We start from the raw sequence: 144,179 nt of genomic DNA, 5'->3' as shown, positions 1-144,179 counted from the left end.
TAGGTTAAGTAAGTAGATTAAGTAATAAGTTAAAGTTCAATTGTGTTTTCTTGTTCAAATATAATTTAAAACTACTTTTGTTTAAGTAACCCTGTGTTGTGGTGCACATCCATTGCTGCTGGATTTTGGGGTCCTCTGGACTCCTTGCTTTACTTACAGTTTAGCCAACTTCCTCAGGACCACAAAGCATCCACGAGGCTATCCACTTTAACTTTGGATGATTTAAAATACTGAAGTTATGGGCTGGAGAGTCACAGGCTCAAGCCCAAAGATGAAGGCCTTGGATTCCATATTTCAAGGTGGTGTGTAACATAGAGGAAGCAGCAATTGGTGGTACACCCATGCATGATTGCAGAATTAAAGCAATTTGAATGTACATATTGCACAATTTAGGTATTTTACACACAGACAATAAGATTTCCTATCTTCATAGGCTACTGCAGCACCAGAGGAAAGGCATGATGTTACACAGATTTACAACAAAATGACCCTTTCTCAGCTCCAAATAAGATTTGATCTCCATGTAAGTAATTTTTCTTTTGGTTGAATTCATTCATTGTTTTCTGAAGTAAACACTCCTTCAGATGCTAAGTATGACATTTTTTTCTAATGCTGTGAAAATTACTGCTTTGGCAGCATTTGGATTAGCTAATCGTCTTTTGTACATGTATATCGGCCATCAGCAGCTAGATCTCTATATTGATATAATTTGCTAGAGCTCTTCAATGCGCTCTTCCAGCGACAGTGACTCATTTTCAATTCTGTCGCTGTCTGAAAGGAGTTTTGTATATTCTCCCTGTGTGCGTGAGTTTCCTCTGGGTGCTCCATTTTAATCCCACCCTTAAAAAAAACATATGGGAGCTGTAGGTTAATTCGGGCATTGGCCAGCACCGGCTCATATGTTAGGAGGGCTGCATGTCTAAATTAAAAATGAAAAAATTCATTATTATCCACTCCAATTTGTGTATGGTGTTTGGCTTTACCTTCTTGCCAAAATTTATCCCAATATCAGCATTTTTAAAACATGATCTGGCCTATGGGTATGTTGCAAAACAGTGTGCATCACAGAGTCTAAAATCGTGCAATGAGCCTCTAGTACTTTTGGCTTGCTTGCTGCAAGACTGTAGACAACACTGACACAGCCCACGGTTGACATGGATGCACAATATTGAGGCTGTTCTCAAACATTGTCGACTGGGTCTAAAAGTGGATGCAAAGCGGGGTTTCCTGGTGCTGTTTTGTGAGAGTTGTTATGCTCCAGCTAGAGAAGTCGCAATGACCATAATGATACGGGCTAATTACTTTAATTGTGTCTCAGGGATTTAACTGGATGCAGTTCATTCAAGGTGTCATGTCTAGTGTCGATATTGAAGTCCATCCAGAAGAGGAAGTTGTAGTCTATGGCACTCCATATCTTCAGAACCTTAAGTATATTCTCCCTAAGTATTCCAAGAGGTAAAGGTATCAGAGTTTAAAATTTGTTTGTGCTGCATGCTCACTTTTATTTTTGAGGAGGTGAAAAATTTCTGATTTCCTGGTTCGCTTAACTACCATCACCAAAATGGCCTTGGAAGAGATCAAAATTCATAATAGTGCACATCCATTGCCCAACAAAGAAAGAAAAACAATTTAACAAGGAACATAATATTTTAAGACCAAGTTCGCTGAATACATTAATCAAAAAAAAACTCTTTTCAGACCACAAAGGGAATCCTTTCAAAATCATCCAAAAAGGTAAATCCCAGGATTTACAGTTAGTTTAGGGGTTATCACACAATATTGTTGCAGCGCCAATGATCCGGGTTCGAATCTGGTGCTGTCTATAAGGTCTTTATACATTCTCCCTGTGTCTGCATGTGTTTCCTCTGGGTGCTCTGGTTTCAAAACTCCATACTGCATTTGTAGGTTAATTGGGTGGAATTGGATGGCACGGGCTTGTGGGTCGAAAGGGCCTGTTACCATACTGTATGTCTAAAAAAACAATGAGGAAGAAATACTGTAGAAAATACACTCTCAGCCCCACTGTGAACCAATCTAGGAAATTATTGGATCAAATATTATCTATAGACACATCTGTAAGATATAGCATTAGTCAAGACTTGTAATTTGTGTGGTACATTCTGTCTGCCCAGAAGTCTTGGATTGGGTAGCTCCAATCATTGGGTTTTTGCAGAAATCCTCAAAGAACTCAGCGAGTTAAGCAGTATTTGTGGAAAGAAATGTCAGTTAAAATTTCATTTTCTACAGATGCTGCTTGATTGTTTGATATCTTCCTGCAATTTTTTGAACTTTTCAAATTTGCACAGTTTCTTTCTCCCAAGACCCAATTTCCATAATCTATCCTCATAAAGTTACATAATGCTGAAAAAAAGATAAATGGAAAGAAATGTTAGCAGCCAGTTTCAATGCCTCCTTTATGCTGGACTTCTGAAACTCTTTAACTCTCACGTTTGTAGCACTCTTCAGAACTACCTGGTCTGGCGGCTGATCATAGATCGTGTTAGCAATTTGAGCAGACGATACAAGGATTCCCGAGCAAATTATCGGAAGGTATTGAATTTTTCAAGGCATTCTCTTGGGTTTTGCTTTACTGACTACACTGGACAACAATTATTCCTGAAATAAAATTGGGGATTATGATAGACAACTTAAAGCTGAACACAAAGATAATTTCAGATATGCTGCATCACATTGGAAGTTAAGGAAAAATAAAATTAACTTTTATTTAGCATTAAGCACAAACATAACAGAATGTATCACAGCTTTTGCAACATTGACCAGACATTTCTGCTGCATTGAATATTCCTTAAGACAATAAATGCTATTGTTAAGAACAATAGAACATGTGCATCAACATGCATCTATAATCAGTGTAATGCACAGCATCTGCATATGTGAGCTGCTTTTATAAACTGTCTGCATTCTATCCTGCTAAACATGGCCTAGCCTAAGACTACATTTGTATAGCACCTTTACTGAGTGCATGCCCAGGCAATGCTTGGACTGATCAAAACAGCTTGCTTTAGGCAATAAACTTAATACATGACAGGAAATCACAAAATAGATTAAATTTTAGAAGGTTTTAAAGTGATTTTCATGATCAGTGGCCCAACATACACCTAAAAGAGTTCAGGAAGCAAAATCTCCGTTGTCCAGTGATGTTTCTTGTCAGTATGGCACTTACTGTAATGTTTCTTATTCTTCATTCCTTACTTATTGTGCCAAAGATACAAGTGAGAATTATGTGAATCTTGAGCATGAATTTTTGATTCCATATCTGCCAGTGACGTTTTGGGCATCACGATTGAAAGAAGTAGCGTCAGAATCATACTTGATAATATTCATCATTGTTAACTATACCAGAGTTTGCAGGATTAACAGAGAGAAATTTCATTCACAATGGGGAAGAATCCAAGTTTGCTGGCTGTTAGAGAGGTCCTTGCCCACAGTCCCGCCTCTCACAAGAGCTGAGATGTTGCTTGGATTCTCCTGGTGTGTTTCGAAAGTCAGCTAAATTTTGGCAAGCGAGCCACGTTTCGTATCTCAGGAGATATTATTATTATTTCTGTGGCTTCCAGGAAGCCTGGCTTTTGATTTTTATGAAAAATTAGAAGTTTTTAAAAAAAATAGAATGGGAAAGAGATGTATGTGCAATAAGAGACAGACATTTATCATATTTCCTTCAGACTTAGGCCATTCACCCCATTGCTCTGAGAGCAATTCAAATAAATTTCATTCCCTGCTTGTTTCTGTATAACCTATATTTTCTTGGGTACCAATTAACTTTTCTCTTGCAATAAGGTCATTTACAGCACCCAATTAAACTATGAACTTGCATTTCACAAACCTACTAATAAATATGTAAGATATCCAGAGCAGGAAAAGTACAGAGAAACAGATGATTCTTGCCTCTGATCGTGGTTTAGTGCATTTATTTGAAACCCCGTAGCAAAATATATACATATGTTAGCAAAAGAGGTAATTTAATCCACTATTAATAAAACCATGCTGACTTTATCATATTAAACCAGATTTTACCTCATTTTTTATTTTCTTACAATTCAAATATTTATCCAATACTCCTTAAAAAGTGCAATATTCTCTGAATCAATCAATTTCTGTGTTGATCCATTTTAATTCTTGCAACATTGTATGAAATCAGCCCCAGGTGTAGGCTCATTGAGACTATTCAATCATTAAGTCAAATCACAGATGAATCAATCTTTGTCCTGATCTCCATTTGTGCCTGATTTGCATAACTCTCAATTTCCCACCTCACTCCCCTTTGAGGTTTGTCCTTGGTTTTGGCGCTGCTAATAAAACTCCAAACTCCATGGCATCTTTGACTAGACATATCAGAGCCTCTAGACAATAATGAAGTCAACCCTTTTGGCAAGTAATTAGAACATCTAATGAATTACTAGTCTTTATTAAAAGAGGGACAGATTACAGACTATTGATGAGTCTTTAAGGAGAAACGTACTTGCCTTGAAGACAGTTCAAAGAACATAGAATATTACAGCAAAGTACAGGCCCTACAGCCCTCAATGTTGTGTCAATCTATATATTCCTACCAATAAATATATTCCTACCTCATAATCCTCTATTTTACTTTCATCCATGTGCCTGTATAAGAGTTTCTTAAATGCCCTTCATGTTTTACCCTCCATCAACATCCCTGGCAAAGCATTCCTGGTACCCATAACTCTCTGTTTAAAACAAAAACACCCCTGATGCTCCCCTAAACTTTCTTCCTTTCACTCTGCAGAGATGTCCTCTGGTATTTGCTATTCCTGCCCTGGGAGAAAGGCTCTGGCCGTCCACCTTATCTATGCCTCTCAGAATATTGTTGACCTCTATTACGTCTCCTCTCATCCTTCTTTGCTCCAAAGAGAAATGTCACAGCTCTGATAACCTTGCCTCATAAGACAGCTTCCAATCGAGGCAACATCCTGGTAAATCTCTTCTCCTTGTCTCCATAACTTCCACATCTTTCCTTTAACAAGGTGACCAGAACTGAACACATCTCACCAGAGATTTGTAGAGTTTTACTATTTTGATTTTTGGGGCTAAAGGGTTTTCTCATGAGGAATTATTAATCAGATTAGATCTCTACTTTCTGGAGTTTGGAAGAATCATAGATGATGAGGATTGACAAGGTAAAATCTAAAAGATGTTTGCACTGACTGGGAAATCTAGAATGGGCACTAGTTTTAAAATAAAGGAATACCCATTAATGATTGACCCCTTATCTTGTTTGATAATTTCCACGTGAAAAATCCAAATATCTATCCTGGCAACACCATCCCCCCTCCCCACCCCCCCCCGCCCCTCCATCTCAGGATTTTGTTTGAACAAGATGATCTTTTTTCCAACTGTTATGTGGCTGTTGAACCTCCCCTTAATCATTAACTTCTCTGAGATTACAAAAGACCTGTCTGCATCACAAGATATAGGAGCAGAAGAAGGCCCATTGGCCCATCAAGTCTGCGCCACCATTCTAATCATGAGATGATCCATCCTCCCACTCAGCCCCACTCCCTGGCTTTCTCCCCATAGCCCTCGATGCCCTGTCTAATCAAATACCTGTCGATCTCTGTCACCATTGCACTATTTCCTTTACTGAACTCTATTTTCTTGCATTTATTATAAGTGAACAATTTGATCTCTCATATTTATTATCTCTTTCTATACTGGGATAGATCAGTGTAAACTTTAGTTATTTGTTGACAAATTATCTGTTTGGCTGCAGCAAGTGTGAATTTTGGTGCAATAAAACTTCTTCTAAATCTAAGGAATACAGCCCCAAAATATTTAGTTTTGTAGGGCAACTCTGTTATCCCTCTGGTGAACCTCCTCTGCTTCCAATGTTACTATGTATTTTTATTTTGGATAGGGGGCCAAAACTGTTTGCAGTATTCCTGGTAAAGCCTCATCAATGCCCTGTATAATTGCAACCAACTCTAATCCCTTTGCAACAAAGACCAAAATTCCATTTACCTTTTGAACGACTTGACCTTCTACCTGTCTCTCCATCTCTCACACCTTCTGCCTATATAACCTCTGGGCCCCCTCCCCCAGCTTCTTTCCCCCCCCCCCCCTTGATATATATCATCTCACCTCTTCTATTTAAGTTTTCATTAAAGATGCAGACTGATCATTTCTCAATATTGTTTGCTCAATATTGCCTGCTTATTTATGCAGTGGAACACCTCAGTAATGCATGCTCACGATATTTTTCCATTTGTACCATAATCTGCCTTTTATCTTACCAAAGTGCATGACCATACATTTATCTATATTAAACTCTATTTGTCAATGTTTTGCTCACTCATTCATTATAGCTTTACAGGGTCATAGTTTCCTCCTCACCACATGTCGTTCCACCTATTTTTGTATCGTAAACAAATTTGGAAAACTTGCACACTATTTCTTCCAGGAATCAGTAAACAACAAAAGAAACTGTGAGAGATAGAGGAAACAGAAAAGACTGGAGTTCAAACCGAAAGCTAGAGATGGACAATGATCCGTAAAAGAGTGGAAAAAAGAAAACAGACTGCAAAAAGAATGGTGGATTTTTTCCTTTCAGGCTTTTATCAATAAGCAAACCCACACAGAGATAACTAATAACAATAATCAAGAGCATTTGCTCATAGTAAAAAAACAATTTTAAACAACAGAGTACTCAACCATTCCTGTTACAAATATGGCCAGTTGTTATTCTTCAACTATTTATTTCTAGACCATTTCTCCAGAACACAAAATGATGTCCAGGTTTTAATCCTTGAGAATGTTCAACTTTTAACATATGTTTTCATTTACTGTTAATCATCTCCCATCCCCAAAGTTCTTCAAAATATGAAGACTTGGTGAATGATTTGCTTTTTCATTCTGGCCTTGCTCCTCTTTCAACACAAAGCATGTATGCTCACTCAACAGCTTTCCTCTATCCTGAGATCAGTTTCTTTAAATGACTGGATTTCTCAATCCACCTTTATGATATTTGGAGTCAATGGGTGTGTAGATCTGGATTTGATTGCAGGAGAGAAGGAATACAGATTTTTTTAGTTCAGTTCCCAGTTTAGCTTTACTTTCCCCTTCTCAGTATAGAGATGCAGAAACAGAAATGTATCTAGCGCATACCTAGCCAAGGCACCTTGCTTCGACAAGAAAACAAAAAAACACTGGAAATGCTCAGCAGTTCAAGCAATATCTGTATATTTTTAAATTTTCATTTATTTTGCAAGATCACTTTCTCAATGCCTGCTTTCCAAAGCACAATGTCTAATCTATCCTCATAAATTTTGATGTGAAATATTAGTCACATTACTCATCCTTGCTGGAGCTGGACATAGTTACTCAAGATATAATCTACCCAGAGGATTGAACTGATCATGGCCTTATTACATCACTGCCAAGTTTATACAATCTATTAGTTTTGTCAATTCACACCCTGTACAGCTTCACAATGCTTTGTGTTGAATCTTGCCAGCTTTGGTCCACTTCAATTTCACTCTCAGCTGTTGCAATTTTCCAATTGGAAAACACTTTTTGCTATTCTCTCAACATGCTTGCTTCCATTATTCTTTCATACCTTTGATTGCTTACACATTCTACCATGTATAATTTTCCTCCTTCAGTTCCATTGCTTCCTCCTGATCATTTAACAAACTCCATTTTGTTTCAAAGTCCAAGTGATTTATCTAAACTAAAAACAGTTGCACCAAGCCTATCCCACTCAGTAATGTCATTGTAACTCCTTTAGCAAGAACTTAATTTGCTCTTCCTTTCAGTAGATTGTTTTATCCATTCTTGGTATACCATAAATCAGTACTATCTTGTTTAATTGGAAGCCTTTAGGTAGAATTTTGTGAAATACTTTTAAAAAATTGAGATGTGCAATAAGATTTAGAGATTTCCATTGTAAATCTGTCTTCTCACCAGGGGTTGAAGTATCTTCCATATTGCTAAAGTAACTGATTTAACCCACTGCTACTAATTTGAGCCACCCACTTTCTTACCAGTTTCCTCTACTGGCCCCACCAACTTGCTTTCACTCCCATTTGCCACTGCTTCAAAGGGAAATGACCAATTTGGTCTCCATTTCTACTTTATCACTAAAGTTAATCAGAGCCAATGTGTGTTGCTCAATATTTGCAAAGAGAGGAATTGGGACAGTCAGCACAGATTTGGTAAGGGCAAAAGATTCTAAAGGGAGAAGGATAAAGATTTTAATCAATGGGAGGTGATGCTAAGTGCTTGCAACACACAACCAAGCAGCATCAGTGGGACAAAAAGAATTGTCAATGTTTTGGGCCAAAAAAAACTTGATCACGACTTTCTGCCACTGATGCTGCTTGGCCCACTGACTTCCTCCTGCAGGTTATTTGTTTCTCCAGATTCCAGGCTCTGCAGACTCCCATGTGTCCCCATGATAAAGACTAGTTTCAGTGCAGAAAATGCTGGAAATACTCAGCAGGATTGGCTGCCTGTGGGGAAAAAAAGAGAATCTCTGTTTTACTTCGACAGATGCAGTCTGACCTGCTGAGTACTGTATATCCAGCATTTTCTGCATTTGCTTTACATTTCCAGATTCTGTTATTTTTTACATTTTCAAGTCTATTGCTTCCTATTAAGATATGTTCTCCATTTTGAAATATATTTTCAGTTTCGATTTTTATTTATCATGAGGCTTGTTCTGTGGAACAAGATTCAAAGCTGTTATAAATACATCTTATTGTGTTGCATTAATCCTAAACATTGCTAAGTAATTGATTACACATCTCTACATGCAGCAGGAATATTTCACAGGCACAAATTATAAACTTTCTGGCCTTCAGAAGAAATTATAAAGAAATCTTTGCAGTTTTTTTGAAGTGGCATTGTGTAATTTTTAGCATTGACCTAAACATTGCCATTGTTTAAGACCTGATCTATAAACAATCTCTAACAGTGCTGCACTCTCTAAGTAGTCATTGAAATAAGCCTTATATAATACTTGCAAATGATTTGAACCCATGACTTTCAGATGCAAAATAAGTCTGAAATCAAGGGCCACACAGTTAACGTAGCAGTTTGTGCAACGTGGATTTGAATCTGGCGCTGTCTGTAAGGAGCGTATACGTTCTCCCATGTCTGCATGGGTTTCTTCCAGGTGCTCTGGTTTCCTCCCACACTCCAAAAACATACGGGGTTTGTAGGTTAATTGGTATATTTGTGCAGCGCAGACTCATGGGCCAGAAGGGCCTGTAACCATGAATAATATTTTTCTAAAAAAGTAGCCTCTTTAAATACACAAGGATGCTATTTATGAATTTTTACTGGCCACCCTAACTAAATTAGATAAGATTGGCTAGCTAATCCTTGTGCTTTATGTTTATAAATTTATGCAGTAACTTATTACATTAAATCATTTCAAAACACTATGCAAAATGCAGCAATTCATTTTATGAATATAACCGTTGCATTGTTTTTGATGAATAACCACAGGCATTGTATGGTACCACCGTTGAAGAAGCTCGCTGGCGTGAATGTGCCAGCTACATCAACGCTAATATGGAAAACGCAGTGGGAGCTCTTTATGTCAGGGAGGCATTTGCTGGCGAGAGCAAGAGAATGGTATGTAGCATGTAAAGCAAATGCACATTCCCAAGTTCAACTGTGGGGAACAAGTTCTTCAATGCCAGTAAAACAAAAATAATCTACCTGCCTATCTTTGATAGTGTCGGTTGAGGGGCATATGTTGGTTGAGATATTGGAAAAAAATCCTAGCATCTCTTCAAATAGGGTTGTACAGCAAGGTAACAACTTTAAGCCCACCATGTCCATGCTGGTCATGAAGTATCCATCTCTAATGTTGTCGAAGTGCTTGCCTCCACCACCACTATGGGTTCAGGATGTCATATGGCCTCCAGCTGAAAAAGTTCTTCCTGATATTCACTTTTACTGTCCTATGTCTTACCTTAAACGCATGACCTCTCTGATAAGAGGAATATTTTCTCATTTCCTGCCCTATCTGAGTACCTCATAATGTCCTTCAAGAGGTGACAGGGTACCGGAGAGAATAAAGGTGGTAGAGGTCGATAGACACATAGTGGAAGTTTTTCTAGCTTCTTTTTGTTCATTCAAGATTATCCTGCCCTGGATTCCTTTGCTTTTATCTTTAGGCCCAGATATGCATATAAGACATCCAACTGCAATCCATGTAAACTGCACCAAATGGTTTATCCTTATTGACATAATTTGTCACTGTTAAACAATAATATCAAATTCATCAGACATCATCTCCCTTTAAAGAAGCCCAAATGGTTATCCTTGATTAATCTCCACCTCTCCAAATGCAAATTAATTCTATGCATCAGAATGCTTTCTAATAATTTCCTTACCACTTTTGTTAACCACATCATCCTGGGGTTATTGATAAGGAAGAAACATTCATTGTCCAGCAGTTCTCTGTAACCTCTTGTGTGGCCAGAGATTTAAAAATTGCTGAGCCCCTTCAATCTCCTCCCTTGTGTCCCATAGCAGCCTGAGATTCGCCTCATCATGCATTGGGTGCTAATTTATCTTTAAGCCCACTAAGTCATCTGTAATATTGTGGACGTGGACTTTTAAGAGGGGGAAAATCAGGAAACAGGAACAAGTCCTCATTGAGAAATCAGCAGTGGATATGGTTAAGAACTTGAAGTTCCTAGGAGTCAATATCTCTAAAGATGTACTGGGACCTTCATGTCGATGTAATCACGAAGAAGGCTTGCTAGTGGCTGTACTTAATGAGGAGATTTGGTATGTCACCAAAAACTCTTGCAAATTTCTACAGGTGTACCATAGAGAGCATTCTGACTGGTTGCATCACTGTTTGGTATGGAGTGCCAATGCACAGGACAAGAATAATGACAGTGCCATCATGGGCATCACTTCATTGAGGACATTTACAAGAGATGGTGTCTTAAGAAATTAGCCTCTCTCCTCAAGGACCCCCACCACCCTATCCATGCTCTCTTCACACTGCTACCATCGGGACAGAGGTACAGGAGCCTTAAGACAAACACCCAATGGAACAATGACAGCTTTTTCCCCTCTGCCGTCATATTTCTGAATGGATGATGAACCACAGGCACTACCTCACTTTTTCTTATTTTTGCACTAATTTATTTATTTTTTTAATGTAATTTATAGCAATATTTGCACTGTCGCGCTGTTGCAAAACAACGAATTTCATGACTTGTTCATGACAATAAATTCTGATTCTGAATATTCCTCCAAAATAAATAAACAAGAAAGAAACAGAAGATTGTTGAAATCATTCGGTTAGTCAGGCAGCATTAGTGGAAAGAGAAACAGAGTTGATGTGGCAAATTGAGCAGCTTTTTATTGGCATTATTCCAAAGGATGATATCTCCAACAATGCCACACTCCCTCAATGCAGCATTAGGATGTCAGTTTGGCTTTTGTGATGAATCCACTGAAGTGTTTAATCACTTACCCAGAGGTAAGTGAGGTTCAAATCAGCCACAGTTTTATTAAGGGGCTATTTGATGTGATGTTTGTCATCTCATGGATTGTGCCATTATTGGCATCTTTCACTGCACATATTTCTCTTCCTCAGGTGAAGGATTTAATTGATAAAATCCGAGAAGTGTTCATTGAAACACTGGATGACTTAGAATGGATGGATCCTGCTTCCAAGCAGAAAGCACAAGAAAAGGCCAGTTTCTTTTAATCATGGTTTAACTTCTGACAAAGACTAAAGGTCTCTTCATTGATATAGTAAATACATTTTACTGGAATAATGGTACCTCAATGATTCCCAATTAGTCTTTGACGTTTATTTATGTACTGAAGCTCATTGGGTCATCCCAGTGGCTGCACCAAACTTTTGGAAAAATCCATAATGTGTATAAGGATGTGGATGGGTAAAAATATTGTCCCAAGCTCTTGCTAATTATTGTGAGCATCTCTTTCTATTTGTATATATCAAAGGCTATGGCAATTAAAGAGCAAATTGGATATCCAGACTATATACTTGAAGAAGATAATCCCAGGTTGGATCAGGAGTATGTGCATGTAAGTAAAATTGATTATGGACTAGATCCACAGAGGATGCAGCCCTTTTCCAAGAACTACTCTTTAAGAAATCCAGGCATAGATATAATTGAATAGATTATGGTTTGTCTGTTCTATCATCAGATAATTAGTACACCACCATGCTTGTTATTATGTTGAATGACCAGACCCCTCTTCACTGGCAGAGTCTTTATTCATATTATTTCTAAATTGCACATGGTGATTATTACATCTTGGCTGGCTCCCATCTTGAGGAAGTGCTCAGGCCCAAAACATTGGTAATATATCGTTACCTCCTATGGACACCGTGAGATCGGCTGAGTTCCCACTTTTAATAGATTAGGGCCATTTGAATCATGGAGCCAAGTGCCCAAACACAGAAGTAAACTGTCTTCCCTCCTCTGCATTTTGCCTCTGTTCACGGCAGCTTTCTCTGCTGCCTTGTAGTGAGTTTTTTTTTAAACATTGATTTTTTTTCCAGTAGCAAGCGTGGCAATGACATGACTACTGTGAGCTCTGTCTACAGTTCCTGACTGGAACTGAATGGAAAAATGTCAGAGCACTTCTTTTCACAGGTTCTTTACAAGACATTGTTTCATTGCCTTCAGATTTAGTTTTAACAAATGGGCAGTTGTTATCCTTCTCAATCACTTTGTTTTCCAAGCTGTTTATAAAAGACTGATTTATTTAAACTGATTTAATTCCTTTAGTTTTGCATTTCAATTTTATGCCACACTCTTTTGTACACTCCATACCTGGCGTATTTATTTGCCTGTAGCACTGCCCTGGGAAACAGACCATGTTTTTCCATTGCTAGAAAAGTTTTTTGGAATTATGTCAATGTAAATAGACAATTAAAATCTTATGCAGTGAATAAAAGATGCTTGCTTCAATGAATGTCATAACTGCTTTGTATCAAAAGAAAGAGTTCATCACTTTGTAACTAATCTTTTTTTATTATACATGATATTTCATAATATATGTAGCAAGGTTATAAGAAAAGATTTACACATAATTCTATCCTTACCATATTTCTGTCAAAAGGTGACTACTGTTTGTCAATTTTGATCCTTCAATATTGATGCAAGGTTATATTTCATTGATGGGAGCCAGATGGTCTCCACTATTCACATAGTTCTGCAACTTGTAGATGAATGGGATTCCTGATCCAACTAGCAACATCTGAAACAAATAATAAATTATGTACTTTATCCAGTTAAACTTCAGTGAAAGCAAATACTTTGAAAATATCCTTGAAAATTTGAGAGCTGGAGCACAGAAGAGTCTGAGGAAATTACGGGAGCAAGTGAAACAAGATGTGTAAGTACCTAACCAGAAGTAATCCTTGCTTTCAAATTAGTCCACTGCCTCAACCCTCCCTTTCTCAGCAATCTCCTCCTACTCTGAAAATCTGACCTCTGCACACTCCTCCAATTCTGCCCCTTTATTCATTGCTAATTTTTTGTTTGTTTCATCCATGGTCGTCAGAACATAAATGGCCAAGATCCTAACCTAACATTTTCTCCCACGAGTTCAGAAGTTCCCATCCTGTATAGGTCTGAATAGAGTTAAACAGCATAGAAACAGGCCATTGGCCTACCATGCTCATGGCCTTCAAATGCCCATTCAATCTCATCTCATTTATCAGCATTTTACCTGTAACCTTTTATTTCTTGCTATGGTGAAGTGGATCTGGCTCCTTTGCATTCTCAGGGTGTGTTCCACCTCTTTGACCATGTTTTTGAACATAAAATGGGAAAGATTATCCACATCCGATGTCAGTGGCAGTGCAAGGTTTACCTGGGTACCCCCACCCCTTGATTCCAGTGCTGGTTTAGAAAGCTCTTCATTTTCACTGAGCCCCTGCTGGTGAAGCTGCTCCACGGTGCACATTCCTCCAATAAAGTGGCAAGAGCTTCTATAAAACCTCCAATTTTAAGACTGGTGAATCTGTCCACTGAGTCTGGACCAGCACTGTGCAACTGAGATTGCCTCAGCATCGAGTAACAGGTCATTTCGGCCGACAAGTCTGTAGCATCCAATTTACTCCCAATTAACCTACAACTCCCGGTACATTTAAAATGGTGGGAGGAAACTGGACCCCATGGGAAAACCCATGTAGACATGGGGAGAATGCCTTACAGAAGGCATGGGATTCGAACCCTTGCCCGATTGCTGGCACTGTAAAGGTGTTGTGCTAACCTCTATGCCAACTGTGCCATCCATATTCTATATAACTTTATAAAGTTTATTCTATATAACTTTAAAAAGTTATAAAGAATAAATGTCTGCTTAGCTGTGGCACTTCACTAATGGGTAAGTCCTATTTCAATGGGTGCACCATGCTGTCATCAGGTTTACAGATATATTTGATTAATTGGCACATGTCAAGTCCATGTTATGCCAGATAACAACTTTTTCTGCAAACTCAAGTTTTGGTGGTAGAGCTATCACGACCAGGCTGATTCAGGCAAGGAATGCATTGCTGGAAATTGTAGAGAGGAAACCTATGTAGCCACAAAGGGCATACACAGGCAGCACTGAAGATGAGTATTGAATCCCAATTTCTGGAGTTTTGAGGCAGCAGCTCTTTGAGGGAAATAGCTGAGCTGTGTGTCTGAGGTTTCTCTGTTCTCCATGAGAGTGGTTTTCCTCCAAGTATCATATTTTTGCACATATAACGTGCGTGTTATATGTGTATTTTATAAATCAGACACCCCCTCCATGCATTATATGCATGTGCACGCGATACGAGAATATTTTTACATGTTGAAAGAAAGCGCACAATTTATAACAGGTGTGGGATTATAATAGCAGCATTGAAAGAACATGCACAATTTATAGCAGCCATGGGAAAGATGTGCCAGCAATTTATAGCGAGAGTGGGAATGTTATAGCGGCCATGTGAATGTAATAGTGGCAATAAAAGAAGGCACACAATTTATAGTGGGCATGGGAAATTTTGATTTTGGGAATATCTCTTTGTACTGAATGCATAATATTCCTATAAACAGGACATTCTGTCTAGGGCACTGCACCTCATCAATGTTAATTGCCCAGACCAGTTGCTGAGGGAGGAGATTAACATATCAAGTGCCTCTACAACATTAGAATTTAAATCCTGCTTAACCTGTCTTCAATCGATTTAATTGAATTCCTCTCCAAAGCTTGTTAACGTGTTGCAGCAGGATATCATATATAATAAGTAATTGCCACCTCTGGGGGAAGTTGATTGCTGGAGATTAACTGTAGTAGATACTGGTATGTGCTTTGTCTCATGTCCCATTTAAATGCAAATTGATTTGTCAGTCGGAATTTAGAATACTACACCCTTGTGGAATATGCATGTGCGGATTATATGGAAATATTTTTACACAATTTATGATTTTCTGCGTGTTATATGTGTGTGCGTGTTATATGTATTTACACATTATATTATCGAAATACGGTAGTCTTGATTACTCTTGCATCTTAAAGATTCAAGATTCTTTCATTATCATGTAATAAAACAGAAAATGTAATAATACACAAAAATTTAATTTAGCCTGCCGTAAGGTAGACAAAGAGTTATCATTAGCTTTGCCCTGTGCCTCTTACAGTAAGAGAAAGAGAAGCAAAAGAGAGTCCCTTCAGAGACACTGTGTTTCTGTGAATTCACCTCCTCATAGACCACTGTTCTATCTGTGGCAATCCGAGCTCTAGATGCAAAACTCTGATCAGGACGCCTCCAGTGCCCAAGACCCTTCAGGAGCCCTTCTTGCCCTCAGCACCCTCTCGATCCCAGATCTGAATCCTGGTTCCCATCAGCCAGTGTCCAGGATCCTGTGTGGGTCCTTTAGCCACTGAACCCCCTACTGGTCCACTGTCACAATAATAGGGTAGTTTCCTATGCTTCTCCTTCTCAACTGGGAGTGTTTATCCCTGTTTCTGGTGCCCTTCACCAGTCCCCTGCTCCCCTGGAGTCTGCAGCCCTTCAAGGTGGTTAAGTGGTGCCAGCCAGTTGTATTACTGAACTGGCCGGCAAATCATTTTATAATTGATTTACTTGTTAAGATTTCTGTGCTGCTTGGTCAAAAACTGTAGGCAAGGTGCAGAGTGACAGGCATGAAAGAATGAGTACTTTCAAGAGTTGAATCTTACCTTGCAATATGAAAAATACTAAGCACTTTCCTTTATTTTCTCCTTCTCAAAAAAATTGCAGTTATTAAAATTTCACCAACTTCTCCCCACGAGCTCATGATGTTTATTTTCACAATCCATTTGTTTTTGTCCCTAGCCTCTTCACTGTTAATTTTTTTTTCTAGTTCCAGTTGTTTCTCTTGAAAGAAACTACCTGATTGCAGAATGGTTTGTGTTCTTTATTTTTATTTCATGTTTCCAAAGCCTGTAGTGTTAACAATTTTCAATTGAAGCTTGCTGTATACACTTATGGGATGCTCCATTTGTTGAGGAGTTGTATCTGGAATGGCACATTATGTCATCTTCAACAAAAAGCCCACTTCTGATCTTTTAGGTCAGAGTTGCAAAGCCATCAGGTCATTGGCAAAGCGGCTGAGTATAATTTCTCCCAGGACACTGCTGAGGAACATGATTGACCTCTGAGAACCATAGCCATTTTTCTAATGCTGAATATTTCCAGAATTTTCTGTTTTCATTTCAGATTTACAGCATCTACAGTTTTTATGCTTTTAAGCCCAGTATTTTCCCAGCTGCACGGTGATCATCTGTCATTTCAATAAATAAAGGCCTTTTTGTTTTGTCTAGTAAAATTTCCCCAAAAAAATGTCCATCATATATTGTGTACAAAATACACAAAAACACAGGGAAATAGAAAATCTGCCACTGAAGCCTTCCTGCCAGTCAATATGATCATGGCCTCAACTCTGTTCCAATTACTTTCCATTTCTTGATCTTTCAAATATTTTGGAATGCCACTTAAATATAATAATTTTCCCTCCACCAACTCTGAGGGTGTACAGAGATTCACTATCCTCTGAGAGAGTATAATAACATGTGTATCTGAATTGCACAATCTGACTCTAAATCTATTCCTCTATCTTTAACTCTTGCCAAATAATTATCCAATTCTGAAATGGCTCAATTACAAACCACATCTTAATCTGAATTAAACCTTGTGGAGGGAACAGTTTCCTAACTTGAATCTATCCAGTTCTGCAAATTCAAATAAAAGCAATTAATCAACTTGATTTATCCCATCAGTTCCTTGTCTTAGAGATGAAATTGTCTTGGAGACAGAGATCTATGGTTTGAGGAAAATGGATTAGAAATGAATTGTACAGATCTTTGAATTGCCTTCCTTGTTCACGAGAGCATGTGAGACTGAAAATTTAAGCCATGTTTAGTTTCTATCTGTATAAGGCAACATATCCATATGAAAAAGTTAATAATGTGAAAAAATTGAATAACCTAGCACATATTTCTGATCACAACAATATGTTTATTTGTTTTATTCCAGATGGATCATTGGTGCTGCAGTTGTAAATGCTTTTTATTCACCTAACCGAAATCAAATAGGTATGTCAGAATCCCTTTACCGTAAAATTAATAACAATTTGCAATGTGGTAAAGGATCTTTAAGGTTCCTTCACTTTGTTCAGGTTATTTCAAGCAGTGAATGGCAAAACCATGCAGATATGTCAGCACTCAAGTTCCTTCTCATTAATCGCTTGACCTTAACCAGACAGAACTGTCAGTACCTCTGCTGGACAATTTGCTGAGAATTTGACTGTACAAACTTAGATTGCAAGGCCTTTTAACAAAAGGGTAACAAATATCTGTTTGAAATCCCTTTTGACCAACAAAAGTAAAATTGTGCACTGTATTTATGCCTTGAAGGTCTGACCTCACACTCAAAACACACGGGGGATTCCTTCTCCACCTTCTCCACCTTCCACCCATGACTCCCTCATCAACTCCTCTCTTCCCACTAATCACCCCCATGGTACCTACCCCTGTAACGGCAACATATGCTATAATTGTGCCTACACCTCCTCCCTCACCACCATTTATGGCCCCAAACAGTTCTCCCAAGTGAATCAACCCTCTGCAGGATCATCCCATTTGGCCTCCTCTACATCGGAGAGACTGGACAAAGACTGGCAAATTGCTTTGTTCAGTACCTTTGTGTTGTCTGTTCCAATAGCAAAGATATCCCAATGGCTACCTATTTCACTTTTCAGTCCCATTTTGATGTTGACATGTCTGTTCATGGTCTCATGCACTGCTAGACTGAGAACACCCGCAAATTGGCAGAATAACACCTCATATTCTGCCTTGACACCCTCCAACCAAATGGCATTAACATTGACCTTGAGTTTCTGTTAGCCCTCCCTGTCTCTCCCTTCACCCTATGCCTCCTTTCCTCTAGCTCAGAGCCAACCCCCCTCCACCAATCATTTCTCAGCTTTTCCTCTCCTGTCCAATCCATATCCAATTATCACTGTTCGTCCTCCCCGCCCGCCCTTCCGTCCTCCACCAGCCTTTTTATTCAGTTGTCTGCCTGCTTTTTGCTCACACCTTGTAGAAAGACCCAGGCCTGAAACATTGGTTATATATCTTTACTTCCTATGGATGCTACATGGCCTGCTGAGCTCCTCCAGCATTTCTATGTTTTTACTACAATCACAACGTTTACGGACTTGCATGTTTCACTCAATTAATCTGAGTTGGATTTATTGAGTCACATTAGATTGGCCATGTCTTCAGACATCCTTCAATCAACTATGTTTCATACAGAGCTGAGTTTGTATCCTGTATCATTAGGTTGGACTCGTATGGGTTCCAACACTATACCATGAGTCCCATTATCCTCACTTTAACCCTTTCATTATTTTAATTAATTCTATGATTCCTTCCCACTTATCACTGATAACAGTGCGTCTTTAACTAGAACTTGAATCCACGAGCTTATTACCTAGAAATGAAAGTCCTTCAAACCAGAGCAGCCAGAAAAACCCCCACGGGGACATGGGGAGAGCATAGAAACTCCTTACAGACAGTGGTGGATTCGAACCTAATTTGCTGGTCCTGTAATTGTGTTGAGCTAACTGCCACTCTAACTGTGCTACCTAAAAGGGCGCATTCCCACACTTTGCCTCTGAACTAAACTGTTAATTATAACATTTTATAATAATATTAGATCATTCATAGAATGATTTGGCCATTGTGCCTCCACTGGCTCTTTGAAAGAGCTTTCCAATTAGTCCCATTCCCTCAATTCATGATCTTAGACATTTAGACATACTTACAGCACCGTAACAGGCCCTTTCAACCCACGAGCCCGTGTCGTCCAATTAACCTACAACCCTTGGTACATTTTGGATCAGTGGGAGAAAACTGGAGTGCCCAGAGGAAACCCACGCAGACACATGGAGAACGTACACACTTCTCACAGACAGCGCGGGATTCGAACCCCAGTCCCGATCACAGGTGCTATAAAAGTGTTGCTCTAACTGCTACACTAACCATGCAGCCCTTGGAGTATTATCCCTTCAAGAATTTCTCTACTATCCATTTGTAAAATGCTTTTGAATCTACTCGCAATGTACTTTCAGGAATAATTATTTCCTGCACAAAAAAATCCCAATCTCTTTGATTCTTCCCAATCTCATTAACTGTTTGCCAATGTCCCTGCCACAGAGAATAGTTTCTCCTCATATACTCCAAAGAAGAATCCAAAATTAGAAACAAACTGAATTAGGTTTTATTTTCACAACTTCGTAACTGTTTATATTTCACTTCCTGTATTTTTTACTTTCTGTCATGTTTCCACTATAAGGCCATAAGATGACTTCTCAAAAACATAAATTACAAGTTTGACAAGTTTATACTGCAGCAGGTTATTTGTTTCTTGCAGTGTTTCCAGCTGGAATTCTGCAGCCGCCATTCTTCAGCAAGCATCAGCTTCAAGCACTGAACTTTGGGGGAATTGGAATGGTGATCGGCCATGAGATTACACATGGATTTGATGACAATGGTAGGCAATGACAATGTGTTGAAAAACATAATTTCCAAGCAAGTCATTGCTTGGTTAAATAACTTCTATTATTTGCATTTAGTTTTCCTGTTGGCAGATTACTTTTTCAATTGCTTTTAGATCTGTGATATTTTTATTCCTCTGCCCAATGCAAGGCTGTAACTTGCATGCAGGATTAGTATTTACAGACAGAGGAACGTCTCCCAGTTTATATTATTGTTTATAAAGAATGGTTGAAGTTCCATTTTAATTAGTCTTTTATAACAGTAACAAAAACACACCCTTTTCATTGTATTTGGTAACTCCTAGGACGTAATTATGACAAGGATGGCAACATGTATGATTGGTGGAGCAATTTCTCAGCCACACATTTCAAAGACCAAACTGGTTGCATGGTGCATCAGTATGGAAATTACACCTGGGATTTAGCTGGAGGACAGAATGTGAGTATTTCATTTTTATTTTGTTAGTAGCAATAAATGTGAAAGAAATGTTGGTCAGCTGAGAGCTAGTCAATGGTTGTGAGTTCTTTTTGTCATTTTGAAGGAAAGTTCTTGTTCTTTTTTTTGTGCTTGTCTTTTAAACCCTAAGATAATTTTCCATTCAAAGCAGTAAAAGTTTTGGGGGCAGATTGGTGGAAGAGGAAGAGGGTAATACCTGCCCTCATCCAATGCTGGGATGAGAACGAGCACTTACTGAGTCAACAGTGGTGATCCTCCAAGAAGGTGATATGAATTGATATTGATCTTTTCCAACCCCTCTCTCTCTGGTTCATCACCTGCAACGTAGTGTCTGAAGATGATATGGGGCACAAAAGTCTCAGTTTGGGTTTTAAAGAGAAGAAATTATTTGTTGAATTGATCTTCATTCTCTGACAGGATCAGTGGTGTATCTAGGTCAAGTGGTGCCCTCGGGCTGCCACTGACATTGGTTCTCTCCCCCCACCCCCATTTTAAAAATCCGCACAAAAACCACCACCACACACACAGGTTGTAACTCTACAAAGTAACGTATTTAGTTAAAATTTTATTCTGAACTTTGAACTACTTTGTTCAGTTTGTTGTTCCATTCAATAAAACATCAATAAGTATTTCTTATTTTTATGTGATGCAATGTCTAAATAAATTAATAATAGCACCCTTCAATTCACATATTATTTATTTGGCAAGATATTAATTGGAAAATCTCCATGGGTGGCCAGGGTGGGCTGTCAGCGGGGCCGTCAGCAGGAAGCTGGGGCGGACTGTTGGTGGGCCAGTTGGCAGGCAGTCAGGTGGGCTGTTGGCGGGGTCGTCTGCAGGAAGCCGGGGCGGGCAGTCAGTGGGGCAGCCGGGGTGGGCTGTTGGGCCAGTTAGTGGGGCAGCTGGGTGGGCTGTTGGTGGGCCAGTCAGTGGGGCAGCCGGGTGGGCTGTGACAGCCCTGACGGCTGCCCAGCCTTCGGCACCTCACACAGCCTTTGGGGCTGCTCATCTATGCCAGTGGCTCAATGCAGGATCAATGGGTAAAATGGCCGTCTTCCTTACCCATTACCCCCACGCAGCTGGAACCACTCAGCATTTCCCTGGTTGGCACTGGCAGAGCGGTTCCAGCTGCGTGAAGGATTATGGGTGAGGAAAACGGCCACTTTTTCCCAATTGATCCTGCATTGAGCACCGCCAGGTGCTGCATGCATGCGAGAGCGGCCCTGAAATGGCCTGATGAGATGTCGGCTGGGCACAGTGCTTCAGGGCGCTCAAGTGAGCCCCAGCAGTGCAGCATTTCATTTTTGGGTTGGAGATTAATTATTGGGCTAGCGACTCGGATATTGGGTGGATAATGCGAGGATAGTGGCGTTCCCCTGCAAGTGGCACCCCTATTTTCTTCCCCACCTGCCATACCCTAGATATGCCTATGGACAGGATGAAAGATAAAAAGTAATCATCTCCAATGGATGCTGTCTTATTGCAATGTATGGCATACTTTGTTCGCCAATTATATAACTTTCCTATCGTTGAAATTCCACATATTTCTTGCACAGCTAATTCATTAGCTGCCCTACTATCTAGATTAGTTTATATGCTATATAGATCATAATTACATCTTAATTTAGCAGATATTTAAAGTGCAGTATAAAACGGGTACCCGAGGTTTAGAATTGTGCATACAACATGGTAACAATCAACAATCAGCTCAAAACGTTTGTAAATAAAAATACTTACACTGGATTTAAAAGAGTTAAAGGAAGGGGGTGATTGATGGAGGGAGGAATATTATTCCACAGTTAGGGGCTGCAATAACGAAGGTGCGATCTCCTCTGAGTTTGTGATTTGAGTGAAGAAAAGCCAAGCGCCCTAAATTGGCCGACCTGATGGGTCTTGAACTGGAGTAGAGAGTTAGAAGATCAGTGATGTAAGAGGGAGCTAGTCCATTAAGGGCTTGTAAACAAACTGGAGAACTTTAAAATCTATTCTTAGCTGTACTGGTAGCCAGTGGAGGGAGGTCAGAATAAGGGTGATATGGTCCCTCTTCTTGGCTCCTGACAAGACCTTGCTGCATCATTCTGAACCAGTAGGAAATGGGATAATGACGACTGACTAATTCCTGTATATAGAGTTATAGTAGTCTAAACGGGAGAAAATGAGGTCATAGATAACTTTCACAAAGTCTTTCAGTAACAGGAAAGACTAGTTTTACTACTGCATTGACTTGTTTGTCAAACTTGAAGGTGGAATCGAATATCACACCAAGGGATTTGACATGTGGTTTAATTAGGGTTGATAAGTTACTAAGGGTATTGGAGATAATTTTGCTGGATTGTGGAGGGAGGAATAGGATGATCTCAAATTTGCCTTGGTTTAGCTGCAGGAAGTTTTGAGCCATCCAGCACTTTATGTCCTCCAGACAGTCATTGAGGCTGGTTATCTTTGCTTGGGCTTCAAGGGGAGATAGAGCTAAGTATCATCAGTGTAACTGTGGAAGGAGATGCTTTGTTTTTGGATGATATGGCCGAGGGGAAGCATGTATCAGGGAAGAGAATGAGGCCCAGAATAAACCCTTGTGGGACTCTGCAGAAAGAGTAGCAGAAGAGGATGAAAATTTGCCCATGTTGACTGAGAAAGTCCTATCACTAAGATAAGATTTAAATATAACTCAACTGAAGGCCTGCAGATTCTAATGTTATTTTTTTAAGTTTAATATGCCCATTATGGCATGAAAATATAATATAACTAAATGCTGGGGACTGAATCCATTAGGTAATGTCATTGTGGGAACCACTACAATAAGGAATGGAATGGTTCAAGCTGAAGATCCTTCTCAGAACAATGAGTGATGAACAATGAGGGATATAAAGAAATGAAAGCCTCACGTTGGGCAGATAGTAAGAATCAATTTCCTTTATCTGAAAACTCAGTGATAAGCGGTAAAGATTTATGTTAATAGTTAGGATTAAGAGAGTTCAAGGAAAAAAAAATCTGAAGCCTCTTGCCTAAAAGTCACCTGAATGAAAGTCCCTTAAGGCCAATGGATCGAGAGTTGGAGACTGGTATTAAGCTTAAATCCATTTTAACCAGCATGTCCACAATGTGTGAAATGATTGCTTTCAATGGTTCTGTCAACAGAAGTGCCAACATTACCAGCTTTTACCAAAGTTTGAAAAAAGCAGATTAGAAATGACTGCCCCGAGGATTGGACAGAGTTTGTTGTGTACAGATTAGACTCCTATGTTGGTCAATTTAATGAAGACAGTTAATGGCTCCATTGGAAATGGAAATGTGACAGGTCTTGTTCTCTAATACTGACATCAGTCACTTTTTGCCTTACAACTCTCACTCCTTTTGATCATAAATCTCTTCCTCATCAGTTTTCTGATCCAGGAATGATGCTGTGCATCTCTCAGACAATAAAACTGAGAATGGAATTAGAATTAATATACTTTTTATCCTCCTCACTGCCACCTGTGCTGCACTCTTCCCTGTCTATAGTCTATATTTCATTCTGACAATTCTTTTGACACAGGTAAGTGGGATCAGCACTCTGGGTGAAAATATTGCTGACAATGGAGGCGTCAGACAGGCATACAAGGTAAGGCACTGATATTCAGTAACTTGTTTCAAACTCACAAGCAAGCATCATTCTACAGATAAAACATATCTAAGGGAACGTTCCATAATAGTGCAAACTGTAGGTAGAAACACTATAGGTTATGTATCTGTGGTAAGCCACACCCATTGGCTAATTGTACCTGTGGGTCCACCCACAGACCCTTGAATAAAGATGACTGTTCCACAGCTCCCTCCCCAGCACAGGACAGTCAACCAGCATGGACATGTCTCCATTCTATTGTGAATTATGCCTGTTAGTTTTGCATAATTTCCAGTCTTTTGGAGTGATTGATGGAGCAGTAAAATTCACAATAAATTTTGAGAATGGAGCAGATTCTGAAGCCGGAGAAGCTGGAAATTAACCCTCAATCGCCTGAGGCCTCCCACCAACTTCCAACTCTGGCTGTGCTGCTTCGAAGCTTTCCTGCAGCCATCGATCAGTCAGAGAACGACAAACTACAAGTACTGCACTCCCGGGTTGGGCCCCTGGTGTACTCGATGATCAGGGACGCCGCGACGCATCTGGAGGCGAAGAACATCTCGAAAGGCCAGTACCTGAGAAAAGTAAATGAAGTCTACACAAGACACCTCTTGGTGACCCTAAAACAGCAACCCGTGGAATCAAGCGCCGAGTATCTCCAGGCCTTGCGAACCCTTGGAAGGGCCTGCAAATGCAAGGCCATGACGGGCACAGAGAACACGGAGGACCTGATTAGAGTCGCCTATGTCCCAAGCATCTGGTCCAATTACATCCATCAGAGATTGTTACTCTGACACAACTGCAAATGTAATCCTGTAAGGTAGTGGCTCTCAGCCTTTTTCAGTCTAAGCCCACATGGCTTCTGGCCTAACATGCCAGGGCCCACTAGTGGCAATAAATGAGCAATATTTTCAAGGCAGGAAATCAACCCTCAAAGGCAGCTCTATAAGAAACACATCTTTGTCTAATTTAAAGTTTTTTTTAATTGACATATTTAAAGTGCCACATGGATACATACAATTGCCATGGCCCACTGGTTGAGAAATACTGCTAAGGTGCCATTTTACAACAATTATTGATTTTTTAAATTAATTTTGTTAAGAACATGATTTGAGTTTGCTACATTGGTCAGTCTTTCACATTAATATTTCAGGATTAGGTGCAATTAGTAATCCCTAAATATTCTTGAGAAGGGGTTGTGAGCTATCTTGAACCACTCCACTCTTCCTGGTGAAGTTATTCTCATGATGGATTTGCAAAGGGAGTTCCAGGATTATCTCCAGAGACATTCTACCCACATCAGTGACAGTGATCTCCCAGTGGCCAACCACTTCAATTCTGCATCCCACTTCCATGTTCACATGTCTGTCCTTCAACTCGTACTAGTCCACCAAGACCACCTGTAAATTGCAGGAATAACAGTTGATTTTCTATCTGGGCAATTTCTAATGACATTAACATGGACTTTGGTTTCTGCTAACCTCGCTGTTCTCCCTCCCCTTTCCCTCTGTCTCCTTTCCTCCAGCTCTCCATCCCCTTCCCTCTCCATTCACAGAGCCACCCCCCCCCCCCGCTTGCTGCTGTACCCTCCCTCCCTTATCCACCTATTACCTCCAGCCTCCCTTTTGTCCCTCTACCCTACCATTTTGTTCAGGTTCCTGCCAACATTTTTTCATACCTTGATAAAGGCCACAAGCCCGAAACGTCAGATATGTATTTTTATTTTTGATATATAAAGGACACTGCTTGATTTGCTGAGTGTTTCCAGCATTGTGGGTTGTTTTTTTTTAAACTTCAACCATGGTGTCTGCAGACTTTCATGTTTTACTTACAATATATTGCTGGCTGTGTTTTCTATATAGTTTGGAATGGAATATGCTTCTCGTACCCTAGTCCTTCATGATGGTAGAAACATGGGCAAATAACTGCATTGCATTTTGTATTTTACACACAATGACAGTCAACTGTGAAGCAAGATGGGACTTGTGGCTCTGCTAGATGAGTTACATAAATGCAAGCCTTATTAAAAATATGTTGACCGTGATGATCTTGTGACTGTAAGGGAGGGCTAATGATCATTGTTGTTTCCACTCATAACCTTGTCGTGTCAATTTGGATGGATTGTCTTCATGTGCTTTCACTGTGTCTTTTCCAGGCCTATTTGAAATGGGTGAAACTAGAAGGAGAAGAAATAAAATTACCTGGCTTGAATTTGACACACAAACAACTTTTTTTCCTTAACTTTGCGCAGGTAAAATGAAGTCATTCTGTTTGAAAGGACAAGAGAGAAAAGTGTTGCAACTTTATTAATGAGTCCAGTAGAATGAAGAGAGTTTTGAATTGGGTATGACTGGATTATGTAGTTGAGTGGAGAATGTTACAAGTTTTGGGCATCTTACCAAATCCATGATGTTGTCTACAATTCAATAATGTTGGACTTTTTTTTTAAACCAAGTACTCAACTTTTGTCAATCAGTTTTAGATGGTCTCATCCTTCCTGTCTGGACCTGGGATGCAAATGCATATCTGAACCGATTTTATTTCTACAGAAACAGATGATTTCAAATACTGAACCGATATTTCATCCTGCTGTCCAGCTGAGCCCCAGTCAGGGGCAATGAATCACAGCTGGTTGTTCATGACATAGGGCTAAGAATTGGGCGTCCCTACTTGGAATATAAGCAGATCCAACACAGAAAATATATATACTTGTATAATTGTATACAATGTATTACTCAATTTCACCCCCGGTCCAAATATCACATTTTTATATGACCTTATAAAGGTCGACCCCCTCCCACCCACTTTTTCACCCCCATCCGAGCTCCCGATGCCCCAACCACAAACACTCCCCTCAGAAGCACACCCATCCAAGCTGTCAATGCCTGAGGCTGTCCACCCTTCCGAGCTCCCAAGGCCCCAACTGCAGATCCTTGCCCTGACTCCACCCCCCTACCCCCGGAGTTCCTGACACCCAGACCATGGACCCATCACCCTGGCCGCCCACCTTCCCTCCAGAGCTCTTGACACCCCAGTGGCAGACCCTCGCCCTGACTGCCTGCCCATCCAAGTTCTTGACACCCCGAATGTGATCTTGCCACCCAGTCCCAGCCATCCAAGCTCCCAACACCTTGAACAATGCAGGTTGTTAACGTGGTCAAAAACCTGTGTAAAAGTCGACCCCTCCCAAATTTGACCCAAAAGAATTAATCCAAAATATTTGAAATTTACACAAGTATGTACAGTAAATATCCAAGAGTGTCAGATGACTGAGCATTATCAGCATAATTCTTAGTTGATTTAAATATGTTTGAAGTATCTTTACACTCACTTGCCTCATCCATTTAATTCTGTACTTGTGTATACAAATTGCTGTCTTATTTTTATGAATTGTTTAACCTCTATGTTCTCCAGGTATGGTGTGGGTTATATAGGCCGGAGTATGCCAGTCAAGCAATTAAAACTGATGTTCACACCCCACTGAAATTCAGGTAGGTCACTTCCATGTCGGAGGGTGACTGTGTGTTGTGGAACTTAACTATTTTCTTATCTAGTTTTTACTTCAGATCCCCAAAGGTACCACAGTCTGCTGTCTGTGTGCACCACCTTACCGGGTGGTAATATTTTTGTAATATTTTAGTACATTTATTATCTGACTCCGGGAAGGAGAATATTATTTGTTTTCTTTCACCTTAAATCAGCAAGTAATGAAATGATATTTCTCTTCATTATTGCCTTTATGCTGTGCCTGTTAGAGCTCAAATTGTTGAATTAGATGTCAGCAGTGAGTTATATAGATACTGTACCCAAGTATGTTTTTTTAATTTACAACACAGTAGAAGCTGACTCCAGATATTTAATACTTTTGACCCAAATTAACCTACAGTATCATAAGTTTTGGAGGGTGGGAGGAAACTGGAGCACCTAGAGTAAACCCAGAGAGACACTAGGAGAATGTACGAATTCCTCTCAAACAACACCAGATTCAACCCTGGATTGCTGGTACTGTAATACTGTCGCACTAACTCAAGGCATAGAAAAAGACTTCAGTCTTATGTTGAATTGACAATAAGCAGATACTCAATGAAATGGAATATTAACCACATCCTGCCAGGATTTTTTCCCTAATCTGAATGAAGGCAAGCACTGAAGGTACAATGAAAGAGAAACAATTAAATGCCATTAGAAATGAGATTATGGTCCCTGAAATATTGTGGAAATAACAGAATAGACATTGGGAAGTCAAGTTTAAAGTTTATTATGACATATACCCAAATATAGTGAAAGGGTTATTTCATAAGGAATCTAGCAAGCCAATTCTTATGTACAAGAATTCTTATTCTTATGTGCCTCCATTGCATCAAAAAGAAAAAAAAAGAGCTGGAAATTTGAAATTCAGAAAATGCTGGAGACATTCCACAAGTCATGCAAGATCTGTGGAGAGAGAAAGAGATAATGAAGAGAGGAAAAACAGTTAACTTTGTTTATGTCTTCACAGATGTTGCCTGACCAGCTGAACATCCTCACCATTTTCAGTTTTACTACCTTTGTATTGGTTTTGCAATCTTGGTTCACTTCTAATCAGAAACTTATAGGTTTAAGTTCCTCAGGTGAGCTGAGTCACATTAACACTCCTTGGCAGTACATAGGTTTTGTTGCACCATCTACTTCCATTATTTCAAAGAATTGCAGGAAGTTCTCTCCAATGTCCTGGCAAATATTTACTCCTGAGCCAGCATCACGAAAGCAGAGTGTCTCACTGCATAATAAACAGGAGGTCTTCTACTGAAATCCACTTGAAATTACTACCAGATAAATCTGTTGCTGGTATTGTCCCATGTGGAGGCAGAAATGGAACTTAGGGTGTCCATCAGCACAGTACCATCTTCCATAGATTTTACAAGCTCTTACCCTGAGAAACCTAATAAAACTGCAGATGTTGGGAATGTAAAACAAAAACAGAAAATGTTGGAAATAGTGAGCCGGTCAGGTCACATCTGTGACTGCATCTCAGGTTGGGAAGTCTGACCACTGAGTATGCAAGAGGTAAGGCCTGCCTCAAGTATATAAAATGTGAAACGAGCTGCAAGTAGAAAGATATTTACGTTGTATGCCAACAAATTGGTTTAAAGCAAAAAAAAAGTTAACTGGTAGGGGAGCTGTAGACACTCAGCTGGTCAAGAAACATTTGTTGAGGCAAAGGGAAACCCTGTAGCAGGGCTGCCTCACTGCTGCATTTCGATAATATTTTGTATTTTTCTCCAGATTCCAGCATCTGCAGTCTCCTGTGTCTCTTAGTTTCTGTAAATGTTTTATTTTTTTTAATGAATCATTCATGTGTTTTTACTCCTTCGCTTAATTTTTATTTTTTAACTTTAAGTTTTATTTTACAGCAGGGATCCAAGGTAATTCTGAATGTTAATGAATGTCAAATCAATAATTATGAAAGCTTTGATAAACAGTGATCTGAGCAGGGCATTACTTGGTGTTCAGGATACCCTGTGAGAAATTGTATGTCCATCATAGGCTGACAGTGGTCAAGGGGCAGTGGGTGAAATACAGTAGTTATCTGGGACATGGCAAAAAGAAAATCACAGCATGGTGTGCAGAGAAACCTTCTTACCTGAATTGGAAAAAAATTAGGTTGCAAGAAGGAAAATGGGACGTTCATTCCTGAAGGGGTTAAATTTAAGAGCAAGGAGGTTCTGCTGCAACTGTTGGGTGAGGCCCCACCTAGAATACAATTTGCATTTCTGGTTTCCTAACTTGAGAAAGGGTATACTGGCTTTGGAGACGGTTCACCAGGCTGATTTTGGAAATGTAGGGGTTATCTGATGAGACATTGACTAGTCTCATTGAGGTTTAGAAACAAGGAGGGATTTTATAGAGATATAAAATTATGAAAGGAATAGATAAAATAGCAGGGAGATTGTTCCCACTTCTGGTGAGAGTAAAACTGGGGAGCATAGTCTCACAATTCAAGGGAGTACATTTAAAACAGATAGGAGTAACAGCCCAAGAAAGAGTTGAGGCTGCCTCATTGAATGCATTAAAGATCCAGATTAATATATTTTGAAGAATAGGGGAATTAAAGATTATGGGAGTAGACGGGTAACTGGAGTTATGTTAATGATCTTATTGATGGCAGAGCAGGCTCAACGGGCCAGATAGCTGACACCTGCTCCTATTTCTGGTATCCTGAGGACATAAAAGGAGCCTATCAATGCAGTTTTATTCTTTCTTTCCCCTTCTCTGCAGAGTCATAGGTTCCCTTCAAAACTTTGAAGCTTTTGCAGAGGCGTTCCAGTGTTCAAGAGGCAATGTAATGCACCCAGTCAAGAAGTGTCGTGTATGGTAACCAAAGACCAACAACATTGTTAGCTTAGACTAAGGAATCCTTTCAATTTGGAAATCATGAACACTAAAGGTGGCTGATGCCAATCGATGTGCCTAATAACCTTCGAATTAGTCACTGCCAAGACTATTGCTCTTGTTCACTTGTTGTTTTGAGCATGCACAAACAGAGGGACTGATGTTGGTTGTAGGCAGGTTAAGGAAATGCTTCAAACACTGACTGTTTAGTACCTTAACATGACTGCTACTTGTTATTTACATTCAGTATTAACACTCGGGTGCTTTAGCCTGCATAGATTTCTCTATTCAAATGAAACCATATGGTCCAGGAGTCTATGCAATTTGTGATATGGTTTAAGAAGAAAGGAACAGTTTTGCAGAAGGAACATTAAGATTATTGGGGCTACTGTTACACACTTGTAGAGTCTGTCTCACGTGCAATGTTCAATGAATTTTAAAATTTCTGCATGCCAAGGCTATATAATGTGCATCCCAGTTGCTTATGCCTGTTTCAACTTCTATTTCCCAATAATGCTCAGAGCTCAGGTGTATTGTGTGAAACAATTTGACATATTTTGTGATATTTCTTTAGAAAACGTTTCCCAGTGCTGCTATATAAACCTTTAAAAAGTTGTATTTGAAGAACTTTTTTTGATAGCATCAGGTTCAATGTGCTTAGTCTAAGTATAAAATCTTTTACACCCTGCACCTTATTTTTAATATTATTAATCATATATCAATTATTTATACTACATTGTTTATATGCAGAAAATCATTTGAGAAATTATCTTTTAATCTTGGTGAGTTGTGTTTGAATTTAATATATACTCCTGTTCTGTCAGTATTTCCAAATAAATTGCTCATAACTATTTACATATGGTTGTTATTTTCATATGAAGAATTAAAACAGTTTAAAATGTGTTCCTGATATCTTCTCCTACTGGATTACTGGATAATCACAAGCAAGGAGCTTGACCCTCTGGATTCTCAGGTAATCATGGGTGGTGATGGGATTGAAGGGGCCAAGGAAAGTATGAGATGGACCTTAGTGATGTCCCAAGATGGAACTCCTTTTCAGGCCGTGGCTGTTCCCCGAAGTGCCAACTCTTGTCACCCTAAGATAATATGGCCTAATTTTCCACGTCTCCAAAGGGAGAGTTAAATCATTTTATGGGTATCTGATATGAACTAACTCCTGATTGAATTTCCAGAATGAAATGAGCCTGACTGATTTGTGTGCCCATCTTTATTTAATGCATTAAGAACATAAGAGAGGGGAGCAGGAGTAGGCTATCTAGCCGTTCAAGCCTGCTCTGCCATTCAGTAAGATCATGGAGCACATTCCAATTATCAACCACTCTCTATGTAAAATAAATGTGCCCTCAGATCCCTATTAAAATTCTTTCCTCTCATCTTAAACCTATGCTGTCTTAAATTTGAAATGATTCCCAGTGGCTAGTTTGCACTTGTATGCCTCATTGGGAGCGTCAAATGAAATAGACGAGATTGAAGAAGGTGCAAGTGAATGTCTTCCTCTCACCTGGAAGAGACATTTAACATTGGTTTGTGATGACCATGGGTTCAGAAGTGACTATCTTACAGATTTTCTGTCCGATTGCATGTTATTCTTTAATTATTTTGTTTAGATATTAAACAGTAGATTTTTTCCCAGTGAATCTGAAGGGAGTGCAGGGAATATTGGAAAAAGGTCTGGGTGAGTTTCAGGAACCAGGTGTTGGGCCATCTGGATTTCCAAATAATCAGATAGTGGATTATTGGAATTCAATAATGGTTGAAATGTGGCTTAAACCCACAACCCTTATCTAGACCAGTTACTTCACTCATTCAGGGGAGAGTTTTGCTGTCCTCACATAATAAATCTTTCCGAACCATTCCAAGATGCCCACTTTACCTTTTCTGACAATGAGCAAACCTTCACTTTGCATGACTTCACCAGAGAAATTTCCCAAGATTCCATCTTTATTTGCCTGTGGAGAAAAACTCATGTTTGTTATTCAGAATCTCATGAGAAGTTAGAAGCGCTGAGGACAAACACATCCAGTTACTTATTATTTTACTCAGAAATTGTAACATGATGAAGAGTGGGTTAATTTCATCTGGTGAAGGAGGTGAGGAAAATAAGGTCTTTGTTTAAAAATACATCAGGGTTATTTGTGTTGAAATCTAGAAGCACATTTTCACACAGAATAGTGGGCACCTGTAAATCTATCTGAGAAAATGTACTTTTCATGGTTTTATTGTGTCAACAGCAGGGAAATAGAGTTGAGATACAGAATGCATCTTCAACCACGCTGTCTGCAGATCTTTGTGTTTTACCTTTGAGATACAGAATGGCCTGATCTAACCAGTGAAAATTTCTTTGAGGTGCCTCCTCCTTGAAATCCCATGAAGTGAAAATTCACATATGTCTTGTAGTTGGTTGTTAAATAATGCACAGACTTTTAAATTGAAATACTGTACCATCGCCAAAACCCTTGCAATCATTTACAGTGAGGGCTCCCTCTGCTGGCCACACAGCTGAACACACTGCAATGATTTAGTGTTTGGGTTTAAATATTAAGACATCCTAAGGAGCTCATCCTAAATGCAAGGTCAAATCATACAGGGAAATGTCAAAAGTATCTTACAAGAATACAGCAACATGCATAACACTGACGTAGATCTTGGCAGTCTTGTGATCTAAATGTTCACAAATGAAAACAAAAGTCTACAGACGCTCTGATTGTAGTAAAAACACACAAATGCTGGAGGAATTCAGCCAGTCTTTCAGCATCCAAAAGAAACAAAGATATATTGCTGATGGTTCAGGTCTGAACTCTTCTTCAAAGGCTTATCTATAATGTTCATCCCTTGTGGAGATTTCACAAACAGGGACTGGAAGCCACAGATTGGACGTGTGCTCACCTGGGTAGCAACTTGCATAGAACAGTACAGCACAGTACAGGCCCTTCGACCCTCGATGTTGTGCCAACCTATATATTCCTACCAAAAAAATACTAAACCCTCCCTACCTCGTAACCCTCTATTTTTCTTTTATCCATGTGCCTGTCGAAGAGTCTCTTAAATGTCTCTAATGTTTCAGCCTCCACTGCCACCCCTGACAAGGCATTCCAGGTACCCATCTCTGTGTAAAAATACTGACCCTGATGTCTCCTGAAATATTCCTCTGGTGTTTGCTAACTCCTGCCCTGGGGAAAAGACACTTGCGATCTACCTTATCTATGCCCGTCAGAATTTTGCAGACCTCTGTTTAGCCATTCATCCTTCTTTGCTCCAAAGAGAAGAGTCCCAGCTCTGCTTTGCCTCACTTTCAACATTCTTTTTTAATATTTTATTTTTATTATTAAATCATGAGAACACATCAGCATATCAATATCTTTCAGCAATCTGTGTACATATGATGTTTCTCCCCCTCCCATTCCCACCCCCCTCCCCCACCCCTTTAGACAGAGGAGGAGAAGTAGAGGTAACAAGTGAGAAGGAAGGAAAGAGAGGCTGGATGTAGCATCAGGGCTACATATCCATAGAAACTTGTGTAGCAACTTGATTCATCTGTTAGTGAATCTCTCTTTTTTGTCAAGGTGTGACTACAGTCGTGCTCCTGTGTACTTCAGATATGGCTGCCATATTTTAACAAAGGTGCTGTGTCAGTTTCTAAGATTATATGTAATTTTCTTCCATGGAAATACAGCTATGCATCTTGGTAATCCATTTGCTGATATGAAAAGGGGAGTCGGACTTCCAGGTCATCACTATGCATTTTTTGGCTATGGCCAAAGAAATAAATATGAATTGAATTTGAAATTTAGTTGATTTGTAGCTTATGTCCATGAGGTTCCCTCGTAGATACAACGTTTGGCCCAGTGGGAAGGTTACCTTCATTATTCTATTTAGTATTTTGGCCAAATCCTGCCAAAATGGGGCTACCTTTGTGCAGGACCAGGTTGCATGAACGGATGTTCCCTGTTCCACTCCACGCCAAAAGCATGTTTCTGGCACCTCTGGTTTTGCCTTGTAGATTTTTGTGGTGTGAGGTAGAGCTGGTGCAGAAAGCTGTATTGGACCAGTCTGTATCTAGAGTTGATAACTGTCTTTACACCAGCCTGACCAACATCTTTCACCAATTGTGATGCCCAGGACTGACTCCCATATTTATTTTGATTTGTGTAGCCCCATTTGGGACTTTCACCTTGGAGTACCAAGTATATTCTTGATATAAATTTGGGTTTGCTTCCCAGTTGAATTAACCCTTCAACCTCACTAGGTGTAGGTGGGGGTCATTGTAGGGCCCCACCTATCCCTTAGGACAAATCGTATTTGCCCCATAGCTGCCTGAAGGACATAAGATGTCTCCCCTCATAGCAGTTCTCAATATGTTGGATCCCCTACTGATACCAAATCTCCAAGATTTTATTGCCCTTGTTCATGGGCATCAATTCATTTTGAATCAATGGTGTGTTAGGAGATATTTCCACTTTCTTTCCAATACATTCATTAATCTTGTGCCAGATTTTAATCAAGTGTTTCAATATGGGGTTATCTGGGTTTTTTTCTTTGCTATTAATTTAGCATCCTATTTGTTTATGAAATCCTTCATTGTCCTCTTTCCCCATTGGTTGGATGGTTCCCCTTCCTCAAAGAAGGATGCAAGGAACCTCGACTGAGCTGCTGGATAATATTTCTTAAAATCAGGAAACTTTAGCCCCCCTCCCCCAAGCTGTAGTCCCATGTCAGTTTTTTTTTAAAGGCTATTCTGGGTACTTTCCCATTCCAAATAAATTTCCTTATGTTGGCTTTCAGTGCCTTACAATAGATTATGGCAATGGAATTGGCAAAGACTGGAAGAGGTATTGGAGTCCCGGCATCACCTTCATCTTTATGCAGTTGATCCTTCCCATTAAGGTGATGGGCAGATCTCTCCATCTCAGTAAGTCGCCCTCAATCTTCTCAAGCATAGGGGGTAACTGAGTTTGTAGAAGTTTTCAGGTTATTATCAATCTTGATTCCTAGGTATTTTATAGCTCCTGCATGCCAACTGAAATTGCTGTTTCTTTGGTATTCTTCAGTGGCGTGATATTGCTCTTTTCTGTGTTGGCTTTGTAGCCCGATATTGTACCATAGTCCTCCAGTGTGGTAAGCAACTTTGCGAAAGACCCAGCCAAGTCTGTTTGGTACAGGCAACGCATCATCTGCCATTAGATTTATCTTGTGCTCGCACTGACCCATCTTTCCTGATAGCCTCAGCCAATGGTTCAATTGCTAAAATGAACAGCCCTAGAGACAGAGGACACCCCTGTCTACTGGACCTACTGAGGGGGAACGTTGGTCCAATCATACTGACTTTTGCCTGTGGTTTGTCATATATTTTTTATTCAGTTAACAAACGTTTGTTCCATTCCAAATTTTTCCAGAATTTTAAACAGGAAAGGCCATTTCTGCATCTAGTAAGACTATCATACTTGGATCATCCTTTACCTGTGCCAAATGTATAATATTAAAGAGGGGGAGGGAAGAGAGAGGGAAAAAGGGGAAGGAGAGGGGGAAGAAAGGAGGAGAGAGAATAGAGAGAGGGGGAGGTAAGTAAAAATATTGGTAATCAAGGTGAATTATCTAGATATACACCTTAGTTTCAGAATAAACATTTTATGGTTGATAATAACCTTCTTAAAATTTGGAATCAGAAAAGAATTAGAATGATAAACGACTGCTCTGAATTGAGTTTTTTAATCATCTGAAGGAAAAATATCAAGTCCCTATTCACACGCTTTTTTGTTATTATCAAATTAAAATCAATGTTGTATGATTATTTTGGAAAACATTTGCTTTTAGCTAAAGAATCAAAATTTGAAATGTTGGTCCAGGATGGAGGGAGAAAGGGTTTAATTTCTGAAATGTATAAATCACTGCAGCAGAAAATGCCTAACATTGAGTTGCATAAACCGCAACTTAAATGGGAGAAGGATTTGGGGGAGGTTAAATCTAAAAATGATCATGGGAGGAATATTTGTAGAGATAGTATGACAAAATTAGTAAATGTTAGGTATAGACTGGTAACTTACAATTTTATACATCAATTATACTTGTCCCCCAGAATGTTTGAAAAGATACAAGCTGAGGGCTTACATTACCTGTATTTTCGGTGCAATGATCAAAAAGGTACACTCAGTATGGTCTTGTGATAAAGTTGGTTTAGAGTAAGAGAATGTTTACAAAACATTTTAAAAATAAAATTTTCTTCAGATTCAAAAATCTTTTTAATTGGTGATGTTAGCGAAATGGGTTTGTTATATAAATTAGATACATTTCAAATGGCGTTTTTGAAATTAGCTTTAGCAGTGGCAAGGAAATGTATAGCTATTTCATGGAAAGATCAAATGGATCTTAATTTAGATGGCATTTGGAAATAAGATTATGCATTCCAATGGAGAAGATAACATAATCTAAGGGATTAATATTAAAAAGATTTGGAGCCCTTAGCTGGATTATTTTAATTTGAAACTTTAAGGCTAGTTCTAAGAGCTGCTGGGTCTCCTTATATAGTAAATGAATGGCGTTTGGTCTCCCTTTTTTTCTAATCTTTCTCTTTTTAGGGGGTCTAGAAGTAGGATAGAGGGAGAGGGTAGTTTTAGGTTAGAGGGAGGTTTGGGGTTTTTTTTGGTAGGATTTTCTGTAGCTCTTTTGTAGTTTATATTTCTGTAACCATGTTTGAATTTTGACAAACTGTTATATTTCTTTTATGTAACTGAGGTTATTGCTTTTCTTTTATAAATAAAATGTTCCAAAAAATAAGAGGGAGGAGAGGAGAAGAGGGTGAGGAAAGAGAGAGGAGGGAGAGGGGAGGAGGAGAGAATGGGTGGAGAGGGTGAGGAAGGAGAAGGGAAGGAAAGAGAGAGGAGGATAGAAGGGGGAAGAGGGAGAGAGGGGAAAGTGAGGAGAGAAAGGCGGGGAGGGGAGATGGGAGGAAGGGAGGAGTGAGAGGGAGAATGGAGAAGAGAGGGGAAAAGGGGGAAGGTGGAGAGAAGGAAGGGATGGGGAGGAAAGAGGGCAGGAGAGATGGAAAGGAGAGAGGGAGGGTAGGAAAGAGAGGGTGAGGGGAGGGGAGGAGAGAAGGGTGGAGGGGAGGAGGAAAGGGAGATGGGTAGAGAGAGTGGAGGAAAGAGGGGAGGAGGAGAGATGGGGAGAGAGGACAAGGAAGAAGTGGGGAGAAGGGGGAGGAGCAGAGGATGGAGAGGAAGAGGGGGAAGAGAGGAGAAAAGGGGAGGAGAGATGGGAGAGAGCAAGTGAAGAGAGGGGAGAGTGAGGGGAAGAGGAGGAGAGAAGGGAAGGAAAGAGGAGAGTGAGAGTAGAGGAAGAAAGATGGGAGAGGGCAGAGACAGAGGTTAGGGGGTGAGGGAGGAAGATGGGGAGGAAAGAGAGTGGGAGGGGGTGGAGAGAAGGGGATAAGATAGGGCAAGAGGATGGGGAGGAAAGATGGGAGAGTGAGGGGGAGAGAGGAAGATGGAGTGGGGTAAGAGGGGCAAAGAAGGGAATGAGAGTAGAGGAAAGAGGGGGAGGTGGAGAGAAGAGGGGGTGGATAGAGAGTGGGAAGAGGGGAGACAGAAAGACAGTGGGAGTGCAGATGGGTAGAGGGGAGGAAGCGAGGAGAGGTAGAGGAGTGGATCAAGGGAGGGGAGAGGAGAGAGGGAAGGAAGAAAGGGGTGGAGAGAGCAGGAGAATGAGAGGGCAGGGAGGAGAGAGAGGGGAAGGGAGGGAGAGCTACATTACCTGATTTCAGAGCAAGATCTCATTGAAAGTTACAAACTTCAAGTGTAGATGAAGTGAAGACAGGGAAGGGGGCATATGCTTAGAATAAAAGGGGAAGCAGAGACACCAGTAAATGGGGAGAGAACCTCCTGTTTGAGCAGGAGAAACCGAGGAGATGTCTCACAGGACAGTGACATGGTGACCAACCAGTGAGGGGATCTAAGGATAAAGAACACAGTCTGTTGATGACTCAAGAGTAGCCTACGCAGGCTGCAGGCGACTGCATTTAAGGGACTCACACCAGGGTGTGGACTGCTGTAGGCTAGCTCGATAGTGGCTGAAGGGATACGTTCGCTGTTGATACCATATAAAAGGGGTGATGGGTCAGCTGACAGGAGGGAGATTGAGAACTTGGGTGTATGGTGCACCAACAACAACCTTCACACTCAATGTCACTAAAACCAAGGAGCTGACTGTTGCCCTCATGAAGGGAAAACTAGAGGTGTACGATCCAATGATCAGTGGAGGAAGTTCTTGGGAGTCACTATCTCAGAGCATCCTTCCTGGACCCAACACAAATGGCATAGTGAAGAATGCACATCAGCCCTCTACTTCCTCAGGAGTTTGCAGAGGTTTGGCATGACGTCGGACTCACTGACAAATTTCTATAGATGTGTGGTGGAAAATGTGCTGACCAGCTGTATCATGCTCTGCTAATGGGGACACCAATGTTCAAGTGTAAATCTCAGCACAGCCCAGGACTTCACAGGTAACTCCCTCCCAACCATCAAGGATTCATACCACTCAGTACATCAGTGGCGTAGCTACAGATGTGCAGGGGAGCGACTGCCACCACCACCAACGCGCACCACCCACCCCCCATTCTGAAGCCGCTGAAAAATCAGTGTGGCCTGCCATTCAACCATTGACTCGCCATCTGGCATATGTCATGGCACATTTGTTTGTGCTGTCTCGCCCTAACTTTAGAACCTGTCTATACTCCTGCAGCACATGCTCTGTTCTTTCAGCTACCCTCAAGAAAGAGGTATAGGTGCCACAAGTCTCACACAGGTTCATGAACACCTGCTACCCCTTTACCCTCATACTCAATCAGGGATTTATTTAAGTTCTCTTACTTTTGCACTTTGATTTTTTTTCTCTCTGCAGTTTGTTTACATTTTGTTATTTGTTTGCATGTGAACGTTGAGGTTTTTTTTGCACTGCATCACCTGAAGGAAAAATAATCTCAATATCGTATGTGATGTCATGTATGTACTCTTGACAATAAATCTGAATTTTATTGGAGCCAAGATGCAAGAGGGTGCTGAAGGCTTCCTGCTCGGGTTGCTGATGGTTTGCACTGGAGACTGTATGACTGTGGGAGCACTGGAGGGAAATCCATGGACACTTTGGGGGGGAACTCTCGTTCGCTTTTCTTTTTCTGATTGTAAGAGTGCCAGGTAATTTCTGTAGATGTTGAATCTTTGCTTTATGATAGACTAAAGGAAATTTTGTGTAATATTACATTTTCTGTGTAATTACATGACAATGAAAGAATCTTGAGGAAAATAGCACTGTAATGGAAAATCAGCCACGTGGAGCCTTGAAGGGGCCTGATGGCCTTCTCTCCTCCTCCTATTTCTTCTATTGAATATGACATGGTAAATATTTTAGATATTGTTTTCTCTAGTTAGTGAATTAAGAATGAAAGGATACAAGGTGAAAATTCTTCTGTGCAATTAATGTAAAGCTTCATCTTGGAGGCCTGTGAAAGTTCAGTCAAGGCTGACTTGAACAGATTTTCAAATCAGAAAATTAGTGATGTAGGAATTGGGAAATGAGTAATATATGGTATCACCCATAATCTTCAAAGGCTGCGAGTTGACTCCTGCACCTTTCAGAGTGCATACATATCACATATAACCTGAGATTCTTTTTCCTGCAGGCGAAGCTGAATTACCACTTATTGGCAGAGCAAAAATAAAACTGATTGAACGTACACATATAAACAAATAAAGAAATGTAAACAAATTGGCTGAACAATACAGAGAGAAAAAAAAAATCAATAAAGTGCAAAAGAGACTTAAATGTGTACCTGATTGAGTTTGTTGTTGAGTCTGATGGTGGAGGGGTAGCCACTGTTCTTATGTCCTTAACATCACTTAATAATTGCAGTTCAAACCCTGTTCTAAGGACATGAACAGAAAAGCCTCAGCTGGTCTTCCATGATTGCTGTGACCCATTAATTAATTGGCTCACTTTCTTGTAGAATGGTAGGTGGGCACTTGTGTAAGAAATAGAAACAAGAATAGCCTATTACATCCATCAGGCCCATTCCCATCATTCAATCATCTGGCTGCTCTTTCACCTCAGTGCCAAAGTGGTATGCTTCATTATGATTTAACTGCAAAAATTGCATCTGTTGGGTTTCATAGCAACATCCATGAGAACTTGTAACAGCAATGAGATAATCTCAGTTTCAGTTTAGCTCTTTTAGCTTAGCACATTCATGAAAGGTGGTCATAAAGAATTTTAACCAACTTGCATGAAGCTTAGTATCCTATCAATTCAATTCTTCATCCCACTCTGATCTTTCTATATTTTACCTCTTCCAATGCTATCCTACCATGAGTTTGAGGAATGCCATCTCATCGTCCATCTCAGTGCCTACCAAGAGTTTGAGGAATGCCATCTCATCATCCATTTCAGCAAGTTACAGCTGACAACTCAACATTTTCGGAGAGTCAGCCATTACAGAACTGGTTAGTTATGATTGCAAGGTCATCTGTCTATAATATTAATTTGGTTTTCTCTTCGTAGATACATCCTGACTTGCTAGGTATTTCCAGCATTCTCCTTTATTTTAAATTTCCAGTAACTGCAATGTAGCAAACCTTCACCATCTTTTCTCAACCACTATCAACACCAGTTGTGTCATTCATATCACCCCTTCCCCCCTACGATGCACATTGCCCTCCTTCTCTTCAGCATTTTCCATTCTCCCCATTTGGTGGTGTGCCCGCCCTCCCTTATCCACCTACTAACTCCTGCCTGTGGGACCATGCTCTTTGCCCTACTATTTTGTTTGGACACCTACCAAAAAGTTTTCAAGCCCAAAATGTTGGTAATGTATCTTTACCTTTGCTACATAAAAGACACGCGTTAAAAAACTGCTCTGTTACAACATTGCAGTTTGCCACTGATCAATTACACCTTTGTGAATTACAATTTTGACCAATTTCAGTTTATTCTGTTACCATTCCTTGACTCGATCCTCTCAATATTGCCGTAACAAGGGATATTCCTTATCGGAGTAGTAGCGACTCACCAATCACAGTGCGACCCCACATTGTGCAAGAATTCCAAGCCAGCGAATCAACGGCTCTGTTGTATCAGGATTCTGGAACTGATTCATTCATTCAGGAAAGAAGGGCACAAAATGGAGGATTGAATTTAAATCACATTGATCAGGGATCACAGAGATTTATTGTCCTTGCCCTGAAATACAGCAAAAGTAACTCAAACATGTTAATCATTTTATTCCTGGGTAGGTCTGCAAGGTGAGAATTCAGATACCTTTTAACCAAACAATCCAATGCAGATTTAATATCAATTTTGCACGTGGAATTAAAATTAAAAATAAAGATTTGCATTGATAAAGAATCTTACAAGCGCGGGTCTGGTCAAAGCAATAGCCTGCAATGAACAAGAATAGGACAGACATTTCACATACCCAGAGCATGACTTCATTTGTTTCTCATGGGCCAGGGGTCTGGTTGAAGACAAGGCAGCCAATTGAGTAGTTCTTTCCAGACAGCAACATGGCCCTGTGACCACTACTCGTGCCACAAGAACATTCCAGGATTATTTTGGGGTTTTTGATCATTCCTCCAAAGAGGTTGGGGAGGTCCTAAATGAATACTCTGTGTCAGCATTCACAAGAGAAAAGGACATTGATCATGGGGAGGTCGAAATTGAACAGACCTGTGTGTTGGACAATGTGGAGATTAAGGAAGCGGAAGTGTTGGATCTTCTTAAAAACATTAAGATCGATTAAGTCCCCGGGGCCAGGTGATGTACCCCAGGCTGCTGTGGAAAGTGAGGGAAGCGAGAGCTGGGGAGGTGCTGGAGGATTGGAGAATGGCAAATGTAGTCCCCTTATTTAAAAAAAAGTACATAACGGAGAATTCTGGGAATTACAGATCGATTAGTCTTACCTCAGTGATGTGAAACTAATAGAAAGGATTCTTAAAGATAAGATCTATGAGTATTTTCAAAGATAGTCAGCATATGAGGAGAAGGTGGTGCCACGAGTCTAATTGAATTTTTTAAGGAGGTAACAAAGGAAATTGATGAGAGTAAGACGGTAGATGTGGTATACATGGATTTTAGCAAGGCATTTGTCAAAGTCCCCCATGAGAAACTCAACCAGAAAGTCACGAGGCAAGGGATTAATGGAACCTTGGGTGTGTGAATAAAAAAATTGGCTTGTAGGAAGAAAGCAGAGTTATTCTGCCCTGGAGGTCAGTGACTAATGGAGTGCCACAGGGATCTGTTCTGGGACCCCCTGCTCTTTGTGCTATTTATAAATGACTTGAATGAAGAGGCGGAAGGATGGAACAGTAATTTTGCAGATGACACAAAGAGTGTTGAGGGTTACAAGAGGATATAGACAGGAAGCGGAGTTGGACAGAAAAGTTGCAGATTGATTTCAAGGTGATGCATTTTGGAAGGACTAGCCAGAGGCTGAGTACAGGGTTAATAGTCAGTTACTTACGAGTGTGGATGAACAGAGGGACCTTGGGGTTCAAAACCATACATCTCTCAGGTTGATAGGATAGTAAGAAAGCCTATGGGATACTTGGGGGGACTAAATTAAGTAGAGAGGTCATGTTGTAAGACCACACTTAGAGTATTGTGTTCAGTTTGGTTATCTCATTATAGGAGGGATGTGGAAGCCATGGAGAGGGTGCAGAGGAGATTTTCCAGGATGTGGCCTGGATTGGGCAACAAGTCTTATGAGGCAAGGTTAACAGAGCAGGGACTTTTCTCCTTGGAGCGTACAAGGATGAGAGGAGACTTGATAAAGGTCTACAAGATTATAAGAGACGTAGATAGGGTGGACAGCCAGCACCCAGTTCCCAGGGCAGGATGTGCAAACACCAAAGGACACGTACAAAGTTAAGGGGAGACATCAGGGGTAAGTTTTTTTTAAAAAACAGTTGTGGGTGTCTGGAATGCCTTGCTGGGGATGGTGGTGGAGGCTGAAACATTGGGGGTATTTGAGACTCTTAGACAGGCACATGGATGAAAGAAAAATAGAGGGTTATGGGTAGGGAGGGTTTAGTATTTTTTTAAAGGAAGGAATATATGGGTTGGCACAACATCAAGGGCCTGTACTGTATTGCTCTATGTTCTGTGAAGCAGCTGAACAACCAAAGTTGTGAGTTTTTTTTAAGTTATTTGTAAGATTGGAAGGACTACGCCTCAGATTTTCTATCTGTTCCATGGTCAGAGTTCCATCTACTTGGCCAGAAGTGATGACAATCATTTCTCACCAAGTGTCGAGATGAAGGTGCAAAATGTTAAATGAGAAAGTCTGCAGATGGTGGGGTCGAGCACAATACCCAAACGTTCTGCTCAGCAGGTCATGCAGCATCCATAGGAAGTGAAAGTTTACCAACGTTTCTAGCCTGAACCCTTTCTCAGGAATCTGAAAGAAACAGGACAGCCAGATGAAAATGTGAGGGGTGGGAGTAGGGAAAGAGGGGGGTGGGAGAAGGGAAGGAGGAACACAGGCTGACAGAGGGCAAAGAGAAGAAGAAAGGGAATGGGTGGGGAGCTGTATAAAATGACACCGGAGTAGGGAAAAAGAGAGACTGGGGAGGGAGGTTAATGGAAATTGGAGGTCAACATTGCTGCTACCTGGTTGGAGACGGCCAAGACAGAATATGATTGTGGGTGGCTTCAATTTGGATGTGCTTAAAATAAAAAATCTTGGAAGATTTCAGAGAATGAATTGGGATGCAATGAGCTCAATGGGCAAACAGCCCTTCTATACAGTAATGAACCTATACAAACCATGATGACATTGCTGTTTATGACCAATTAGACAGTCCTGTTCCCCCCTTCACTATCATTGGCTGTAACTTGCTGAAAAAATCTTTACATCCCTGTGGACCTTTCATAACTGGTGTAAAAACCTGAACATTCTTCCTGGTCAGCAGAAAACGGATGCAAACCAGATCAAATTAGCACAGAGAAACAAACCATATAACCGATTACAGCACGGAAACAGGCCATGTCGGCCCTTCAAGTCCGTACCGGTTCACTTGAACAACTCCACTAGCTCCTCCGCAAACCTCTTGCATATTTTGAAGCTGCTTGTTTTGAGTGGCTAAATCATGTCAGAATCTTTCAATTTGCTAATAAGGCTTAAATCAGCCCAGTTTAGGACATCATGTCTATAATTCTTGCCCCAGGGTGCTAACATCTCCATGGAAACTTAATGTTTTGACAGTTGTAAAAAATTGGAAAATAATACCAAGGCCTTGATAATTGTCTGATCTTGGTTAGCTATTTCAATATAAAGTCACCATTTCTACAGTCTATCAAGTTAATATATATTCAATGACTAGTATTCTTTAATATTTTATTTTTATTCTCCATTGGCAAGACTAGTTTGTAATCAACTGTAACTACAAGAGTCCGTGTTAGTGTTTTGATAGTCTGTAGATGGCAGCAGAAGACTTGACTAATTAGAGTAAAACACAAAAGCCTGCAGACACCATGAATGAAGAAATGTTGGAGAAACTCAGCAGGTTAAACAGAATACTGTACTTATATGGCAAAGATACCAACGTTTTGGGGATGAGCCATTCATCAAGGAGTGAGCAAAATGTAGGCAGGCATCTAAACAAAATTATTGGGGGGGGGAGGGACACAATCTTACAGGCAAGAGGTAATAGGTGGATAAGGGAGGACACACCAGCAGACAGATTGGGGGCGGGGGGTGGTGGTTCTGTGAATGGAGAAGGAAGGGGGTGGAGAGCTGGAGGAAAGAAGGGAGGGAAGTAGCTATCCAAGACGGAAATTGGAGAATGTTTTGCCTGTGAGAGGGGAAGGTCAGAGAGGAGGGTAACAACCAAGCAAGGATCAAAGTGGGAGTCAGTGTGGTGGAGGGTGTTATGGGTTGGAGGGTGGGGAGGGGGGGGGTGGGGAGCGGGGAAGTCAGAAGTATTTACATAATATTCAGTTACTGCATCAACGTCCACTTTGTGACTATCCCAGCACAGGAATCCAGAGATGCAGATGAATGGTTCCAGGGACAATGACTGGAGAAGTTACACCTGTTTTGCAGCAAAGATGCTTGTATGGAGATTTGTAAAAAGTATGCAAGTTTGCAAAGGGTAGATGGAGAGAAACTATTCTTCTAGCAAATGGATCAAAGATCAGGGGAAGCAGACTTAAAGAGAGGATTTGTTAGGAACTACATTTGACTATAGAGTGATGAAGAGCAAGAACTCTTTGCTGGCTAGAGATGTGGAAACAAAATCAATCAGGACTTTCAAAGGGGAATTCTATGGGCAGGAGATAAATGAATTTATAGGACTTGGGGAAAGAATGGGTGGAAAATGGATTTAATTGATTGCACCACCTGGTCAAGGTGGATAAGCTCTTTTGTGAATTAATGATTCTATGAACTCTGGATGGGGCAGAGGGAGTGAGTTCCTTCAAGTTCTCTATAACTAAAAGTATGTTCTAGCCACTGAGTCAATGCCTATTTGTGACTGCCCCAAAGGATTAATGCTGCTGCGGGTGGCCATCCCAAATTTAACCAGCAGAACCTGTGTAAGAGAATGCAGCAGTAGGAATGAAAACATTGCTTGCTTTTTAAGAGCACTTGCATAAAGAAATGTATTTATCCAGGAAGCTCCAGGGAACAAAATGTATTACCACAAAATAACACAGTGCAAAAAAGTGAATAATCCAAATGTTTTTGTAAGTACTAGTATTGATCATGCAGTGTGGTCTAATCCAGAAGTAGAGAACACTGTATGTGTCAGCAATCACAAAAGGAAGGAGCCAAGATTTTTATATCGCTTTACCTTGATCTTGTCAACAGACCAGTCAAAGAGTAATGAAGCCTAGAGTTCACACGCACACACCTGGCCAAACTGCCCCTGCTATCATATGCCCATCTACACTAACACCATTTACTAGCACTTGGGCTGTAGTCTTCCATGCCTTGGGGATTCAGGTTCAGATTCAAGATACTTCCAAATTCCAACCATCTTCTTCATGAAACAAGTTTCCTTTATTTCTTTTCTAAATCTCTTATTTTAAATCGGTGCCCATGAGGTTCAGGTATTTTGACAACACAGCTAAATCAAGGACTAGGGCTTGGTAAGGGACAAGCACCTAGGCTGATTATTTGAGTTTGAAGAAGACAAATGCAAAATGGAAAGGGTGATACTGGCAACGGCTTTGGAAATCGTGTCTATTGCAGAAAGAAGGCAACATTTAAGAATTATGGAATGTGGGCAAGTTTATATGTCATGCCAGTCAAGCATCATCTGAAACTGGTGTGCCCAATGTGCCTCAGAGCTCCGCTGAGTCAGATAAACAACTTTTTAGTCAAGGAAGATCGTGATCTGGTACTGAACTTGTGTTTTTTTAATATTAACAACACATGCCCTGGATCTTTTGACGAGCAACCATTGCAAATACTTGTAGAAAACATTTGTTACTAATAAAGGTTAGGACAAGTTTACGGGAACCAAGAGCATGTCCACTTTTGCAGGGCAACAGAACTGTCACCAATATGTGACACCAAATTTACAAATGCAAAATACATTGGAGAAACAACAGCAGGGCCTTCTGCCCCTCCCCTCCCAAAGAATAATTTCATTGTCCTCTACGTGAAGAAAATCATCAGCTGAAACAGAATACACCAACTACCCAAAGTGCGTAAACAGACAAAATGACCCGGATTTACCCCTGGCAGAGAAAGCATTTTACAAGTTGGAAGTTATAATCAATTTTACTTCCACATCTTTTTCATTCCACATATCCATCTAAATGACATCAGTCCTACAGGAAGGCCTGTTCACGGTGTTACTCCTTAAAAATGATTTATTTTAAAAATATAGAAAACAACAGTGATATCATAATATTCAGACATCAATGTCAGCGTTTTTCCAGTTCCTTCTCAAATCTCTAAAGAAATCTTTACCATTAAAGGACATGAAAACACTTGACTGATTCTTTGGTGCTTGACTAGTTCTTTCTGTGTGTAGTATAAAATTACCATAGTAGAAAACAAATATAGAAACACCATTAATTTTTGGGAAGATCCACACTCATTTCTAGGATGAGGATCCGATTGAGTCGGAATGAAAAGTCACATAGCCTGAAGAGGCAGATGGCGAACTTAAAAAACTGTTGGTGCTCCCTTTATTTTCCATTTTGCTGAGTTTTTCCTGATTGTCCCAGGAAACGCAAAGATCTGTCCGATAACTTTTGGAGGCACCCTCCTTAATGCTGGGGGAAAAAACAGTGGACAGGTTGCACTGGGTGTCTGTGTCCTTTGGAGCCAAACTGATTTCATTGGGAAAAGAAGGCACCAAGTATCCTCTGGGTGCACTACATTCCTTGACTTCTGACAACCGACGGAGAACATGAGGCTCCCTCTCAAAATTAGTCAGAGGAAAGTGGGAAAAGGTGACTGAATACTGTTCATATTTATCTGGGAGCAGGGTTATGGATGATGATCTCAGCGGGGTCTTCATTGGACTGGGGACTGGAGTTTCATCAATGTAATTGATTATTTCATCTCGGCTGAAACATTTTAAGTCATCAGAAAAATATTGCTCCTTAGACAGCTGCTTCAGAGAAATGACACTATCCACAGATTTCCTTCTTCTATGGAAAGAAGTGCATTCGTCATGTTGGGAGATCAGACTGCTTCTTCTCCTCTCGTGCCTGGGGGAGTTGTAGTGCAGAACTCCTGTGATGTCCTCTGAAGAACCCCATCTGTGAAGGTATGAGGTTATCTGGTTTGTTGCCCACACGTCTGTCTCATCATGGGAATAACGCCTGGTTGGAGGAACCTAAGAGACATAGAGGAGATGGTGGCAGGATGAAGGAAATCTTACTGTCCTCTCAATTAATTGACAGGCTCAGGTAACCCTACCAGCTCCTCCCCAAATCAAACAAGGCATAAGCAACCCTACTCTTCTGCAACAAGCTCTACCTACAATTCTCTTCTGCAAGTTGGATGGCAGCTGAATGATAGGGCAAATTAACCCTGAATTACTCCATTTGCAAGTGTCTTTTGTCAGATGATACATAAGCTAAAGGATGAGAGGGGCATGACATTTTTTTACATCTAAGTGACACTTGGTGTCAGTGCCACTTCTACAGTATGTGGCTTTTTGATATAAATGTAGCACAGAACTAGATCATGGTCCCACAGGATGCAGGGTCACAGAAATATGAACAATTAAAAAAAAGAGGGAATGACTTCCTAGACTTCCAAACATGGGTACAGCCATTCCATTTTCATTTTCCCACTGAACATGGTATCTGCAAAGTCATTTGCGAATTATCAGTGAGCTCTTCTCAGAATATTATCTGCAATGATAATGTCTCGCTCCTGAATCCTATGGAGTTTTTCCATACTTATTTCCAATCAGCCTCTTAACACAAAATATGTTCCTGCAGTTTTGCTGTATTATACAGCAGAAAGATAATTGGATAAAACAACTAAAATCACCACAGCAAAACAAGTTATAAACTTTTCCCAGAAATGAAAGCAGATAAATATGATATCTGGCAAAGGGGATACAAGAGTGGTGCATCTCAGCTTAGCCAGTTTTAGAGCAGGAGTGGCTAACTTTTTAATTTACACATACAGCACTGTAGGCCATTTTTGCCCATGAATCCATGCCGCCCAATTAGCTGGTCCCCGGTACATAGTCGTGGGCTGAAATTACCGTGCTGAATGTCTAAATTAAAAATTAAAAGGTTGGACACCCCTATTTTAGAGGGAGGAAAGGTTTAGGGAGGATGTCTAGGGCCTTAGACCCCAGGTAAGCTGCTAATGGTTTATGGGTGATGTGAGAGAAGTACAATGGAATCACAAAAGGACATCATTAGGTTTTACTGTCCATGGAGCAGTTTTTGAAATGTGGCACATTCCTTCTTAACTTAATGCATGTTTCATAAAATAAATGACCCATAAATCCAAGAGGAGAACTTGCAGATATACAGCATGTCTCATAAAACATCACACCCATAATTTATTTGCCGTGTTGTAACACGGCAGCCAAATTCTACTTAGCAAACAAGGCATAAGCACATCGACTATTCCGCAACAAAGTCACACTGATATTATGTGTTTTCACTGATGTTGATTGAACAATAAATGTTTGGACTGCTCTTTTTCAAAGTGGTGCTCTGAGATATGGCCTCAGATTAACAAAGATAGACAGTCTTGCGCTGTCAATACTGCAGTCAAATCAGAATATAGATTTTGTGTTCATTTCCCTTGAATCTGACTCAGAAGAGTGTGACCTCCTGCGTCTCACAGTGGGGTTGTGCCACAAATCTGCAACCTGGATCTTAATTTGTTTTCAATCGTTTTCACCCATTGTGCCTGCTCCTAGTTTGGCAGTGACTCTTCTTGAAAATTCTCGTCCTTCATCACAAACCACATCACCCACTGCTCTGTTTCATATAGACCTCCAACCTGATAACTTTTACAACTCTCTGCATTCTCCCATTTCTAAAAACTTGTAAGTGCCTGTTTTTCTTGATCATTCCACCACTAGACAGACCTTTCCTAAACATCTACTCTTCTTTCAGAGTCAGTACAACACTGTTCTCTAACCAAGCTTTGGTTCACCCACTCTTGTATCTCCTGGCTTGATATCAAATACATTTTCTTCAATGACATCCATATGAAAGGTTTTGGGGTGCTTTACAATGTTAAAAGGGACACTTAAATGCAAGCTCCTCTTATGCAGCTGACTTTCAGGACATTCACTAGACAGCCAACTTGTAAATATCCGAAAGCTAACGGGTTTGAATCCTGCTTTGCACTGAATGGGCTGCTCTCACCAGTATGTGACTAAAGCATCCTCGGGGGGGGGGGGGGGGGGAAACTGGTGAATGGCCTTATTTCGGGTTATCACTTAGTCATTTCTAGCTGAGAAGACCCATTTATATTTGCCTTAATTGTGGCTGTACTCAGTAGTCAGGAGGAAAATGTGAATGATGGACACGTGACCAAAAAAAGTGAGGTGGTTGGATGGGGGGGAAGAACCCAGAAAGACATCTCTTACTTTTCCCACAAGAAATACAATTTTAAATAGTTTGAGAAATCATAATCGTTGATTATAAAACATGGTCTAGAAGTTCTATTGATTACAGGCTATGGTCTTTTAACTAATTGAAGAATTGCTTGTGGACTGCTTGTTGCATTCTTTCCAGTTGATCAATTTTTAGAGAATCAGAGAGAGGAAGAATACAACTGTGGATTTCCCAGAACAATCTAAAAAACAGCAAGTTTTGTTCTAGAAAATGATTTGATTATTTGCAGTCCAAAAGACAATTCTCTCACGCCATTCACAACAACTTGCATTTACTTGTTGCCTTCATCACCACACAGGATAAAAACTGACACTGAGTCAGAGAAGGTGCTTTTAATTTTCCAAATGGTGGGACTATAAAGGCAGGTTTCAAGGAGGAATCAGGATGTGTCAGGATTTGAGGAGGGCATCCATGTGTCAAGGGAATGCAATGGCTGAAATGGTGAAGGTTCATAATTTAGGTCGAGGCTGGGCTCTCCTTGATATGCAAACTCAGAGCAGGTGTTTGCAGTGTTGTTCATTGACTGCACTTTGCCACAAATGTAGCTGAGGGAGTCGGTGAGGACCAATTTGTCAACCCATCAGGACATATTTCATAACCTGTTTAAACATGATCTGATATGCAGCAATGTTTAGGTTGCAGGTGGAAATCTGGTAGCTCGATGGTTCATGCAATGAATGGAGCAGACCATGTTTTGCACCTGTCTCACAGTATCCAATCTAATAGATGATACCAGAAGGGTTTCACTTTTACCATCCTATCCCACAGTGGGTGGGAAGTTGGGTGCATAGTTCCAGGTCAGCCAGAATCGTTTTTGTGTTCCTGAGGTGCAGCTTACTTTTTTTTCTCAATGTGTAGGGGATGGCATTCGATACAACTTTAGGATAGAAGGCACTTCTATCAATTGTAGGATCAGTGGCCTGAATTGGAGGAACATAGAATTCTCAAAGTAAGAAAATGTTTCAGAAATAAGGAGGGAAGAGACTTCAAAGGGGTTTTTGGAGCATTGTTTAGAGGGGAATTTTAAATTTGAGTAGTTAATTGAGCAGTAACCACTCAAAGGATGCAGGAGAAAACTGGAAAGGATTGGATGGGTCACCTGCAGAAGCAACATAGGGCATGTATTCAGATTTCACCTACAGATGAGCTGAGGCAATGACGGGAATTGTTAGAATGGTAGTTTTTGATGATGTGGTGCTCAGCTTAGGTTCAAATTAATGTCATATTGGCAGCATCTTCTCTGTGAGACATGCCTGTTTATTCGAGCAAGGCCATAGCAATTCATTACACAAAATAATGAGGCACAACAAAACCACAGCACATAATCATATAGACGTGAATGAGGTCAAGCAAACAATAGTTGAAATATACATAGGGGTGACAATGGTGCAAAGCAACTGTCAGAATCAAACAGCATCACCTTTCTTCTATCCAAATGAATATTAATTTTCATAAAGGATTTATAATTGTTTTAATAAATGACATGACACTGAAATTCATGATTATAAATAACCTGGGCACATGAGAGAATTCAAGACTGAGACACAGATTATGAAAAAATAACCCTGAAGAGATATTCTATTTCACCTCTTCAACATGGATGGATGGGGGAGAAGGTTCAACATCGTACATACACCGACATTCTGCATCTCTTCCTGCCTACTATTGACTGCAGTCACTTATATATTGGCTACTGGCCTATCATAGTCTTTTGTTGATTGCTGCTTCTTGATGGCTGCTTAGGTCAGGATGATCAGGGTCAACGACAAAGGGCCTGATGAGGTGACTACTGGAGCTCATTATTTGAAAGGGGTGGAAGACAGCACCTTCAATAATGGGACATATTTGCAATATCAGCAAATAATAACCAGGATGGGAAGGTGAGTGATCAGTGGGTTCAAGCCATGACAATCCTTACCTCCATCAGTCTTGCATTCCTTATAATCTTCAAGCCTTTACAACCCAACCTCAGAATCCCCTCATGACTATTTCCTAATTTATCTCGACTGGTTTTCAATCTTGATGGTATCCTACACTAAACATCTTGGCTTTTATTCTCAGTTTCTCAACAGTAGTGGGGAAAAAATGCATTTATAATGCCACTCCCAGAAGACAAAAACCCATAATAAAGTCAGCCTCCTGGATATGTACCAAAGCAACACTCCTGGGCGATCGACAGTCCATAACATGGTACTGGGCTGCTTCTCGCCATGTGGTAATCCATTGATCAATGACATAAAGCAGCTAAGGACATATTAAGAGGAAAAAAAAGGTCAATCTTGTCCAAATCTTTTGCTGCAATTCCAATTTTCCATAAAAACAGATAATCCTCGATGGGAACTGAGTCAAGGAGCACCCAGCGGACTTAACATAGCTCCGTGAAACTGTGCCAAACGATAAGCCCAGGCACAGTGGGGGTATCTCAGAGGCCCACTGGGTCATTCATTTTGCTGGCAGTTTTGAGATTCGTGTTTGTCTTAACATCTGTAAAAACAGTATAAAAGCATATTTTTAATCTTCAGTGTTATCTAAATGAAAGTGCAGTAGCCAGCTCAACCAGAAAAGATTCTAAAATGTTACACTCAACACCCTCCCCTCCACATCATACCCCACCCCACACTCCCATCCCAATTTATTTACTACTTCATTAAGGAGCAATGCCCCCTTTCAGTCTCAAGGACCCAGAATTAAACCCTTGTCTGTTCTGAGGGCAAAGAAATGTTGGTGCATCAACAGTGAAACATTGTGTAAAATAATCATCACTCTTTGATGACCAAGGAATTGAAGCAGGGCTTGACAGGGCATGGACGTATCCAATTCATGTGATTTGCTTAATGATATTCATAAATGGAATGATCCTCTAATCAAAAATACCAGCTGAATGCCCCCATTTGACTCCAAGGACAGTAAACGGTTGAAGCTAAATCAATAACGTGGTCTGCTATCATTACGGTTGGATCTTAAACGAAGGGAAATGGTTTTCACTTTTGAATCGAAATAAAGAGTTAATCCAGGAGATTGCAAAATGAGTTTTGTCTTCAAAAGAATGAAGATGTGGTTATGAGAAAGCAGGAGTCCGTGTATTTGATTTCAGAGTTATTACTGGAGGAATGTTCCAATGGGATCAGCTGAAAGACTTGAGAGTGGTATTTAAATCTTTGAAATGGGTGTATAGTGGAAATGAAGTTTGTTGAAGGAAAAGATGAGGATGTTCCATAGGACATCAGAGAAGACATGGAGACTAAGAACATCAATAGATCATGGTCAAAATTGTCAGCAAATTAAAGCAGTGACAGAAAAGCAGGCTCAAAATGAATGAAGTTCTGCAGTGAGGTACCCCAGATAGGTTTAATTTTTTGGCCATCTGTCTGGAAGATCACATCCTCAGGTTGTATTGTAACTGCAGATGCAAGATATCAAGCTTGTTTTTACACTTCTGGTCTTGAAAATTCTACAAAGTAAATTTTGACAGAATTATTCCAGGAGGTTGAATTTATAAGAACAATGACTAGCAATAATTTTAATTATCAGAGTGAACAGCAAAGATTATTGGTATTACATAGAACAGTACAGGCCCTTCGGCCCGCAATGTTGTGCCGACCTTTAGACCCTGCCTCCCACATCAGCCTCCACTTTAAAGTCCTCCATATGCTTGTCTAGTCGCCTCTTGAATATCAGCAATGGACCTGCCTCCACCACTGACCCAGGTCGTGCAGTCCACGTACCAACCTCCCCCTCTCTAATATCTCCCTTGAACTTTCCACCCATTACCTGAAAGCTATGCCCTCTCGTATTGAGCAGTCCTAGGAAGGAGACGCTGGCTGTCCAGTCCATCTATTCCCTTCAATAGCTTGTATAGCATGTCTCCTCTCATCCTCCTTCTCTCCAAAGAGTAAAGTCTTAATCTCTGTTCATAATGCATACTCTCTAAACCAGGTATCATTCTGGTAAATCTCCTCTGCACCTTTTCAACCCTTTCACATCTTTCCTATAATGAGGTGACCAGAACTGGACATAGGACTCCAAGTGTGGTCTAAACAGAGTTTTGTCAAGCTGCATCATTACCTCGCTGCTCTTAAACTCCTTCCCTTGACTTATGAAAGCACATCTTCCCACCTTTATCTCTAATCGGTCTTACCTTCACTTCTGTCATCCTTCTGTTCTTCACATAAGTGAAGAATGCCTTGGGGTTTTTCTTAACCCCACTCATGTCCCCTTCTTGCTCTCCTCAGCCCCCTTTTAAGCTCTCTTCTTGCTATCCGATATTCCTATCTGAACCTTGCTGGCTAAACCTCATGTATGCTGCCTGCTTCCGCCTGACTAGATTTTCCACCTTTCTTGTCAACCATGGTTCCTTCACTCCACCATTCTTTCTCTGCCTCACTGGGACAAATGTATCCATAACATCCTGCAAGAGACCCTAAATAATTGACTACATCTCAATAGTACATTCCCTGCAAAATACCATCGCAATTTATGCCCATAAGTTCAAGTTACATAGCCTCATAGTTTGTCCTTCCCCAATTAAATATCCTTGTCCATGACAATGCTAAAGGCCAGGGAGCAGTGGTCACTCTCTCCAAATGTTCACCCATTGAGAGATCTGTGACCTGACCTTACATTCATTACCTAATGCTAGATCTAATGTGGCATTCCCCCAAGTCAGCCTGTCAACATACTATGAGAGGAATCCATCCTGGACATACTTAATAAACTCTGCCTTGTCTAAACCTTTGGCACTAAGCAGGTGCCAGTCAAAGGAAGTTTTGCACCTTTCTGAAGTGTGACCCCCAATCTGCTTCTCGGTATCCCTGCTGCTACTGGGGGCCTATCGAATACTCCAATCGAGTAATTGCTCTCTTCTTGTTCCTAACTTCCACCCATACTGATTCATTACTTACCCTTTCAGCAGTTGTAAAAGTATCCCTCCTCCCCTTCTTCTTCCCCCTCCTCCCACCATCCCTTTTTGCAACACTGAAATCTAGTAATATTCAGAATCCGTTCCTGGTGCCAGCCAGGTCTCTGTAATGGGCACCATATCATAGTTCCATGTATGTATCCAAGCTCTCAGGGCATCACTCTTATTCCTGATGCTCCTTGCATTCATTAATTTTAGCCCTTTTACCTTACTACTTTTATACCCTATATTCTGCTTCTCCTTCCTCAAAGCCTCTCTAAATGATAGATCTGGCTTTCTTAATCACTCTGGATCCCATCCTCAATGCAAAACAGTTTAAACCAGGGGTGGGAAACCTACGGCCCGGGGGCCAGATATAGCCCCCGATCCAAATTTTTCCAGCCTGCATCCAAATGCAAAATTCTTGCCCTGCACACAAGCCAAACAACAGGGCTCCAACTATTTGGCAGAGAGATGAGCAGTGGAATGGATGGGCAGGCAGCAACGCAGGCTGGTCCAAGCCTGGCTCCGGTGGCGCTGGAGAAAATCACTTCAGAAAACCACAGTGAGCCTGACATGTTCCACATGCCAGGGATTTTACACTTCATTCAGCACAAGTTCGAGATGGAGAAAGCGCAATGGGAATCAGAAAAAGGTGAGCTGCAAGTAAGCAGAGGGAGAGATTGAAAAGAAACTGCCCTGGTACACCCTGGCTTAATCCTTATATTACATGGGGAGATTCCTGAGGTAAAGCAAATTTTAAAATGTATTTATACAAAAGAAACACAGCTGGGTTTTTTTTAACCTATTGTTGCCGAGTGTCAGCGGTGTGCTGCCATCTTGAATTCAAAGGTGGCGTCCCCAGGTTATGTCATTAGGCCAGAGACCCCAGGGAAGAAATAATTGAAATTTCTATTTTTTTAATTACTGGTAGCATTAGTGCAGCCTGCCATTCAACCACTGACATACCATCTGGCCCATGCATGGTAGAAGGTTGTCTGCCTCTAGTTTGAACCCTCCCGACCTGCCCACAAAGATAATGCTCCCCCTCAAGTACAGGTGTAAGTCATCCAATCTGTACAGGTCCCACCTTCCCCAGGTCCCAATGTCCCAAAATCCTAAAACCCTGACTCCTGCACCAACTCCTCAGCCACACATTTTTCTGCCATCTCCTCCAGTTTTTAATCATCACTCTCCCATAGCACCGGCAGCAATCCTGAGAGTGCCACCCTTGAGGACCTGTTCTTCAGCCTAGCTCCCTAAACTCACTCTTTAGGACCTCATCCCCCTTCCTACCTATGTCATTGGTGTCAACATGTACTGCGACTTTTGGCCGCTTTCCCTCTTGCGTCAGACTGCTTTGGTCTTTCTCATGCCCACTGAATTTTCCTGTCTGCCCCCCTAACTATAGCTCTCGTCTTCTCCATCCCACCCTTCTGAACGACAGAGCCAGGCACAGTGCCGGAGGCCCTCCGTCATGGCTCTCTCCTGATACGTCATCCCTCCCAACAGTATCCAGGACCATAGGATCTTCACTACCATCTTTGCTTTCCTTTCTCTAACTGTCACCCAACTACCTGCTCCTGGCAGCCTAGATGTGACTACCTTCCTGTAGCTCTGATATGACTGCTTCCTTCTCTCTCATCTTCCAACTGCCGTTGCAGATTCCTGACACGGTCTTTCAGTTTGCCCATCTGCATGCACTTCTGATTAATACTGAATGATCTTATTTCATCTTGAGCTAACTTAATCAGAGAGCTGTACTCACAGAGCTGCACTCCCCTCCCTAATCAAAGAATGGAAATCACCATCTCCTCTCTTTGTCCTGAATGCTCAGGATGGAAACAGTTGATGCCTCAAAAGATCAATCAACCTATCTTTAAAAGCAGAAGCCATTGTTTGTTTGTTTAATAAAAGTTGAAAACTGCAGAACACCAATTTCTGTCCATTGACCAGTGGTTCTCAACCTTTCTTTCTCCACCCACGTAAGTAATCCTTTACTAACCAAAGAACATCTATGGCATAGGTTGAGAACCTCTGATTTAGACTGTCCCTTTAAGACTGTCAATGGCTCTAAACTCTCCTCTCTTCCTTGAAGATATTAGTATAATTAATTCTTTTCCTGGAACCAAATCAATTCAGTTCTCTTCATCTGTAAACCTGTGGGGATCGTTAAGATGTACTACTCGCTTTTGCCTTGGATCTCCTAAAGATTGGACCATCATATTTTCAGCTGGATTTTGTATGTAGGTATAATCTTATCAAGAGTAACAAACAAAACCTTTGCAGTTACAGTTCACACAAGAGCTTTCTCTATCCCAATGCAACTTACATAATGCACGAGACAAGCTGATTAATGAACAGAGTGAGTCTCACCTATGATATACCTCTCTGCTCTCGTTAAGTGGCACTCAGTGCCCTATGCAGCTTTCCACAAATAACATTCAACAGAACTGGACACATCTGCTCAGAATCAGAATCACTCTGAGAAACTGAGTGCCTTTCTGATCAAGTCATCAGTGTTCACCACATATGGGAAAGCTCCTCGGATAAGCTTGGTCTGGGGAAGAACATTTTGTCATGAAAGGCCACAATCTCAAACAATGTTTTACAGAAGTGTTCCATTCATCCTAGCATACTTTGTCAGTTCTTAGAGCAAACTAGTCTCATTCCAATCTTGTTGGTCTGTAAACCTGAGTGTTAGCTTTTCACATAAAATCCCAACTGCCTTTTTAGAAGCTACAGGTTTCATTCTAAATCTTAACTTACTACGTGGAAAATATTCCCCATTTCCACATTGGATTTTCTGCAAGGCATCATAACTCTATTTTTCATGACTGAATTGTGGAAATAGTTTCTTCTTGTTTTAATTAATTCATAACCAAGAGAAGGAATACAATGCCATGGCCCCAAACACGAGTACAGGGACACAGAGGACAGCAGATCAGAGGAGCCTGCTGACCAGGCAGTGATGGCTGCAGATATCTGGATTTATGTGAATTTAACAGCTTCATATTAATAGCCTTGCCTCCAAATGTGAAGCCTTTAATCCAGTGGTTCTCAACCTTTTTCTTTCCATTCACATACCAACTTAAACAATCCTTTACTAACCACAGAGCACCTATGTTAAAGAAAAAGGTTGAGACCCACTGCCTTAATCTGTCAATTTTTCCCCCCCTAAACCTCTACATCCTTATTGCTGCCCAAATAATCCCACAATGGTCCTACAGATGATCTTCAATCTAGTTTCTGCATTAAAACTGTTGCCCTTTTAGACTGCATCCAATATGTGCCAACATCTTTCACAAGGAAAGAGAAAACTTAACTGGGAAGTGAGGAGAGATTGGGAATGGGAGTAGTGGTGAGCATGGGGGGTGTTGATGATGAAATGGAAAGAACCAAAAGAACACAAGGGAATAAGAGCCCCTCTTTCTGGGCAATAGAGAGGTGGATGGCCATCGCCAACAAGCTGAAGGAGAACAATCAGCAGGCATATGGTTTACTTTGATTTTACAGAATAGAGGGATTTTTTGCCAGAATATCACAAACCGCCATTTTAAGGCCCTTTGTCCATATTTGGACAGATACCTGTAAATAGTGCATCTTATCCTCTTGCATCTCTCTCATTGGATACACCTGTGGAACTCCCCTTTCCAATGCTGAGAAGTCATATTTGGCAATGCGATCTACTGTCAGAATTTCAGAGGGAAAATTGTATTCATAGGGCCTTTCATAGAAAGATTCAGGGTGAATTGCTCCATCTTGATTGTTTTCTGCAACAGAAAAATTATTTTATAGGTTGTTTCTGATGAAGTTGTGTAAACTCTAACATACAAGTAGTAATTAAAAAGCAAAAGTGCTCATTATTAAAAGGGAACATGGCAAGTCATTACATGGCAGGGAAATGGTTCATTAAGACACAAGAGATTGCACCTGCTACAATCGGGAGCAAAAAAATCAAATCTTATGGAGGAATTCAGTGGGTCGATGAAATATCGACAATAATTCTTCTCCCAGTGATGCTGCTTGGTCTAGTGAGTTTCTCCAGCAGATTGTTTTTGCAAATGATTATTAAGCAACTTAACTTAGAAAATCATAGGCTGCGCAGCAAAGTCTTGGATGAGTGAGTTGCGTTTGGTTGCTTGGCTGATACTTCATTTTTTCATGAATCAGGGCATGTGCTGTACAACTTCAAGGAAAGAAGCAGCGAGTCATGCACAAAGCAGTGGCACTGTGCGGTCTGGCTGTAAACAAGAGTCAGCTGTATATACAGTACCCACCGTAATGTTTGGGACAAAGATATTTTTTTCCTTTATTTGCCCCTCTGCGCCACAGTTTTACATTTGTAATCAAACAATTCACATGTAATTGAAGTGCATATTCCAGATTTTATTCAAGGTTAGTTTTGGTTTGACCATGTAGAAATTACAGTACTTTTTAATACATAGAGCATCATAATTTGTGGGACCTAGCAATGGTATGCATATTAAAGTAATTATGCTTAGCACTTAGTGGCATATCTCTCGCATGCAATGACTGCTTGAAGTCTGTAATTCACAGGCATCACCTGGTGCTGAGTATCTTCCCTGGTGATGCTCTGCCAGGCCCCAACTGCAGCCATCTTCAGCTCCTGCTTGTTTCGGGAACTTGTCCCCTTAACTTTCCTCTTCCGCATATGGAAGGCATGCTCAATTGGATTTTGATTAGGTGACTGCCTTGTCCATTCAAGAATTTTCCAGTTTCTAAGCTTTGAAAAACTTGTTTGTTGCTTTAGCAGTAAGTTTGAGATCAATGTCCTGCTGTAGGATGAAGCTTCTGACCAATGAGTTTGGAGGCATTTGCTCAAACCTGAGCAGATAAGATGTTTTGATACATTGCAGAATTCATTTTGCTACTGCCATCAGCAGTTACATCATCAATGAAGATAAGATTACCTGTAGCAGCCATACATGCCCAGCCCATAACACCCCCTCCAGCATGTTTCAGAGATGAGGTGATATGCTTTGGATCTTGGGCAGCAACTCCACAGTTAGCTCTTACCATCTCCCTGATACAGGTTAATCTTGGACACATATGTCTTCAAAACAATTTTCTAGAATTCTGCAGGCTCTTTTAAATCTTTCTTGGCAAACTGTAATCTGGCCATCCTGTTTCTGTGCCTAACTAGTGGTTTGCACCTTACAGTGCAGCCTCTGTATTTCTGTTCATGAAAAGTAGTCGACACATCCACACCTCCCTATTGAAGAGTGTTTCTGATCTGTCAGACAGGTGTTTGGGGATTTTTCTTCACTATAATGAGAATTCTTTTATCTCCAGTGGAGGTCTTCCCTGGCCCATCAGTCCCTTTGCGATTACTGAGCTCACCGGTATGCTCTTTCTTCTTAATGATGTTCCAAACAGTTGATTTTGGTCATCCTAAGCTTTGGGCAATGTCTCTTACTGTTTTATTCTTGTTTTTCAGCCTTATAATGGTTTCTTTGACTTCCGTTGGCACAACCCTGGTCCTCATGTTGTAAAATGGCAACTACAGACTCCAAAGGTGATCAAACGCTTAGAAGCAAGCCTAGCTCTCTTGTACCTGCACCAATGAAGTTATTAAACATACCCGAGTCCTCACAAGTGCTTGTGAAGCCAAATGTCCGAAACATTATAGTGCCCTGAAATGAGGAAACTATGTATAAAAAGTGCTGTAATTTCTACGTGGTCAAACCAAAATGTAAACAAATAACCTTGAACAAAATCTGGAATGTGCACATTTAAAACTTTGGATCACGTGGGCAAATAAAGGGAAAAAAAGTGTCTTTGTCGCAAACATTATGGAGAGCTCTGTACTCACACTGAATAGGCAAGGTGTAACAGTCACACTGCTTGGGACAAGAGGAAATAATTATGTGGATTCATAGGAACATAGGAAGTAGGAACAGGAGTAGGCCAAAAATGGCCCATCGAGCCTGCTCCGCCATTCAATACGATCATGGCTGATCTAATTTATGACCTAACTCCACCTACCTGCCTTCTCCCCATATCCCCTGATTCCTCTATCATGTAAAAATTTATCTAACTGAATTTTAAATATGTTTAATGAGGCAGCCTCAACCACTTCCCTGGTTAGAGAATTCCAAACATTCACTACTCTCTGGGAAAAACTATTTTTCCTCATCTCTGTCCTAAATCTACTCCGCCAAATCTTGAGACTGTGTCCTCTCGTTTTAGTCTCCCCGGCCAGCTCAAAAAACCTTCCTACATCTATCCTATCCATACCCTTCATAATCCTATATGTTTCTATAAGATCTCCTCTCATTCTTCTGAACTCGAGCGAATACAATCCTAGATGATTTAATCTTTCATCATGTCAACCCCTTCATCCCAGGGATCAAGCTAGTAAACCTCCTCTGGACCGTCTCCAAAGTCAGTATATCCTTCCTCAAATATGGATACCAGAACTGGACACAGTACTCCAGGTGCGGTCTCACCAGTACCTTATACAGTTGCAACATTACCTCCCGACTCCTGAATTCAATTCCTCTAGCGATGAAGGCCAACATTCCATTTGCCTTCTTAATAACCTGCTGCACCTGCAACCTAACTTTTTGTGATTCATGCACAAGCACTCCCAAGTCCCTCTGCACAACAGCATGCTGTAGTTTTTCACCCTTTAAATAATATTCAGCAATAATAATATTATTAAATAATATTCCATGTATATAGTGGCAGTATGAATTGTGTGTACAGACTGGCACTGCATGGCTTGGATGTAATTATTGGCAGTGCATGGGGTGAGAGTAAACAATGGTCTAGAATAGTGGTTCTCAACCTTTTTCTTTCCACTCACGTACCACTTTAAGTAATCCCTATGCCATTGGTGTTCTGTGATTAGTAAAGGATTGTTTAAGATGGGATGTGAGTGGAAAGAAAGAAAAAGGTTGAGAACCACTGATCTGGAAGGACGTAGGTTCACTGTGACACTGTATGGTGCAGGGGTCCAGTATTAGCCCAGCCTTGGACAAACTGGACATAGACTTGAATAAGGAAAAAAATTCCACACTGAAAAGTAAATAAAAATGACTGGAAGTCTGATATGAAAACAGAAAATGCTAGAAACATTCAAAATGACAAATATACGTGGCCAGCTGAGTATTTCTAGTAAGATGAGGAGTACAGATAGAATAAATGCAAGTAGGCTTTTCCCAATGAGGTTAGGTGTGACAAAAACGAGAGGTTAAGGATGAAAGGTGAAATGTTTAAAAGGAACATTAGGGGGAACTTCTTCACACAGAGAGTAGTGGGAGTGGAACGAGATGCCAGCTGAAGTGATGAAGTGAAGAATGCAGGCTTGATTTTGATATTTCAGAAAAATCTGTTTTTAAAATATCATATTTACATACAGTTGACAGGATATTTGGCAAATATCTCCAAGACATAGCTTGATGTCAATTCAAAGAAATTACCTTCATCCATATCATCACTGGACATGATAGCTACACATTTCTCCCAGACACTTTTCACATCAGCCCTATAGCGATCACAAGCCCAGAGGAACAATGGTAGAAGAATAGACTGCACAATGGAACACCACAGGAAACAGAGGACCATCCAAGTGTAAGACGTGTCATACTTGAGACTAGCAAAGCTCACCACCTGAAAAACAGCAAGGAAAATGTCATTTGAAGTCAGACGAACTTGCATATCTTTAAAGATTGCTTTTCAAACACCAAAGCCGAAATTAATGTTGGATATTTCTCTCCTCTAATTTTCCCATTTTACATTTAAAGACACCGTTGAGATAGTGGTTTAGAACGCTTCACTCAGGTGTCAGAACCTAAACTGACTCTGCCAGTACCCACGAGTCATTGTCACTGACCCTGTCCTCAACCTGACATCTAAACATGTGTGAAGAACTGAAACCAATGTGTGTATGAACTTTGGATCCTTTCAAAGTTTTCCCACCTCAAAATCTATTGCTTTTTCTCCTGACTCAAATGAATTAACCCGACAAATCAAGGATTTCTTACTTGAATTGATTCAAGCACAAAACTAACATTCACCCAACACTTAGCCACAGAGGAAAATATAACAAATAAGGGAGATATTTCAGACTAACAAAGGGGAAATAAGGAATTGTTCCTGTAGAACAATTGTCCTTTAATCAAACAAGTCCTTCTTAGAAGGACAGAAAGATACATTTCAATCAGTTAAAGAATAAAGTTCTGTGTTTATTTTCATTGCACCCCCAAGTAACTGTTCACTTTTTTTAAAAAACTTAATGAAGTCTGTTATTTGGAAAAATAGGGCAGCAACGCTCTCATTTACTCTCTCTCTCTCTTTCTCTCTTGTGGACAAAAACATCTGATTTACAGAATGGGGTGGGAAAAGGAAGGTTGATGTACGTGTTAAACCCACCTCCCTGCACTGTGCTCCTTAGCAAAGAATTAAAGTCATGACCGCATACTGGATATATTACTGGACCAATGGATGTTTCTTGATTGGCCTGGACTGAAGATTCAGAGACCTGGAACAGTACGGAACAGTTCAGGCCCTTCGGCCCGCAATGTTGTGCCAACCTTTAGACTCTGCCTCCCACATCAGCCTCCACTTTAAATTCCTCCATATGCTTGTCTCGTAGCCTCTTGAATATCACCAGTGGACCTGTCTCCACCACTGACCCAGGTCATGCAGTCCATGTACCAACCTCCCACTCTCTGAGCAAAACACCTTCCTCTAATATCTCCCTTGAACTTTCCACCCATTACCTGAAACCCATGGCCTCTCGTGTTGAGCAGTGGTGCCCTGGCAACAGAGGAATTTATATTTGGATAATTAAATGCTAATCTCAGTAACTGTTGAAACAGATCCCTTCAGATAAGGAGATTACTTCGTTGGTTTGGCCTGTACGTGACTTCAGACCAACAACAATCTTGTTAAATGCCCTTTAAAAAAAGCCCAACAAACCATTCAGCTGTACTTTTTACAAAATGCAATGCCTCGGAGGCTCAATTGCAAGGGACCAGGCTTTTAAATTGTGGAACTTTGGATCATACATGTGGTGCTGCTGTACAGAAGGGGACTTGACGTGGCACAGTCTTCGGTCACATTGTACTGCAGTGTGCAGCTACAAGGAAACATGTTCTGAATGAAGTAAGCAAAAGTGTTCAAGCACTGCTTTAGGGTTGCATTTGCCTGCCCGTTTCAGAAATCAGTGGGAACAATAGACCAGAATTCTGAACAATATTCATGCAGAAACTCTGATGTTGTCTCTAAGGACAGCTAAATATTTCAATTCCCTCTTCTGTTACCAAAAAGCAACAATTTTGGAGTCATTGTCAGAAAAGCACACTGATCTTCCAAACCAAATCCAACTTCCAAGGCAGTTTGGCTCTGCTGCTTGAAGAGCTCCTGCCCTGTAATTTGGATCCTAAAATGACACATCCAATGTCTCAGCTTCTCATATGCTCCTGTTGATGGACATCCAATCCGATTCTCCACAGCAACCATATCACACTGTGATGCAGCTGGCCATGATGTTCTCGATAGAGCTCCTTTAGAAGGTTGGCAGGATGGTAGCCAATAGGCTTACCCACTCAGTCTTCACAGGAATTCTAGTCGCTGTTGCACCTTCCTGCCTTGGGAGGAGATGTGAGTTCACAATAGGTCACTTGTTTCGTGGACCAAGGAACTTGGTGCTCTCCACTACCAAGTTATTAATGTGGAGGGTGGTTGTTTCTAGTCCTCCTGAAGTCTACGATCATCTCCTTCATCTCGTCCTCGTTGAGACTTGGGTTGTAACTCTCGCACGATATCACGAGATTTTCCACCTCTTCTCTTTATTGCGACTCATTGTTGGTGTTGAGGACAATGACTGTTGTGTCATCTGCAAACACGATGACACTGTTGGAGCTTGGTCCAGCGATGCAGTCGTGGGTTAGTATCATGAACAGGAGTAGGCTGACCACACTGCCCTGAGGTGCTCCAGAGCTCAGCATGACACTGCTGGACATTCTGGTGCCCAACTAGGACAGACTGTTCCTTCTGTTAAGAAGTCCAGAATCAGGTAACAGAGAGGGGTGTGGAGTCCCAGCGAGGAAAACTTCTCCACCAACCTCTGGGTAATGATCGTATTAAATGCTGAGCTGAAGTCGATGAACAGCAGCCTTTATGGCATCATCAGTGAAATGGTTTCCTCTATAAGTGAATTGAAATGGGAGGTGTGCTTTGATGCATTCCAACACCAGACACTTGAAGTGGAGGTCAATGCCATGGTGCAATACTCACTGAGGCCTGTTACTGTCACCCTCTTTGGCACTGGGATGATGGTGGCTGTCTTGAAATCTGTGATGGCCTGCTTCAGTGAGGTGTTGAAGATGTTCATGAAGTCCTCCGTCAGTATCCAACCAGATACATTGTTTGGTCCCACAGCCTTGTGGTTTACCTTGGATAGGGTTCTCCTTAGCTTGGGGACAACTCTGAAGGGGCTTGTTCATCAGGGGGACACAGAAGTTTCTTTGGGACCAGCCTGTTCTTCTTATCAAACCATGCATAGATGTTCAGCCTGTCTGGAAGGGTGTGTTATTGTCTTTAACTCAAGGTTGTCTTATGATCTGTTTATGGTCTCGATCCCTTGCCACATGTGCCTTGTGTCACTGGTGTTGCACAGCTGCCTGTGGATCTCCTGTGCGTTCCTAAGCTTTGCCTTCTGAATTACACAAGAGAGTTCAGCCCTGAACTCAGTCTTGTCTCCTGACCTGAAGGTAGCATCATGAACTCTGAGAAGTGCCTCGGTCTCTGCATCCAACCACGGTTTCTGGTTAGCCCCGCTTGTGAAACATTTGATCTCAGTGACATCCACAATGCTGATGTAGCCAGTCACTGAGCCCGTGTACTCCTCGATGTTTACATGACCGCTGTAGGAGGCCGTCTCCCTAAAACAGCTCCAGTCTGTGCTCTCAAAGCAGTCTTGTCGCGCTGCTGTGCACCAACTCACCCCCACCCCCCATGGCCTGATTTCCTTACGAACTGACTTACTTCGTTTTGCCAGAAGTCTGTATGCTGGGGTTAGCAGGACATCTGTGTAACCAAGGTGAGGGCAAGGGGCATTACATCTGACCCATGGTGTTCTCTCTTCTGGTAGCAAAGTTAACATGGTGTTGAAACCGCGGTAAGACTGTTTTCAGGTTGGCATGGTTAAAGACACCTGCTACAACCACGGGTAGAACAGGGTGGGATGTCTGGGCTTCACGAATGACACTGTAAGGTCTTTCATGGGTTCACCCTCATTAACTGATGACCTAGATTTTAGATACATAAAAACAATGGATAATTGTCGACTGTCAATCCAAGCATCCCACTTCCAAATCTTGAAAATTCCAGCTGGATAATCCCATGGACACTATTTATCCAATCTTGTCTCATCATTTCAATTCCTTTGGTTAGCAATATTTTTTTGTTGCTCATTTAATTTCCAAATACATAAAAATAATTGTACAATTCTGGGCTCTTCACTTTTGTGGTTGAAGAATTGACGTAATGAACATTAAACCCCGCGGGATAGTTGCACAAAGTAAGCCGTGGACACAAGGAATAGAAATTCAAAGGATGAGTGAGGCAGGCAGAGAGTCTGAGATTGTGAGTGTAATTAATGGAAATTCCTGTAGGTGGCAGAACTAACACAAGGCAGGCTCCTACTGCACTTTCACAGTCAATGAATGAACAACCGCGGTTCAAACCTGTGACAAGATTGTGAGCAAAGTTTTAAATTATTAAGAGATTGACAAAAAAATAAAGAGGAGCAACTTCCATGCAGGATTCCTGCAGTTAATGAACCAAATAGATTGGCAGAGATACCAGGGTGAATAAAGGGAAGTAATTGTTGAAGTAAACACTGCTTGAACAGGAAGTCAAAGATCAAGTCAAGTTTATTGTCATCTGACGAAACAGTGTTCTCCATTCCTTGGTGGGAAAAAAAATGCAGACATACAACCAGACATAACACACATACAAACCATACATATGCAGGACAAGTATTTCATCTATATAAATAAATAGTTTCATGAATATGAGAGCTAGTGAAAGCAGGTCCTTTGGTCGCTCAGCATTCTCACTGCCCATGGAAGAAGCTGTTCCTCAGTCCAGTGGCTCTGGCTCTGATCCGCCTGTATCTCTTCCCTATTGGGAGCAGCTGAAAGATTCTGTGTGCAGGTGAAAGGGACCCTCAATAATTTTGCGCCCCCGCTTCTGGCAACGCTCCGGGTAGATCTCATCAGTGGGGGGGAGGGAGGCTCCATTGATTCTCTCTGCCACTCTCATAGACCTGTGGATTGATCTCTGATCCATTTCCCTGCAGCAACTTTTACAAGAAAATTTTCATAATTATTGGATCAAGAATAGAACATGAATAAAAGGGGAATGTTGGAGCTGGAATAAATTCCTACTGCAAAGTCGAATACTCTTCTGCAATGTTAGATGCATATGCCTGCTCTTGGCAGATCAATCTCTTCCCACCTGATGTGTCTCAATAAAAGGCTTTGCCAATTGACCAGTGGACTTGAAAATGCATAATTTTATCAGAACATGCTGAAATATTCAATAATGCAATTCGGGAGGTGGAAGAGCAACATTGGAGGAGAGATATGCAACACTAATCATTTAAACTGCTGAGAGATTAAACAAGCATTTCAAGGTTACAGTTCTGGAAGTAACTGAATGCTGGAAGTAGGGAATTCAAATGACCAGAGGAATTGAAAGTTCATCAATGATCATACTGTGGCATTGAGGAACCTTTCATCATGTTGTATTTTTAGTGACTTTCACAACCGAACTAAGAGATGGGCTAATATTTGGATTTAATAATGAAACGATTCAAAGTTACTCAGCACCCCTGGGATCGGACAGGAACTTTAGGCCCTTTCAAACTGCCGCGTAAAATGGGGTTAACCGGGCAATTTACCCGGTTAGTGCCCCAGTTACATAGCAGTTAGAAAGGGTCCGACCTGGTCAACCCCATCGGAATCCAACCAGGTCTGTGACCTACCTTAGAGGTAGTCAGGGAACCCAGCTAAATTTACCTAGGTCTTGTCCAAAGGAAAATGGCCAACCTGCTTATTCTGTCAGCACTTGCGACTGTGTGCACGTCACCGGGCAGCCAGCATCTGAACATCCAGCAGTACTTTTGGTGAGTGCGTGATGCATCATTGCGGGGGTGGGGGGGGGGGCCCAACCCCCCCCACCTAAATCGCCGGGTTTGGCATTTGATGGGTCCATCCTCCTACAATTTGAAAGGTGCTTCTAGCGCCTTTGCCCCAGTAATTGCACCCAAGTCCCAGGAGGGTTACCAGGTGCTGTAATTTAAAAGGGGCTAGTGATAGAAGTACCAGTGGTGTATGCAAAGGAGCTTTATCTATCTCATGCAACTCATGCTTTGTATGAGGGAACACACTCTTACATCCACCCAAGAGTACTAGAGAAAAACAGATGATTTAGCACATGCAACTACAATCTGGCTAATTACTGCCCAGTCCCTCAAAGTAACAGAGGATATTATCAATAGTGGCTATCAGGCTGAACTGACTCAGGGTTAATGCAACTTTGAAGGCCATTCAGCTCATTGAGTCAATGTTAACACTCAAAAATTTCGGACTGGTGAATCTGACACCAGTAGAAGGTAAGTTGTTGTAAAGTGTTCTTCGGGATCGGTTATACAGCAGAGACTGATTAGGGATAGCCACCGTGGCTTTGTGCATGGTAGGTTGTGTTTAACTAATCTTTTGAGGAGGTTGCCAGGAGAGTCGATGAGGGAAAGGCTGTGGATGTAAAACCTTTGACAAGGTTCAGGTGCTCAGTATTCATGGGGAGGTAGTCAACTGGATTCAACATCGGCTACACGGGAAAAGCCAGAGTGTCGTAATAGATGATTGCTTCTCAGACTGGAGGCCTGTGACTAGTGGTTCGCCTCAGGGATTGGTACTGGGACCATTGTTGTTTGTCATCTCTATCAATGATCTGGATGATAATGTAGTAAATTGGATCAGCAAATTTGCAGATGACGCAAGGATTGGAGGTGTGGTGGACAGCGAAGAATGTTTTAGAAGCTTGCAGAGGGATCTGGACCAGCTAAAAAAAAGGGCTGAAAAATGGCAGAGAGAATTTAATGCAGGCAAGTGTGAGTTATACATGTCATTTGTGCACATCCATAATTTCATAAATATATTTAAATCATTAATATTAAGATGATGGGAGCTTCCAAAATTACAAGACCCAATCCCATCTGAACACTTTCTGTTTGGACTTGTTTTACACTGCATCAAGACATCACAAAGGAATCCCACCACCCTGGTCACAACTTCGTCTGACTGCTACCTTCAGACAGAAGGTACACAAGCCTGAAAACCAGATTCTTACCAAATCTCGAACCTCCCTTTGGGTTCACTAACATGTTACGTAGACAGCTCAAACATCACAAAAGGACTGTTTGCAAGTTGCTTTTTTCTTTGCATGTAAAGATATATAAACTAGTGTCTCTTTAAATTTATTAGTTTATTATCATAGTTTCTCTTAAAAATTAAAATTTAGGCACCTTTGAGTATTGAACGACGTGTATGACAATAAACTCATCATCATCCAGTCAGATTATTTTAACTTGAAAACATTTCTTGGGTAACAAGCAGACCTGAATTTTTTTTAAAAATTCTATGCACAATTTTACCAAATTGAATAAAACTCGTTGGTAGCCCATGAATCTCTTTTTCATGTTAACAGAATAAAAGACAATAACTTACCAAAATGGGGAATCCAGTCAAAAAGTCATAAATAAAGACTATTCCACTGATCAAATAGGTGATCTGTAGAGAAGTTTTTAATGGTTCCGAGCCATCAATGGATGATCTCCGGTTACCCTGTGCGTCTTCCACGACAATTGTGGGTACGTTGAATTTGTTTTTGTTGACGTTATTCCCAGCTTGAATGGTGAACGTCTGAAAGAGGGCAATGCCAATGCACACCACACCCATGACCACACTACCACTGATCAGTAGCAGGAAGCAAACACCAAAACCAAGGCCTATCTCTGTGACAATGAAGCGGCAGTCCTTGGTGTAGAAACGTTCTGTTGTATCGTGCCAGCCTACAGCCGGCAAGGTAGATAGAATGAACGAGACCATCCAGATTCCCATCACAGTGTGTACAGCTTGCTTCTTGGTGTTACTCAACCTGGAACACAGTTTACAAATATTGTTATAGATCTGTCCTAATAGTAATCGTGAGTAAACTATGACTGTGAATCTTTAATACTTCATTTTGGGCTAACTACTTTGTTTAATGGCATATTCTAAGACCTGAAGGATGCAAGGCGATGTGGTCCATTGTCAGAATGACCAGAAATGAGTACCGGTAATTGTTTTAATGGCACAGGGGAAATCGAAAGCAGAAATGACCGCGTGATTGAATTGTACAACAATTTTCACAGGTCAGGCAGATTTGTAATTTCACAGAAATAAAAAAAATGAGAAACTGAGAATAAAAAAATACATACAGAATTGCCAACTCCAAACTGGACACATTTCTGGATGTCATTTGACATCCCTCCTCCCTCCAATGACCTAGCCCTAATTGACCCCATGGTCCATCTCCATAATAATCAGAGAAATAAGTGAAAGCCCACATAATTTTGGCAATTCATCTGTGATTTTTCTCCTGATTGGCTTGTCGTGGCGTCCAGAAGGTTAATATCTTTTGGAACTCCAGCTCAATCCTGAAGGACTGGTGACCCTAAGACTGTGTCAGAAAATTCTAAGCTTAAATTCTTGAACCTGAAGCACAAAATGGACACCACTAGAAACCAGGATGTTTAAATTCACCTCAAAATTGCCATCTACAAAAATTGACAGAAGAACTCTGCTGTCTACTGGTGAGTTTCTGCATAATGAAGGGGATATAGACCATAGGATGTAACTGGGAAAACCTAAAGGGTTCAGCAGTAAGATGCTGGCTCTTCAACCACTTATTAACTTCTTTAATTGTTGCCCTCTCTGGCACTCAACTTTGCTGGTCAGATTTCAGATTTATTGTCAGAGAACATGCGTGACATCACATACAACCCTGAGGTTCCTTTTTCCTGCCACTTGGTAGGATCCCACTTGGGCTTCACTGGTACTAGATTTTGTTTCCTTTTTTTTTTTTAATTTTTTATTTTTCACACCATAAATCACATTAGCCATGATATACACTATTTCTTTTTCACACATATATAGTGAATTTTTCTCCCCCCCCCCCCTTTCCTCCCAAACCACCCCCCCACCCCCCCCTCATCCATTTTGGGTATACAATCTAAGTTGCATTAAGCCAATCAGACAATGTTGTCCTTCAACAAAATTACACCAGAAATTCTACTGAGTCCATTCTTTTCTTTCCTTCTCCTTCCATCAACTTAGGTACTGTTTGTCCCCGGTAGGTTTTCGCTATTGTATTTAATGTAAGGCTCCTATACTTGCTCGAATATTTCAATATTATTTCTTAACCTATCTGTTATTTTTTCTAATGGAATACATTTATTCATTTAAATTTAGTAGTTTCTTCCTTTTAATTTGGTTATGTATTCCATTAATATTTAAAGACATATAGTTCAGCGTAGCCCTTTTATATTTTGTTTATCTTCTCTTTCCGTTTTTCCATCATTACCTTTCCTCCTTTTCGATTTCTGTTTTCTTATTTTCAACTCTTTATAAGACAACATTCCTACAACATCCAACATTTTCCTTATTCTCCTATTTCTATCTTATGAGAGTAAAAATGATCACGATTGATATGTATGCGGGTAAAGAGGTATAAGAGTGAATAGAGACAATGAGCATACATGAATGTATCTGTTCTTAGAGGAAAATATAGATAGTATAGACAAGAATTAATAAGGGAAGGTAATGGAATAGAGAGAATAAGGAGGGAATTAAAAGAGTGACCTTTGTGACATATGAAAAGTGAAATCTTTTCTGGGGGAGGCGGGGTGGGGGGAAATAGCGGTCACTGCAAAATCAGTTGACGCTTGCGAGTGGATTCGCAAATCCAAATGGAGAGGGGAGATGTGGTTGTCCGACAAGGGATAAAGGACAACTCAGGAGGTGAAGGGGAGATTGGGGATAAACTAGATTTTGTTTCCTGATTCAGTTTTAAACTGAATTGAATTCTCGTGACCCCAGTGGGATTTCAACTCCATCATGATGCCAGTTAATGCCAAATGCAAATACAAGTTGCTTTGGATCCCTTGTCTCTTTCATATCCTTGATCAATCACATCTTTAGAAGCACCAATGTATACAATTCGTATTGCTGAGAATTTTGATATTTTGTTTTATCGGTGAGGCTTCTGGAGACCACAGAAAGAGTTATATACAAAATGAAAACCGTTCAAAGTCTCTTCACATGCTTAGTGACATGTCCATACATTGTTTCTCTCTATTTACTACCACTGTGGTACCTTGTTGTTACTCCTCTTTTTGTTGTTTAAGGGGCTTCCCCTCGGTCTCAGGGGTGAAAAATAGGAGGGCTGGATGTATGGAAAACACGCAATTTATTTTGGGCCAATAAAAGTGCGTGTCAACAATTACACAAGTACATTTGTTATCTGAAATGGAAGGATGTACACACCCATAGGTTAACGAGTTAGATAAAACAGCACCAGAAAGATTTTGCACAGACATTAGAACATGAACCGGTGCGGACTCGAAAGGCCAACATCACCTGTTTCCGCTCCGTAAATGGTTATATGGTTAACAGGACTCTAGACTGTGGTTCTTCCCCACAGCGCCCTCGCGTTGGCTGTTCCACCACAAACTCCCAACTCAGTGTAAGGACAGCCGCATCTGATGAACTGATAGGGTATGGATGCAGGGGCAGTGGATGTGTAGGTTCACATTTGAGGTTGCCTTGCAGCTTTTCACAATTTACTGGAGGCCAGGCCAGATCCCCAAGATTCCCTTTGCTGGGCCACCGTCAAACCAACTACCCAATAAAAAAACTAATCAGGGTGAACCATGGGGATTGGAGCCATCTCGGCTTCTGGCCAGTCGTGGAGGCCCATGCCAAGGCTGGCTGCTGATTAAGATTTTGCCTCGGGCAATTGTAACTCCTTTTTAATGCTGATCTTTTTTGCATCAGCATAGATTCCTTCTGGTTGATATACTATTAAGAAGGTTGCCAACTGTAATATTCTGGAGAGAATTCACCTGCACTAGAGATAGACATAATGGTCACTTTAGGTCAACAATTTGCCCTTGGAAAAGAACAGAATTTGGCCATGTACGTTGCAGATATTCTTACTTACAAACCAATTCCTCTGGTTGCTATAGAAACAGATTACATCCACAAAACAGCTGCAGATCCTTGAAGCACAAAGCAAGTGCTAAAATGGAGGTTGCTCCCCACAGTGAAGTTAAATACCAGTTTTGATGGTATTTTGGCAAATAGAATCAACAACTTAGATCAGGAGCATTGAAGAAGGACGTTGAGTGTTTTTGCATATCATGCCTTACGTGTTTCTTACTGCAGCCTTAAAATCTACCTAGTGAACAGGGCTGCCAGATAATAATGGTATCCAATGGCTTACAGTCTGGACAATTGACATACTGGATAATTCTCTTTGAATCTCCATCTAGGACACATACCCAGAGATCCAATGGGGAGTTTATTATTCACACATTTCTAGCTAAAGTAACTTTAGATGTTCCTGCTCATACAACAATTGAAGAGAAATTTGGATCCAGAGCGTGTCATATACATTTACGCTAAGTTAGAGTTAACGCTTAAGGATGAAGGTTTTGGAAACCTGTGGGCCTAAGCATAGGCATCAGCGTATTCCAGAGAAATGGGAGGCATATCATGGATTTCAAAGCTTGGTGGCACAGTTAGTACAGCTGTTAGCATGACAATATTACAGTGCTAGTGACCCGGTTCGAATCCGGATCTGCTTGTAAGGAGATGTTCTCTCCATGAGTGCATGGGTTTTCTCCAGGTGTTTCAATTTCCTCCCACTACCCCAAAATATATGAGATTTTGGAGGTTAATTGGTGCATTTAGGCAGCATGGACCCATGGGCTAGAAGGGCCTGTTAAATCAGAACATAACTACATAAGAAATAGGAGGCCCATTGAATCTGCTCCACCATTCAACAAGATCATGGCTGAAATGATGATAGGCTCATCTCCACCAGCCTGCCTTTTCCCCCATATCCTACAATGTAGAAATCTAGCCAACCTTGTCCTAAATATATTTACTGAAGGAGCCACCTCTGCTTCCATGGGCAGAGAATTCCAAAAACACACCAATCTCTGGGAAAAGCAGTTCCTCCTCATTTCTGTCCTAAATCTACTACCCTATATCTTGAGGCTATGCCCCCAAGATCTAATCTTCCCAACTTACCTACCTCTATCTTATCTGTGCCTTTTTAAATTTTATATGTTTCTACAAGATCCCCTCTCATTCTTCTAAATTCCAGCGAGTACAGTCCCAGATGACTCAAAATCTCCTCATAGGCTAATCTCTTCATCTCTGGAATCAACCTGGTGAACCTCCACTGCACTGCCTCCAACATTACTGTGCTGTATTTCTAATTAAATTAAAGCATGAAATTTTAACATTTCCCTTACTCCAAATTAATGGAATGTATTTCCAATCAATCGACTGCTAACTCCAGTTTGGAATGGGGTGGATTGCTCATGAGAGGGGGCTTCCTGTCTCTGCGGATGCTGGATTAATTGAAGCCCTTTAGCCACAGTCTTGGAATACTGAAGTCTGACTTCTGTTCCAACAACATCCCATCCCTTACCTGTAATTCACAGGCCAGCGTACCATCCACATGCGGTGATAGGACAGAGAGGTTACAGAGAAGCATGTCACCAGCGTCAGTGTGTAGAAAGTGGAGACAAACACTTTGCACAGCCCTTCATTCCATTCGTAGTCCGAATGTTGCCTCCTGAGCTGGATGACAGAGTACATAGTGATGGGGATGGTTACGTTAAGGATGTGCGTCCCAGCCAGTGTACAGATGAGGAACTCCAGCGGCTTCCATTTCTTCTGCTTGGCACTGACACTCAGGATCCCCCAGCTGTTGGCCAGCAAAGACACTCCTGAACAGATCAGCCAAGCCAACGCATTGCTGTATAAGCTCTGCTCATCTGTGTTCTCACTCATGGTGGACCGTGGAGCTCCCATTGCAAGGGCCCTGGAGCAGATTGTGTGCGAGTGCACTGGCAGGAAGAGGCATCCTAGGACTGAATCGGTTCCACTGAGACGATGGTCAATGGGGCCTCCAGCTGCCGCACACCTCGCGTGTGAAACATCACCACCACCTGTGCAGTTGGAAACAAAGCATGAAAGTGACACATGTCAAATGACAGGTTTGACAGGCACATTCAACACAAGTCCCACACACAGCACCAACCCCGTGTGCCACATCTACCCTGCGCACAGCGCACTACTCCCATGCACAGCACCTACCCAATGCACTGCATGCCTCCCTCACACACAGCACCTACCCTACGCACCGCACCTACTCCACGCACCACACACTACTCCTACACACAATATACCCTGCACACCTCACACCTCCCTCACAAACAACACCTATCCTGCGCCACCCCCACCCACTGCATGTCACTCCCACCAACATCACTTCCAAATACAGCAACTACCCCACACCACTCCCATGTACCAACCTCACTCCAACAACCCAATGCTACCCCACACATTTAACACCACAATCCCATGACACACAGAACTGTATCAAATGTCACTCCAACACACACCTCTCCCACTTTCACACACAATTTCAAATCCCACTTGAACACCGTAAAACCATCCCACAGCAGCATGACACCAGCGTTCACCACACACCCCAACCCCTGCACAACTCACTTTCACGCACTCCAATCGCACTCTCCCCAGCCCCTCCACATATCCCAGCTTCTTCCATGCAGCAAACTCTAAGCACACCACCCAAGTTGGTGTGACCTCACACCTCCAACCTTCAGAAATTCAAACCTACCACAGCCACAACATGAACCAAACCCCTGCTGCACACTTGTCCCACAGGTAGAATGTTTTCACCTGAACTCTAGCCAAGCCACACCAGCACAGTTCCTATTGTACTTGACAAGGTCCAAGCCACCTGCCCACAAACTACCCAGGGAGTCAGGCTGGATCGACTCCAGGGTCTGGCCCACAAACACTGAAGCCCCGAGTCAGTTTAGCAGAGAGAGAGGGGAAGAGCAAGCTACAAAGCAGATTGGAAAACCACATACCTGCTCCTGTGATAAAACACTTTCATCCTCTTCACGTACCTGATCCAGGGAGGAGAACAAAAAAGCAAAATCTGCTATCAACATTTTCTGCAAGACACTCAAACGCACTGGCTGGCTGCTGGGAGCTGCACTGAGCAGCGTGGTGAAGGCAGAGGTACCAGCCAATATTTAAATAAAAATCGGAGTCAAGGAGAGGAGAGGTGCATCAGTCATGTCTGGATCCTGGACTCCCATCCCACATTCTTTCAATAGCACAGTCTCTGAGCAGGAATTAGCCTCGCAGTTTAAATTCTCCTACCCTTTACACTGCCAGAAGCCTGGGAATGCAGCCTTCAGCCTTCACCCAATCGCTTTCAGTTTGTGGAAAAGATAAAGCATGAATGCAAGCTGGTCCCTGCAGCCAGCGTTTCCATGGACACAAATGTGCTAAGGCTTATGCAGAACAAAGGAATACAATCCAGTCTTAACTTCCTCTTCCAAGGAGAACCCTAATTCCCATCTCCAACTCAGTCTTTTTCTGTTTCAACAACCCATGGTCCCAATGTTTAATATCATGGTTCACGGAGACGTTTGGTAAAGGCCTTTAAAAGTAGATTGATTTATCACTGAACAGCCCCACTAATTATCTCGCATTACACTTCATTTCATAGTCCCTTTCATAAATAAGGAATTGCATTTTTATATGACACCTTTCTCAACCTCGGCATATTCTAAACCAGCCATTCGGAACCTTCTTTTGACTAATACCCCAGAATCAAAATTTATTGTCTCGAACATATTCATGAAATTCGGTGTTTTGTGGCAGCATCACAGGACAAACATTCACATTATAACCATCTTACAACATTACTATAAAAAATAAAATAAAATAATAACAATTATAATGTATGAAAAGTAAGGTAGTGTTTGGTTCATTGATTATTCAGGAATCTGATGGCGGGGGGGCGGGGGGAGGTGGGAGAAGCTGTCCTTGTGCCGATGAGTGCTCGTCTTTAGGCTCCTGTTCCTTTTCCCGATGGTAGCAGAGTGAAGAGGGCATGGTCTGTATGGTGCTGATCTTTGAAGGCAGAGGCTGCTATTTTAGGGCATCGCCTTTCAGGACTCTGCTCAAAGTTTAGGGCTCCTTCCCTGTGAAGCAGTCAAGTTTAGTTGGTTCCTTCCGTATTTCTCTCTTACCGACTGAAAATAAAAACATTAAATTTATTTTATGATTCAGTCTGTGGACATCCTTAAATGTGCTGTTGCCCCCAAGAGGGCTGTATGGTCCCTGCTGAGAAAGGTTGATCTAAAGAATATAGCATCACCATTAGGTATTTTTCTTTTGCTGTGATCACCGTTATCTTATTAGAAATGCACTAATCAATGGACAACAAGTTCATGCAAACATAGAAATGATAATGATTACATCAGGAAGCAGATGAACTGTATCTGAATGAGCAGGATGTTGGTCATTAGTATTGCTTGATGGTACTGTTGACAACATTCTCTGGGATGTTAGGAAAGCATACAGGAGGGAGACAGATCAGAAGTTGAGTGGTGCCACGACCACAACCTTGCACACAACTAAGGAGCTAATTATGGACTTCAAGAGGGGGAAAATCAGGAGAACAGGGACTAGTCCTCATTGAGGGGTAAACATTGGAAAGGATTAAGAACTTCAATTTCCTGGGTGTCAACATCTCTGAAGATCAATCCTGGGGCCTCCATGCCAATGCAATCATGAAGAAGGCTCACCAGTAGTTATACCTCTTGAGCCATTTGAAGAGATTTGGTATGTCACCAAAGACTACAAAGATTTGTGAACTCAGCCAGCTCCAATAACGGCATCATTCTCCATTCCATCGAGGACTTCTACAAGAGGTGGTGCCTTAAGAAAGAAGCCTCTATCCTCAAGGACCCTCACCACTCAGGTCCTGCCCTCTTCACAGTGTTACCATCAGGAATGGAGGTACAGGAATCTGAAGGTGAATACCCAGTGGCACAAGGACTTGAGTGGACAATGTACCACAGACATTACTTTGCTTCCTCTTATTTTGCATTAATTAATTTGTAAAATTAATTTAGAGCAATACTTGCACTGCAACGCTGACACAAAGCAACAGATTTCGTGACATGTTCATGACAATAAATTCTGATAAGAAATCTTTCTGCACACAGCTCAACTAAGATTAACCATATTTTATAGACACTGAATCAAACGTCCAGAACAGAGATCAATTGGTTCATATTCCTGTGCAAACTCTTCGAGAAAGTTGCCCAATTAGTGGCAGACTCCCTTTCTTCCCAACATCACTGCGGGCGTTTTTTCACCCAAACCTCTATGATACTGCCATATCTCCTTTCACCACTCTTTGAAGTCATGCAGTCAAGGTACATACTGAGCGAAATATTAAACCAGATCTCCTATGTAAATACGAACTCTCACAAATGAGCTGCAGAAACCAGCCTGGTGTTTCTCACCCACTGGAATATAATCAACGGAATAGATAAAGTTTAGTTAATATATGATGATGGAGCCTGAAATTTTGGAAATTAACATGTAGATAGCATAACAAAGAAACACTGCTGGGTGAGTGGGCTAATTAGCAGTGTCTCCATCATGCCATTGTTAATCTTCACTCAGTCCATTCTTAAGATACTTAACAGAACCAGAAATATCAATAAAAGAATTACATAAGAAATTGAAGGAATATGGAGAAGAGTCGGGGTACAAGATCAACGCAAATAAAAGTGAAGCAATGCCAATGAATAATGCGGATTTCACAAAGTTTAAGAAAGAATCACCATTTAGATGGCAAACACAAGCAATTCAATACCTAGGTATACAACTAAATAATAATCTCGGCCATCTATATAAACTAAATTATCAGCCATTAATGAAAAAAATTACAAGACAACTTAGAGCACTGGAAAGACTTACCACTAACACTAATAGGAAGAATAAACTGTATTAAAATTAACATCTTCCCAAGGATACAATACCTATTTCAATCATTACCAATTCACCTAACAGAGAAATTCTTCAAGGAGCTAAAGAAAATAATAAGATACAAGATCAAAGCCACTAAAAATTGCAGCTTCAATCTGTCCTCCAGACCTTGACCTTCTGCTGCCAGGAATACTTGACAAGATGATGAACTGGGCCCAATATTCTAACACTCTCCATCCTGGTTTCCTTAAGGACTTAACACCAGGCTGCAAGGTTGGAAGTGTCCTCAGGAGCTGTTGCTTCACACATTCTTGAAAGCGGCATTCAAATTGAGGCATCTAATCGAGTAGATAAATGTCCCACAGAACTGGAAGGTCTCCCAAAATCTCAGGCAACACTCCTCCATTAAGCAAAACCTCAGCCCATTGCTGGATCCTTGATTGATGCAGAATAATAGGTATTTCTTGTTCGCGAACATACAATCACCAACCTATCAAGTATTTCATTCTATTTCAAGTGTGTTCATCTGTTTCTCTACAATGTACTGAATTGCTTATACAAATACAAGGATTTTATTATTGCCTCACATGATGTATTTTAAAATAAACAGCTTACAAAAGTGAAAGTTTGATATTGAAATTCAGCAAAATCTTTCAGTACTTAACAATGGTGCCCAGAGACACCCTCTTTTCACTTAAGATCCCTTTAACAGTCTTAATGCTCCATACGAGTTTGGACATTTATGAACAGAATTTCAAAAATTAAACATGTTAATGATCTCTGATGTACTCCAGCCAGATCCCATGAGGTAAAACACAGGAGGATTGAAGTATTTCCCTGCATTTATTTAGATTTTTCATTGTACTGGAGCAGAGAAATTTGTACTGATCAAGCAAGCCACCAGATTAACTATGAGCAACGGTCAAACTTGGTAACCAGATGGTACGGACTAATGGGGTGGGAGGGGAAAAACATGGAGATCTGAGCTGCTTGGATTCGATGAGCTCTTCTCATAAATTTTATAAATTAAATTAAGACATACATCACAGTTACAGGCCCTTTTGGCCCACGCCCGAGGTGTGTTTTGAAAAGTGGAAGGAAACTGGAGCCCCCACAGGAAACCTAGACACAGGGAGAACTCCTTACAGACAACGCAGGATTCGAACCCTGATCCTGATCGCTAGTGCTGTAACAGCTTTGCGCTAGCTGCTACACCAGCCATGCCACCCTAATTGTATACATCTTCTGGGATATATCCAATTAGAGTTCATGACTTGGCAATGAGATGTTGGTTGAGACAATCTCCTCTTGCTTTCTGGTTCTCCAGCAAATTAAAGATATGAAAAAGACAGTTGCATTAAATGCTTTCTTTTATAATGGTGAAAACACTACCATTGTTTTATTATCTTTCCTGTTGGGAAAATCCTTCTGCCCAATTAATAATGATCTTTACCAGCACAATACGAAGCACTCACTCACAATGAGGAGCGGAAAGTGCCATCGATCAGTGTCACAGTATGCTGCAGTATTACAAGAATGGCCCTCACTCAAGGCATGGACTGTGTAGGCAAGTCATCACGGATTAAAAGTCCAAGCACCCTGGTCAGTTGAACATCTCCCATGGTAGATCATGACACATGAAGGGACCAACAGGAATAGAAATGAACAAGCCTGTAATAACTTCATCACTAGATTAGTTTTAACAATTTAATGACAGTAATATTATACATTAAATAAGAAATCAATGAAACAGGCCAGACCGTGTCAAGTAGATTATTAAAACAGTAATTACCTTAAGAAATGACTCAATACAAATAGCTGAGTATTTAAATATACCAGAACAAGATCAAACTCTTAATACGCACAATAAGGGTCAAAAGTGCAGCTTTGTAATGTTGGGCAAGACTGCAGCTCACTCTGGCAGGCAGAAGTACCACTCTTAAATAATAAATGATAATCCGTGGGGCTGCAGAAGCCACAGGAGAGCTGGAGGCAAATCCATGGACTCTCAGTGACTCCAAAGGGACTCTCTTTTTTTTTTGCTTTTCTTTCTCTAACTGTAAGGGGCACTGGGCAACGCTCATGATCAATCTTTGCTGGCTTACGGTAGACTCAAGGCAAATCAGAATTTTTTGTCATGAACATGTCACGAAATTTGTTGTTTCGCAGCAGCGTCACAGGCGCAAATATTGCTATAAATTACATTTCAAAAATAAATAAATCATGCCAGAAAATAAGATAAGGTGAGGCAGTGTCTGTGGTTCATTGTCCATTCAGACATCTGTTGACAGAGGAGAAGAAGCTGTCCTTGTGCCACTGGGTGCTCATCTTCAGGCTCCTGTACCTCTTCCCTGATGGTAGCAGAGTGAAGAGGGCATGGTCTGGGTGATGGGGTCTTTGAGAATAGAGGTTGCATTCCAAGACACTCCTCGATGGAGTGAAGACTGATGCCTGTGATGACACTGGTTGAGTTCACAAACTCTCTGTAGCCTTTTCCTATCCTATGCATTGGCACCTCCATACCAGACAGTGATATAGCCAGACAGAATACTCTCCACTGACATACCAAATCTCCTCAAACTCCTCATGAAATATAGCTGCTGGCAAGCCTTCGTCAAGACTGCATCGACATGGAGGCCTGAGGACTAAACAATTTTGCTTTTTATTGCCTTTAGATGAGATGTTAATTAAGGCCCTCACTAAGTTGAATGCAAAATATCTTGTGATCACTATTTTGATAAAAACAAGAGAAATATTCCTAATATGCTGGTTACATTATCCTTCAAACAATACCACAAAATCAGATTTATCTGCTCCCTGTCATTTTGTATTTTTGAGGGAAATTTCTATTCACAAGGTGGTTGCTGTGTTACAGTGGTATCTCTTTGGTTTTAAAATGCCTTGGAGTACTGTGATGTTATGAAGAGAGTTAATACAAATTGCATACAGTCTGTACAGGTGGGCAGCAGAATGTCGAACACCGTCACGCTGAGCACTGGTGCACCTCAGGACCATGAACTCAGCCCATGCTACTGTCCATGCTACTGACCCACAGACTCCGCTCCAACCGAGTCATCAAGTTTGCAGATAGTTGGCCTCATCAACCATGATGAGTGGTGGGATTGTGGAACGAGCTACCAGATGAAGTGGTGAATGGGGGCTTAATTTTAACATCGAAGAAGAATTTGGACAGGTACATGGATGGGAGGGGTATGGAGGGCTATGAACTGGGTGCAGTTCAGTGGGACTAGGCAGAAAAATAGTTTTACACACACTAGAAGGGCTGAAGGGGCCTGTTTCTTTGCTGTAATGTTCTATGGTTCGAAGAGGTGGAAATTCTCATGAAATGGCACGAGAAGAACAATCTGAATCTCAATGTGGACAAGTCAAAAGAGATGATTCTGGACTTCAGGAGGACCAGGAATGACCACCCTCCACTACACATTAATAGCTAGGTAGTAGAGAGAGTGGAGAGCACCTTTCCTCAGAGTCCACTTAACAAGTGACCTAGCCGAGACGCACAACATCTCCTCACTTGGAAGGAACAACAGTGACTCCAGTTCCTAAGGCTGAGGCGGGCAAGCTACTGGCCACCATCATGTCAACCTTGTACAGACACTCTATATCAAGGGTGTCCTGGTGACTGCATCACAGTGTGCTACAGTTGCTGTAGTAGATAATCGGATTGGAACTTAATCCCAGGTCCACAAAAACAGCAGAGAGGATTCCTGGGGTTGCCCGAACCACAACCCCACCCCCCCCCAACCTATTGATGGGATTCACTGCTGTTTAAAGAGGGCTCACAAATCAGAGACGACCCGCTTACCATCTTGCTCGCAGTGTCTTCTAGCTACTCCCATTGGGAAAAGATACAGGAGTATCAGAGCCAGAACCACCAAGCTGAGGAACAGGCAGTGAGAATGCTGAACAACTGCTTAAAAACAACTCTCCATGACTATTTATTTTTCTTTGGCTTGGCTTCGCGGACGAAGATTTATGGAGGGGGTAAAAAGTCCACGTCAGCTGCAGGCTCGTTTGTGGCTGACCAGTCCGATGCGGGACAGGCAGACACGATTGCAGCGGTTGCAAGGGAAAATTGGTTGGTTGGGGTTGGGTGTTGGGTTTTTCCTCCTTTGCCTTTTGTCAGTGAGGTGGGCTCTGCGGTCTTCTTCAAAGGAGGCTGCTGCCCGCCAAACTGTGAGGCGCCAAGATGCACGGTTTGAGGCGTTATCAGCCCACTGGCGGTGGTCAATGTGGCAGGCACCAAGAGATTTCTTTAGGCAGTCCTTGTACCTTTTCTTTGGTGCACCTCTGTCACGGTGGCCAGTGGAGAGCTCGCCATATAATACGATCTTGGGAAGGCGATGGTCCTCCATTCTGGAGACGTGACCCATCCAGCGCAGCTGGATCTTCAGCAGCGTGGACTCGATGCTGTCGACCTCTGCCATCTCGAGTACCTCGACGTTAGGGGTGTGAGCGCTCCAATGGATGTTGAGGATGGAGCGGAGACAACGCTGGTGGAAGCGTTCTAGGAGCCGTAGGTGGTGCCGGTAGAGGACCCATGATTCAGAGCCGAACAGGAGTGTGGGTATGACAACGGCTCTGTATACGCTTATCTTTGTGAGGTTTTTCAGTTGGTTGTTTTTCCAGACTCTTTTGTGTAGTCTTCCAAAGGAGCTATTTGCCTTGGCGAGTCTGTTGTCTATCTCATTGTCGATCCTTGCATCTGATGAAATGGTGCAGCCGAGATAGGTAAACTGGTTGACCGTTTTGAGTTTTGTGTGCCCGATGGAGATGTGGGGGGGCTGGTAGTCATGGTGGGGAGCTGGCTGATGGAGGACCTCAGTTTTCTTCAGGCTGACTTCCAGGCCAAACATTTTGGCAGTTTCCGCAAAGCAGGACGTCAAGCGCTGAAGAGCTGGCTCTGAATGGGCAACTAAAGCGGCATCATCTGCAAAGAGTAGTTCACGGACAAGTTTCTCTTGTGTCTTGGTGTGAGCTTGCAGGCGCCTCAGATTGAAGAGACTGCCATCCGTGCGGTACCGGATGTAAACAGCGTCTTCATTGTTGGGGTCTTTCATGGCTTGGTTCAGCATCATGCTGAAGAAGATTGAAAAGAGGGTTGGTGCGAGAACACAGCCTTTAATACCTGAATATATACATATATTGTGTGCAAGTGTATTATTTGTTTGTAGGTGTGTTAGGTCTGTACTCATGACTTGCACTATTCTGCACCATGGACCGGAGAACGCAATTTTGTCAGATGGTACAATCGGATGGCAAATGAATTTGAAAAACTTGAATATATCCAGATCCTACGGCCAAAGAGGATTTTTCATCTTGCAGCAAACCCACACATACCACTTTGGCCTCTGTGGTAGAACAATGTATTGCAGTCACTGTACTGGTTGGCCCACCCATGATACAGTAACCCCTCCCCCTCCAGGATCCCTAATAAAGGTGCATCACTCAATCCCCCTCCCTCAATACTGCCTTGGAATCAGGCCAACAGCTAACTGTAAGTTTATAGTGATTAAAGCCTCTTAATCTCAACTTCTGGCCTGTCAGGTCTAATTGATAGTACTACAGCCTCCCTCTTCAGGTCCTTGAGCTCAACTGAGAGAGGCAGTCGATTCCAGGTGGGCTTCAAATAAAATTAGAAATCAACCCATTTCACAAGAAGACCTAATCATAATAGCTGACTGCCTTCCTGCAGGTCAGGAGATGCTGTGTGAAATAGAGAGGTTATTTCCACTTTTCTTTCAACCTCAAGCCTTCAATCCAGTAAACAGAATAGCCCCATCCCACCCTGCTATCCTTTTCAGTAGCAGCACTGTGGGTGAAGTTTGGAAAAGGTTCTCGTTAAAGGCAGCATCACACCTTTATCCTTCCTCTTTCCCTCACACTGCTATCATCAGGTAAAAGGTACCGGAGCCAGAAGACAAACACCCAGTGGCAACAGGACAGCTTCTTCCTCCTCTGCCATCAGATTTCTGAATGGACAATGAACCACCTCACTTCCTCCTTTTTTTCCCCTCGCACTTGTTTATTTTTTGAAATGACTACCAGCCCCCCCACATCTCCATCGGGCACACAAAACTCAAAACGGTCAACCAGTTTACCTACCTCGGCTGCACCATTTCATCAGATGCAAGGATCGACAATGAGATAGACAACAGACTCGCCAAGGCAAATAGCGCCTTTGGAAGACTACACAAAAGAGTCTGGAAAAACAACCAACTGAAAAACCTCACAAAGATAAGCGTATACAGAGCCGTTGTCATACCCACACTCCTGTTCGGCTCCGAATCTTGGGTCCTCTACCAGCATCACCTACGGCTCCTAGAACGCTTCCACCAGCGTTGTCTCCGCTCCATCCTCAACATCCATTGGAGCGCTTTCATCCCTAACGTCGAAGTACTCGAGATGGCAGAGGTCGACAGCATCGAGTCCACGCTGCTGAAGATCCAGCTGCGCTGGGTGGGTCACGTCTCCAGAATGGAGGACCATCGCCTTCCCAAGATCGTGTTATATGGCGAGCTCTCCACTGGCCACCGTGACAGAGGTGCACCAAAGAAAAGGTACAAGGACTGCCTAAAGAAATCTCTTGGTGCCTGCCACATTGACCACCGCCAGTGGGCTGATATCGCCTCAAACCGTGCATCTTGGCGCCTCACAGTTTGGCGGGCAGCAACCTCCTTTGAAGAAGACCGCAGAGCCCACCTCACTGACAAAAGGCAAAGGAGGAAAAACCCAACACCCAACCCCAACCAACCAATTTTCCCCTGCAGCCGCTGCAACCGTGTCTGCCTGTCCCGCATCGGACTTGTCAGCCACAAACGAGCCTGCAGCTGACGTGGACTTTTACCCCCTCCATAAATCTTCGTCCGCGAAGCCAAGCCAAAGATTTATAGCAATATTTTGCACTGTCATGCAACTGCAAAACAACGAATTTTGTGACACGTTTATGACTATAAATTCTGATTCCTTCGCCACTTCTTAAAATTATATTGTCACCCAGATCCAAAAGGAAATTTGCAAATAACTTTACTTTGACTGCTGGAACAATTCCATTGAAATGCTAATGTACATGAACTTGGCAGATGGAATTGCAATTTCACAATCACGTGTGAAACCCAGTCTGAGGGGCTTATGCAAAGGAGGCTACAGTTTCAAAGCAGTGTCATCTCACCTACCAATGTGTAAAGGCTGCAAACAGCTCTGTTTACTTGTTTACTTTGAAGGAAATGGTTTCAAAGGAAGAAATGCTCACAGCACAAAAACAGAGTCCTGGCTGTAAGTCTTCTGGCATCTGAGCCAGAATCTCCTCGAGATAGGTGGCACGGTTGATGTAGCGGTTAGCGCACACTGTTACAACACCAGCGATCAGGACGGGGTTCAAATCTCACACTGTTAGGAGTTTGTGTGGGTTTTCCCCGAGGGCTCCAGTTTCCTCTCACTGAATCGTACTAGGGTCGGAATTGGGTGGCATGGGCTTGCTGTATGTCTAAATTTAATTTAGAATGAAGTGTATGTCACTCTGACACAACATCCCACCTTGAAGGTCATCAAGAGAGGAAACTCAATTACTTTATCTGAAAGAGCTATTTATTTACCAATATACTATTGTAATCAACTTACTGAAAATCAGTCCCACAGTCCCTGTGGACTGATATGGTTCACTTGATTTAGTGCTATGCTAGATCTCTTTTAGTCTTCTGCTTGTCATTTCATCCGTACGTAAATTTGTTTTGGTAGCTTAGCCTGAATGCATTGCATGTGTTCACCTCCCAAGAAAGATTCTGCAGTCATCCCATACATAATTCAGAGAAATCTGTCACATTTCTAGACCAATTGCAAATATGTCTATGTATTAACTCAGTGGCTGAGAATAAAGATGGGAGTTTTAGGGTAGTGGAGAATTCATACCAGTGAATAAAAATATTGGGGAAATGTCCTGAACTCTAACAGGAAAAATGGAAATGCTTAAAATTGCCTTAAAAAAAAATTAAACAATCTGCTGTTTGGGCAGCAATGGTGGGATAAAAAGAATAGTCAATGTTGAAACATTGCTGGAGCCCTTCATCAAGATCTGGTCTTCATAGAGAGAAGCCAGTGTGAGGAGCAGGACAGGGACCTAAGAGGGATTGGTGGACCAGGGAGAGATGATGGACGGAGACAGATGATTGGCAGATGCTAGATGAAAGGTGAGAGAGCAAAGAAAAACAAAGGGGGTCAGATGGAGGAAGGAGAGTCATTCAGGGACAAGTGGATACCCTTTACTTTCTACAGATACTACGTGGCCTGCTGAGATTCTCCAGTGCTGTTGAGCGTTGTATTAGAAAACTAAGGCCGCAGCCCTGGAATCTGATAAGGAGAGAAGGTGAGAATGGTGGTATAAAGAGGAGATCAGATGAACCTGAACAGTGGGGTGTGAGAGGGGGTGAAAGAACAGAAGGTTCTGTTTTGTCGGATTTGTCTCAATAACAACAGAGAGTAAGTCTTGATAAAGAATTCCAACCCAACATGTAGCCTGACCGTTCTACCCTTTGAGGCTGTCTGACCTGCTGAGTACTTCCATTAATTCTTTGTTGCAGAGTAAGGTTCAGTCAATGTTTCTAATCAATGACCTTCAATAACAATGACTTACTTTTACATTTCATCTTTAAACTTCCAATGGCTTTAAAGAATTATAATTGCCCAAAATGTGATTGCTGAACATAGTTTGCAAAGTGACAACTGAAAAATAAGCAAGCACTTCCCAAATCTGCAACCTCTAAATTTCAGAAAGGAATGAGAGCATTAGCAATCCAAGTAGTGGTAGTGGTTATACTCTCCATGCATTACCACCGCCAAGTCCAAGTCCCACACATTCTGATTGGAAACAAACAGCAGACATTGCAAAATGTGCAAACTACATCTGGCAATTTTCAGCAATCAAATTTTGTGTGGTTATAATTCAGTAAAGCACATTGGGAGATTAAAAGGTGGAATGTAAAACTAAGTTATTGTTACTAAAGATGATGGATTTCAAATTTGAACTGAGCTTTGGTCAGACTAATAACTAAGAAATATTCTGTAGAACTTTTAAAATTACATGTCAAGTTTAAGCTTTTTCTATTTTTTTTCTTTTGTTAGGGCTCAGGTTCCTAGAGGAAAATCTGCGGATCATAGTGATTCCGAGGGACTCTCTTTTACTTGCTTGTGTAGCTCATTTGTTCTGCTGTTGCTTTATCCAGTGGAAATACAACGTGGGTTGACTTTACCAGCACTACATACATATGAACTACTGGGGCAATTAAATGTCACACTTTGAAGAATTAACCACAAAGTAGGCCTTTTCTACAGAAAGCAGGCTTAATGTGAAACACTTATTGAGGTGAACTTTTCCATGTTGTGAAAAGGTTGATCAATAGGAATCGGTTGCAGCTTTCTCACCTCCTGACATTTCAAGGCTGAGGTGGCAGCTGGAATGGGGAATGTGATGCAGAGGGAAAGGTAAAGACTGGGGACCTCTGCCCTGACTCCTGCTGGGAAGTGACACATGTGGGCATCAGATGAGGACTGCACTGAATTTGGCTGTGATCCTTCCTACTCCCAACGGTTGCAATCTGGCTCATAAAAAGGACTTCCTCCATCCAGGGAATCACATCCAGCCACAGCCAGTTCAAAGAGACAGCAAACAAAAATAGGAAGGCATTAATTTAACATTTTTTTTTAATGGTTGCACTGCTGTAATGGCAACAATAGCACTGGTGCTGACCTGCTCGAGCAAAGACACAGCGTTCTCCCACAGGGTCCAACCATCCAATCCAACTGCTCTCAGCTCCATACAGGCTTTAAGCGGCCTTGTTAAAGGAGCTGACAGTACTTTACTTTAAAATCCTGCGCCCACAGGGTCTGAACCCAAGATGGCGGCACCTAAAATTGGCAGCAAGGGGTTTCAGGCTCAAGGGAAAAAGAGGACTGGCGCAGGGCACCAGCAATCGGGGAGACCGACCCTATTTGTAAAGGAAAAGCAGATGAGATGACCCATGAGACGGTGACCGTGGAGCCAGACCAGAGAGGGGTTCTGGGGCTGAAGAACACACCGACGACAGACTGTTGGTGACTCAAGGCTAGGAACCCCACACAGGCTGCAGGCTCCTGCTGACTATGTTCAAGGTTCTTGCACCAGGCTGGAGACTGATTTGAGACTAGCTGAAGCTGTACCAAGGATCAAAACCAGAATGCAAGAGGGTACCGAAGACGCTGGAGGCTTCTTGATTTTGTCAGAGGCTTGAATCTGGAGCTCGGGTTGTTAATGGTTTAGACTAAAAGCTGCGGAGACTGCAGGAGCGCTGGAAGCAAATCCATAGACATTCAATGACTCTGGGGAACTCTCTTTTGCTTCTTTTTATCTAATGGTAATGGGCTCAGAGGAATTTCTGCTGATAGCCAATCTTTGCCTTATGGTAGACGAAAGGAAATTTTGTGTATTATCACATTTACTGTTTCATTGCATGATAATAAAATAATCCTGGATTAACTCACTGCTGTTTCCCATGGATTTGAAAACAAGGTTTAAAACGTCTGTTGGTTGCTCATCCCTTCAAATTAGAAGGTAGAGAATTCATTTCTCACTTTTGATATCTGTTTCTCAACTGAGCACAGATTGAAGGGAATGTTGCATCGCAAGACACGCCTCCATTTGGAGGAGACCAAAATAACCCAAGGCTTTTCAGAGTTAAAGATCTGGATAGACCACTCACAAATCACAGTTGCATGTCACACGCTTTGCGTCTTCTCCTTCTGACACTATTTGAGAAATGTTGGATGCTCTTCTGTGATCCTGTTCAGCCACCATCTCTACAATCATACTGGAGTGACCCATGAATGCTAAGGCATTGAATATCAGGAAAGGCAAACAATATCCAATCCTTCTTATTTCACGCAACTCCCAAAACAAATTTAATAACTATTCAACCATTAATTAACAATTTGCTGTGTAAGGTACTGGTCTAAGCCACAATAAAATAGGTAAAGGTTCAATTCTTGTCACATAATACTACATTTAGAATGTAACATGCATGAAATTCTTTAACTTTGTCTACCCCTGTAAAGAAGAGAGTCACCACTTTGTGTAGCTCCCCTCAGAAATGAGGCCGCAGCGAGGAACAAACTCACCCTGTTTAAAATGACAGTGCTCTAACAACTGAGCTATTGGAGCCTCTAGAGCACACATGTCAAACTCAGGCCGTGGGCCAAATTTGGCCCGTGATATAATTATATTTGGCCTGCAAGATCATATCAAATATGTATTAGAGCTGGCCCGCTGGCCGCCTCGCCAGTATAGTGCACGCACAGCTAATACTACAAATCCCAGAATGCTTTGCAAACGCGTGGGCGCCGGCCCGTCAGCCCGCTAATCGCCCCCACCTCCTCTCTTTACTTTCATTAGCATCTGCGACCTGTCGCCCAACTCACATGTAATAAACCCTTTACGGAAAATGGCCAAACGAAAGACAGAAAACAGGACCTTTCAAGACAGGTGGGAGGGAGACTATATGTTCATCATTTTAAAAGACAAACCTGTTTGTCATTGAAGCAAGTTGTTATTTTTTTGACTTGTTGGCTTGTGAAAAAAAATACATTTAAAAGGAGCTTAAAGGCTATAGAGAAATATTATTTATTGAATATTTTATTTCTCATTTGTTAATGCCTCTTCTGGAAAGAGTTTAACCAAAACTATTATTAAACATTTATTTTAATAAGAAAAAGTTTAACATTACATATGTTGAAAGAAGAGAAAACATGTAGATGTTGTTGAAAATTTTCAATAAATATTTAGTTTGGCCCACGACTTAGTCCAAGTTTTTAATTTTGGACCTCTGTGAATTTGAGTTTTACACCCCTGCTCTAGTGGATCAATTGTGGATCAATTGGAGGAATATCATACAAGAGCAGAGATGTAATATTGAGACTCTATAGGGCACTGGTAAGACCTCTCGGAGTACAGTGTACAGTTTTGCTGCCTTATTTGACAAAAGACATGCTGGCATTGGAGAGGGTTCAGAGAAGTTTTACGGGATTGAAAGGGTTAACATATGAAGAATGATCGTCAGCTCTTGGACTGTACTCGTTGGAGTACAGAAGGATGAGGGGAGAACCTCAGACACATTTCAAGTGCTTAAAGGCCTGGACAGAATAGATGTATCAAGGTTGTTTTCCATGGTGGGGGCGTCTAGTTCAAGAGGGCACAACTTCAGGATGAAAGGGCATCAATTTAAAAAAGAAATGCGGAAAGATTTCTTTAGTCAGAGGGCCATGAACCTCAGGCAGCTGTGGAAATGAGGTCATTGGGTGTATTTAAGGCAGAGATTGACAGGTATTTGATTAATCAGGTCCTCAAGGATTACGGGGAGAAAGCTGGGGAGAAGGGTTGAGTGGGAGGCTCAAGATAGAATGGCACAGCGGACTCGATTGCTGATGGGCCGACTTCTGCTCTGTAATCGTGATCTTGTGAATTGGTTGCTGGACACTTTGGATTGTGCAGATACTGTGATAGATATGGTATAATTTTTTTCTCTTTTTTTAAATATTTCACTGCACATAAATGATATCCAGGATCTCCAATTCAACTAAGCAGAAGGAGGAAGAATTCAATATTACATTTACTGCCTTAGTTGCTATTTTAAAAATATACTATTTTCAACTCCACAGTTGCCCATTCATTGGCTGGAATGTTGGTTTAGAGTGTTAAGATATTGGCAGATGGTGTCTCTAAGTGGGTACTTTCACCATGCCCAGTCTTAATCTCTGAAATGAGGCATTGCCAAGCTAAAATAAAGTTGAGACATTGACAGCTAACTCCTACATGCCGTACGGTGGCAGGTGTAGAAGAACCAAGGATCTTAGAAACATGAAAAAGGCCATTCAGCCCTTCATCCATGTTCCACATTCAGTCAAATCATGGCTTCCTGATCCTCAACTCCCTTCCATTTCTTCACGTCAATTGGCCCATCAGAAATGGCCACAGAGAAACCCAATTCTTTTGATGAAGCGTTTGGCTTTTGAGCCAGTTGTTTGAATATTCTCAAAGTGTAAACCAGATGTTCAGGGTCAATTTACAACAGTGCTGTGCCCATGGGGAGTTGTGACAGTTGGAACAGCTTCTTGAGAAATTCTGTGACCTTGTGAAAATCTCCTTCTGTCATGTACTTGAATCCTTCCATATGACCAGTCTGTGTGGATTTAAAAGTTCTGTCTTGTGTTTGATACTGAACTTCCACTGAGAGCAAAAATATCAGAGAAGTTATAACAAGGCATCTGTTGGGAACGTTCTTTGGTTTCTTTGGTTGGTTTTTTATATAATACAAACAAAGAATTTTAGCACCTTGGCTAAAACAGTACTTTTCATGTTAAATCTAAACAATTATTGAGATTTCACTCTAAAAGCAGTCAGATTGTCTAAAACCCAATGTCATGCTCACATTGTGCCGTACAGGTGCCACACTTAACACAAGAAATACTCAGTGCAGTTGAATACAAACAGACGCCACATATGTGCATAGATAAAACACTCATTAAAACTAATGGGCCCAGGATAATGGAATTTCCTGCAAATTGTATTTTTTTTAAAGTTGCTATTTTTAAAATCACTAGTTTCCAAATGCAGGAAATATTCAAACTCTCCTGAGTCCATATTTGTCTTTTTAATCTTGAATTTCATACAGCCCTTATTCAACTGCTTATGTGCAGCCTCAGAGAGGCTTTTCATAATCACTCACATTAATAAAACCTTCTCGCCATCCTACACAGTTAGATCATCGCCATCCCCTGCTACCATGTCATCACCTCACACACTCCCAAGGATGTCTTGTGTTACATAAACATTAGGTTCTCTAAATTAGTCACCCAATATTTAACAAAGAAAATCAAATTCAAATTATAACTCCTGTCACTTATCCTCTCTTTCAACTAAAGGTGTCCTGTTGTCTCTTTTATTTGAAATTATCATCAAACAGTAGGAGCTTGTCAACTTGGGTTCCCTCTCTCCACCCCCTCAACCTCCCCCCCCCCCCCCCCCCCACCGCCCACATTTACAGGAATGGCATCCTTTATCTGACTGTCATGGTACGTTGCACTTGGATCATGATTAACACACACACTAACAACAGATTTTGCATTCCTATATTCCCTTTCAAAATGTCCCAAAGCTCTTCAGAACCGATCAAACACATTTTATCATAACTCCACTTGTAATTCAGATAAAAAAACAAGATTACAGAAGACTGTAAAGTGATAAAATGACCAGATAATCCAGGAAGACCTCATCTTGGGAACAGATGTGGCAGAGACAGAGAAATTGAGAGAAGGGGATGGAATCCTCCAGGGTGTGAGCAAATGTAGTCCAGGTAGTTGTGGGAGATGGAGGGCTTGTAGTGTATGTTCGTGGAAAACTTGTCTCCCGAGATGGAGCCAGAGAGATCCAGGAAGGGGAGATTGTTATTGGAGGTGGACCAGGTGAGTTTGAGATCGGGGTGGAAGATGAATGAGAAGTGGGTGCATGGGACATTTTATATTTATTATGGATGCTGTGTGACATGTTGAGTTTCTCCATAGTTCTCTAAACTGTCACTGTGCTGAATTTATGATCTTTGGATTTGGATTTGTCATGAATATGGACATGCTCTCCACATTCTTGCCAAGCCACTCTACAAAATTGAGGACTTGATAGTGACCTAATAAAGTGTTAAATCCCAACATGAATATTAAACAAAAGCACACTTTAGATGAGAGATAACTTGCATGAAAATTATAAAGTAAAAGCTAATTGTTTCCCAGTGATTTCTTCTGACCTTGAAGTGGAAATTAACTCCACTTGCCAGTTTGCAGATTCTTGCACTTTAGCTATTAACTTGGGGCTGAACTCAAGATGTGATCATTTACAGCAATTAGAACATTGTTAATTAACGAGATATACCAGATTAAGTACAGCATCAAATATATATCTCATCTGCATGCTTCTGGACCCACGCCAGAGTCTTTCCTCACTGTCCCTGCCCATCCTTGTTACTTTTCCGGATGAGTCAACTTTCCACACCCAAAAGGCATTTCACTTGACAGAGTGGGTTCAGGAATTGGCCTAAGGCATTGCAAAGCTCTGAAAGGATCATGGCTGATGGCCAGAAGTATTTAACTATTCAAATTAATGTCTTTTTTTTTTAAAAAGAAAAAAGTACAAAAATGAATTAAAGACACATTGATACTAAAGAATATTTCAAGCAATTAAACTAGAGAAATTATGCCAGGCTCATACCTGCACTCACATTACACAGGGTTAGAGAGTGGGGGTTTTCATTTGTTCATATGCCCTCACTGGGTAAAGCTAAGGGCCAGCTGCAAAGCACATCTGGACTATCCCTTCAACAGGCTCCATTATACAACAGTCATAAATGTGGCATTTGACCTCCAGCCTTTCTCAGAAGTCCAAGATGTGCTGAGAATGCTAATAACTGACAGTTCCCTTTGGAACCACCAGTCAGAGAGCCACAGAATGTAACGGCACAGACAAATCCCATTTGTCTGCATTTGGTCCATATCCATCTGAGCCTTTCCTATCCACAGACCTGTCTAAATGTCTTTCTATTGTACCTGCCTCTACCATTGCCTCTGGTAGCTCATTCCACATGCCCACCACATTCTGTGTAGACTGCATCCTTGGGATGCAGTCAGCACAATTTAACCCCTTATTTCAACATTCCAGCTACTGTAGAGCCAGTCAATCCCCTGAACCCTCACAATCAGTAGTGCTAAAGATCTACATTTATCATTAAAATATTGATAATCATCTTACCAATTACAGCATTTCAATGCAAGTCAAAGCTCCATATTTCTAAAATATTGATGGGCAAGAAAGACATTTAAGTGCCACAGCAAAAGTAAAACACCATGAGGGCTTGGAATACAAAACGAGGAGAAGGTCCTCAATTTAAGGCAGGATCAGTCACGAGAACAAGCGGGTTGAGGATTTAGGCACAGAGCTTTTCATCAGAACTAAGGAAACACATTGAATGAAAAATGATTGACCTGAAATGTTAAATCTCTTTTTTTTTCCCCTCCACTGACACTGCCGAACCTAGTGAGTGTTTCCAGCATTTTCCAGTTTGGTTACAATTGCAATGGGACTATGATCTACTCATTCAGAGCAGCATCTCAATGGACAAAGTTCTCCTGATGCTAAAATACTGAAGGGCATCTATTTGATGGCATTAATTGAGGTACATAGAAAGTACAAGTAAATTAATAAACTGGAAGGAAGGCTGCTAATCTAATCTAACCCTGGAGGTTCTGTCTTCAACGTTCTCCCAGAATATATAATTCTACTCTTTGAGGGAGGTTTCTGTAATTCTAATATTACTGCTCATCAATTTGGCACCATATCCTAAACTGATAATGAGCCAGAAATATGCCCTAGAGCTGCCCTGTTTGTCAATGAGATTCTGAATTGCTTTAGACTAGTAAATTTAGACTTGTAAAAACTACAAGTTTGATGATGACACCAGGAGGGAGATAGATCAGCTCGTTGAATGGTTTACGACAACAACCTCGCGTTTAACGAGGAGATTATTTTGTGGAAGGAGGAAGTCAGGGGAACACAACCCAGTCCTTATCGAGAGCTCAGTACTGGAGAGGGGGCAAGAATTTCAAATTGCTGGGTATCAACATCTTTGAGAATCTGACCTGGAGCCTCCAGTTTGATGCAATCACAAAGGCGGATCACCAGCGGCTATACATTGTGAGGTGTCTGAGGTGGTTCGGTACGTCTCCAAAGACTCTCGTAAACTTCAACAGGACAGCATTCTGGCTGGTTGCATCACTGTCTGGAATGAAGGCGCCAACTCTCAGGACAAGAATAAACTCCAGAGAGTTGTTAACTCGGCCTGCGACATTACAGACACCAGACTTCACTCCATTGAGGACATCTACATGAGGCGGCATCTTAAAAAAAAAAAGCAGCCTCTATCCTCAAGGACCCCCACCACCAAGGCCATTCCCTCTTCACTCTGCTACCATCGGGGAAAAGGTACAGGAGCCTAAAGACGAGCACTCAGTGGCATAAGGACAGCTTCTTCCCTGCTGCCATCAGATTCCTGAATGATCAATGAACCAAAGACATTGCCTTACTTTTCATGGACTCCTCTCTCTCTTTGGCTCGGCTTCGCGGACGAAGATTTATGGAGGGGTAAATGTCCACGTCAGCTGCAGGCTCGTTTGTGGCTGACAAGTCCGATGCGGGACAGGCAGACACGGTTGCAGCGGTTGCAGGGGAAAATTGGTTGGTTGGGGTTGGGTGTTGGGTTTTTCCTCCTTTGTCTTTTGTCAGTGAGGTGGGCTCTGCAGTCTTCTTCAAAGGAGGTTGCTGCCCGCCGAACTGTGAGGCACCAAGATGCACGGTTTGAGGCGATATCAGCCCACTGGCGGTGGTCAATGTGGCAGGTACCAAGAGATTTCTTTAGGCAATCCTTGTACCTCTTCTTTGGTGCACCTCTGACACGATGGCCAGTGGAGAGCTCGCCATATAACACGATCTTGGGGAGGCGATGGTCCTCCATTCTGGAGACGTGACCTACCCAGCGCAGTTGGATATTCGATGCTGTCGGTCTCTGCCATCTCGAGTACTTCGATGTTAGGGATGAAGTCGCTCCAATGAATGTTGAGGATGGAGCGGAGACAACGCTGGTGGAAGCGTTCTAGGAGCTGTAGGTGATGCCGGTAGAGGACCCATGATTCGGAGCCGAACATGAGTGGGGGTACTATAATTGTTATTATTATATATTTATTTTTATAGTAATGTCGGAAGATGGTTAAATATGTACGTTTGCACAAAACCCAAATTTCATGACTCATTCTTTTGACAATAAATCCTGATTCTGAACTCCATTGTCAGCAAGATAGCCAGAGGACAGAGGTAAAAGATCATTGGAAAAAAGACGAGTATTGGTAGTGGAAGCAGAAGACAGACAGCATGCAAAAGGGGATTGAATAAATATTATAAAAAATAAAAGATTTGTAGGGCTATAGGAAATATCAGAGGGGTAAAGTAGTGAGATTGAATCAATGGTTTTCATTAAAAGACTTCCTGCAAAATCTTTTGTTCATCTATTATATTCAGTTCCATTGAAACTAATGTCTTGAGATTATTACCTAGATGCTCCACTGATGTGATGTGACAACTTTCATTTGAAATGGAATGACTATGAAAAATTCATTGTTAATTAGAATGATTTTGTTTCTTCAGTATGACATAACCCCCCAAAACATTTGAAGGAACTGTATTGGACCCCAGCATCTGCAGATATTCTTGATCAACAACAATGGAAGGAAATATTTTTTTTAAAAGCCTCTGAATATCCACGTGCATACTCGTAGGGGCGTAGTGGTTATCGCAACGCCTTTACAGCGCCAGCGATCCGGACGGATCAGGGTTCGAATCCCGTGCTGTGCAAGGAGTTTGCAACGTCTCCCTGTCCCCTGGGGGCTCCAGTTTCCTCCCCCCATCCAAAACATACCAAGGGTGTAGGTTAATTGGGGTAAATTGGATGCATGGATTCATGAGCCAAAATTGCTTGTTACCATCCTGTATGTCTAAATAGATAAATATTTTCATCAAAAGGACTGCTGAAACATGGCTGGTGGCAGAAACATTCCACAAGTTTTCCTCTTGTAAAAAAAAAGCTCACTCCTTCATATTAACTTTTGATTTAAAGTGTGTTTTTAATGGAAGGACTGCAAACTGCCTAGTTCCCTCAACCTTTGTCACTCCAGCTTGGCCATGAAACATCTCCCAGGATGTTTAGATCATTAAAGTGAAAATATATGGTTTTAGATACTAACATAGCTGAAGTCTGACACAATTCCCTGAACAGAACTTAAACTTCCTGAAATTTTTCTTCAGCGGAATAATTAGCTGACAAGGTTACAACCCTCCGGAGTTTATTCTTGTCCTAAGAGTTTGGAGTTATTTGTGTAAACTTGATGTGGTGATTTTCACATTGCTGTTTGTCCTCTGTGACAGTCATTTGTTTCCATATTTCCTGTGGCAATATCAATGATACCAGAAGTGCTTCCTTGATCATAAAATGTTTTAGGATGGCCAGGTCATGAAAGATGCCACTTGCATACCTTCCATTCGCCAACTCACCCCCCCCACCCCAAACCACCAAAAAAATCTTTCAATTATTGGTATCTTCCTTCCCTTCACCTGAGCAGCATTGAAGAGTTGCCAGCCAAATGGATGAAGTTACCAAAATCACTTCTGCAAACCAGGATATTTTATGGTTAAAGAGAGAGTAAAACACTAAAGTCTCCAGACACAGTGATTGAAGTAAAACCTCAGCAGGTCAAGCAGTGTACTTTATAGAGCAAAGATAAAGACACATCACCACCATCTTGGCTCAAGCCCACTGTTTGACCTGCTGAGTTTATCCAGCATTGTGTAATTACAGTATATAGTTAAATTCAGTTGGTGAAGTCAACAATGTATCATTGTAAAAGTTATTGACTATCTCAAACTGCCAGACCCATTTCATCAGGAAACTGACCAATAGAAATTGAAAACAGGAATAGAGGCAAGGGAGAAAGAGTTAGCAGGATGTTCCAGTCAGGAGGTTGTGGAGGCCAAATAGGTGAAACTCATAATCAAACAAATAAGATCTTGAAATAGCCTGAAAGTACAGTGGTTTGTTTTATCTTGTTCAGGAAGGGGTTTCAAAAAAAGTTGAGGGATAACAGGAATCAAAACAATAATAAATAAGAAAGGGGTACAATTTAGTAGTTGAGCTAGGTTGATGAGAGGTAAGATTAGGTTCCATGGATGATGGAATTCTAGAAACCTTCCCCAAAAAGCTTTTGAATTTTGGGATCAATTAAACGTTTCAGAACTGAGATTGACAGAGATGACAAGGATGACAAGATGAGGTGATTTCTGGTCTAAATGATCAGCTGTAAAAGCTGGATGCACTGAATTGTTCAGATACAGGGAAAGACCAGAAAATATGAGCAATGTTATATTTGAACTAAAGAACAGGGGAGGAAACTGTTTAAACGTATTAGGATTATCCCAAGATCAGATTCCTGGACACAAAAAAATGGAGCGAGAAACCAGAAACTAAATTACCTTAGGAAATGAAAGAGGTAACAATATTATCTTTTTTTTTCCTTTTGTTATGGCTGCTTCCAAATTAGCACAGCACACACTTTAAACAGGCTTCTAAAGGAGGTATTAGAGCCATTGGATATGGTAATGAACAGTTCTCCCCAACTCCAAAACTGTCACATCACCCCAGCCCCATCGTGCCCCATTCTTTAATCCAATGCTCCTCCCTGGTACTTCTGATCCAATGTTGAGCATCGGAAATACTTGTACCATCATTGCAGGCAAGCAGAGACACATAAAATTCAGGCATGCAGTACGTTAACAGGCCTTTCTGGCCCACAAAACCATGCCACCCAAATACCAAAATTAATCTACAACCTTCTTGCATTTTGAAGAGTGGGAGGAAACCAGAGCACTCGTAGGAAACCAATGCAGAATCAGGGAGGACATACATACTCCTTACAGACAGCGCTGGATTCAAACCCAGAACTCTGGCGCTGTCATGAATATGCTGTTAATGAGGCTGGAATCCTGAGAGTAATTGAGTAAATGTTCTTCTTTGGTTCTAGTTCTTCCCATCACACCACACCAGCTCACTTTCCTCTCAGATATCTGGTTTCTTGATTGGGATATGTACTGCTTCTACAATAGCAAGTGTCAACCCCTATTCTACTTCACTTCAATGGCTGTGAAGCACTTTAGGAAACTATTAACTTACGAAAGATGCTTTGAAAATGCAAATATTATTTTCCTTTTAATCCTAAGGTATCTGTATACATTGGTTCAGAAATGTGGGCAACACTCTTACTATGACACGAAACTATCTTGATGAAGAGTTTCAACCTGAAACATTGACATTTGTTTCTCTTCCACTGATGCTGCTGGACCCACTGAATTTCTCCAGAAGATTGTGTTTAGCTTCCGATTCCAGCATCTGTAGTCTCTCGTGTATCACCATCTTACTCTAGATTGAGATGGGAAACGGACCTCTCTCAGCGAGAGAAGATCTGATTCTAACTCCATATAGGAGTATGCGGTCCAGCTCCTCTCCTTTCCCAGATATCCTCAGAGGTTTTAACTGCTCTTTCTGTGGATAACCTAGTCAATATTCCATAACGTGGCAGTCACTCTTATCATTTGATTCACAGGGGTGACTGATATCAACCAGCCCGAAATATGAGCAAGATAGATATTAAAGTTCCTCATCAAACATCTTTCATTTATTTCTGATTATTTTTTTCAGAGAAGCATTCCATTTATAAAAAAATTGGTATAATAAAGGAAATCTGTTTTTATAAATCCTGCAAAGTGTTTTCCATTATTGATATTTATTTTAACAGAAATTAAAATCAGACACTTTCTTAAAAGGAGTTTGTAATATCACAATCTCATGTAGGCCTGCATGGTTTAATGTTTGTATTTACAGTGAGAGTGAAGACGATGCAGTAGCAGGAGGGCAAACACACGTGCAAATCACATACATACGCAAAGAGAGCATTGAAAATAAATATACTTAAATATTTTTGGATAATTTACTCGGTTGCAGTAAAATGATAAAATCCATACAGGGCTGCAACTCACTTTTGTGCAAAGTCAAAATAACAACTTCTAAGTCTTAGATTCACCTTTTCATCATTAGACAAGGCATTGTTTCCGGTTCATGACTTAAAAGACTATTTCGGCATTGCCTTTGGACCTCTGTTAAGAAATTATGCGATTGGAATAGATGAGGATGCCTCCTGAGCCTTTTGAATCCATCCATGTGGAAGCATCTCCCGTTGTAGCAATCAACTGCTTTTCACACAATCGCTGGAGATACTGCTTCAATGTTCTCCCAGAATATGTAATTCCACCCTTTGAGAGAGTTTCCTATAATTCTAATCTTAATATTAACTAATTTGGGATCACATCCAAAACTGATAATTAGCCAGAAATGTTCCCTCCAGAACTGACCAAGGACTGTTGGAGTTCGGCACAAAGGGTTTTGTACATTTATTTCTACCAATTATCTCTGCAATGCCAACTTCCACTGAACAGCTAGGTACAAAAATCAATGTTCCTGAAGAACAATCTCAACAGACAGGTCCTAAATTTCTTATAGTGCAGGCTTAACTAGATGATTTATGGTATGGATAGAGAGACTAATACCCTGCAGCAATTCTAGTAAATATAGGGAAAAGGATAATCTATACGTGATAAGATTTGAATATTAATATCTGAGCTGACAAAACAGATACTGAGGAAAGACGCCCATGCCACGTGCTGGTGAGGTTAGAAATAGGAGGATAATGCAGCTTAACACATGGCTGATGACAATGATGTAGGAGGGAGGGCTTCAGGTTTCAAGATCACTGGGTATCTTTCAGGGAAGGTGGGACATGTTCTGACAGGAAAGTTTGCATTTGAACTGGATGGGGAAACTAATGTCCTTGTGGGCAGGTTTGCTCGTGCTGCTCTACTGGGTTTAAACTAGATTTGCAAGGGGAGGGGAACCAGAGGGCCAGAGTAGATAGAGGAGTGGAGGAGGGAAACGATGAAGTGAAAATTGCATGCACCGTTGGAAGTCAATGGGTTGTATGTGGTGGAAGAGATCTCAGGTGCATCTATTTCAATGAAAGGAATATCATAGAAGAGGCAGATGATCTTAGACCGTGGATTGGCATGTGAAATTATAACATTGTGGATATCATAAAATATGGTTGCAGGATTGGCAGCTTAAAGTCCTGGGCTTCCGGGGGAGGAGTGGCATTGCTTGTCAGGGAAAATATCACAGCTGTGCTCAGGCAGGACAAACCAGAGGGCTCATCTACTGAAGCTATTTGGTGGAGCTGAGGAACAGAAAAGGTAGGACTGCACTCATGGAGTTGTATTATTGACCACCCAATAGTCACCGAGAATTGAAGGAGCAAATCAGCAGAGAGATAGCAGACAGTTGAAGAAAACGAAGTTGTGATAGTAGGAGATTTTAACTTTCCACACATTGGGACTCCCACATACCACCTTAAGCAATCCCTTACTAATCACAGAGCACCCATGGCATAGGGAATTCTTTAAAGTGGTACATGAGTGCAAAGAAAAAGGTTGAAAACCACTGTCCAATATTCAGCTCCCCTTGTTATAAAGGCCAACATGCCATTAGCTTCCTTCATTCCCTGCTGTACCTGCATGCTTAGTTTCAGTGACTGCTGAACAAGGACATCTAGATCTCGTGTCTAGCTCCTTTTCGTAGCTTGACACCATTCAGATAGTAATATTCCTTCCTGTTCTTGCCACCAAAGTGGATAACCTCACACTTATCCACATTAAACTGCATCTGCCCACTCATCCAAGTCACCTTGCATTCTCATAACATCCTCCTCACATTTCACACTGCCACCCAGCTTTGGGACATCTGCAAATTTGCTAATGTAACTTTTTATCCCTTCATCTAAATTATTAGTGTATATTGTAAATAGCTGTGGTCCCAGCACCGAACCTTGTGGTACCCTATTAATCACTGCCTGCCATTCCAAAAGGGACCCCTTAATCCCTATTCTTTGTTTCCTGCCTGCCTACCAATTTTCTATCCATGTCAGTACCCTACCCCAATACCATGTGCTCTAATTTTGCCAACCAATCTCCTATGCGGGACCTTATCAAAGACTTTCTGAAAGTCCAAGTACATTACATTCATCGGCTCTCCCTGGTCCATTTTCATAGTTACATTCTCAAAAAATTCCAGAAGATTAGTTAAGCATGTAAATCCTTCGTAAATCCATGCTGAGTCGTACCAATCCTGTTACTGCTATCCAAATATGCCACTTTTTCATTTTTTATAATTGACTCCAGTATCTTCCCCACCACTGATGTCAGGCTAACTGTTTTCTCTCTCCCTTCTTTCTTAAAAAGTGGGATAACACTAGCTACCCTCAAATCCACAGGAACTGATCCTGAATCTATGGAACACTGGAAAATGATTACCGATGCATCCACGATTTTTAGAGCTACCTCCTTCAGTCCCATCAGTCTATCCAACACCATTTTCTGCCTGATGTGAATTTCCTTCAGTTCCTCCATTACCCTGGGTTTTGAGTCCACTATTCCAACTGGGAGATTGCTAGTGCCTTCCCTCGATCCAAAGTACCTGTTCAACTTGTCTGCCATTTCCTTGTTCCCCATAATAATTTCATCCGTTTCTATCTTCAAGGGCCCAACTTCGATTTTAACTAATTTTTGCCTCTTCACATACCGAAAGAAGCTTTCACTATCCTCCTTTATAACCTTCATACCTCATCTTTTCTCCCCTTTTCAGTTATCTTCTGTGGTCCTTTAAAAGTTTCCCAATCCTCTGGATTCCAGCTCATCTTTGCTGTTATACTTCTTTCATTTTCATACCGTCTTTCCCTTGTCAGTCACAGTGCCCCTTACTTCCCTTAGAATCTTTCTTCCTTTTAGGAATGAGTTGATCCTGCCCCTTCTGTATTATTCCCAGAAATACCTGCCATTGTTGCTCCACTGTCATCTTTCTAGTCAATTTTGATCAACTCCTCCTTCACGGTTCCATTGCCTCCTTTGTTCAACTGAAATATTGACACTTCTGATTTTTGTTTCTCCCTCTCAAATTGTAGAATAAAACATCATATTATGGTCACTGCCTCCTAATGGCTCCTTTACCTCGCGTTCAAATCTGGTTCATTACACAACTCTAAATCCAGAATTGCCATCTCCCTGGTAGACTCTAGTACCAGCTGCTCTGAGCCTACATCTCGGAGGCACTCCACAAACTCCCTTTTTTTGGGTCCAGTACCAACCTGATTTTCCCAGTCTACCATGTTGAAATCCCCCATATCAACCTTTGTGACATAGCAATTTTAACTCTTGATTCAATTTTCACCCTATATTCAGGATACTGTTTGGGGGCCTGTAAATAACTCTGATTGGGGTCTTCTTACCCTACAATTTCTCAGTTCTATCCACACTGACTCTACATTTCCTGATTCTATGTCACCCCTCACAAGGGACAATTTCATTCCTCACCAACAGAGCCACCCCACCCCCTCTGCCCACCTGTCTATCCTTTCGATACGATGTATACCCTTGAATATTCATTTCCCAGTTCTGTTCCTCTTGTAGCCACGTCTCTGTTATTCCTACAACATCATACTTGCCGATTTCCAACTGAGTCTCAAGCTCATCCACTTTACTTTTTATACTTCATACATTCAACTATGATACTTTTAATCCATTACTCCCCTGCCCTTTCACTTCGATGCCTACGACACTTGGCCATGCTCTCTGATCCCTTCTCGAGCTTTCTGCCCAATTAATTCTGTGGTCTTTCTTAACTTTTCTTATTAGCAGTGTCAAATTTGCCTGCCAGAATGCTGGTCCCCCACCAGTTAAGGTGCAACCCATCCCCCCTGTACAATTCATCCTTACCCCAAAACAGATCCCAGTCGTCCAAGAATCCAAATCCCTGATATATTAAGAGCAAAAGGATGATAAAGGACAAAACTGGTCCCATCGAAAATCAGAGTGGTCAGCTTTGTATGGAGCTAAAAGAGATGGGGTAAGATCTTAATTTTTTTTTAAACCAGTATTCACTCAGGAAATTAGCACAGAGTCATGGGAAGTAACGAAAACAAGCAGTGAAGACATGGAACCAATGCAGATTAAAGAGGAGGAAGTGCTTGCTATTTTATTCAAAATAAGGGTAGATAAATCCCCAGGGCCTAACAAGATGTTCTCTTGGACCTTGAAGGAGGCTAGTGTAGAAATTGCAGGGGCTCTGGCAGAAATATTTAAAATGTCCTTAGCCAGAGGTGTGGTGTCAGAGGATTGGAGGGTAGCTCATGTTGTTTAAAAAAAAGGTTCAAAGAGTAAACCTGGTAATTATAGGCCAGTGAACATGGCTGGAAAATTACTGAAAGGTGTTCTAAGAGAATGGATATACAATTATTTGGATAGCAGAGGACTGATTAGGGATAATCAAAATGGCTTTGTGTGTGGTAGGTCATGTTTAACCAATTATAAGTTTGTCCAAGGAGGTTAACAGGAAAGTTGAAGGAAAGGCTGTGGATGTCGTCTACAAGCACTTTCGAAAGGCCTTTGACAAGGTTCCACATGGGAGGTTAGTCAGGAAGGTTTAGACGCTAGGTATTCATGGTGAAGTAATGAATGAGATTCGACAATGGGTGGACAGGAGAAGCTAGAGAATAGTGATGGATGGTTGCTTCTCAGATAGGAGGCCTGTGATGAGTGGTGTGCCTCAGGGATCGGTGCTGGAACCATTGTTGTTCGTCATTTATATAAATGATCTGAATAATAATGTGGTAAATTGGATCAGCAAATGACACTAAGATTGGAGGTGGTGTGGACAGCAAAAAAGATTTTCAAAGCTTGCAATTGGATCTGGGCCAGCTGGTAAAATGGCCTGAAAAATGGCAGATGGAATTTAATGCAGACAAGTGTGAGGTGTTGCACTTTGGAAGGACAAACCAAGAAAGGACATACACAGTAAATGGTAGGGTGGTAGAACAGAAGAATCTGGGAATAAAGGTACGTGTACATAATTCCCTGAAAGTGGCTTCATAGGTGAATAGGGTTGTGAAGAGAGTTTTTGGTATATTGGCCTTCATACAGAGTTGGGATGTTATGTATAAGACATTGGTGAGGACAAATTTGGAGTATTGTGTGCAGTTTTGGTAACCTAATTACGGGAAATATATCAATAAGATAGAAAGAGTGCAGAGAAGATTTACTAGATGCTACCCAGACATCAGGAACGTAGTTACAGGGAAAGGTTAAAAGGGTTAGGATTTTATTCCCTGGATGTAGAAGAATGAGGGGAGATTTGATAGAGGTATTTAAAATTATGAGGGGGTAGACAAGTAATTGTAGATAGGCTTTTTCCACTGAGGGTAGGTGAGATACAAACAAGAGGACATGGGTTAAGGGTGAAAAGGGAAATGTTTAGGGGGAACCTCTTCACCCAGAGAGTGGTGGGAGTGTGGAACAAGCTTCCAGCTGAAGTGATAAATGCAGGCTCAGTTTTAATGTTTAAGAGGAATCTCTCATGGATGGGAGAAATTTGGAGGGCTATGGGCTGGGTGCAGGTCAGAGGGACTAGGAAAAAAATGGTTTGGCACAGACTAGAGGGGCTGAGGTGGCCTGACTCTGTGCTGTAATTTTCTATGATTCTATAACTGATTTACAATTATGGAATGGATACAGAAAGAGTACTTGAGACAATCTTCATTGAGCACTGGGCACCAACCGCCTCCTTTATGATTCAAGAACCACACTCAGAGATTGATGGCAATCACGCCCTCATACGTTTTAACAGTCAGATGATATTTTAGGAGCTGAAATATTCACTACTTGGTACCTTTTCACATCAATAAACATTTTTGGAATAATGGAACGCCATGGTTCCCTCAGAAAATGCTGCTACATCTGATTCGTTAAAGAAAATATCAACAATTTAAAAAAGTAAATTCAAATTTCCAAAAAAATTACCACTGTCAAGATGGAGACTTTAGCCCTTGCACAAGTTTGATGCATTTCCACAAATTTGATAAGGTGAAGTTTTATCACTAAAAATGTATCACTGCAGTTTAGGACTCTCAGACATGAATGTTAAGCTATGCAGTTCTGAGAGCTAAAAGGTTTGACCACCCTGATAAATTACAGTAGTTACAGAAAAGGGTACTGTAAATGAGTATAGAGGGGGTACTATGAATTAGTCATTTATTTAGTGTTATGGTAACAATACAGAGAGAAGATAATGAACAATTATAAATTAAACAGAGTCAAGTATCTGACCAAAATTAACGAAAATGCTCTACCCTGTGTCTTTCCCATGGCTCTGGAGAAATTCTCCAGAGAATCAGAAAGGTATCGCTGGACCATTTATAGTTTGGTTACAGGGGTCACTGGATAATTTATACAATGCCTATTACTGGCTGTATCAAAAAGAGTACACTTTATTTCAAAATTGCCAGAAGATTGTCCTCTAAGGATTGTACTATATCCTATAATGCAAACCTCAATGGAATTCCTTTTCTATGTGCATCACATGCTTTTAAATCAGAAAATGTTCTACTCAATTGTATTCCATGCTCTGAAAGGAAACCCTATATAATGTCAGTGACAATGACTGATGTAACCTATCGAATGGCTCCTTTGAGAAACCAAGGTATTTCCCAGCTGGTGAGTTCCGCAATGAATTAAATCTGTTTACACCATGACGCACCACAGCCTGTGCTTTGTGGACAACAGAACGCTGATGCCATGCGGAGGTTTTGTGAGTGAGATTTCATTTTCTCTTTTTCTTTTGCCTCAGGTCAAGATTCCATTGAATCATTCCCCTCCCCACTCAGACACCTTAATTAGATGGAGAAATAATCTCACAAACTGAATGTTTGTCCACTATGATAAAAGCAGAAGGCCAATCTTAGCTTCCTTCTCCAAATATGGCACGGAACATTCATTTAACTATTACTGTATCAACTCCTACTCAACTTATTTGCTCCAAACTTCTTTACTTGCTTCTATCTTCCCTTCAAGATCCTGTAGGCTTTTATTTTGTGACCACGATGAAATATTGGATTTTATTTTTATTGCTCTCTGCCCTGCTGTTATCCAATAACTGTATCTAGGCACCCTTCTTTTGCAGGAAGATATGCCCAACACATCTGTGGATACTACTAGATTCCTGATGCCGTTGGTGGGTTGCGCCTTGAGTAATAGCCTCTCAATCACCTCACAGGTGCCTTGTCTCAGAGGAAACATAAATGGTATTGAGGCACTATAAGAGATGAATTAATGATAATGATTGAGGAAAAAGATATGTCCCCAATTATATTTACAAAGACATGTTACAAATAAAATATATTTTTGGAATAAGGAAGACACAGTGTGGATATAATAACACACACTTGGCACATGAAACTTAAAATGTTATCAGCCTAGATGCCAACTGCAGATAAAAGAACTTGACCCCTATTCATTGGAATTGGTGAACTCCACTTGTTTAAACAAAGGGACTTTAGACTGCTGCAATAGGAAGTATTAATCCCATTGCCCCATGCCATGGGATGTATTAACTTTAGGCCCTAATGCATTCAGAGCTATGAATTTAGAATAATATGGACTAGGAAGTGGTGCAGAGATTGATTTACTGAGGCTTTACATCCAGAGAAATGAGCTAGAAAACTTGAATTTAAAATTAATTTGACTTTTTAAATTAAAATACTAAATTCATTATTGATCACCATGAAACTATTGCAATGTTATAAAAATTAAGATGGTTCACTAACAATACTCTTCAGAGCTCTTATTCATTTTTGGCCTTGTTCTTCTTTAAATGCCCTCTGTCACCAGTTGTTCCAAGAGCAAGTTGGCACTTCAACCTTTCAACAGGACTGTTAACTGCTACCTCATCAAGAGCAATTACTGATGACCTTCCAACAATCCCACATACCACGGTTGGATAAATAACGGGACATGGTGGCTTGAACACTGAGATGCCAAACCAGAATCAACTCCACCAACAGTTCAGAGTCACAAGCTTGAAACCCAATGTGGCCAGCTGAGAAACAAAAACTTCAGTAATTACATAAAATCTGGAATTTAAAAAACATATCTTGCTCCAAATACCCATCTGGGAAGTGACTTTAGGGATGGAAATCTTCTATCCTTATCCAATCTAATACTGTATATGCGTGACTCCAGGCCCATCAATAGGATTGCCTCTCAACTGTATCCTCAGTTCAGGGGGAATTAGGGATGGTCAATAAATTAAGAATAATGAGATTGATTCAATGTAATGATGTCAGTAATGTAATAATGGCATAGAGAAATACAAGTTTGATGCCAACCTTAAAATACTCAAGGAACCAGTAAATGCATTCCAACCTGCTTAATAAACGGTACTCATTGAATCCCAAGCAGGAATTGGAAGATAACCAAGCAGGGTGTGAGGCTGGAATGACTCAGGCACAGGATTCCAGAGATGAGGAGCATTATCTTTGGAATCTCTTCTGTTGTGACATGCAAGTAGGAGGACTGCACACAAAGAAAGCAAATATGCAAGCCAGGTGGAAGAAAATATAGTTACTAAACAGTATAAGAACTGGGAGCAGATAAGAACATGCAGCACCGTAAATTTGTGCTACCTTTCAATACGATTCCTGGCAAGTCAGATCCTGACCTTGCCTCCAATTTCCTCTCTGTTCACCCAAATTTTTGAATCCCCAGTTGTCCAAAAAGCTAACTTGGCCCCAAATTTCAATTTCTGTACTTCTCTGATATAGCAGATTCAAGGCCATTTCTCCTCAATTCCATTTTCAAATCACCAACACCTTATTCTAAAATTATCCCATTAGTTGCACATTCCTTCATGAAAGGAAACATTTTCTCAGCACCACCTTGTCAAACACCTTCATTACTTTTTGTACTTCAATAAGATCACCTTGAATACTTCCAGATGTTAATGAAATAATGCTGAACCTGCTCAAACTTTACTCACAAGATAGCTCCTTTGTCCCAGGAATTAACCCAGTAGAACTTTACAGGAAGGAAAAAACAAATGTCCTCCATTGCAAGTTTATCCGTCCTTAAACAAGAAGACCCAAAGCGTATGCAGTCTTCCTAAAGCGTTCTCATCAATACCCTGCATAATCGTACCAAGACTTTTACACTTTTGTAAAATCATTTACACTTCATCCCCTTTACAATAAAATCCAACACTTCAGTCAGCTTCAAGGTGACTCGCCACAGCTGCATGTTAAATTGTGTTTCAATGACATTTGGACCCCTCAATGCAGCAGCATTTTCTCTTACATTTGAAGAGTGAAAAAAGCAGAATATTCTTTTCACCAGAGTGAATAACCTCACATTTGCTCACCCCAAATCCATCTGACAAATGCATACACACTTGTTTCACTTATCAGTATCCTTTTGCAGACTGTCTTCCACACGACCTGCTTTCTCTTCTAACTCTACATCAAGAGCAAACCTAGCTACGATGCTTTTGTCATTTACACAAATTCTACACAATTAAACATCCAGAATTCATTTCGAATTATTCTGATTGGTTCCTGTTAGATAGCCAATGTTAGTCCCAATGCCATGATATCAGGGAGCAATAGAGATCACTGACAAGGATTTCAAACTCAGGGTCGTTCAGGTAAGGTGGATGATGATCTCTGAGCAAAACTTAGTACCAGAAATAGGAGCAGCAGAGTTGTGGTTTCTCAGAAGATTGCTTATGCATATCCTATACAGACAGTACCCCAAACAAATAAGTTCTACAAAGAAAACAAAATGTACCATTACTTAAAAGAATCAGAAAGCAGCAATCAAAATTCTTTGGACACATCATGAAAAGGGACACATTTAGTTACAACTGGAAAGCTGGTAGGAAGAAGAAGCCAAGGTAGACAGAGAATGAAAATGATAGCTGGATTAACATCATGGTTGGAAACAGGGGAGGCAACAACTACAATGGATCTGAGACCGCGATGGATGGAGAAACAGGATTGTCCACGACGAGCAGCAAGGCACCTGATGAAGAGGATGAGAGGCAGGCACATGGATGAAAGAAAAATGGAGTTTCAGGTTTTTTTATACATATCTATTGGTTGGCACGTCATGGTGGGCTGAAGGGCCTGTACTGTGCTCTACTGTGGATTTTGCAATCTCGATGGATTGATTTCCTGTGCCACTGGAGTTCTGGGATCTGGCTACACTTCCAGATTGGAAGTAATAATGGCAGCACAAGAGGAGCATTAGAGTGTAGGGAATCTTCCCAAGGTGGAATTCAAACTAAAGATTGAAAGACTAAGGGATTAAACTCAGTGGCTGGGTGACAATTTAAAGTCTTGAGTATAAACTGGAAAAAGAGATATATATTGAAAGGCAGATTCCGGGCATCTGATTTAAGAACTGGCCACTTACACTCATGTGGTGCAAATAGGAGAACCTTCCAGTCAGAAATTAAATCGGGCGCGTGCTTGATCGCGGGTAAATATTTCAAGGGTGGGGGGAGTAAACCCTCAATCCGGGGACGCGCTCGCCCGGTCACCGGCGGGTGCGCGCTCGGGGACGCGCCAGGGCAAGGGGAAAGACCAGAACCCGATGAACTGCAGGTAGTTTTTTGAAGATGGCATTAAAAAAATAGCAAAATAGAAACCGCCTTGGGGACGTAAAACTGCAGCTGGTGAAATACTGTGAAAAATGCCACAAATCCCAAATGAAACTGCTGAAATGCAACTTCATTTTTCCAAAGGCATGCAAAATCTGCTCCTTCTATTGAAAGCATAATGCAGTGCCCGGATTCTGCACACCACGTTCGTCCTGGTTTTGCACCCTCAACTTCCCCTTCCATTTATTTGACTTGCTTTAACGGATCTGAAAAGAGAGACCGCGTCGGGAACTTGGTCCCGGAAAGTAAAGTGAACAGTTCTGCTCAAGGATTTAAAATTGCAACAGGAGTGAGTGGGGTTGGAGAGCAATAAATCACTCACCTCGACACTGATTTCAGCCCTCCGGCTCCACGGTCCTCTCTCTCACTCCGCTCCCAGATGGCAGACGCGGTGTTTTCCGTGGGTAAGAGATGGGCCGCCAGTCAGTCACCCACGTCCCAGAGCCGCGATGCACCCGTTGGCAGGAACCCAGCATCCGCTCCCTCGCTCTGCTCCATTCACACAGCGGCAAGCTCCAATGAATGAGCCGGAGCAGCAGCCCGGGCTGGCGCTCTCGCTACTCGTCGCCACTCTTCTCTCTCCCTGCACTGACGAAGAAAGGATGGAGCATTTGCAGAGGGAAGCCAGTGAAGGAGCAGAGTCAAGATCAACCTACGCTGGGGCTTGGTTGGTGGTGGGGGTGGGGTGGGGGGGGGGTCATTTCCCCTTCACTTCTATTAAGCGCATGCCCAGGAAACACACGACGGGGTGTTGCCTCTTGCTGTGGAATCTTTCTCAAGGGTATTCCAAAAACGGTGAATATTCGACGTTTATCAATTTCCTTGCCTCACCCGACAACCTCCTAACGAGCAGAAAGCCATTGGTGGAAATCCACCAAATCTGGTGGCTGATGCAATGGAGATCCAGCTGATACAACATTTCCAGGTCCTTCGCCCCACCATGTGTGCTGACTTCTAAACCTTTCCTATCTTACACCCCTAACCTTCCATTTTTATTGCATCTATCTGTCTGACTCTTTTAAATGTCCCTCTTATACTAGTCTCCACCACCACCCCTTGCAATGCATTATATGCACCCACTACTCTGTTTAAAAAAAAAGCTTCTCCCCTCAACTTTCCTCTGATATTTGCTACTTACGCGTCTGGATAAAGTTGCTGGATGTAGTGTCCACCTCCATTCAGCCACCTCCCATTCTTTGCTTTAAAGAGCTCAGTAGGAAATATTTAAAGGAAATGTTTCTTTGACTGGGGATTCCAAAACTCAAGAGTCAGATATGAAAGGAAGTCATTTTGTGGAACATTTTTTTTATGGAGGGAGTGGTCAGAAGGTCAACTGCGGTACAACACGGAAGATTTGAGGTTCATAAACAGTTTCATTGAGTGGATGCAAGGGAGAAAGGAATTGTCGATGCAGATCTGGTTCTCTGCAGGGAGTTGGTGTGTAAAATTTGGCACAGAAGAGGGGGTTGAATGTCCTGTCTCCGTGCTGCACATTCTTTCATCTCATGTAAAATGACCATCTGAAAATAAATTGACCCACACTTTTCATCACATTATCTTTTGAAAGAACTTAAATACCCTCTTTCAAATGCCTCGATCATCAGATCTCAGCTCCTTGTGTGTGACGGTTGTCTTTGGATTTGGCTGGGTTTACTGTTGCCTTTGATCAGCAGAGTCTAGAATCCAACTTCCATTCCATTAGCATTGGGAGATGTTGTCTAACCTAGGAGAGCCGCATTCTTTGAGCTCAGATATTGAAACAAATTCCTGTCTGACCTCTGGGTTTGGAGCAGAGCCATTCCATCCATTTCCATTCTTAAATGGCTGGAAAAGAATTTGAGATTCTAAGCTTTATCTTGTTGTACGGAATAAGCAAAACACCAAAGTAACTATTTTTCATGAACAGATATTGGCCTTTTATAAAGGTATAGCAGAACAAACTATGTTTTAGCAAAGGTTCTGATCTTATTCTGGAGCTGAGTTATTGCATCATGTTGGCTGAGAGGTATTTGCTAAATGGTCCATGTATCATATTATGGTCTGTAATTGATGATGGTCATTCAAGGTCACAAAGTGATCACTCAGCATTAAGTGAAAAGGGGCAGATTATCTGCAATCTACATCCTTGAGGATTTATTCTTTCCAACCATATTACAGGGTCAGCTCAAAGACACCACAAAGCTACTCTTGGACTTGATAACCTAGATTGCAGCAATCAGTAACAATCAAACTATCTCCGGCCACCAGGGTATTAACAATTTTGCACTGATATGCATGACAAAGATGTATAGCTTGCAAGAAAAACTGCTTAGAAACTGAAATCGAAAGTGCTCCAAACCCAGAGGTCAGACAGGAACTTGTTTTAATATCTGAGCTGAAAGAATGTGTGTGAGAGAGAGAGGGGGGGGGAAGGAGAGAGGGGGGAAGGAGAGAGGGGGGAAAAGGAGAGAGAGAGAGAGAGCGCTACTGGGTAAGGCTAGAAACACTTAACCAGTTCATTTGCATTAATACTGAGTTAAGGCAGATCATGATGTATCCATTCAAGAACTAGTCTTTATTTTACAAACTCACATTCCTTTTCTCAGATATTGAGACTTATTAGTTAGCTTGCATAACATCCCTTTGTGCTATCCCAGCAGCCCAATTATACCAAATAGTATGGGGAAAAAAAATCTATCACCACATTCAGACAGAAATTATATTCCTGCTCCTTACTGCATGACCTGAATGGTTCCTTTGAATAAGGTTATCATTTAAAGAGCTGAGGTGAAAATGGTTTCATATAGATGCCTGACAATCAGCAATTATTATGTTTTATCACTCTGGATGATATTTGAAATTCTTCCACTAAAACCTTTTATTTAATTCACTCTTAATGTAAAATGAAACATTTAGTAAAATAGCACTCTCTAATAGATTTTTAATCGTGGGATGGCAGAGAGTTAATATTGTTGACTGTGATCATGCCTAATAATGGGTAAACAAAAACATGGAGAATAAATGTGGAAAAAAATGAGAAGAAAATAGCTGAAAAGAATAAAGAAGAAATGGCTTTAAAATTCTCAGTGTGGAACAGCTAATAACATTAATGCATTTCTCAAAATCATTTACAAAATCCAAGAGAGTATCTACAAGCAATAAAAACAATTCTCAGCATATCTTACATGCTCCTGAGGACTTCCTGTATATCTTAGGTCCTTTTGGAGAATCTTCAGTACATGATACCACATTTCTGGGGCATTGTATATATGTTTACGCATTTTTCAGAAAATCCTGGACACCTGCACAAAATCCTGGGTATTTCTGTAGATATCATCAACTTCCTAGACACCTGTACATCTATTAATTTTCTCTTGAGACCTACACATAACAACACATTCTTCAGAATCCCTTTACAAACTAATGTATCCCTGGGATCTCTTATGTCTAATACAATCCTGGAGAAAACATTTATTTATTAATGACTTGCAGGCAAACATTAATACACTTTGGGGAACAATTCCCTTTGAGAAGAATTAATTCCATGTAAAGCAGGCTGAGGCATTATATTAAATCACAGAATTAACACAAGCCTTTCTTAATTCAATCAGAATAAAACAAAAAAAAAATTGTAAGTTGTCAAATGTTAAGATCTTGTTTAGACCTCGACTCACCTGGGGTTATTTCAGCAAATGCAGAGCTATTGACATTTCCTTAAATTTTAAAATCTATTAGTACTGACAATTTGTTATTCTGTTCTTTCAGTTCTGCAAAAGCTTGGAGTTAATAGGATGAACACACAAATTCTGGAGGAACTCAGCAGGTCCAAAGGAATTGAAGATATATAACTGATATTTTGGGGCTGAGCCCTTCTGCATGAATGAAAAGGCTGGGGAGAAGGAAATGAAGAGCGGGAGAGGAGCGCAGACCAGCAGGCAAAGGGTGATCATTGGACATAGACCGATGAAGAAAGGTGAGAATTGATTTGGGGAGGGGGAGGTGGTGGCTCTGAGAAAGCAGAGCAAGAGGAAAGGAGACAGGAAAGAGAAAGAGAAAAGCAGAGCTAGAGAAAGGGTATAAAAGGAGGCCTAATGGAAACTGGAGAAGTTCATATTAATGCCATTTATTTAGAGCAGTAGTTCTCAACCTTTTCCTTTCCACTCACATCCCACTTTAAGTAATCCCTATGCCATTGGTGCTCTGTGATTAGTAAGGGATTGCTTAAGGTGGTCTGTGAGTGGAAAGAGAAGATTGAGAATCATTGCTCTAGACCCAATTTTGTTACTGAAATATTTTGATTGAGAAAAATTGTAATTGGCCCATTTCCTTTGAAGTCATGAAACTGTGCACATAATGAGTCAATTAGGCATGATTAAAACAGTGGTTTTCAACCTTTTACTTTCTACTCACTGACCACCTTAAGCAATCCCTTACTAATCACAGAGCACCTGTGGCATAGGGAATACTTAAAGTGGTATGTGAGTGGAAAGAAAAAGGTTGAGAACCACTGGTTTAGAGGGTACTCAGACGGAATATGAGGCGCTGTTCCTTCAATTTGTGGCTAGTTTCAGTCTGGCAGTGCATAAGACATGGACAGACATCTCAGCATGGGAATGGGGCAGGAAATTGAAATGAAAAGAAATCCCTGCTATTATGGCAGACTTAGCCAAGGTGCTGAACGAAATGATCTACCAGTCTGAGTCCATTCTCTCTGATACCTTTTACGGAGTATGTGAGACAAAAATGCATCTCCCTGCTAATTACCACAACTTCTCCTTGTGAGAAAGAATTCCACTCAACCAGATAAGTTTGCTTCTCCCAAATTCCCTGTTTTATTTACTGGTGACTCTCATTCCCCAGAAGATCAACAGAGTATTTGTTACCTTTTAACCATCGTCACACATCTTCATTGGAGCTGCTAATTGGGCTTCTTTTCTCATATCCCTGGATTTGTTTCATTTCAAACTACAAAAGAAATGAAAAATTACTATTGAATTGCACTTCAGATCACAAACTGATGCGTAAATTTTTTTTTTGCATTTTCTACATGCATATTCTTTGGTTGTAATCTGAAACCAATGTTCTCTGGCACATACAAATGATGTTTTATAACTTAACTTGAAATAAATTCCCTTCCCACAAAGCAAAACAGATGATGATCACATTACAAGTTCATTCAATCAAATATTAAAACCTTTCCTCTTGTTATCTACCATCTCTACTGATGATAAAGCACAGGAATTTGGGATGCACAAGAAACCAGAATTAGGAACATAGGAAGTAGGAACAGGAGTAGGCCAAAAATGGCTCATCGAGCCTGCTCTACCATTCAATATGATCACGGCTGATCTAATTTATAACCTAACTCCACCTACCTGCCTTCTCCCCATATCCCCTAATTCCTCTAATTAGAAGAGTACAGACAGGTTATTGAAGGATGCCATAAAGGCAGGGAGAGGAAAAACTATTGGTCGAGGAGTTAATACTTGAATGACAAAAGCAGGTAGAGAATCCAATGTTGCTTCTTGATTTACCTTCCATTGTGAGAATTCGAATACTCATGCAAACTATACTACACCTTGTTTACATCTGACAAATTCAGTAGGTCTTCACCTGAATTCCTGCTTTACATTTCCTTTGCATAAAACTGGGCACTTCTGGTGCCCCTTACTCTTATCCTTGATCCTGTCCTGCACTCAGAGAATTTAGCCTAGCACATCATTCCCATAATCATCACCCATTTCCACCCAGGCTCCATCCCAATTCAGCTTTCCCATAATTACTGATAATCTATATTTATTGCACTTAGTTTTTCTTGTAATGCAAGACTGATGAAATAAATCTTGGAACCCTCTGTTAAAAACAGTTAATTACGTTGTCTTCTTGGAATGTAATTGACTAGATATCGATAGTGGTTAATTTTGATGGAGTTATTAACTTAGCCTCATCATAAAGGCATTTAAGAACCGTACCTCGATAGAAATACATTAACAACATATTTATCTCCACGCTGTCTGAAGCACTTTCCTGGGGCAGTTCCACGCCAGTTAATTTTTAAACAGGGCACAGAAAATCTGTCAATTCTCAGAACTAGTCAAGCTCTTAGAAAAGATCAAGAATTCTGAGCTGAGAACAGCCAGCAGCTGAGTGTGGATTCAATTATGTGATCCCTGGGTAACAGCCTCCTCTCTAACCCAGATCTGATTTGTGCCTAGATCAAAGAGCAGAGGACAGTCCAAGAACAATGGATCTTAAAAAAAACAATAAATGTAAAAAAAAATCAGTCATGACTGACTACTCCCAGATTTATGGCCAGAAGCTTTACTTAAATAGGGCTCAAATAATTGTTGAGGACCCTTTCAATCCACACACAGAATTTAAACCTGCTACTATCAAGAAGGAGGTACAAAATCAGGACAGCCAGGCTGGGAAATAGCTTCTTCCTGTAGGTTGAAAGACTGATGAATAATATCTTCTAACCGAATAAATGATTCCAAATATTTATAGTTTTATTTTAAATTATATCTGTATATATGTGATTATTATGTGCTGTGTATTGTGTTTATATGACTGTGCACTGCGGTCTGTAGAACTGGTGTTTCATTAGGTTGTATACGTACAGTCAGTTGATAATAAACTTGAACTTTGAATCCTAGGATCTGGATTATTGATCGTGTGATCTTTAGACCATGAGACATACGGCTAGGTATGACCTACAATGAAGATCAATGGAATACCATCTTTATTAAAGTAATTTTATAAATAAATTTAGCCCTTGATCAATATCGGTATCATACATATCATTATAAGGAAGTTCTATTGAAATTACATAAATGTAATTTGTTCAAGCTGTCTCATCTAACCAAATTTAGAACCTGATACAAGCTCTATTTATATCCTTTGTGTCACACAGACCATGTTGCAAACCCAGGATTTTTAGTTACAGCAGCTTCAGTTGTAGTGTTTGATTATGAAAGAGATATAGAAGGATGAGGCTACTTAGTCACTCTTAGCTCACTGTTTCCAACAACACTTCCACTGCCTCCATTCTCTAGATCAATGGTTTTCAAACTTTTTCTTTCCATTCACATTCCACCCTTAATAATGCCTATGCTATGGGTGCTAAGGGATTACTAATGAGAAAAAAAAGGTTGGGAACCACTGCTTGTGAAAAATTGTCATTGACCCATTTCCTTTGAGGTTATGAAACTGTCAATTAGGTCAACAAGTCAATTAGGTACGATTAAGACAGTAGATTTTAAGTAATCCTTTACTGATCACAGAGCACCTATGGCTTACGGATTACTTAAGGTGGTATGTGAGTGGGAAGAAAAAGTTTAAAAACCATTGCTCTCGATGGTCACCAACTCAAGTTCCAAATCTCCTTAGTCAGACATTATCCTAAATCATGTCATCCTTGATAATTTGCCCACATTCCAATTATAAATCATTGAGAAACAATTCTGAATCCACAAATTCTTTATTCTTGAAGAAATTAATCCATGATGTTTGCTTCTAACAACCTTAACAAACAACAGTTCCAAGTGTTGATCATGTTTTACACAGTTTTGGCATCCACCCTCTTATCTGTGGATACAATTCCATTTTTCTGGTGTAACTTCAGTGGGTAAAGCTACTTACACTGCTCCGAGCAGTTTCCAAAAATTTGCTGCTAAAATTATGTGGAATTATTATCTCTTAGATTCTTTGCTCACTTTGATGCATGTTTCTAGTAAGTCAATACATTTTTTTTTATTTCTAAAATCCTCTCTCTCAGACAACTCTATCCAACAAGTTCCGGTTTCTTCAATCATTTCATGCATCAGATTCCTGATCTTCTCACAACCTCCGCTCCTTGCACTTGACCTCGTGTCCTTGTGTCAAGTGTGCCCTGACTGTGGCTGTGAACCTATCCCACAGTGCTCTATTAGTTGAAGTGATGAGGTTTCTAAAGCTCTTCACCTGAAGGAGGATGAATGGGTGCAAAATCACATGTGCATCCCCGGTGCACAATGTCTGATTGCTTCACCACTCCAGTAAGTTACCTTTGAATTTATTTTAAATAGAGACTGTTCATCATTGGACAATTATTAACAAACAGAATGTATTTTACTCTTCTTTCTGTCTCAGTTTATATCATGCCCTGAAGTTCAAGCACCATCACGCTGAGTACTGACGCACCTCAGGGCTGTGTGCTCAGCCCGCTCCTGTTCACGATACTGACGCACAACTCCAGCTCCCAGAGTCATCAGGTTTGCAGATGACACATGATTAGTTAGGTTATCACCAACAAAGATGAATCGTACTACAGAGAAGAGGTGGAGAATCTCGTGACATGGTGCGTGAGTAACAACCTGAGACTCAACATGGACAAAGTGAAGGAGATGATCCTGGACTTTGGGAGGACCTGGAATGATTACAGATCAACAACTCTGTAGTGGAGGGCACCAAGTTCCTTGGGGATGGATTCTGATATTTTTTAAACATGCTGGAAAAACTCAGCAGCTCAGGCAGCATGTGTGGGGAAAGAAACCGAATTAACACATCAGGTCAAATGACAGCTTGTCAGAAACAGGAACACAATCTGTCTTTAACCAGGGGCTTCAAACACATGAAAGAGCACTGTTCTATTCCTGGCTCGACCTTTGAAATTTCATGCCTCCATAAATAGTGAACTGAACAATGTCATCTGGGCTTCTTGTAATGACAGTAACTTCTCAGCTCAATTCTTTCTGTATTCTCCACTTGAGAATAATAGGAGACACACGTTTCTATTCTAAATATATTTTGCAGTTGCATGTTGAATAGATAGCAATCAGGTAGGATAATGGCCACATAAAAACCCTTCAATAAACTCACCATCACCCTTTCTCACAGTGTAATTATATTTATATGACCCATTTATTTTTCACCTTCTTATGGGTGTGTGAAAACGGTCAAATGTACAGCATCTTATTTCTTCCCTTGCTTTGTACACAGTGCCAGGAACCGAGGTAGGTGTGCGGTGGGGGTTAGGTAAGGGTACAAATGTAAAAGAAATTATACTATTAAAATTAGAAAGAAATGAACAAAAGTACAAAAGTATGATACCACAGGATATAAATGAAAAGAAGAACTGGAAGGTAAATTAGTAGATTGTGACACATCTCACACAGAAATGGATAGTTTTTTAAATCAATGGATGATTGATGAACAGATAGATACACATTTAGGCAGATCTATAAAAAGGAAGACAAATAGATAGCTAAATAGATAAATGGATAGGAATTCATTTAAATGAAAGGCATACTAATATGGATAAATTAATAGATAAATAATCAAATGAAAATATTTGTGAAAAGGACAAAATTATTCATTTCAATCTGATTTAATCTAAATACATTTTTTTTGCAGGAGAAGTATTCCAATCACGAGCAAAGGAAACAATAATTAGTACTAATTGCAGCATTTAAACATTGCTCAGGAAATCTTATCAGGTTGCCTGATGTCATTCCACCCACAACCAAGACACATTCAGCTCTTTAGGCGAGAAGAGGGATATCATGAGGCTTCCCAGGCAGTAAGTTGCAGAAAGTATTCCAAGGAGAGCCGAGATCAGTGATTTATTTGAAAGACTTCCCAAACAATTCTGTTCAAGCGCTACCTCATCGAATGGACGGCACCAGTATTGTTTAGTTTGCATCATTTTGTGAGTTAGGAAAAGGAAGCAGTTGTCTCTTTAGCTTGCTCCCAGCTGCCATGAATTACTGAGAGCGATGACTGGAGCTGGAAGTGGAGGATCAGTTCTTCCATGATTTACTCCTTTATATTATATGCCTCAATTCACACAGGTTAGAAATATGCTGGGAAAAACACTGAAAGATCTGGTTGGATCCACAGATATTTCTGCATACATGAGTTACTGGGATTCTTGAATGTAAATCTTAAACCTGCTGGCTGCCCTTTGTTACTTTCTTACTGTTCCAAATGGACCCCAATTGCACTAGGTATTTGCCTGTGGAATGAAGGTAGTTTAACCCCATTATGGGTATAGGAATTGCATTCATTTCAATGGGTTGGAACAGCTGCATAATCTGCAACTTACATCTTTAGACTAACAGACAAATTTCAATATTTCAATATGTCCTTATGACATAGGAGGCTATTCTGCCCGTCAACTCTATTATGGCTTGCAGATCAGTTGTTGTCCTCCACTAATTTTCCCTGTAACCTATCATAGAGTTATAGAACATCAACACAGAAACAGGCCACCAAGTCCATGCCAAGCCTGAACTTCCGTTTACTCTACTACTATATGGATTTTTTTTGTTTTAATTTTCCCCACCTTCCCATCAACTCCCTCCAGATTCCATCTCTCCCCTACATACCTAGGACATTTTACAGTGGTCAATGGTGCTACTAACCCACATGCCTTTGGGATGAGAGAGGAAACTGATCTTCTGAAAGGAAAACCATCACCAACCCGGCACCCCAGTCACAGGGAGAACAATGCATCCTCCATGCAGACATTTCCTAGGGTAAAGACTGTGAGGCAATGATTGAGCCGCTCTGTCACTGGAAGATACACAAGCTCTCAGAATCACAGATAATATATGGAGGTGTGGACCCAACAAGCATACCTTCTTTGAAGCAGCGAGTACATTGGGCTGAACTTATGACAGCTGACAGGACAGAGTAAGTACATTTGGGAATAGCAGCCCATTGGATTAATGGGAGTGAGATAATGGTAAATATTCTCCCCACATTCTCTTCAATTCTGCCACCTTTGCAAAATGGAGGCAGTTTACAGTGGTCAATTCACCCACATGACTTTGGGATGTGGAAGGAAACAGGAGCTTCCTGGGAAAACCACATGGTCAGAAGGATACCACATAAACTCCACAAAGAGAAACATTAGGAGGCAGGAGTTGGCTATTCAACTCCTTGATCCATGTTCATATCTGGTCTGACTGTAAGCTCATTTCCACATCCCCCGGTAATCTTAAGCGAATCAGGAATCTACCTCTGCCTTCAAGCATTCAAACACCCTGCTTCTCAAGTTTCAGTTTATTGTCATCTGATTGTACATATACAACCCAAGGAAGCAGTGTATGTCTGAACCATAGTGCACATACACAGACACACAGTACACACACAAATGACATCTATCCTTCAAGATTACAGAACCTGTATTATTACATGAAATTGCCTTCTGCCTACTGTAAGGCAGACAGAGTCGTTATTAGTGTTCCCGGGCATACCAATCCAAAATAAATATCTATAAAAATCAAAAATTTACTAGGGTGTAGGTTAATGGAGTGTAAATTGGGTGGCATGGACTTGTAGGGCCAAATTCGCCTGATACAGTACTGTATGTCTAATTTGAAGATAGTGTCTCAAAGATACTGCAGGCTGAATTGTTAGGGTCCTCAATGGTTCGCCTGGCCTGCTTTAAGCATTGCTCCCTGTAGATATCGTTGACAGAGGGAAGGAAGCCCCTAGAGATCTTCTCAGCAATTTTAATCACTCTCCTTACTGACCTCCAATCTGATGGTTTGCAGTTACCATACGCCACTCTGATACAGCCAGCCAGGACATTAATTTAAGGAACCTTTTAAGGAAGAGAGCTCCAAAGACTCTGAGGAAAAATGTTTGTCTCATTTGTCTTAAATGGACAACTCTTTGTTTTTAAACAGTGGCCTCTCATCCTAAGTTGTCCCATAAGGGAAAATATCCTTTTTCCACCTTGCCAAGTCCACTCATGACATTAATGAATACACTTAATTGCTTTAAATTGTGAGTGACTTTTATTATTTTATTCTATCAAAATGTTATTAATTTTAATTTTTAAAAATTGTTTGATTGTATAGATTATTTTTTTTCAATGTTTCAAATTATTCAAGAGACGGTGTCTCAAGAAAGCAGCCTCTATCTTCAAGTACCCTCACCAGCCAGACCGTGCCCCCTTCTCACTGCTGCCAAGGACAGGAGCCTGAAGGTGAACACCAAACAGTACAAAGACAGCTTCTTCCCCTCTGTCATCAGATTCCTGAATGGACGACAAACCACAGGCATCACCTCAATTTCTCTGCCACTGATTTGTTTATTTAAAAATAACGTAGCAATTTTGCACCTGCAATACTGCTGCGAAACAACAAAATTTGTGGCATTTTCATGACTCTGATTTTCACTCTTTTTAACAGAGTTGCATGTGATTGTCTGCAGGTGCAGTGCTTAGTTTGTTTCAGTGTTTCATGGATGGAATCTATTGTTTGCCCCACCCTCACAATATCACAGCAACTCAGGGCTGACCACTGAGTGCACTGGACGGATGTTCATTCTTCCCACAAGGGGCAGCAGTGAGCAGCCAGCGAGGTTCTGATGGCAACTTTTGCCTGACGTTCTTTCAATTTTGCTTCCTTAAAATCTATGGAAGCAGCTTTCTGAAGGGTCAGAAAGAACGGGGAACCAAACAAAGTAAGAACATTTGATAAAGCTCAAGGACTGACATCCCAGAGTTTTAAAATAGCAATGATGAATATTCTAAAATTGTGCCTGTGGATGGGAGGGTAGCAAATGTGACCATTGTACAGGGAGAGCTTGTACATGAACTGCAAAAGGTGGGTGTACAGGTGGAGCAGGTAACCAAAAAAGCAAATAGGATACGGGCCTTCATTGCTAGAGGGATTGAATGCAAGAGCAGGGAGGTGCAAGGTTCTGGTGAGCCTGCGCTTGAAGTATTGTGTGCAATTCTGGCCTCCTTTCTTGAGAAACGATGTACTGGCTTTGGAAGCAAGCAGAAGAGGTTCATCAGGTTGATCCTAGAGATGAGGAGGTTGGGATTATATTCAATGGAGTTTAACATCATGTAGAAACATATAAAATCAAGAAAGTAATAGATAAGAGGGAAGCAGCAAGGTTATTTCCACTGATAGTTGAGACTAGAATGACGGCATGTAGCCTCATGATTCGGGGAACTAGATTTTAGCAGAGATAAGGAGAAACTGCTTCACCCAGCAAGTAGTGAATCTATAAAATTCTGTGCCCAATGAAGCATTAGAGGCAACCTCATAACGATCCTACTGAGTGGTAGAGCAGGTTCGATGGGAAAGATGGCCAACTCGCGCTCCTATTTCTTATAAAGTTGATCAATTCTTGATTAGTAAGGGCATGAGAGGAGAAGGCAGGAGAATGGGGTTGAAAGTAAAAATACATCACCCATGATTAGAATGGCAGAGCAGACTCGATGGGCTTAATGGCCTATTTTTTATTATGTATTTTTTTAGACAAAAAGAATAAAAGGAGATTCTTAAACAGCTTGAAAGGTTTAATATGGGAGGGTGTTTCCCCTGAATGAGGAGTTTACAACCAAGAAGCATAGTTTGTTCATCACTGAAATGTGGAGAAAAATCTTTGTTCCAGCAGTGGTGAACATGTTAATTAGACATATAGCACTGTAACAGGCCCTATGAGCCCATAACGCCCATTTTACACCCCATTCACCTATACCCCAGTGCGTTTTTTGAATAGTGGGAGGAAACCTGAGCCCCTGGAGAAAACCCATGCAGACACAGGAAAAGCATACAAACAGACAGAGAGCGCAGGATCCAAACCGAGGTCCAGTCCCGATTGCTGGTGCAATAAAGGTGTTGCGCTAACTGCTAGATGAAGAGCAATCTCAGTCAATGTCAGCTCATTGAAAATAGAAACTGATAAGATTTTTAGACAGGGATAGTTCCTGGAAATAGAAGTGATAGGTTAGCCATGATCTTAGTGAATGGCAGAGTCAGGCTCAAAGAGCCACATGGCCTATTTCTGCTCTGATCTCTGATGTTCCTTTATTTCAACAAGACTGAATACCTAAAAGAATTTGTGCCCTTTTGAAATTGCATGGATTACCATTCCTTTCTACTCTTCTGCATTAAGAGCATGGCTTTATTAAAGATGAGTGCTTTTTCATCACTGAATGAAGGTTATGTAATCATGAAGTCCTTCAGTGTATATAGGGCAAGTGAACCTTTATCTTCAGGCACAGATTTTTTTCAGTTAAATTCAAGACAACATAAAACAGCCCATCATGGCTTCACATTAATAACACTTGTTTGCTTACTAAAAACAAAAACTGGAGTTATGATAGACAACTTCAAGCTGAACACAAGGATCATTTCAGATTGGCTGTATCATGTAGGAAGAATGATAATCATTAAATTAACTCTGATTGAATTTAGCATGCTTTATCGCATAATGATGTGGACACGTTGCAGTAGTCCAACTGATCTAAAAATGTTTTGCCACTGATTTTCATTTGTACTCAGCTTCTGATGCCTCTCATGTCAGTGTCTAGCAATAGTCAGTCACCATTGATGGATTCCAGTCACCCTGATACCACTTTTCCATTGTTGCAATGCCTTGGTGAAACCCTTCACCAAGATCAGCAGGGAACGAGTCCAAATGTAAATGCAGAAAATTAATTTTCAATGACATTTTGCGCTTCGTGGTTTTTTTATGCTTGAAGTAGACAAAAAATGGCAGGAAATTCACAAAAATAGGATATATCTCGAAAACAGTACATGATAGGAAATGTTTAAGGTGATTTTCATGATTAGCAGCCCAAAATCCATAAAATACACCCAAAAGTGTTCAAGAAGCAAAATCTTTGTGATCCAGTGTAAGACATGACACATTTCTGGGTGAATTTGATTTATTTAAGCAATGTTTAAAATTGTTTTGATCTGATTGATGCCTGGGTAACAGCTGCCCCTCCTGTTGCTGTGTCATTCAACAATATATTTTACCTCAGCATCACTTTCTTGCATGAATTCAATATCCCTTAATCTAAACATGTAAAATTCTAATATCTTTCTTTAATATACTCAACAATCAATCATTCATGCCCCTTTTGCATTGGGATACATTAAACTATATGCAAAGAAACTTCCATTAATTTCAGTCCTGAATGACCAAGCCCTTCTACTGATATTGCCTTCTGATTCTCGACAAACCAGCTAAGGGTACATTATTCCTGCATCTGCTTTAACCTACCCTATAAAGATTTTCCTTGCTTCAATGATAGAACCTCTCATCTCTGTCATGCAAAGTGAAAGGCATTCCTTGTGTTGATAACATTTAGTACTTTTGTAATAAGGAACATAGAACTACAAAGAATATTTTAAAATATTTATTATACATTTGTGGAAATTTAGTTATCATTGCCAAGGCCAAGAAAATTTTTCCATTTCTAATTGCCTTCGAGCAAGTGGTAGTGAGCTATCATCTTGAACCACTGCCATCCTTCTGATGAACATACTCCCACAGTGCTGTTTAAATGGTTCCAGTATTTAGACTCAGCAATGTTGAAGAACCAGAAATATATTTTGAAATTAGAATTGTTTTCAACTAGAAGGAAATCTGCAAATGGAGATAGTCCCATGTGCCTGGTGCCATTGTCCTTCTTGGTGGTGGAGGTTCAAGAAAATCCAGTACAGTTAGTCAAGATGGGTTACTGCTCTAGGTGATCCATGAACATTCCCTCATGCACTTACATACATTCAAGTTTCACCTCTGCATCAGATCATTGTGGGATCCAGAGTCTTGAATGTAAAATCTGAGTCTGGCACTCCAGTGCAACCCTCAGGCAGTGCTGCAACACCAGTGCTGCTATCTCTCTGTTGAGACTTTGAACTGACTGCTGTCTCAAAGTGAACATAAAATAACATACCTGTACTTGGTGTCACATTGTTCCTCACTCAGCAGTACAAAGAAGAGATCATTGGGTTAATATCACTGTTTGTGTATAAAATGGATCCTGTATTTCTTATATAACTGATGTTCCTTATTGATTTATAAATCACCATGGACCAGCCTAAGTTTGTGAAATGTGTTTCTGAACAGTAGATCTTTCTTTTAATCTCTTTTGCAACATTGCTCCACAGAGTAAATATCCAATAAAGAAGATCGATGAGTTAGGGGAATTGATTGAGGTACAGTCAAACAGACATTTCTAAGAGGACATTTAAACAGAAGAAGAGAAATATCTGACCAAAGGGACTTAGAAAGAAAGTGCTGCTGGCATACTTTGCAAGACAGAGTTCATGCCACTGTTTGCTTAGTGGGAGGTTGGGTAAATGGAGACTATTACACAACGTATGTTCATAACTAATGGTTAGGCTTCTCCACTGGTGGCCTGATCTGGATCACTGATTCAGAGTTTGTATTCCACTTCAGCGGCTAGGTTGTAACTAAACATACCTGTATCAGGGATGGTAAGTATAAAAAAAAGCACTTTATGTTTTTCAAGGAGGATAAACTGCCGTTCTTATACAGTCTGCTTAAATTTGACCATGAAACCATCAATACCTTATTTCATGCTTATAATAACCCAGACGGAGGCCATTGTATTTCAAAAGAGCAATCCCTTCAGTCTCATTCCTTGCGTCGTTTTGTTCTCTAGTTTCCATGAAACTTATTTTCACTCATAAATGTCTGTTAATGGCTTCCTCAGATTGGAAAACCAATAAACAGAGGTATAACCAGCAAGGCCCATACCTTGAAGACAAATACATTAAAATGTAGCAGATGCAAACTAGAATAGAATCAGCATGAAGGGAAATCCATGAGGAATTTGAAAAGAGATAGAATGTTAATAGATGTGATGGATTGAGGTTTCACGGAAGCCGGGTCAGAGTCAGTCAGAACCCATGTATTTGTTGTCATATTCTGGGATTGGTGGATGTATGTCATGATGCAGAGAGATTTGAATATCCTGAGGTGATGAGAACATGCAAGAGTACAAGCAAAGATTACAGTATGTCAGGCCCACCGGCAATCCATAGAGCAATAGAACATTACAGCACTAGAAAGCCCCTTCAGCCCTTCTAGTCTGTGCCAAACCATTTTTCTGCCTAGACCCACCGACCTATACCCAGTCCATAGACTCCACACCTCTTGCATTCATGTACTTGTCTGAATTTTTCTTAAATATTAAAATTGAGCCCACATTCACCACTTCATCTGGCAACTCATTCCACACTCCTACCACTCTCTGCATGAAGAAATTCCCTCTCATGGGCCCCCTAAACTTTTCTCCTTTCACCCTTAACCCGTGTCCTCTGGTTTATATCTCACCTACCCTCAGTGGAAAAAAACCTACCGTCAGTGGAAAAAGCTTACCTTCATTTCCTCTATCAAATATCCCCTCATTCTTCTACACTCCAGGGAATAAAGTCCTACAATGTTTATCCTTTCCCTGTAACTCAGTTCCTAAAGTCTGCGCAACCTCTTACTAAACCTTCTCTGCACTCTCTCTATCTTATTGATATCTTTCCTGTAGTTAGGTGACCAAAATTGCACACAATACTCTAAATGTAGCCTCACCAATGACTTATACAACTTTACCATAACATCCCAACTCCTATACTCAATATCTTAAATTATGAAGGCCAATATGCCAAAAGCTCTCTTTACATCTCTATTCACCTGTGATGCTACTTTCAGGGAACTATGCATCTGTATTCCCAGATCCCTCTTCTACTGCACTCCTCAGTTCCCTTCCATTCACCTTTCTTGGTTTGTCCTTCCAAAATGCAACACCTCACACTTGTCTGCATTAAGTGCCATCTGCCATTTTTCCAGCTGATCCAGATCCCTCTGCCAGCTTTGAAAACCTTCTTTGCTGACCACAACACCTCCAATCTTCCACTCATTTTATCGCAGCTGGTTAAGAACGGTGTGTGGACAGAATGGTTGCTGGTTAGGGGACAGTATTCAAGATGAGGAGAAAGAAGATCTATTTTGAGAGATGAGGATCAGAATGCAGGAGAAAAACTGTTTAATTATTGTTTTGTTTTGCTCTCAGTTGGACTGTGCTGAATATGTTTTGAGCTTGTGACATCTGTGTCACTGAAGCAGGAGGAATCATTGACCTTCTAGTGGATGAAGAAGGAGGTTTTCCAACTCTTCCCCTCAACAGCTTCAGTTCACTGGTAACTTAAAGAGGTTGTGTCATCAGGAACCTATGGGAAATATAGGCTTACAAATAGCATAAACCCACCTCCTATTCTGCAGAGTTCCACAGGGAACAGTTAGATTTGGAACAAGAAAATGCTGGGAACATTTCAAAATTGTTGCTCAACACAGATTATCAATCTATTCATAGAGAAGTCTTCTCCCAGTAAGTTTTCCCTACCATTACTTTTTTCATTTTCCAAAACAAGACCATTGATGCCAGATGGATACTCTCACCAAGGGAACCGAACCAGGATACTTAATGGAACAATTCTAGAGACCATTCAAGCTCTGCCATTTAGTGCTTTTTCAGAAAGTGAGCGTGGGATCAAAATGTGTACAGACTAGCAAACATGGTAGACATCAATGTAATCTGCGACCAAGGACTGGCCTTCTTGTTCATTCAAGAAGGTGCATGCCTGGCTGGATCCAAATCCATCTCTTGTACGCCGTGATGGTTAAATGACATGGCTTATATGTGACAGTTGGTGCTGGAGTTAAGAATGTGTTTCACAATATGCTGGTAAGATTGAGAACCTGAAGAGTTGAAAAAACTGAAAATTATTCATCAGTATATTCTCCTGCTCACATTGAGAGAATGTGCAATCTCCTTATAGACACTGCTGGATTCGAAACCTGTCCCCGGTTGCTGGTCCTATAATAGCGTTGCGTTAATCAAGCCGCCCAAACGGTAAGATAGAGATCCAGAAGGAAGAACCATTAATCCAGCTAACTCCCACGTGTCAGAGAATGATCAAAGCAGCACATGGGAATCTGGCTGATTTTTTTCCCATTTCCTAACCCAAGCACGTTGAAAACAATTTTTAAATCATTTCATTGCATCTCACTTAATTCAGCACAAACAAGGCTTGAATTTAAGATTGAACAGGCTGTTATTTCCTTCATTGTTTATTAAATGAATTACTGACTTTGAACAGTGAAGTCGAACAAGTGTAGAGCTTCCAAGCCCACCAAGTATATAAAAACACCTTGTTCATTGTGCAGAGAATTCTATCCTGCTTCAGTTGGTTGTTTTGCAGCTATGGGTTAGAGGAGTTAACTACCTCCCCAGGATTTCACCTTTCAAGATTCAAGATTCCTTTATAGAACAGGTGTAATACTACATGAAATTGCCAGCATTCAGAACCATTCTCCAGGCTGAGAGAGCCAGCATTGTTTTTTCAACCCTTCTGGTTGTAAGTCCTACCAATATTATGTGAAATGGTGTTATAACTCGAGCAACAGTTATCACATGTCATTTAACATCCATATCGTACGATAGATGAATATGGGTCAATCAAGCATGCATCTCCTTGAATTAACAAGGCTACTCTTCACCCACAAGTTCACCCTCAAATCTGTACTCATTTTTAGCCCTTTATCACTGTCTAGAGAAAGGACCATACAAAGGGAATAAAGGGCCAAGTTACAAACGCCCAACTTATTGACTCGTGTACTATATGAATGAGCTTCCATAATATTGTTAAATTCATGTCCAAAGTATATACACATGTTCTCTCCTATGAACAGCAGAACCCATTCTTTTTTATTTGTTTTATATAGTTTTGATGGAATTCATTACAATATGTGGAGGTATGGTAACCATCTCAGTGATTTTTGTGTATTTCCTAACAAGTATAAAATTGACTTCTGGATGATTGTAGAAATGGAATCCACTCCTCATATGGGGACACGTAGCTGAAATGGTCTTTCAAATTGCTCAAGGGATGCACTGTCAGAATTAGCTACCCTTCAACAAGATGTTGAACAAAATTCTCATCCAATTGTTAAACTAAATCTGAAAACCTTTGCAGCAGTCGTTTAAAGAAAGGTATGAATTAATGATGCTTCTCCACTCTTACACCTGTTACACCAGGGAGTCATATCGAAATAAAAGTGAGATAATTTAGCCTTAGACGAATGTGCTCTATGTACCACTTTGAATTGTAACAGATAACGTCGAGTACATAACGAAGCGCTATTAACCAATTTAAGAATTGTGTCCCAATCCACATCCGATATAGTCAAATTTTAATCCTGTTCCCAAGTATTTTTGATTTTAACTCACAAGGTCTGATTTAACCATAACAATTTCTCATAAATAATAGATATTACACCTTTACGAGAAGGCAGTAAGTTGAAAAAATGCTCATCTACAAAATTTGATTCAGACTCTCTCTGAAAATTAGAAACTTCTGATTCAAGAAAATGCCAGAATTGCAAATAACTAAAAAATTGAGATTTGGGGAAGTTAAATTTAGCAGTAAACTGTTCAAATGATGCCAAATATCTATCAATGAACAGGTTCTTAAAGCTTTGAATACCCTCTCTATACCATCTCTGAAAAATATCATCATGTAACAAGGACTGAAAAAAGTGATTGGTCATGATAGGACTTGAGAGAGAAAAGTTTTGAAATGCATATCCATAATGGGCAGTCAGAATGATTCTGAAAGAAGAGCCAAAACATAAAATTTTGTATATTGACTACCCAATATTAGAATCTAAAGTTAGGTAAAGCCATTTCACCATCTTTCTTAGATCTCTGAAGAAGAACTTTAGCAAGACGAGGATGCTTACGCTTCCATATGTAAGATGATATGTCCGAGTCAAATAAATTAAAAATTGATTTGGGAACAAATATTCAAACAGATTGAAAAAGATGTAAAAATTAAAAATTAATTAATGAAGTATCATTAATTCATATGTTCTGGACTTGTCCTAGTCTAGAAAAGTACTGGAGAGAGGTTTTCCATACTTTCTCAAAAATTACAATATAGATTTAACTCCAAATCCTTTATGGCCCTCTTCAGTACATTGGGAGGGAATTAGTCTTCTTTATCTCTGGTTCAGAGTCAAGCTATTTCTTTTGTCTCTCTTTTGGTGAGGTGTGTGATTTTACTTAAATGGAGGGATGCTGCCCCACCTACTCATGATAAGTGACTGCGTGACATCATGATCTGTTTGAACATGGAAAAGATTTTTTATTCAATTAATAATTTAGATACAAGATTCCAGAAGTTATGGGGGTTGTTTATGGTTCACTATCTTACTTAATAATTTTACTCTAATGTAATTAAAGTATCTGACTTGTATCTTTTCCACATATTTTATTTTTTTTTTACCTTAGTTTTCTTTTAATATCAATCATATATAGCATCTGGCAATGCGGTTAGGTGAGGGGATTGAATTTTTTATCCTTTACTATTTTCTTCTTTCATTTTTTTGCATTATTAGAGCTTTTTTTATATAAGGTATATTTATAAGGCGAGCTCTCCACTGGCCACCGTGACAGAGGTGCACCAAAGAAGAGGTACTAGCACTGCCTAAAGAAATCTCTTGGTGCCTGCCACATTGACCACCGCCAGTGGGCTGATATCGCCTCAAACCATGCAGCTTGGCGCCTCACAGTTCGGCGGGCAGCAACCTCCTTTGAAGAAGACCGCAAAGCCCACCTCACTGACAAAAGACAAAGGACGAAAAACCCAACACCCAACCCCTACCAACCATTTTTTCCTTGCAACCGCTGCAACCGTGTCTGCCTGTCCCGCATCGGACTTGTCAGCCACAAACGAGCCTGCAGCTGACGTGGACATTACCCCTCCATAAATCTTCGTCCGCGAAGCCAAGCCAAAGAAAAGAATATATAATATTTATGAATTATGGATATGATTTACAATTTATGTATGTTAGTGATGTACATTTGTGTAACTGTCCATATCATCTTATTGATTTTACAAGAAAGATATTCCTCACAATGACATTTGTACTTGCTAAGACTACATGAACCACATTCCATAGTGCTTGGACAACAAGATCATATACTCAGACCTTCAAAATCAGAATTTATTGTCACGAACATGTCATGAAATTCATTCTTTTGCAGCAGCGACACAGTGTAAATATTGCTATAAAATTACATTTAAGAGTAAATAAATTAGTACAAAATAAGAGAAAGTGAGTTAGTGTCTGTGGTTCATTGACAGTTCAGGAATCTGATGGCAGAGGGGAAGAAACTGTCCTTGTGCCACTGGGTGCTCATTTTCAGACTCTTGTACCTCCTTTCTGATGGTAAGAGAGTGAAGAGGGCTTGGCCTGGGTGGCAAGTGTCCTTGGGCCTGCTATTTTAAGACACTGCCTCTTGTAGATGTCCTCGATGGAGTGAAGACTGGTGCTCATGATGTCGCTGGGCGAATTAACAACTCTCTGGAGTTTTTTCCCATCCTGTGAAATGGCACCTCCACATCAGACAGAGATGCAACCAGCCAGAATGCTCTCTGCGGTGCACCTATGGAAATTTGCAAGGATCTTTGGTGACGTACAAAATCTCCTCAAACTCCTCACAAAGTGCAGCTGCTGATGAGGCCTTCTCACGATCGCATCAACATGGAGGCCCCAGGACAGATCTTCAGAGATGTTGACACCCAGGAATGTGAAGTTCTTGTCTCTCTCCCTCAATATGGACTGGTTCCTGTCCTCCTGAAGTCCACAATCAGCTCCTTAGTTTTGCTAACATTGAGTGCAAAGTAGTTGTTGTGACAGTACTCAATGAGTTGATCGATCTTTCTCCTGTACACTTCCTCATTGCTGTCTGTGATTCTGCTCTAATGACTGTGGTGTCATCAGCAAATTTTTTGACAGATTTTCAATTGTGCCCAGCCACACAGTCATGGATGCAGAACGAGTAGAGTGCTCATTAAGCAAGCATCCTTGAGGTATGCCTGTGTTGATCGTAAGTAAGGAGGAGATGCTGTTTCCAATTAGTATGGACTGTGGTCAACCAATGAGAAAGGCAAAGATCCAGCTGCAGAGAAGGGTACAGAGGCCCAGGTTTTAGAGCTTGTTGACCAGTACTGAGGAATGATGGTGTTGACAGCTTAGCTGTAGTTAATGAAGAGTAGCCGGATATATGTGTACCCTGCCAGGTACACCATCAGGGCCAGATGCCTTGCGAGGGTTCACCTACTTCAAGGATGTTCTGCTGTGAGCCTCAGAGAAAGATATCATAGGATTGACAGCCTCTACAAGGATTCACGTAGGCACAGTTATCTTTCCCAAAGTGAGCATACAAGGTGTTCAGCTCACCTTGGCGATGGATATTGATGTATAACAAGCTAGAAACAGTCTGATTCATATCTCTCTTGATTTTTATTCCATAGCTTCTTGTTAATTAGGTTTTTGCTTTGCTATCACTCAAGAATCACCTTCTCATTCGCTGCAATTGCCAAGCAAATTGTTAAATAGGATTAAATGAAATAAATAGAAGCATTAACTCGAGATGTACTTTTACAGTTTCTGTTAAGCTTAGCCAGATCTTTAAGTAGTGGGAAAAAAATATTTTGTGACTGATGCATTAAGCCTTGATATAATTAAAATTCTTGTGAAGTATTTCCTTCTGTTTTGTACTATCTATGAAAGCTATTGAGCTCTCCACCTTCAAAAACTTCAGACAGGCACTTTAATTTAGTGAGATGCATTGATAAATAACTTTACAGTATAATTGGGACCAAGCTCATTTGGTTGAATGCAAAAAATGTTGCCAATCAAACACATGACATTATTGTACTTTTGAATTTCTCCATGATGAAAGTGAACCAGTGAAAACCTGCAAATCAACTTTTCCTGGGCAAAGCTGTTTTTGAACTTGCTCTCTACACCGCTACAGAATTTTTTAAGGCGCTTGTTACCATGTTAAGCATAAATGTTACAGTTTTGTGACTAAATAGAGATTGATTAAAAAGGATATAAAGGTCCAAGATTCCTTCTATTGTTACATTAAAAAATGTAACATATGTGATATACGTTAACTTTTTCCTGCCCTAAGGCAGACAAAGAGTTGCTATTAGTATTGCCTGGTGCCCCTTACAATGCAAGAGAAAGTAGCAAAAGAGAATCCCTTCAGAGCCACTGTGTGTCCGAGGATTCGCCTCCAGGGATCCCGCAGCCTCTGCAGTCACACAGACTGCATAATGGAACCCAGTTTCACTCTTCCCAGTCACAGATGAGTATTTGCATCTATTTCAATTTTAGTGGCCCTGAAATAATTTACAAAGGAAAGTAACTTAATGTCTGGAAAAAAATACCCATCCCAACAAATAGATTTGCTCCCTCTCCTTCCATGGATCTGATTTTGATGGCACATCAGCCCAGCCATGTTCAACGGGTCCCCTACAGTTGCCCTGGGGCCCACAACACATTTAAAGACAAGTCTAGGGCTTGGTAGTCAGGAATTTCCTACTCAGAAATTATAACCTCCTGATGGAAGAAGCAGCAAGGATGGATTGTTAGTCACAGACATGGAACTTAGGGGCCAGAGAAATCAAATGAGCAATGAAATCAAACAAGAGTCCCTGCCACCCTTGTGATTCTGTGAAATGATCTCCAAGGACAACAATCTTGTTTTCAATTTCAATTAGATTCCACCTGCATTGAATTCGCCCATCGTTATTGAATGAAGATCTACCGGGACCAATGCCTGAAGAGGGCGCACAGAATGATGGAGGAGTCATGTGATGGAGTAGTGCCGGTAGGGGAACTCCAGCCCTCTCCAGAAAAGTGTAAAAAAAATAGAGAAAAAACAAAGGCACAAACATAAAAACCATAACAAAGTGCAAGTAAAAGTGTGGAGAAAATGGCAGCGAAGAAAGGAAAACCAAAAACAATGGGAAGAAAAGAAGAAGGAAGGATGTCGGAGGAGGAAGGTGAAGGCCTTACCGGTATGAGGAGGCCCGCCATGGAGAGAGAAGCCCGCTCCCTGAGGTCAGTGGAAGCCCCGAACTCGGGACTACAAAAATGGGTCACGGAGCCAAACAAAAGTGCACAACCGCGCATGCGCGAGGATTCGCAAGATTAAAATAACACTGATGGGAGGGGGGACCAGCTGAGGAATAAATCTCCACAGCTGAAACAGACAACTACAACACAACAGCAAGAGAAAACATAGAAAATAACGAGAACAAGAAGGAAGAGAATAAAAATAAGAAATCAAAGAAACAACAGATGACCAAGCCAGAAGAAGAAGACCAACACCAAGACACTTTTAATAAAAATAAGAAGACCAAAAATACCAACAAAATAAAACAAACAACCCAACAGGAAACCAGAAGAGACAGAGGTAAAGGACACAGATCCTGGAGTGGACTCAGAAGAAGAGGAGGTAGAACACAGAGAAATGGAAGATGAAGGGAAGGGCAAGTACATGGATATATTTTTTTTAAAGAATATATAGAAACAGTAAAAGAATGGCAGTCACAAGAATTCAGTGAAATAAAAAGAAGAATAAAAAGTACAGAAGAAAAAGTGAATAGATTAGAGATGATCATGACAGATATAGGAAAAAGAGTAGACAAGGTGGAAGAACGAGAAACAGCCATAGAAATGGAAGTAGATGACTTAAAAAAGAAATTAGAAGAATCTGATAAAAAAAGTTAAAGACACAGGAGCTGTTACCTCAGAAGATAGATATAATGGAAAATTATAATAGAAGAAACAATATAAAGATAGTGGGCCTTAAGGAAGATGAAGAAGGCAAAAATATGAAAGAATTTATAAAAGAATGGATCCCCAGGGTCCTAGGAAGATCAGAATTACAGGAAGAAATGGAAATAGAAAGGGCACACAGAACATTAGCCCCTAAACCACAACCACTACAAAAACCAAGATCCATTCTAGTAAAATTCCTAAGATATACAACAAGAGAAAATATATTGGAGAAGGCAATGAAAAAAATAAGAGAAGTCAAAAAACCACTGGAATACAAGGGTCAAAAAATTTTTATCTATCCAGATATAAGTTTTGAACTCCTGAAGAAGAGGAAGGAGTTCAATGCAGCAAAAACGACCCTATGGAAAAAAGGTTATAAATTTATGTTAAAATACCCAGCGGTACTTAAAATAGTTATCCGGCGCAGCAAAGCAAACTATTCTCGGATCCGGAAGAAGCACGAAAATTTGCAGAACAACTACAAAACAGACAGAGAGATGAAGAGATGTAACAAGAACAAAAATGACAACAAACTATATGTATGTGTGTATATATATATATATATATATATATATATATATGTGTGTATATATAAAAAATAGAATATAGGTAAGAACTAAGAAGGGAAAGAAAGGGAAGAAAGGAAGTAAGGAGGGAATTAAGAGAATGACCTTTGTTATATATGAAGATTAAAATCTTTTCTGAGGGGGGCTGGGTGGGGAAGAATAACAGTCACTACGAAATCAGTTGAAGCTTGCGAGCAAATTTGCAAATCCAAATGGAGAGGGGAGATGTGGTTGCCCGACAAGGGACAAAGGGCAACTCAGAAAGGGGAGGGACTATTGGGGTTAAAGGAATTTTAGATATGAGAATAGTGGAAATATTTTATGTTTTAGAAATGTTGTCTTATAATGTGTTCAAAAAAAGAAAGAAATGATAAGAAGGGAAGGTGGTGATGAGGAAACAGAAAGGAAAGATAAACAAAGTATGAAATGACTATGTTGAACTATATGACTTTAAATATTAATGGAATACATAACCAAATCAAACGGAAGAAACTGTTAAATTTACTGAAAAAAGAAAAAGTTGATAGAGCATTCGTACAAGAAACACATCTAACTGAAGTGGAACACAAGAAATTAAAGAGAGATTGGATAGGACATGTAACAGCAGCATCATATAATTCAAAAGTCAGAGGAGTAGCTATATTAATCAATAAAAATGTACCAATTAAAATAGAAGAGGAAATAATAGATCCAGCAGGGAGATATGTAATGATAAAATGTCAGACATATTCAGAATTTTGGAATTTACTCAATGTATATTCACCTAATAAAGAAGATCAAAAATTTATGCAAGATATCTTTTTGAAGATAGCAGATACGCAAGGGAACATACTAATAGGAGGGGATTTTAACCTTAATTTGGACTCAAACATGGATAAAACTGGAAAAAAAACTAACAGAAAGAACAAAGTAACTAAATTTATAATTAAATCGATGCAAGAAATGCAACTTTTGGATATATGGAGGAAACAACACCCAAAGGAAAAGGAATATTTATATTATTCAAGTAGACATAAAACATACTCAAGGATAGACCTATTCCTGTTATCAGCCCACATTCAAGGGAGAGTTAGGAAAACGGAATATAAAGCTAGACTATTATCGGACCACTCACCCCTGTTATTGGCAATAGAGCTAGAGGAGATCCCACCAAGAATGTATAGATGGAGATTAAACTCCATGCTACTTAAAGGACAGGATTTTAGAAAATTCATTGAGTGACAAATTAAAATGTACTTTGAAATAAATACGGAATCAGTGAAAGATAAGTTTATACTATGGGACGCAATGAAAGCGTTCATCAGAGGGCAAATAATAAGTTATGTAACTAAGATGAAGAAGGACTACAATCGGGAAACAGAACAGTTGGAAAGGGAAATAACAAATATAGAAAAAGAATTAGCAATGAAGGAAGATACAACTAAAAGATGAGAATTGGCAGATAAAAAAATAAAGTATGAAACACTACACACATATAAGGTGGAGAAGAACATAATGAAGACAAAACAGAAATATTATGAGCTAGGAGAAAAAATGCACAAAATTCTAGCGTGGCAGCTTAAGACAAAACAAACTAAAAGAATGGTATTGGCATTAAGGAAAAAGGACAAACAAATTACATATAATCCAACGGAGATCAATGAAAACTTCAGGGAATTCTACGAGCAACTATATCAAACCGAAAACGAAGGGAAAGAAGACAAAATAGATGAATTTCTAACTAAAATTGAACTCCTGAAATTACAAACAGAGGAGCAAAATAAATTAATAAAACCATTTGAAATAGAAGAATTACAGGAGATATTAAAAAAACTACTGAACAATAAAACACCAGGAGAGGATAGATTCCCAATAGAATTCTATAAAACATTTAAAGACTTATTAATTCCTCCCCTCCTGTAAGTAATCAACCAGAATGATAAAACACAAAGCATTCCTGATTCATGCAAAACAGCAATAATTACAGTAATACCAAAGACAGGAAAAGATCCACTTGCACCAGGGTCATATAGACCAAAATCTCTACTTAACACAGATTATAAGATAATAGCTAAACTATTAGCAAACAGATTGGCCGACTATGTACCAAAAATAGTAAATCTAGACCAAACTGGATTTATTAAAAAAAGACAAACAACAGACAATATCTGTAAATTTATTAACAATTCATGCAGTAGAAGGAAATAAAACTCCAACAGTAGCGGTTGCTTTAGACGCAGAGAAGGCCTTTGACAGAGTAGAATGGAATTATTTATTCAAAGTACTACAAAAATTCAGCCTACCAGAGAAATATATTAATTGGATTAAAGCATTATATAAGGGGCCATTGGCGAAAGTGACAGTAAATGGATATATATCAAAACAATTTAACTTAAGCAGATCAACAAGGCAGGGATGTCCACTATCTCCCTCACTGTTCGCATTAGCTATACAACAACTAGCAGAACTGATAAGAACAAAAAATAAAATAAGAGGGATAAAAATAAAAGAGAAGGAATATAAAATCAGTCTATTTGCAGATGATGTTATAATATACTTTACAGAACCAGAAATATCAATAAAAGAATTACATGGGAAATTGAAGGAATATGGAGAAGTATCGGGGTACAAGATCAACGCAAATAAAAGTGAAGCAATGCCAATGAATAATGTGGATTTCACAAAGTTTAAGAAAGAATCGCCATTTAGATGGCAAACACAAGCAATGCGATATCTAGGTATACAACTAAATAAAAACCTCGGCCATCTATATAAACTCAATTACCATCCATTAATGAAAAAATTACAAGACGACTTAGAGCATTGGAAAGACTTACCACTAACACTGATAGGAAGGATAAACTGTATTAAAATGAATATTTTCCCAAGGATACAATACCTATTTCAGTCATTACCAATACACCTAACAGAGAAATTCTTCAAGGAGCTAAAGAAAATAATAAGGAAATTCTTATGGAAAGGGGGGAAACCGAGGATAGCACTAGATAAATTAACAGAATGGTACAAACAAGAGGCTTACAACTACCAAACTTTAAGAATTATTATAGAGCCGCACAATTAAGATACCTATCAGATTTTTATCAAACAAGGGAAAAATCAGATTGGACCAGATTAGAACTAGATAAAATAGGGGAGAAGATACCTGAACATATACTATATAAATGGGATGAAAAATTGATGCAATGTAGGAATTCACCGGTATTGCATCATCTGCTCAACATTTGGAAGAAGATCATTGTAGAAAGGAATAAAACAAATTACCAACTACCAAAACTAATATTGACGCAAAATCAGCTAATCCCTTTCACAATAGATAACCTTTCCTTTAGAGAATGGGAGAGAAAAGGGATCAAAAGAATAGAAAATTGTTTTTCAGGAAATAAGTTATTATCCTTTGAACAAATGAAGGATAAATATAATAGAACTCATGATACAATGTTTGCATACTACCAACTGAAAACCTACTTGAAGGACAAACTGGGAAACAGTCTGAGGTTACCAGAAGGAAGCAATTTTGAATATGTGATTAAAGACACAATGATAATTAAAAAATTTGTAATAAACATGTACATCAAACTGCAAGAAAAGGAAAATGAGGAAACAAACGGTATACCTAAACAAAAATGGGAACAAGATCTAAACATAAAGATAAAGAATGAAACATGGGAGAAGTTATGCTCCGGAACTATGAGAAATACAATAAACGCGAGGTTACGCATGATACAATATAACTGGATACACAGGCTATACATCATACCTCAAAAGTTAAATAAATGGGACCCAACAGTATCAGACAGATGTTTTCACTGTAAAAAGGAAATGGGAACAACAATTCATGCAATGTGAACATGTGAGAAAGTAGAAAAATTTTGGGAAGATCTAAACCAGATATTAAATAAAATCACAAAGAGCAATATAATAAAAAACCCAGAGATCTTCCTCCTAAGTAATATAAGAAACAAAGAATTTGGACTCGATTTGGATGGAGCACAAAAAAGATTTGTTATGATAGCCCTAGCTGTAGCAAAAAAATGTATTATGTCATACTGGAAATTAGAAGACAACTTGAGAATACAACAATGGTATATAGAAATGAATAAATGTATTCCATTAGAAAAAATAACATATAATTTAAGAAATAACATTACAATATTCGAACAAATATGGGAACCATACATGAAACACAATAGAGAAATCCTGCCATGGACTTCCACCACCTAAAATGACAGAAGGAGAAGATAATGAAAAGAACTGACTCAGTAAAATTTCTTGTTTATTTTTATTAAGTGACAACATTGTTTAACGGGTTTAATGTATCTTATAGATTGAATTTCAAATAAATGGGAAAGGGAGTGAGGGAGGGAGGGAAGGGAGGGGGAAAAGGGGGAGAAAACAACACTATATATTTAAGAAGAAAAATGTCTGTATGTATCTTGGTCAATATGGTTTATAGTGTGAAAAATAAAAAAAATTAAAAAAAAAAAAGAGGGCGCACAGAATCAGTGAGTCGGTGCGGACTTGAAAGGCCAACATGACCTGTTTCCGCTCCGTAAATGGTTATATGGTAATTCATTTCTCTTCAGCAACCGTACCACATTGTGATTCATCTCCAACCAATTTTTCCAGATACACCAAACTCAAAATCCTCCAATATCAAAAACCAAAAACAACTGGAGATCTGACTGAAATTTCTGGTAATGGTCAGCAAGTTAGCAGCGTAAGAAATGTCAGCAGTGCCGATGGAGAGAGAAACCGAGAAAACGTTCAAGTTGATGTCCTTCCATCGCTCCTATTGGTGAAATATAATAAATTGAAACAGTAACAACCAATTACTAGGACCAACTATATAAGGTAAACAGCCAACATCTTTTCCCCAGGGCTGGAGTAGCAAACACTAGAGGACATCTGTACAAAGTGAAGAAAGTTTAGGGGAACATAAGGGGTATGTTTTTTACACAGAGAGTAATAATATGAGTGTCTAGAATGAGTTGCCAGTGGTGTTGTTGGAGGCTGGAACGATAGGGGCATTTTGAAAGATAAATAGAGGGCTACAAGTTATTTGGTATATATAGGTCAGCACAACATCTTGGGCCAAAGAACCTGAATTGGGCTGCAATATTCTATTCTATAACTTTACAGGCTCAACTGCATTTACATTCTAAATGTGTGTGTCTGCTCCAATTGCACAATCCCTCCTGATGATGAAAGTTTATCCACCTGAAATGTTACCTGTTTTTCTCTCTCTACAGGTACTGTCTGATCTGTAGAGTATTTCTAGAAATTTCAATTTTTATTAAAAAATTCCTTGATCTCCATCTTCCCTTCCATCAACCACATCCCCACAGGTCGTGAATGTAAACTCAAGTTATTTCACTTCAGTTGACTGACCTGCTGAGTATTTTCTGAAATTTCCATTTGTATTTCAAATTCTTCAATTCCCACCATCCTCTCCAGATGAAAGGTTATCTACCTGAAGAATTCACTCTATTTCCCTCCACAAGGATCCTGCCTGACCAGCTAAGCATTTATTTCAATTTCCATTTTAATCCCACCAAAGTTTTCTCCACCATTAACATTTTCAATATCCAAGCAGTGCTAAGAATGATGTCTGTACATCATGAAGCTCAAAGGTTGTTGAAAGTTATAGGCTGTTGTAGATTGCAAAAGGATATAGACAGGATGCAGAGTTGGGCGGAAAAGTGGCAGATGGAGTTCAATCCGGATAAGTGTGAGGTGATTCGTTTTCAAAGGTCAAATCTGAAGGCTGAGTTCAGGGTTATCGGTCGGATACTTAAAAGTGTGGAAGAACAGCAGGATCTTGGTGTCCAAATCCATAAATCTCTCAAGGTCACTGCACAGGTTGATAGAATATTTAAGAAGGCCTATGGGATGCTGAGCTTCATTAGTCAGGGGATTGAGTTCAAGAGTCAAGAGGTCATGTTGCAACTCTACAAACCTCTGGTGAGACCTCAATTAGAGTATTGTGTTCAGTTATAGGAAGGATGTGGAAGCTATGGAGAGGAAAGAGAGGAGATTGACCAGGATTTTACGTGGATTATAAAATAAGTCTTATGAAGGAAGGTTAGCAGATCTCAGACTTTTCTCTTTGGATTGAAAAAGGAT

General features: G+C 40.6%; 2 protein-coding genes and 1 long non-coding RNA gene across 6 annotated transcripts in view; 2 read left to right on the top strand and 1 right to left on the bottom strand.

Annotated features, from left to right (window-relative positions):
- The window catches only part of mmel1 (membrane metallo-endopeptidase-like 1), a 77,882-nt gene extending 46,701 nt beyond the window's left edge, over positions 1-31,181 (top strand). For all 3 annotated transcript variants that reach the window (XM_069915302.1, XM_069915301.1, XM_069915300.1), the window contains 14 exons: positions 434-523; positions 1,319-1,455; positions 2,457-2,550; positions 9,490-9,618; positions 11,609-11,707; positions 11,983-12,066; positions 13,283-13,386; positions 17,543-17,601; positions 19,943-20,062; positions 20,372-20,505; positions 24,059-24,124; positions 26,280-26,375; positions 27,539-27,615; positions 30,383-31,181. In XM_069915302.1, coding sequence (XP_069771403.1) covers positions 434-523; positions 1,319-1,455; positions 2,457-2,550; positions 9,490-9,618; positions 11,609-11,707; positions 11,983-12,066; positions 13,283-13,386; positions 17,543-17,601; positions 19,943-20,062; positions 20,372-20,505; positions 24,059-24,124; positions 26,280-26,375; positions 27,539-27,615; positions 30,383-30,482 — 1,389 coding nt within the window. In that variant the 3' untranslated portion in view covers positions 30,483-31,181. The remainder of the gene's footprint in view (positions 1-433; positions 524-1,318; positions 1,456-2,456; positions 2,551-9,489; positions 9,619-11,608; positions 11,708-11,982; positions 12,067-13,282; positions 13,387-17,542; positions 17,602-19,942; positions 20,063-20,371; positions 20,506-24,058; positions 24,125-26,279; positions 26,376-27,538; positions 27,616-30,382) is intronic.
- Positions 31,182-51,853: 20,672 nt separating this feature from the next.
- LOC138752473 (probable G-protein coupled receptor 153) lies at positions 51,854-112,704 on the bottom strand. Of its 2 annotated transcripts, XM_069915298.1 has the most exons (7): positions 112,370-112,704; positions 76,792-76,830; positions 75,318-75,840; positions 70,283-70,712; positions 62,963-63,152; positions 59,103-59,287; positions 51,854-53,101 (listed from the first exon to the last, which is right to left on the bottom strand). In XM_069915298.1, exons 3-7 carry the CDS (start codon positions 75,701-75,703, stop codon positions 53,060-53,062), a joined length of 1,233 nt encoding a protein of 410 aa, XP_069771399.1. In that variant the 5' UTR covers positions 75,704-75,840; positions 76,792-76,830; positions 112,370-112,704; the 3' UTR covers positions 51,854-53,059. The 2 variants fall into 2 exon arrangements, with proteins under 2 accessions (XP_069771399.1, XP_069771400.1); XM_069915299.1 differs by lacking the exon at positions 59,103-59,287.
- Positions 112,312-118,766, top strand: LOC138752475 (uncharacterized). Its single transcript, XR_011350674.1, has 3 exons — positions 112,312-112,451; positions 115,792-115,999; positions 118,683-118,766. It is a non-coding gene; the product is annotated as an uncharacterized lncRNA (long non-coding RNA).
- Positions 118,767-144,179: the final 25,413 nt, after the last annotated feature.

This window comes from Narcine bancroftii, chromosome 2 (genome assembly GCF_036971445.1).
Source record: "Narcine bancroftii isolate sNarBan1 chromosome 2, sNarBan1.hap1, whole genome shotgun sequence".
NCBI lineage: Eukaryota > Metazoa > Chordata > Chondrichthyes > Torpediniformes > Narcinidae > Narcine > Narcine bancroftii.
This window is presented reverse-complemented; position numbering and strand designations above follow the sequence as displayed.

Bases quoted from the DNA above. Each gene is read 5' to 3' on its own strand.
- LOC138752473 (XM_069915298.1), bottom strand. From the start codon at position 75,703: ATGGGAGCTCCACGGTCCACCATGAGTGAGAACACAGATGAGCAGAGC. The intron at 63,153-70,282 runs GTAAGTTATTGT...GCTGTTTTTCAG, and splicing joins TGACTGGATTCCCCATTTTG to GTGGTGAGCTTTGCTAGTCT. The intron at 59,288-62,962 runs GTAATTTCTTTG...TTTCTGTTGCAG, and splicing joins CAGTGATGATATGGATGAAG to AAAACAATCAAGATGGAGCA.